This window comes from Eublepharis macularius, chromosome 9 (assembly GCF_028583425.1).
Source record: "Eublepharis macularius isolate TG4126 chromosome 9, MPM_Emac_v1.0, whole genome shotgun sequence".
Lineage (NCBI taxonomy): Eukaryota > Metazoa > Chordata > Lepidosauria > Squamata > Eublepharidae > Eublepharis > Eublepharis macularius.
Genome location: NC_072798.1, coordinates 104,218,479 through 104,362,657, shown reverse-complemented (window position 1 = coordinate 104,362,657; position 144,179 = coordinate 104,218,479). Strand labels below are relative to the sequence as shown.

Here is a 144,179-nt window from a genome sequence, read left to right as displayed (position 1 = left end):
CTCACAATTCAGCAAGTGAAGAATGAGTGGAGCAAACTTTGTAGTATGCAAGAGAGCACATCTCTGCTTTTGCTTATGGGTATGATCCCTAATGAAGTTGCGGGAATAATACTTAACAGTGCAATCCTAAACAGAATTACTCCAGTCTAAGTCCATTGATTTTTTCCCAATCTTCTCAAATAATGATACCCAATGAACAGTGCAATTCTAAGAACACTTTCAAGAGAGTAAACTCTACTAAATAGGATTCCTAATCTCTGAATAGGATTCCTCTCAATGAGATATCAGAGCAGCAAAGTATTCTCCAAATAGTTTTAATAGGCAATATCTATTCTCAGCAGAAGAGTTAGGAAAGAGTTATTCTAAAATCAAGGATCATGTAAAGAGATGACTCACATGTAGATTAAGACTTACTATTGTATAAACAAAATTTAGCATTCTCCATTTGCAAAAAAAAAAAAATCAAGTGAAACTCAGCAGTGAATATCAATTATGCATCTGCAAGTGCGATTTTGGGCTGTATCAACAGAAGCACAGTGTCCAGATCATGAGAAGTGATGGTATTGCTTTATTCTGCTCTAGTTAAACCTCACCTAGGGTATTGTGTTCAGTTTGGGGCACCACAATTTAAGAAGTTAGACAAGCTGGAAAGTGTCCAGAGGAGGGCAATGATGATGGTGAGGGATCTGGAGACCAAGTCCTAGGAGGAAAGGTTGAAGGAGCTTGGTATGTTTAGCCTGGAGAGGAGACGACTGAGAGGTGATATGATAACCATCTTCAAGTACTTGAAGGGCTGCAATATAGAGGATAGTGTGGAGTTGTTTTCCATTGCCCCAGAAGGTCGGACCAGAACCAACGGCTTGAAATTAAATCAAAAGAGTTTTCGGCTAAACATTAGGAAGAACTTCCTGACAGTTAGAGTGGTCCCTTCCTTGGGAGGTGGTGGGCTCTCCTTCTTTGGAGGTTTTTAAGCAGCGGCTAGATGGCCGTCTGACAGCAATGCTGACTCTGTGAACCTGGGCAGATCATGAGGGAGATGGGCTACATTAGTGCTTAGTTCTCGTGGTTTCTTACATGCTTAGGGTAATGCTGATTGCCACCTTGGGGTCAGGTAGCAATTTTCCCCAGGCCAGTTTGTCTAGGGATCCTGGAGGTGTTTCTCCAGCTGCTAGGCATGGAGCAGGGGTCACTGGGGCAGTTGGGGGGGGGAGTTGAGAATTCCCTGCATTGTGCAGGGGGTTGGACTAGATGACGCTAGAGGTCCCTTCCAACCCTACAATACTATGATTCTCTGTGGAAGATGGCATTTGAATGGCATATCCTAATGGTTACAGATAACTGACACCAGCCACTGAAATGATAGCTGTACATCTGAGGAGTACATCTGAGGAGACACACTGAGGCAGATCTGCAGTCCTTCAGAAAGGAATATACTACTGCCTAGCCAATAATTATCTCACAATTTCACATCCCAACCAGCTGTCATCATTCCAATGAAAAATGCTAATTGACTGGGGGAAGTGAGAATACAAGGATGGAGCTTTTTCAAAGATGACACTATATCCATTTTAGCAATTCTGCATTTATTGGAATAATTACCTTCCACAGTCTCAAAAAAACCTAACCATTATTTCAAACCCCAGCTTGGTTCCCTTATTAAAAAGACACAAGTATGTTAATAGCCACATTCTATATCCATGGCAACTTATTCCATAGAAAACCGTGGAGATGTCCTTGACGGGTTGCCAACTTTGGAACTAATGGCATTAAAGTAATGGACCAAATCATTATTTTTAGGCAGCCGGTGATTAATACATTGGGCTTTGACCACTACGGTTTCATTCTGTTCATGTTAATCAGAGTCAGGGAAGGTGTTTCAAACTCAATTATTCCAAGGCTTTGTCCTTGTTCCTGGCTTTGATACATGGACTGCAACGCATTTCAAAGAGGTACTAGTCCAAACGTATGTTATACAACAGCCATCATTAATTTTACACAAATTATGAGGTATAAAATCCAAGTAGCCACAGGAATCACACAGTTAATTGAACACAAAGAGATTCTATGTCCAAATATTAGAAGCATCCTGGGGTAGACCAGTTCTAGGAGGAAGAAAGCACCACCCCTTTGTTTGTCCCATGGAATTTCATCTACACTGTAGAAAAGCAGTGCAGTTATTTTAGAAAGGAAATACAGAAATGGTTGTTGTGGATTTTTCGGGCTGTATAGCTGTGGTTTTGGCTATACAGCCCGGAAAATCCACAATAACCATCGTTCTCTGGCCGTGAAAGCCTTCGACAATATATTGAAATACAGTAATATTTCACTTTTGAACAAGAGAACAAGGCCCCAGCCAGCTTGGGTTGCCAGCCCCAGGAGAATTTGGGGATGGAGACTGGGGGAAATGGCATGGTGTGACATTACTTCTGCTTCTGGAAGTGACATCACTGCATCACACAATGATCTAGGATGTCCTGGGGAAATTCTTACAGTATTATGCAATACAGTGACATCACTTCCACATACTCAACCAGGAGTGATGTCATGGCACCGTGCAATGCTTTTCCCCCTGCCCTTTTTGCTCCTGTTGTTCTATGAAGCAGTGATGGGGGACTCAAGCACAGAGGCATGAGGTTGCTCACCCTAGATGGAGACACTACAACCAGCTCACATTAAAAGGTGGGGTGCAGGTCAGGGTGGAAGCATCAATGGCCATAATCCTACTTCCTCCCATTCTCTATACTCATATTTTGGGGTGTGTGAAGTGAATCAGGTTATGTTTTATTCAAGGCACTGTGCTATATCTGTGGAGCCAACAGGCTAGAGTACTGGGCACCGAAGAAGCCCAATAGCCATGTTCTCGCTAAAGTGAAGCAGTTTTACAGTGGCTTCATTCGAAGGGTTAAGCCTCTCATGAATCAGGAAGAGCCATCACACGTTCCAAGGCATGAAGCCGTAAGATGTAGATCTCAGTTGGCAGATACTTTGCCCCCTATATTCAGAGCTTTTAAGAATGCATTAATGTAATAAGTTAAATTGTCATAATTTTATTTCAAGCTGTATTTTTTTAAAGGGCTGTCAACTGAAAGACATACAACACAACAAGAAGCCCTGGCCATGGGGCTAATGGCTAAAAGCCACAGAGGTCATACCCCAGAAAGTCAGAATGCCACGGGCTTAATGGCATGAGCAGTGGTGCCCAGGGATCGTCTTCCTGCCTCTTTCAACCGTTTCAGCCTCAGAGGTGACACCATCGGCAGATTACCTCAGCTTCCCAACCTCAGCATCTCCCAATGACTTTAACATGAATCTTCCAAGCAAGGCTTGATGACTGCTTGGAACAGAACATAGAATTATAGAGTTGGGAGGAACCTTCAGGGTCATCTAGTCCAACCCCCTGCACAATGCAGGGAATTCCCGTCTACCTCCCCCCACACTTCCAGTGACCTCTGCTCCAGTCCTCACCTATAATATTCCCAGTTCCCACCTATAATTATGTAGTTGCTTCCAGCAAGTAAGGCACAGACACACAGGATTGGTTCCTTTTCTCCAGTAGGGTCTCCGAGGGATCCATGTCAGGAACAGCAGGTCAGCGGCCTAAATTAGACAGTGGGGCGATGTAAACCAGCCTCTAGTGGGACTCAAGCCCATTGACGGCTCTGGAATTAGGAAGGCCACGAGGTGATTAGCCTGCATCCCCCCCTGCCCCACCACCTGAGCACAGGCCAACAGAAGGGGAGATCTCTGTTGACTAACCACACAACTCAGCTACACTTGCAATCTTCTTCTTGAAAACTGATAGGACAGAGCAGATCACATGGCCAAGCGACTCACCGTTCAGGCTTTGGGATCAGAACTCTGACCTGAAGGAGAGGAAAATATCATTTTGTAGACATTTCCTGTTTCTGCTTCAGATTTTCCTTCCCTTTCCTCACTGTTTGCTTTCTGGACCAGCCTCCTATTGACTTGACAGGAGGCATATTCAAACTACCTTTTCAATGCAGTTTTAACATACAATGGAGGCGGGGCTGGAAGCATTATTTTTATTAATTTTTATTTAACAGATCAGTAACCAATGGAATGTTTGCAGAAAGAGAGCATATAACATACCACTTCTTGCACAATAGTAGCTGGACGGAGGCATTCTGTACCAACTGCAGTTACCAAGTTGTTTTTAAGGGCAGGCCCATGTAGAGGACATTACAGTCATCTAGCTCCAAGGAAATCATAGCGTGGACCCCTGTGACCCGAACAGCGGAATCAAGGTAGGGGGGCATTTTCCAAGCTAAGTGGAATTGGTAGAGTGCTTTTTTTTGCAGCTGCAACAGCTTGCTTCTCCAATAAAGCCAGAACAAGTGTCACCCCATGGCTCCTCCTGACTGAGTCATCGGGAGTCAGCTAAACCCCATAAAAATAGGGAATTCAGTTCAAAGTGGTGGCTGTGACTGTTAAAAGGCAACAAAGCAATGAAGCTGAACTTGGTTCCCAGTTCCTTATTCGCAGTTCCTAGTTCCTTATTCACAAAGCCAAGGAAAAATATTGTGGGGAAATTGAAAAGCTCTGAACTCCAAAATGAAGTCTGCAGGGGCACATATTATACACCTCCAGATTCAGCAGACTTGGCACTCGGTACTCTAAGTGGACCTATACTGGGTCATCCTACAAAACCCAGATCTTGAGTTCAAAATAGGGTGCCCCCAGAACAATTCAATAAGAAGAAACGGGGGGGGGGGGGAAGCTGAAGGAGAAAAAAACATTGGATCACCCCAAATCACACAACCTTGAACTCCAGAGACTGTCCCCTACAAAATGACGTGTGCTAGTTCTGATCCAGTCTCTACTTCTGGTGCTGAGGCTTACAATTTCACCTTTCTCCCAGAACCTATGACTAGACATTGCTGTGAATAAGGAACTAGGAACCGTAAGAGGCCTCTGCACCCCCAAATAATCTTTGGATCACCCCAAATCACATAGCTCTGAACTCCAGAGACTGTCCCCTACAAGAGGACATGTGCTGGTTCTGATCCAGTCTTTATTTCTGGAGCTCAAGCTCAAGCAAGCCTTTATTGGCATATATAAAAATATACGATTTTAAATACAGAAATGAGTCCATACAGAATGAGATTAAAATTACAGATAGGAACAGGGCAGCAAAATCAGTACAGAATATTACTTGACAGGGCGTATAGCCATGGCACTGTAGAGAAACGTTGCTACTATTTCAGTTATTTCCCCATCTGGGTTGCCAAGCAGAAACTGAACCTTAAAATCATCAGAAAGCTCCGAAAGTTGGGCTAATATATAGGATGTAGAAGATCCCGGCGTGGCGCCAGATAAAAAGGGCACTGGAGAAGAACATGGGAGACAGTTTCAACACAGTCCATCAGACAAGGACAGCACCTGCTATAATAAGGAATCCCATGAAATCTGCCAGATAAAATGGCTGAAGGAAGAACATTAAATCTGGCCAGAGAAAAGGCTCTACGTAAATTGGGAGCCAGGAGTTGGTAATGGTATACTGCTGGGAGACTTACATTAGGGACAATCTCCAAGTTTAGGGGAGAACAAGTTCTGTTAGCAGAACTATAGAGTTAGTAACTCTAATCCCAAAAGACTGGATTTTATTTTTGAGAAGGCCTCAGACAAAAAAGGGGCAAGATAATTTTTAAAAAGATTAAACAAATGGGGGGCTAAAATGCACCCCTGCTTAACCCCCTTCTTAAGAAAGATCCTGGGCCAGAGCCCCCCAAGGGAAGAACACCTGACCTGGCAAGACGTGGATGAATAAAGTCTTTTGATAAGGCCTCAAAACAGTCTTAGGATCACCCCGACTCACACAGACCCGAACTCCAGGGACTGCCCTCTACAAGAGGACATGTGCTGGTTCTGATCCAGTCTCTACTTCTAGAGCTGAGGCCTACTATTTCACTTTTCTCCCAGAACCTTGAATTAGACATTGCTGTGAATAAGGAACTGGGAAATATAAGAGGCCGCTGCACCCCCAAATAATCTTTGGATCACCCCAAATCACACAGCCCTGAACTCCAGAGACTGTCCCCTACAAGAGGACATGTGCTGGTTCTGATCCAGTCTCTGGTTCCAGAGTTGAGGCCTCCTGTTTGAACTTCCTCCAAGAACATTGTTTTAGAACAGCTGTGAATAAGGAACTGGGGAAAATAAAAGCCCTCTGCACCCCAAAACAATCTTTGGATCACCCCAAATCACACAGCCCTGAACTCCAGAGACTGCTCCCTACAAGAGGACATGTGCTGGTGCTGATCCAGTCTCTGGTTCTGGAGCTGAGGCCTACTATTTGGACTGCCTTCCAGAACCTTCTATTAGACATTGCTGTGTATTAGGAACTGGGGAAAATAAAAGTCCTCTGAGCCCAAAAACATGCACTGAGGCAGAACTGTACCTTCTGCTCATAAACAATGGCTTAATAGTTGTCTCTGGTGCAGACAAAGTCAAACTGTCTTTGAGGTGGGACTATGATGTAGGAATGTTTGATTGTGCCTTCCTGTGAGGAACTACAGGTGTAAAACAATTATCTGATGACCGATGTTGTCTGGATGGGTGAGGCTATAGTAGGAAAGGGGTAAAGAAAAGATAGATTTCGAAAGATGAGTGAATGAATAGGAGGCCTCAGCTCCGGAACCAGAGACTGGATCAGCACCAGCACATGTCCTGTGGTGGGGGACAATCTCCAGAACTCAGTCTTTTTGGTTTGTGGTGATCCACAGATTATTTGGGGGTTCAGAGGCCTCTTATATTTCCCAGTTACTTATACACAGCTATGTCTAATGCCAGGTTCTGAGAGAATGGTGAAATAGGAGGCCTCAGCTCCAGAAGTAGAGACTGGATCAGAACCAGCACATGTCCTCTTGTAGGGGACAGTCTCTGGAGTTCGGGTCTGTGTGATTTGGAGTGATCCAAAGATTATTTAGGGGTGCAGAGGCCTCTTATGTTTCCCCGTTCCTTATTCACAGCAATGTCTAATACAAGGTTCTGGGAGAAAGGTGAAATCGTAGGCCTCAGCTCCAGATGTAGAGACTGGATCAGAACCTGCACACGTCCTCTTGCAGGGGGCAGTCCCTGGAGATTCACTAGGAGAAACTCATCATATAGAGTCCCCTTGAGGAGCTGAGCAACTCTCTCATGATTCATTTGCTCAAGGATCATACCACCCCTTTGCACTACTTCTTGCAATATTTTCTCCACCCGTTGCAGATATGTAGACAGCTTCTCTCCTTCTCTTTGCATAGTAGTCTGAAATCGCCACAGTAAGTCCTCAGCGCCCTCCACACTCTCAAAGGTGTGCTCCAAGGTGTCTTAAGTATTCTTGTATACTGTGGGATTGTTTATTATTAGGCTGCGGATGATGTCCATGGCAGGGCCCCTTAAGCTCTCAGATAATCGTCTCCTCTTTTCAGCCTCTGGTACTGGCCAGTCGTGCATCATCATTCTAACAAGCTGGACCCGCTCCTGGACCAGGGGGTGTGGCACCAGAGAAGAGTCGCAACTTCCGATAGGGTGTTGCCTCAGGACGGGGCTGCAGCACCTTTCCTAGCATTTCTCCCATAGCTTGTATCATTTCCATATGGGCTATAGGCACTTCTGGTTTGGCATCTGGCTTAGGTGGTAACAGTCCCTCCATGTCAGCCATAGCTTTCCCTTCCTTTTCTAAAAAGTGTGAGAGCTTCTTCATGAACGCTACTTCCTGAGTAGGGGGTGAAACTACACCCTTCACAAGCTCCCACTGCCCATACTCTGTATGGAGGCTAGAAGGTACCTGTATTGTACTTGTTGGGACATGCAGCTCAATCACAGCCTCATGGGTTTTGCTCTCAGATCTATAGGACATCTCTCTTACCTTGCACTGACTGAAACCCTCAATAGCCTGCAAAGTCCTCTGTATAATTTCAGCATCATATTTCTCAGCCAACTGGGTAACCAAGATAGCTTTTAGAGGGTCTACATTAATACTTTGGCACGTATCATTCAATCTTTGGGATTCCATTTTGTAGCTTAGCAGTTTAAAATAATATATGACAACAACCACTATTTCACAAATACACAATACATCCTGGATGAGCCCCCACAAATTTAACCCCCAGAATCCCAAGGACCAGGTTCAATGTCCAGAGGTGTTTTGTGTTCAAGGCCCATTTTTTAGAAGTTTTTTTTTAGTTTAAAGTTAATATAGATGTTAACTTAATTGCAATATAGATGAAGAATGTGCAATTGATTTTTAACAAATTTGACTAACTCTCTAGCACTCGACCGGAACACCTGTATTCAGAGCAGTCAGACACTAGGAATTGTAAATATAGGAGACAAGGAAGAGCAGTCACACAATTACAAAGATAAGATAGAATTTGCATTTTTGTAACATATAATCAGACCTGAATGCAAGCCTGTACTGTTAAAAGGGTTTGGGGCCTAGAACCTAGGTCTGATTAATAGACTGCAGATGCATAGATAGACCAGACTAGCGGATAACTGAGCTGTACCTAGGGTTGTGTTAATTTGCATGTTTAGCAAAGGCTTATGGAGCATGTGTATAAAAAAAGTGGTCACCATGACTTGAAGAGGTGGAATAATACAGGACGAGGCTAGCTGGACTATGCTTGTTGTGTTTAAATAAATCACATTTATTTTGTAGTTTAGTAGTTTAAAATAATATATAACAACCATTTCTTCACAAATACACAGTATCTTGAATGAGCCCCCCAAAATGTAACCCTCAGAGTTGAGATAACCAGGTTGAATGTTTACCAAATCAAAATATAACTGCAATTTATATGAAAACTTTCCCCAAGTTCTCAATACTGGATCAGTCACCAGTGACCCCACAGCAAAGCCCTACTCACAACCCCTTGGTAAAGTGTGCAGACAGTTCTGTAGATTTGGCCAGAGGCTATGACAGGAATAGCGTTCCAAACATCCAGAAGGCCTTGCCACAGCAGCACTCTTCTTGTGAAGTTGCGTTCTGAATCCTGGAGCTTGCTTGTTGCCCTATGAACAATTCCCCCTTTCTCCCAGCAAGACAAAGTGGGGCAGGTCTGTACTACACTGCTGGTTTCAAGCAATAAATGAGTTCAGCTGTCAACAATTCTTTGATTGCTTCTCCAGCTTTTCCCAGCTACTGCAGTACTTTCAGGGAAAAGACTTAAGCTCCTCCAGCCAGAAGTTTTAGCTCTATGATATTCTTAGCATCAAATCTTGGAAACAAGCTTTGCCTTTGAAGTAGCAACAGCAACAACAAAAGCTGTTTTCTTCTCTACTGTTTCAAGCTAGCCAAGTCCTGTATTATGCCACCTCTTCAAGTCATGGTGACCTCTTTTTTTTTATACGCATGTCCCATGAGCCTTTGCTAAACACGCAGATTTACACCACCCTAGGTACAGCTCAGTCATCTGCTAGTCTGGTCTATCTATGTATCTGCAGTCTAGATCCTAGGCCTCAAACCCTTTTTCCGGTACAGGCTTGCACTTATGTTTCCCGGTTCCTCATTCATAGCAATGTCTGATAGAAGGTTCTGGGAGAAAGGTGAAATAGGAGGCCTCAGCTCTGGAACCAGAGAGTGGATCAGCACCAGCACACGCCCCCTTGTAGGGGACAGTCTCTGGAGTTCAGGGTTGTGAGATTTGGGGTGATCCAAAAATTATTTGGGGGTGCCGAGGCCTCTTATGTTTCCCAGTTCCTTATTCACAGCTATGTCTCATGCAAGGTTGTGGGAGAAAGGTGAAATAGGAGGCCTGAGCTCCAGAAGAAGAAACTGGATCAGAACCAGCACATGTCCTCTTGCAGGGGGCAGTCTCTGGAGTTCAGAGCTGTGTGATTTGAGGTGATCCAAAGATTATTTAGGGGTGCAGAGGGCTCTTATGTAAGCCTGTACTGGAAAAAGGGTTTGGGGCCTAGGATCTAGACTGCAGATGCATAGACCAGACTAGCAGATAACTGAGCTGAACCTAGGGTTGTGTTAATTTGCATGTTTAGCAAAGGGTTATGGGACATGTGTATAAAAAAAAGAGGTCACCATGACTTGAAGAGATAGTATAATACAGGACTTGGCTAGCTGAAATGATTACAGTGTAGAAGTTCCTATTCTGCTGCTCTTTGCTGTTTTAGAACTGCTGTGCGTCCCCAGGTTCTGGGAGAAAATAGTAGGCCTTAGCTCTGGAACCAGAGATGGCATCATTAACCAGTTATGTCCTCTTTTAGGGGACAGTCTCTGGAGGTCTGGCTGTGAGATTTGGGGTGATCCAAAGATTGTTTTCAGGCCTAGAGGGCTTTTATTTTCCTCTTTCCTTATTCACAGCAATGTCTGATAGAAGGTTCTGGGAGAAAGGTGAAATAGTAGGCCTCAGCTCCAGAAGTAGAGACTGGGTCAGAACCAGCACACATCCTGTTGTGGGGGACAATCTCTGGAACACAGGTCTGTTTGATTTGTGATGATCCAAAGATTATTTGGGGATGTAGAGGGCTCTTATGTTTCCCAGTTCCTTATTCACAGCAATGATTAATACAAGGTTCTTGGAGAAAGGTGAAATAGTAGGCCTCAGCTCCAGAAGTAGAGACTGGATCAGAACCAGCACATGTCCTCTTGTAGGGGACAGTCTCTGAAGTTCAGGGCTGTGTGATTTGGGGTGATCCAATGTTTTTTTCTCCTTCAGCTTCCTCCCCCCCCCCCCCCGTTTCTTCTTATTGAATTGTTCTGGGGGCACCCTATTTTGAAGCTGTTAACTCAAGATCTGGGTTTTGTAGGATGACCCAGTATAGGTCAACTTAGAGGACCAAGTCTGATGAATCTGGAGGTGTATAATACGTGCCCGTGCAAACTTCATTTTGGGGTTCAGAGCTTTTCAATTTTCCCACAATATTTTTCTTTGTCTTTCCAAATAAGGACCTAGGGACTGCGAATAAGGAACTGGGAACTGGGAACCAACTTCAGCTTCGTAACAAAGCAGCATATCCTTCTGCCTGCTGTGCTTCAGGGCTTATATCCAAGCGTTTCTGGCACCTGAGGCGAGATACCTGCTCTGTGTGTGCACGCAAAGCAAGCAAGCGCTCCAGCCCTGCGCAATGATGTCACTTGTGACGGGACCTGAGCAGCAGCAGTGAAGGGGCGGAGAGGAAATCAGGACAGCCCGCGTCCCCGCTTGCCTTCCCACTTGCTGCCACACCGCCTGGCTCGCCGGGAGCCAAGCCGAGGCAGGCAGCAGCGGTGAAGGGGCAGAGAGGCAAGTGGGGCAGCCCGCTTTTCCATTCACCTCCCCGCTCGCTGCTGCGCCACTGGGGCGCCCAGCTTGCTGGTACCCGAGCAGCAGCAGCGAAGGTGTGGAGAGGCGAGGGGCAGCCCGCTTCCCCACTTGCCTTCCCGCTCGCTGCCACACTGCCAGGGCACCTGGTGAGCCAGGAGCCAAGCCGAGGCAGGCTGCAGCGGCAAAGAGGTGGAGAGGCGAGCGGGGATGGCACATCATTCAAAGTTCAGCGCTTGAGGCGGCTGCCCCACTGGCCCTGCTTATATCACAAACCATTTCCAACTTAAATTCTAAGCTGTAGCCAGGGCTTTTTTTCTGGGAAAACAGGTGGTGGAACTCAGTGGGTTGCCAGCACAGGGGGCAACTCCTGGCAGGAGGTGGTGCCTCTGGTACCACATGCACGCGCACAAAGTGCGCACATGCTCCCATGACAGCACAATGACGTCACTTTGGGTTGGCTGGAACAAGGGGGAAGTTGTTTAACGTTTAAATCGCCCTTTGCGAAAATCCTGCTTTTACGTGGTGCGGAAGGCAATCTCAACTCCCCTCTGTCTGGAGATCAGGGGGCGGGGCCACCAGCCATGTGACCATTTTCAAGAGGTGCCAGAACTGCGTTCCAACACGTTCCAGCTGAAAAAAAGCCCTGGCTGTAGCTGTTGACATTCTGGATCCTGACATGGGAGAGCGCAACCTCCCTTCTGCGATTCACGTACAGCCACTCCCTTGCAGCCTAGCCCCCAAAGCAGTCTAAAGTTATAGAAATACGAGGGGTGAATCCAACAGTTAAAAAGAAGTAGAGGCATCAATAGAGCATGGAACCTGAAGGAAGAAAAAGTGATCATGTAGAGAAGGAGGCAATCATCGACATCAGAGGAGGCCACGTAAAAGCAGGATTTTAACTCACCGAGGCATCCAGCAGACACCGTCTTGCTCCAGCTACTTTTATTAAATAAATACCAATTAAAAGGCATATTAACCTCTGGCAATCTAGAGGTCAGGTCCCTTGGATCCCTTTCTCTGAGAAGGCCATGATGCTGTCGCAACCAAACCCAACAGACATAACTTACAATACCTTTCAACGCTCCTTGATCAATACAGGCACTCGGATTTTGAAAGCCTTCCTGGGCGTGGACGGAATGAACATAAAAGGCCTAGCTTCCTTCTGCCACCATTGCCATCAGCACTGTGTTTTATAACTGCGCACGAAACCTGAGAACCCTTTTGCAGGGGAGGTGTGCATGCTGCAGCAACAGACTTGACACAGAGACAGATGCGATCCAAGTGACCCTGGCTGAGGATTTAAGATAGCAACTTGCGGCAGGGCTTTTTTTCTGGGGAAAGAGGTGGTGGCACTCAGTGGGTTGCCCTCGGAGAAAATGGTCTCCCCTCTGTCTGGAGATCAGGGGGCGGGGCCACCAGCCATGTGACCATTTTCAAGAGGTTCCGGAACTCCGTTCCCCAGCGTTCCAGCTGAAAAAAAGCCCTGACTTCCAGTATCTGTCAGCCTCATTCTCCAGCTCTGACAGTGAATTGATACCACTTGTCTCCTCTAATCTGAGCCATATATTGTGGCTCATTCAAGCAGGGTGTTGTCCTTCATCTTACCACAGTCTCGCTTATGGGCCTTGCAACAGAGGGGCCACCATCATGTCGAGTACACTGTCCGTGCTGCTTGCTCAAGAGTAGTGCCATCCTACAAATGTGCAAAATCAACAGCTGCCTGTGCATGTGCATTCTCTGTGGTGGCCCCTGCCCTGTGGAATAGCCCGCCTGAGGAGGTCAGGAAAGCTCCCACTCTCCTGGCTTTCCGCAAACGACGCGCAACTGATTCATTCAAGAGGGCTTTTTTGCACCAGTCAAAAGACAGTGCTGGAATGGAAATGGTTCAGAGAGGTGCATTGGTAAATTTATTATTATTATTTATTTATTGGATGTATAGTCCGCTCTCCCCGTGATGTAGGCTCAGAGCGGATTACAACCTGATTAAAATACAATATGCAATAATAGAAGTACAGCTAAAACAATTAAAACTGGCAGCAAAATTCAATACAGACTGGGTTTCACAGTCCTGCGTAATCCGTGGGTCCACAGAGGCTGGTGTGCAACAATAAACTAAGAACAAAGAGGGGGTCCTTCCCCTCTCGTTAGGAGGCCAAGAGGAGGCCTGGCCACCTCGACCACCAAAAGCCTGGCGGAACATCCCTGTCTTATAGGCTCGGCGGAATGCTAGAAGATCCCGCTGGGCCTGAATCGTCTCAGACTGAGAGTTCCACCAGGTTGGGGCCAGGGCCACAATTATATTCAACAACAGCTGTAAAGTTGACGATATTACTGTTCAGTGTCTTTTGTCTTAAGTCTCAGAGAGAAAGGCAGACTATAAATAACACATATAAGTAAGTAAGAAAATAAGTAAGTTTTCAGTGGGTCTGAAAATGAAAAGCAGGTTGTTTGTGGGCCAGTTCCATGCAACCTGTACTGCAACAGTGCAAGAATATTCCCACTTACCCATGGGCCTGGAAGAAGATGCACTGCAGTCAGAAGTGCGCCCCTCCCAAATATTACTTGATTTATTTTCTTTACTTCCTTTATAGTCCACCTTTCTCGGTGGCACTCGAGGTGGATCACAGAATTAGAAAACAATGCAAAAAAGGCCAGTATAATACATACAGCAAGCCATGCAATAAAACTGGAGGGTTTGGCAACCCAGGCACTTCCCTGCCCTGTCCATCAAGCCAGCTCTGCCTTCCATCTGGCTCTAATATTTGAGGAACCACTCAAAGGTAGACTTGAAACTACCAACATTTGAATTTGAACTCTGATACTTCAACTTTTCTTTATTTACAAGATTTGTTCTGCCTTTTCTCCTGAGATTCAAGGCAGCTAACAAAAGCAACAACCAGTGGCAAAGGCACAAAAACAACAAATCAGTCTACTGACAAGAAAAATACAATCCAGAGGTTAAAAATCCAGCCATACCATCCACAAACAGTGTCCTGTCCACCTGATCCCTCTGAAATAAAACCGGGTTACTCAGCATCTTGAATGCAGAGAGTAAAGGTGCTTTCCACACCCATTCTGATATGCCATTTCAAAGGACTGGACCTTCCGCAGAGAAAGCCTGCGGGCCATCTGTGGCCATGTGGACAGTCCTAAGAGAAGGCTTTCTGAAGAGCATCCTTGGTGCCTGGGAGCACTCTGAGAAATGCCCTTTGGGGAGAGGCTGGGGCTCAGTTGTAGAGCTTCTGCTCGGTATGGAGAAGGTCCAGTACAATCCTTGGCATAGCCAGGGCTTTTTTTCTGGGGAAAGAGGTGGTGGAACTCAGTGGGTTGCCCTCAGAGAAAATGATCACATGGCTGGTGGCCCCGCCCCCTGATCTCCAGACAGAGGGGAGTTGAGATTGCCCTCCGCACTGCCAAGCGGAGCGGAGGGCAATCTCAACTCCCCTCTGTCTGGAGATCAGGGGGCGGGGCCACTGGCCATGTGACCATTTTCAAGAGGTTCCGGAACTCCATTCCCCCATGTTCCCCCTGGAAAAAAGCCCTGGGCATAGCCATGTAAATGGACCTGGAAGTAGGTGGAAGTAGGTGGTGCAGCTGGGACGGGGGCTGCCAGATGTTGGGATCCAGCTCCCTGCCCTGGATGGGACACCACTGGCAATTTTGCCAGTGGTAAAGAGTCTGGATGTGCTCCTGGATGCCTCCCTATCGATGGAGGCCCAGGTCACGGCGGTTGCCAAGTCTGCATTTTTCCATCTTCGTCAGATCAGGCAACTTGCCCCCTACCTGATGCCCCAGGACCTGGCTACAGTGACCCATGCAACAGTCACCTCCAGGCTAGATTACTGTAACTCACTCTACGCTGGGCTACCCCTGGGCCTGCTCCGGAAACTACAACTGGTCCAGAATGCGGCGGCACGGGTCCTTACTGGTATACCTTACCAGTCACACATCACACCTGTCCTGCGCCAGCGGTACTGGCTTCCGGTTGAATTCCGAATCAGGTTCAAAGTGTTGGTTCTTATCTTTAAAGCCCTGAGCGGGTTGGGACCGGCATATCTTCGGGACCGCCTCTCCCTGTACGTTCCCCGGAGATCGCTTCGATCAGCAAATAAATATTTACTTGTGGTCCCCGGCCCTAAGGAAGCCCGCCTCACTTCAACCAGGGCCAGGGCCTTTTCAGTCCTGGCCCCAGCCTGGTGGAACGCTCTGTCAATGGAAACCTGGGCCCAGCGGGACATATTATCGTTCCGCCGGGCCTGTAAGACAGAGCTGTTCCGCCAGGCATTCGGTGACTGAAGGGGGCGGTGCCATGTCGGCCTCCCACCTTTGGGGTGGGGGAGGGTTCTCCCCACCACTGCACTTTGTTAATTTGTTTTATTGTTTGTATATTGATTTTAGTTCTTGTTTTTATCAATTAACTGTTCACTGCCCAGAGCCCCTGGGGATGGGCGGTATACAAATTGAAATATAAATAAATAAAATAAAATAAAAAACCTCTGCCTGAGACCCCGGATAGCTGCTGCCAGTCTGTGTAGGTAATACTGACTTTGACGGACCAAGGGTCTGATTCAGTATAAGGCAATTTCACATGTTCACGTAGTTTGATAAGAAGGAGGGCTCTAGACCAGAGGCACTCACCCTGCAGCTCTCAGCGAGCCTCATTCTCAATTATCATCAACCACGAGCCACACAATCATGGTGCGCCCTGTGTGTCATGTCTGAGCCCCATCCATGCCAATGTTAATGATCCTTCTGTGCTGAACCAATGTATCCTGCTGTAACTCAATGTCATTTTACCAGTGTCATCATAACTATTTCTTTTACAGGCTTCCACAGGAACAGACTTGAATGTTAAAAGAGAAGTCTCTCTCACATGATGTCATTCCTACCAACTTTTCCTCTTGCTGCTTAGATGCTTACCTTGCTTCTGAGTAGTCCTATGGACATATATATGGAAATGATCTGGTTTCTGAATAAAAGCCATTTAACCAAGAACCTGTGTCTTGCTGCAATGGTCCAGGGGTCTGTCTGCCATATCCTGTCATCCATAGCCTGACACTGTGAGCCACCCCACCAAACGCCCACATACAATAATATAAGATATAACTATTGACATTAAATATACAACTATATCCTTTTACGCTATCGGGTTACTTCTGCATCTGTACTTCTGCACCTTTCCCAACCCGTGATGACCCTTAGGGAACCCTTGTGTATCTGGAGTGAGGAGAAGGGCCTCCTTCTCATGCTCTCCCCTGCGTGAGGCACAGGCCACACAGACAAGTGAGTGGGCTCACCAAGGAAACCAGAGGAGAGCGAGCTGGCCATGGGGAAAAGGGAGCAAAATCACCCCCCACCCCCCACTGTGACCAGTTTGCTCTTTTCCTGGGTGGCTACTCTGGTGGCGTTTTTACTCTTGCTTTTCTGTGGCCAGCTTGGGCCCCTCTTGGCAGCTTTCTGGTAGCCATAATTGATCATATTTATTTATTTTATTGCATTTATATTCCGCTCTCCCTGCAAGCAGGCTCCGAGCGGGTCACATCAGAGTATAAAAACATATGACCTATGTCATGCAAAGATCCTGCAAGATGAACCATGAAGATCTGTTGGAGGGGACAGGTGTGATCCGGCAGCAGCTAGCAAACTGGATTTAAAAACGAGGATGAGATTTGGCCTTCTTCTCTGCCTTGACAGTCACTTTGCCAAGTTGCTGTTTCTGCAGTCTACTTCACAGGGAGGTCATGAGGATAAAGCACAATTGATTGCAAGCAGCCTCGAGCGCTTGTTAAGGTGTTCTCAATCCCATGCTGCGCCTGGTCTCCTTGGCGGAGGGGAGGAGCATGACCCCTACTGCAATTCCATTGCAGGTAAATATACATGAATGTAGGTACAGGTTCTACACACTGAGCTACCATTGCTCTGGGCCAGGGGTGGGCAATTGTTTTGGCTCGGGGGCCACTTTGTGGGAGCGGAGGTTAGCGGAGGGCCGCACCTTTTAAAATGATTGCATTCATTAGTTAACTTTGCATTTCAGAAAAGGTATAAATTGTATCATAAAAATCAATAAATATAAATTAAATAAAATAATGGTAGTTTTATTCAATTTATTTATTGTGCTAATTTCATATCATCTATAGCTGCAAGCATATTTAATTTTAGAATCAGTTTAATGAGACAAATGTAGGAATGAAGGAAATGAAGGAAATCTCAGTTCAAGGCGGATTTTTCTGACTGTCTTGGTGGGCCACAAAAAACTGTAGCGGGCCGCATGTGGCCCACAGGCTGCAATTTGCCCACCCCTGCTCTGGGCAATCCCATGAGCTTGCATTCTGGATATGCGTGACCCCCATACTTAATATGCTTAACAAAGGAAAGTGTGTATGGATGTGTATGTGAGTGTTTGATATGCGTTGGCATTGAAACCACAGCAAGACTGAGGAATAAAAAATAGGAAGCACAGGAAATGCACTTCAGATGCAACCGAACTCAAGACTGAGCCCTTTGAACTGTGCCAAGAATATAATCTCACCACATGCCAAGAAATATCCCTGCCCCTAATTAAATCGGAAATGGCCACAGTTCGTATTCGAAAACACCTACGCGGCCAGTGTGAAATAAAAAGCTGGCTCCGAACACAGCTCATTGACACCAGCGCCCATGAAAGCAGGTGGACGGCGGTGAGCCTCCGTCAGGGGCCGAGAAGAACATTCCTCTCCTGTGCTGGGATCGTCCTGAGCAACATCCACTCTAGTTTTGGCAAAAAGCAGGAGACACGTCAGGGCCCTGGAAATACAACAGTTTGTTCTACAGCTGGAACGCATTTGATTCTTAACGGGTGGGTCTCACTGGAAGGGAACGGGTTTAGCATCCACCCCAATGTACTCTTCTACGTAAGCGAAGAGCTGCCATTCGTTCCTAAGAAGAAGAACGTTGTACTTCATGGCACTGGGATACCAAGGATCTCTTGGGGGACGAGACACTGCATCCCCCCTTTACTAGGTTCTTGCAAAATACAAGCGGTCCTTCTTCGCACACACATGCACCCCATTGACAGACATGTTGCTAGTTGCTAAGGAATAGCTGCCATGATATTAATAGCCCATTTTAATATAAAAACATCTCCCTGGATCTCTTCCTCGAGTTAGGAATGTGATGCCACTGTTAGAAATATGATGGAAGTATTAAAGAGAAAAACATTCAGAGGTGCATTGGAAATAAGCAGGAGGGATCTCAGGAAAGCAAAAACACAATTCTTTGTATTGTCGATGTATTGTCGATTCTTTATTGTCAATTCTTTATTTTTATATAGCATGTTGAACGTGTAAGGTGCAAGGTAAATGGCTTCCTCTTAGATTAAATTTGCACTCTTCCCAGAATATTAAGAAAATGAAATTCTCAGCAACAGGAGACTGCAAACTAATTCACACCCTAGCTTATTTTATTTTATACATTTGTTAGCTGCCTTTCTACCTTATAGCTCTGAAGATGGCTTACTGCAGACATAAAATACATAAAACCCTCAATTTAAAACCACTCTACAAATCTATCAACAAATAATAAAATTAACTGAATCAGGAGTGAGGAGGCCGGGCACACTTACCTGGGGAGGTTGTTCCACAATAGTGGGGATGCCACCAAAAAGATCCTCTTTTGTGTACTGACCAACCAAGCTTGTTTAGCTGATGGGGCAGCCAGTGGGGCCGTTCCCCATGATCCTTCCTGGGCAGGAATTTAAGATTTACAGACTCACCCTAAACATATTTGGGGAGAAATTAGTCCCACTGAGTTTAGTGGGATTTACTTCCTAGTGAATATGCTTAGCATTATACTTCTTGAGCTGATTCACAGCTGCATGTTCATAGCTTATTAACTTATGTGTGTGAATGAGCCAATGGATCCCTGACCAAATACTTCTCAATAGTCAGTTCACACATTCATCTGAGAGTCTCTCTACATGAGACAATTTACATGAGGACGCTCAAGTGTAGGGAGATGCAGTGTTAGCTGGGAAGCGTAGTTTAAAAAGACAGAGCCAAAGGCTCTGCCAATTTCAGCTCTCTACACAGAGCCAGCAGAGATAATTCCTCAGAGAGTCTGTTAATTTCATCTTTGCCTTCCCAAGGGGGAGGTGAAATTTACAGACCTTTGGTAAGGCAGAGAGGTAGAGAGGTAAAATTGACAGCGCCTTTGGTTCCCAGGAAACATTGCATCTCTCTACACTTGGGTGTCCTCATATAAGATTCATCATGTGACAAGAAATCCAATGATGTACTACACTCATGTGTGAACTTGCTCCACGTCTTGCTCGGACTGATGGGCTTACAAAGATCTTAAATAAAGGAACATCAACATAACTGGGCTGAAAACAAGCCATTGCCAAACAAGGAGTAACCGTCTGGGAGATGCAACCCCTGTATGGTGTGTGTTTCAATTTATATTCCTTGGATTGGCAATATAATGACCCCCACAGAAGACCTGAACACTCACTCTTTGTGTCAGCAAGCACAATCCCTACTGCTTGAACTATAAAGCCACATCAGGCGCTTGTGGAGTTGTGCTGTGACACACCTGCCATGCAAGGCCAACACACACCATGAGCATGGACACGCACCTTCACTTCTGCCTAGTTACGCACAAAGCCATATCGACCAGTTACCAGTTTAGATCATGCCATAGTATCCAAGTGCATTTGAAACCTACAATAAGTGGAGAAGGTTCCGTGGCAGTAGAACGAAACGCAGATGTTTTACAATTAGCATGCGAGCAATAAAAATGTACCCCACCACACTGATGCTCAATCCTGTTATCAGAGGAATACCCAAGCATACACTTAAGCTCCACTGGGGTAGAATTGTCTGAGGACCAGAAAGCTATAGACGGGGATCCTATGGTAGAAGATTAAACAGTCAAAAGCCAAGAGACCAGGGAGAAAAATACATGGAAAGAGGAACTGCAGGTTGAACAACATGACAGCCACTGATAAATACACAGGCGAACCATCAGTAAATGTAATAGAGTATTTACTAATGGACAGAAAATTTGCTCTTCTCCGCTTGACCTTTGCTAACCACTCAAGATGCCATAATGCCATTTATCTTGCAATTCCTCATCCCGCCTGTGAAAGTTGCGTTCCAGGAGACTATTTCGGCTGCATGAGAAAGTGGAGATTGATTCGTTTCTCTTCTGTTTATAATCCTCTGCATCTGCAGCAGGGAGGGGGCAATTACTTTAACCTTTTAAAAGTCCAATATTAAAATTATTCTTAGTAATAAAAGAGACCAAAAACACACAAAAAGAACAAAAGATAAATGAATCCACCTTTGGCTTTGTTTGAAATCAAAGAGGCATTCCTTCCAGGATTCCACCTCCATGTTTTGTAAAGAACAGGCCGTCTCCTCTTGAAACGGGATTGTTCCCAGCCCTCTCCATTTTTACCTGCACCCCCCACTCCCAGCCTGAATGCACTTTTGAAGGAAAAGGGCCAAGCTAGAAGTGACGAATTACACTTAAATGGCAAGTGAACAGACTCACATGTATTCCTCCCTGTTCACTTGCACTCCACTCGACCACTTGCACTCCACTCGATCACTCCACATGGTAGTGATTGAGTGGAGTGCAAGTGGAGTGCAAGTGAACAGGGAGGAATACATGTGAGTCTGTTCACTTGCCATTCAAGTGTAATTCGTCACGTCTAGTTTGGCCCAGAGGCTTTTTGCAGGAGAGACTGAAGCAGGACTAATGAAATCAAGCCCCACCAGTCCAGAAGACAAAGGCTCCTCTCCCCGTATTGTCTGGCACATGGGATGCAATCACTGGCCATTAATGTAATCTGGACCTTAAGTGCTCTGTGACAGCCTGGAAGCTGATTCAGATCTTCCCATGGTTCCCAAAATTATGGCCACAGGAATAACTCAGTGTCATACTTCAATTAACCCCTGGTATTCTGAAAGGGTTTTCCGTTCTTAACTCTGGCTAGTTTTAGTTGTTGCCTCAACCAGACATTTTGCTAAAAGATTTTCTGTGTGATTTTCTAGTCTGTGTGTTTTAAGCAGGATTACTTGTACATTTATGATTGGTTGTGCAGGCATACCTCTGGTAAGTTTAATAAGAGTTTAACAGTAGGTTTGATAGTTTTAGTTGTACAAATGGTTTTAGAATGATTTCTCTGAAGGCCTAACCAGCTTTGGGATGAAACCCTCTGCTCTTACTCCTTTTTGTGGTGCGCGCTCTCTCTCTTTGGCTGTTTTCACACTGCTTGCCGGCCACGGAATATCACGCCGAACTCCCGGGACGACTGCCGTTCTCGCGCGAAATCGTGCCAGGAAGACGCTCTCATTCCGGGAGCTTGGAAAAAATTCAGGCCATGTTTAAAGATCTGTTTGCTGGGCAATAATTTTCCAGGATCATCAAGGAATCTGCTTTAGTTCCCTGAGCTAATTAATCATATGAAAGGCTAGAACATCAGCCATCTCCTGGCCTTTGCTAAGTCAATCGAGCCAATCAAGTCTTTGTCCAACAGGCTTGAGCTGGTCACCTGTCAGGTAAACTAGTCACGTCCATATTTGGAATTCCCTCCCACTCCCATAAAATTCAAACCTTCCAATCAGATTCAAAGCTTCTGTCTTGGAACTAATCCCATCACAGCAGAGACACTGTCTTCTCAATGCAATCAGAGGTGCATAAAAGTCACCTCTCAGTCCCCAAACTTTTGTAACTAGTTTCTGGCGCCTACTTGCTACCCCAGCCCCACGGCTGGCTTATTGTGGCTGAAATCCCCTTGATCCCTTTGGGCTTCCCAAGAACTGCAACAGACTTCCAGCATGCTGGATCCTTCTTTCTTCCTCCTGACTTCAATGCGGACTAGTCAGGTAATGTCTTTGCTCCTCATCTTTCACCTACCTCCCCTCATTTTCCGATTCACACTGCACCACACAGACAGCAGGCATTCGGTTTCTCTCTACTAATTAGAAAGACTAGCCACTCACTTCCCTTCTCTTGTCCTGTTCCCCGTTCCCCCCCCCCCCACATTTGCACTTTAAGCTTAGAGGTAACTGGTTGCTGCATTTGGCATTGGAATAGTTTTGGTTGATGTTTTCTAAGTATTGTTGGGAAATGTGCTCGTTTCTTGTGCTTCATTTTAATATTTGCTAGTGGGAAAAGTCCCCCCTTTCTAATATTGTACCTTATCCCTCAATAAACTCCATATTTCTCTTTAAACCTGTCTCTGTTGTCCTTTTCCTGCAAAATCATGCTCCTCACGATTACTCACAACCACCTCAATAAGTACGCCATGTCCCCGTACCAATTGAAAACTGCATGTTCACGTGTTTGCAGGGCTGTGGTAGCAGGATAAACCGACAAAACTTTGCGAAGTGGGTTAGGAGCTCCAGGTGTGCCTGTAACACTCACACCAGCCCTTGTTAGGGTTGCCAACTCTGGATTAGAAGATGCCTGGAGATTTTTTCTTGCGGGGGGGGGGGAGAACCTGGATAGGGTGGGGTATAATGCCACAGAGCCCACCTTCCAAAGCAGCCATTTTCTTCAGGGAAAAGGATCCCTGTAGTCTGGAGATCAGGTGTCATTCTGGGAGATCTCCAAACCTCACCTGGAGGCTGGCAACCCTATCTTGCCTCCTCTCTGCAGCTGCGTACTGGAGGCACAGATTCAGCATGATGGGGGGGGGGGTGTTCCAGGGAAGAGGGCTGCAGGCAGCAGCTCAGTAGCCGTTTCCTCCTTAAAGGCGCTATGAATTGTTAACAGAGGACAGGGATGCAGGCAGGCAAGGGCACAGGCCCTGCCATGTTTATTTCCTGAATAATGCAAATTACTCAGGCCCCGGCTTAAGGCATGCCAATTTGTCACAAGCCATAGACAAGTATCTCTACTATTGTTATCAGCATCATTTACCCTTTTTAGTAGCTAAAAGCAGTTCTGATTTAAATAACAAACAGAAGACATTTTTCAAACGAATATGACAGTCACACATTTGTGCTCCTTATAGGATATTAGCTTTGAGTCTGAAGCCCCTATGAAATGGAAAAAAGGAGTAGATGTGTTGATTTTGCAACTGCTCCCTGTACACACCCAATCTCCATCAGGCCCCCTCCAGCTCCCCCCATCATGAAGCCACTTACCATCAACAAGCTAAGAGCAGATTCCGGAGCTCTCTGCGCAGCCATCACGGTGTCCTCTTGCATTTAAGTCCTCCCTGGGTTTCAGTTAGCTTTTGACCCTCTGTCAAGGGCAAAGCATCCAGGCGATACCTCCAGCAGGCTACAGACATAGAAATCAAGAGTCAAGATCAGAGAGAAGATTCTCTGATACGAGAAGGAGAAGGAAAAGATTGCAGGTGGTGGTGGGGACTAGGAGGGCAGGAACAAGCTTCGGCTAGGCCAAATTTTATGCTAGAATGAGAGAGAGAAGGAGGGAGGGGAGGGACGAAGTGGAGGAGCCTGTTGGAGAGATGGTAAGATTGGAAGCTGCAGGATACTTAAAAATTAAGCACACGCAGCCGGAAGGATGTGGCATCCCTTCTCAACACATCCACCCCCTTCACAATCAGGTTAAAAAACAGGAACGCTCCAAAGCATCCCACGCCAGGAGAGAAGAAAAAATATCATTGCTTTTAACGATCAGACCTCCATTCTGACTCAGCTTTAGATTCCTTTATTTCAGCCTCCTCCCCCAGCCCCACTGCAGAAGCAATACAGATATGCATCATAACATACCGCTTTCAAACCAACGTCTTCTCTCTTCACCAAAGTAACGTGTCTTCTCTGTCAGGGAAGCAGGCGCCTGCATAATCCAGGCATGAGCAATGACAGAGCAAAAGCAAGAAGCGTCGACACTCCAGTGCAACGATTACCTTGATTAGGTTCGAATGACAACAGGAGTCTACACTGACCCTTTGCACATTAGTGAAAAGGGTGGGGTGGGGGAGACTATTTCTCCCTGTCACCAAATGGACTCAGCTCCCCATGAAGCTCCCAAGAAACGTCTCATTCCACTGCCTGCCCTGTTAGTGGTCTGATCACAACAGCTGGACCGCATGCCTGCTGCAGAGAGGCTTCCCCTTCCTCTCCGCTTCCATAGAGAGGCTCCTTCCCAGTGAAGTGCTGATGGGCACCACGGGATTAATTGTGGGAACGGAGGACTATGAAGGCACAAAGATGAGTTCTGCCGGGCGATGGGCCCGCTCTCGTCAGTCCACTGATTTTCATTTCATTCATACAACTAGTTGGAGCTTCCCCACAAGGGGAATCAGCTGCCTAGGGAGGTGGTGAGCTCCCCCTCACTGGCAGTTTTCAAGAAGAGGCTGGATGAATACTTGTCAGAGATGCTTTAGGCTGATCCTGCACTGGGCAGGGGGTTGGACTAGATGGTCTGTATGGCCCCTTCCAACTCTATGATTCTATGATTCTATAAGAAGCACCGATCAGACTTTTAATATGAAACCCTGAGGCCCAGTTCACACTGCATTCTGCTCCTTCACTATCTTGCATGTGTGAACTGGGCCTCAGGGTTTCATATCAAAAGTCTGATCGGTGCTTCTTATAGAATCATAGAATCATGGAGTGCACAGCACACCCCTTCCAACTGCACAAAAATCCCATGCAGATAGAAAACTGGCATAGCAGGGGGATGGATTCTACTCTTTGCTTGCTACTGTAAGCAGTAGCCCCCTTAATATTAGTAGGCTTATGGTTATGGTTATGCCACAAACCCCCTTCTCTGAATATGTTTCCAGCACTAAAATTACTGCCCAAGCCGGCAGAAAACATGGGCGCTGCTGCCTAAGCAGGCAAGCCAGATCCCGCCCAGGAGATGGAACATGCAAACGTAGAGAGAAACAGGTGAGGCCAGCTTGACCCTCTCTCTTGTCCTGATACAATAGGGTCTTCTTGGAATTCCTGAATTAATCAACCCATCCTACCCCAGTGATCTCACCTTAACCACTTTCCTATCCTTAAGCCAGGGCTTTTTTTTGGTGGAACGGAGTTCCGGAACCTCTTGAAAATGGTCACATGGCTGGTGGCCCCGCCCCCTGATCTCCAGACAGAGGGGAGATTAGATTGCCCTCTGCACCACTGAGCGGCGCGGAGGGCAATCTAAACTCCCCTCTGTCTGGAGATCAGGGGGCGGGGCCACCAGCCATGTGACCATTTTCTCCAAGGGCAACCCACTGAGTTCCACCACCTCTTTTCCCAGAAAAAAAGCCCTGGGTAAATATCACTTGAACCCTCAAACTCTATCCAACTTTCACCACTGCTTTCTAGTTATTTCTGTATGTGTTCTGTGTGTCTTGATTTTTATTATTTTAAATAAAAACCCCTTTTGATTGAACGCCTGCCTGTTTATTGAAGGAGTTCTCTAGCTGGGACAATTCCCATATGCCTAGACTAAAAGATCAGTAAGTTACCCCTCCTCTCACAAGCCTCTCCTTGATGCTAATTTCCCCAACTTGCAAGAAGACCTCGTTTGGGTAACACTATGCTATGCAGAGAACTTTGTTTTGGGGAAAGGAGGAAAAGTTCTCTGCATAGCGTCGCAAGCAAAGAGTAGAATCTGTCCCCTTGTTATGCCAGTAGCAAAGGGGTAGCAGATTCAAAGGTAAACAAAAGGAAATACCTGTTCACACAATACATAATTAACTTGTACAATTCACTGCCATCATGGCCACTAGTCGAGGTGGCTATTAGAAGCCAGGCGGCTATTAATAGCTCCCTTTTCAGAGGCAACTTAGCTCTGAATATCAATTGCCTAAGGACAATAACAGGGGAAGCTTTGGCCTCTTTGCCTCTCTTTGTGGCCAGCAGGCCTCTTCTGACTTTGCAAAATGTTCAGCAAAAAAAAAATAATCTGAGAAAAAATGGCATTCAGCATACAGTTCTGACCAGAGACTGAAGCATACCTCCTATTTATACCCAGAGAAAAACCATGGTCTTAGGCAGGACTTTTTTCCAGGAAAAGAGGTGGTGGAACTCAGTGGGTTGCCCTTGGAGAAAATGGTCACATGGCTGGTGGCCCCGCCCCCTGATCTCCAGGCAGAGGGGAGTTGAGATTGCCCTCCACGCCGCTCTAAATTCCCCTCTGTCTGGAGATCAGGGGGCGGGGCCACCAGCCATGTGACCATTTTCAAGAGGTTCCGGAACTCCGTTCCCCCGCGTTCCTGCTGAAAAAAAGCCCTGGTCTTAGGTATCAAAAGTCTGGGAGTGGGACTCACTGCTCTTATTAACTCCCACATGGAAGGGAAAGATCCAGAGATACAGAGACACCCCCCCCTCCCCGCAAGAATGTAGTGAGATTTCAGATGTTGATAAGATAATGAAATTTGTTGAGGAGTTAAGGCTGGTTATGGAGGATCCAAATCATCCAGTGTAATAAAAAGTTCTGAATTTCTAAAACAAAACCAAGAGATTTGAAAGGAACTTGTCATAGTGCGTAGTTTTAACTGTTCTCATAAAAAGGTTTCTCAGCTGCATACTTATACTACAGTTTTGTTTGTTTATGCTTCTCCAATACTCTGAGACATTTGATTTATTTGATTTATTGAATTTCACGAGAACATGAAATTTTAAACTGAAAGTTAATCAAATTAAAACATCATAAATTAAGTTACAAATAATGTAATGCTAACATAAATAAATAAATACTCCAAGTGGCAGCTTTGGAATAAAGCCAAAGCAACCAGTCAATTTCTGAAAGCCGTGATGGAACGCAGCAGTTTTAATTGGTATCAAAAATATAAAAATATTGAATAAAATAGTTTAAAAAGCCACCGTTTATTATTTAATCAAACACAATACATACAATACATACAATACAAGTACAATACAAGTAGAACTCATTACTCAACAATCAAGCAGAAGAGTTTGATGAAACTGTCTTCACAGAGCCCCTCATAGGCATAATGCCCATATTTGTGTGTTTGCCAGCAATGCTGGCTGTTAGATAATATCTGTCCTGGTCTCCCGTGAAAACTTTAATCTTTGTCAGATTATTCACACTTGATAACCCAGATAACCTGGCAAAATAGACAGAAAATTCTTCCTAAGAAATCCTTAAATATGCAACTATATTACAAATAATGGCTGTCTTTCACTTACATCCAGGGCTTTTTTTCAGCTGGAACACGGGGGAACGGAGTTCCGGCACCTCTTGAAAATGGTCACATGGCCGGTGGCCCCGCCCCCTGATCTCCAGACAGAGGGGAGTTGAGATTGCCCTCCACGCCACTGAGCGGAGGGCAATCTAAACTCCCTTCTGTCTGGAGATCAGGGGGCGGGGCCACCGGCCATGTGACCATTTTCTCTGAGGGCGATTTAAACTTTTAAAAACTCCCCCCTTGTTCCAGCTGACCTAAAGTGATGTCATCGTGCAGTCCTGGGAGCATGTGTGCACTTTGCGCACATGCATGTGGTACCAGGGGCACTAACTTTCGCCAAGAGTTGCCCCCTGTGCTGGCAACCCACTGAGTTCCACCACCTCTTTTCCCAGAAAAAAAGCCGTACTTACATCATATATATTAAAGATTTCTGATTCTCAAACAACATTTCATAACATCCAACTTAAGGGAGGGGATAGTTTGAAACTTGCAAACCCCATGCGCTGAGTAGAACATTAAATTGTGACAGCAGCTGTACATGCTACAGCTGCTTTCAACCACTTGGATGCTCCAGTTCTTCGTGTTACTGGTGCAGATGTTCCTATGCCTTATGCAAAGACTTTGGAGGAAAACTGCATACCTCAAGTAAAGGATGTAATATTTGCAGTAAAGAAAAGAAATACCGAGTTTCTGTGTGTGTCATTATATTGCAAGCTATACTCACCGCCGGCACCAGGGTTTCTGGCGCCTGTGGGCCACCCCCACATGTGCGTGTACACTGTGTGCGCGCGCATCCCCGGACTGCATGATGATGTCACCATGTGATGACATCATCATGCAACAAAGCCGGGCCCATTGGCTGGCGGGCGGCTGGGGTGGCGCATGGAGGCTGCCCATGCTCTGCACACTGCCCCGGCCACCTGCCATGGCTGGCCCGCAGCTGCTGCGCCTGTCAGAATCTGTTTTAACCTAAGTAACGCCATGTTTAATCCTGTAGTGTTTAGCTTTCTTTCCCTCCAGGCAGCACCTGCAAGGAGCCGGTTCCATGGGAACGGATACTGTCTTATCTGCTGTTTTGACCTTGGCTAGCTCGGAGCGCCTCTGAGAAGTTTTGCCATATGAACTCGGGGGGGGGGGGGAGGCTGGACTCTGGGAGTGTGAAATGTAACAACCTTTACTCTATGAATCATTCCTAGCAAAGCTTTGCTCGGCCAGGATCTCTAATCCTGGAATATGTACATCTGGATTTGAATGCTGTCTTTCACAATAAACCTTTTGAAATCAAAAGACCTCGTCTTCGTGCAGAAGGGAGTGAAACAGACTATCAAGTCTGGAATGCCATAGCCTGACAGCGCCCACCTGGGGGCATGTGATGGTGGCGGCGCGGGGCTGGCCGGCTGCAGCAGCTGCAGGCCAGGCACACCAGCTCAGTGGTGCACGCCTCCACCCCCGGCACCCCCCCCAGCGCCCCCTCTGGCGCCCCGGCGTCCGCCTCACCGCCTCAATGGTGGTGCTGGCCGTGGCTATACTGAGGGGGGATATTAGATGCATAATCTGTTACAGGCCTATAGTGCCTCCCATCCTACTTCTAAGAAGAAAATACAAAGGGAGAATTGATTTGGGATGTGTATTTTATGCTTAAAAACTCTCTTTGTAGGACAATGCTCTTGTTTATCATTGTGTGACTGATCAGTCTCACTTTAAGTGACATCCCTAATCTATCAAGAATCTTCTGCTCCTTTTGTAATCTATAAATCTTGAAAGAAAAGACATGAACAGAAATAGTTGTGTAAAATTGGAGTACCCTTTTGCTGGCTGGGGGGGAAGAGCTTGTACTGTAGCAGCAGAATGACATTGTAAAGTAATAGATCCAAAGGAGTTAGCCGTGTTAGTCTTTAGTTGCAAAATAGGGAAGAGTCCAGTGGCACCTTTAAGACTAACCAACTTTGTTCTTGCATAAGCTTTCGAGAGCCATCGATGCATTTGACAAACAAAGCTGTGTGGTTCTCGAAAGCTTGTATGACAATAAAATTGGTTAGTCTTAAAGGTGCTACTGGACTCTTTACTATTGTAAATTAATGCATCTATATTAAAACAAACTTTGGTTCCCTGCTCTGAGCCCACTTGCGGGGAGAGTGGTCTATAAATTTAATAAAATAATAATAATAATAATTAAAAAATGCTTTATGAGTCCTCTATATGGGGATAATATTGAGGAAAAGCAGATAACCGGCTCCAGATCATATATAATATTATTTAGGCATATTTTGTTTTTCACTGCTGATTGAATTTCTAGTGCATGAATACTTTTCAGACTCTGGAGCCAATTTATGATGTTCTATTATATTAAGATACTCTATAAACCTATTAACTTATCTACAAAACTTATTTAAGGAAGCCTGGTTTCCTCCATATGCCAGAGTTTTAGCCAGTATGTATTTTATTTGTTCTCTGTGGAATACATTGCTATCCTATCCTTCTTCCAAAGAGCTCAGAGCAATGCACAGCGTTCACATCTCCTCCATTTTATCCGCCCAACAACCCTGTAAGATGGGGTTGGCTGAGAAAGGATGAAAATCTCCAAGTCACCCAGCAAGCTTCTATGGCAAAACAGAGATTTGAACCTGACTCTCTCAGAACCTAAGGTGGTGGTGACACTCTAACTAGTACACAATTGCCACCCAAAGGGTCTTTAGTTCCAGCGGTGTGTATTGTAGCTGCTGTTACCCACATAGCAGGAGTTTCCAGACGGTAAAGATAGCAAAGATCTCAGGAGTGAATTTTGAGGCATCTCAGCTCTGGTTTCATCATCTGGCACTGTGGTAAGATCCTTTCATCTCTGCTCCAAACAGTATCCACTTTATTATCTTATCTGCAGAAGTTTTGAGTGCTGGAAAAATTATATTACTACTTTTCCTTGTGGTAAATCCCCAAAGGTTTTATGGAATTCCTGTAACGGTTAGCCATTTAGCTGTCACATGGCTGTTCCAAGAATCCTTTCCCTGAAAGATTAATCCTAGCCATTTCAAACTTTGTGTTTCCTTGATTTCTAATCTACCTGTGGAGTATATAAAGCATGGTGGTTACCTTCCAACACTACTATTTAATCCTGGAGTAATTTATCTTCAGACATTCTGCTGTGTGTCACCATAATACTCCATAGGGTTTCCATCTCCAGATCGGGAAATTCCTGGAGATTTGAGCGGTGAAGCTTGGAGAGGGCAGGATTTGGGGAGAGGAGGGGCCTCAGTGGGGTATAATGCCATAGAGCCCACCCTCCAAAGCAGCCATTTTCTCCAGGGGAACTAATCTCTATGGCCTGGAGATCAGATGCTAGGCAATAAATATACCCCAGCTACTAATCACATGATACATCTTCCTGTTCATTAATTTCCACATGAACATTAACTGTTTTAACAGCTTGAAATTTTTAGAACATTTAATAACAGAATTTGCATTTCTTGCACTGAGCAATAAATTAGGATGGCAAGAAAGAGTTGTTAACTGTGACTCTGCTGTTATGAAACAGTCGCTCTGTCCTTATCTTGTAGACATCTGGATGTTGCATAGTATGCAATGGAACTACTGCTAGCTATCCTTTGAATTTCATAGCCTTTGGGCCTTCATGCAAAGAATTTCCCCCCCTGTGTGCATATCTCCTTCTGTATCTTCCAGCCTGCAAATTAAGATCTGCCTCCCAAGCCCAGCTCTTTGTACATCCACCTTTAGAGTTGAGGTAGCTAGAGACAGGGCATTTTCAGTGGTGGCACCTCATCTTTGGAATGTAATCCTCCCTACTGTAATCTATTTTAGGTGCCAGACTAAAAGGCTTTCAGCTACGGGGCTTGGCCATTTTAGCTGTTTTATGATGTGTATTTGTTCTGTTTTATCAAGTTTTTTAAAGAGTGATGTATTGTCGAAGGCTTTCACGGCCGGAGAAAGATGGTTGTTGTGGGTTTTCCGGGCTGTATTGCCGTGGTCTTGGCATTGTAGTTCCTGACGTTTCGCCAGCAGCTGTGGCTGGCATCTTCAGAGGTGTAGCACCAAAAGACTTTTGGTGCTACACCTCTGAAGATGCCAGCCACAGCTGCTGGCGAAACGTCAGGAACTACAATGCCAAGACCACGGCAATACAGCCCGGAAAACCCACAACAACCATCATTTTTAAAGAGTGCTCAGTGGTTGTTTTTTACCTGTAAGATGACTCAGGCAGGACCCTGGAGAGGCAGCATATAAATTCCAGTTTGGTGTAGTGGTTAAGAGTGCGGTTCTCTAATCTGGAGAACCAGGTTTGATTCCCTGCTCCTCCACTTGAAGCCAGCTGGGTGACCTTGGGCTAGTTATGGCTCTCTGGAGCTCTCTCAGCCCCACCCACCTCACAGGGTGTTTGTTGTTGTGGGGATTATAACAACATTCTTTGTAAACCACTCTGAGTGGGCATTAAGTTGTCCTGAAGGGTGGTATATAAATCAAATGTTGTTGTTATTCCCTAAATAAACAAACAGAAATAAATAATGCCTACAACTGAGTATCATAAATCTGTACCCTGCATCTGGTGAAGAAAACTTCATGCACTGGACAGCAGCCTCTCCTCCAGAAAGTCCAAATATACCTGCAAAATATCACAGTCTCTTGGTTGTTTTTGCTACACATCCCTAGCATGGATACACTTCTTGCATTTGAAATAATTGAGTATCAAATGGTAACATGATCCAATTGTGGTAATAAAAATGATATAAGAACATTATTTGACTGATGTCTTCACTACTGTTAGAATTGAACATACAAATATTAACATGTATACCTGCAGTAATTCTTGCTCATAGCAGCAATTTAAAGAAAAACTTGAAACACAAAACCTGGTTTATTAGAGGAAGAAGAATTTTATGCTACAGAATCTGTTGGTTCAAAGCTTTCTGCCTGATTATGTTGTGGACGGACTGACTTGGCATGTTGTAATCCCTTATTTTTTTACTGGATTATTAAAAAGTAAAGCCTGCTGTGTGTTGAGTTACAACTGGTTCATGATGATCCCGCGACATTCCACTTCCATGGGGCTTTTAAGGCACGACCGTTACATGCTGCTTAAAAATGTGAGAAGGCCTTATATTTATTCTTTCAATGCTTTCTCCAAAAAGATGCTCAAAGAAATATACAACAGGGCAATATGTCACAATAAAAAGCGATCATATAATCACGAAACCCAGAAATAGAAAAATCAGTATAATAAAAAAACAACGTACAATCCAAAATACCCTGTATGATGAAAACAACAGGTGCTTGAGTTTTAATGCTATGGTGAAATGTATTCAGTGAGGAAATGTTCCTGTAAAGGATAATACTGTAAATAGGTGCCTCCCCAAAGGTGCTGAAAATACTGTCCTATTTTATCAGATTTCATTTTCTGAATGACGATGCCATCTAGTTACACCCTTCTAAGTCCATTTAAGTTAGTGGGAATAGCTCTGCTTAGAATCAGAGAGCCAAGAGCCCCCGGGGGCCCCCAGACAACAATCCCACCAGGGGCCTCCCCCCAAAGTGACCCTGAGCCAAAAGAAATATGATAACAAAACAAATGACTTGGCTCGCTGCTACCATGAATCTACAGTCATAAAAGGACTGGCGTGTCCGTTTGCGGCAGGCGTGTCTCATCAGAAAGTACCACCGCCCTGTGTTTGAAAACTGGCCCCCGACCTCAGGAGGAGGATGGGAGTTGCAGTGCCAAAAGGGAATTGAATCAGAGCCTCCCGGGCTACGTGACCTTCCCAGGAGGCAACATGGAATAAGAGAGCTTTTAAGCAGCCAGTCACGTTTCTCAAATCCTCAGATCCTGAAATGCCAGGGAAAGATGCTGGGTGACTGTGGACCAGTCAAACTCGCTCAGCCAGACCTTCCTCACAGGGCTGTTGTGAGGATTAAGTGGAAGTCAGGAGAACAATGGAACCTGCTTTGGGTCCTCAGTAGGGAGAAAAGGGAGGTATGACACTGGTTGTAAGTCTGATTTTGCCGGCACTTCCGCCCAAAGGACGGTTGCTTCATGGGGCATAGCGGCAACTCTTTTGGCAGGAGGAACTGCCCTTTCCATATTCAAACTACCGTTAAATATTGCAACTGCAGCCCTAGTAACTGTATAAGCCTTCACAACTGTGTAAAAGAAGCAGGAGCAGCTTGCTTCCCTCTCTCCAGACAAGCTGTTCTTGCTAAAAATGCCCTTCTCGTGTACTCAATTTGTACAGCTGCTACCTCTCAGTATGACTCCTTGTAGCCAAGTGTCTAATTTTGTAATTTTGTAATTTGCACACACATATGTATGTACCCAATATAGGGTATATTTCTTAACTGTGATGAAGTGGGCTTTAGTTCACAAAACATTCACGTCGCAATAACTCTTTCGTAAATACATAAGGCTTCTGTTTCAGTCTACCTTGGTACCTGTATCTTTATCTAGCATAAAAGCAGGGGCAAAATGTAGATGTGCTGGATGAGAAGTACTGAGACCACTGGGATATGGCTGAAGCTTAATCCCTACAGTAGTAAAGCAGCATTTGCAAAAGGATTACCGATAAAATAATAACAATCCACTATCTGAACAGTATACAAAATATAATTAAATGGGGGTGGGTACATCTTCTAACTTCTGTTCCACAAGTATAACCACTAAACAGATTAACATCCTATTCCCATGCATATAAAAGGGGGGATCTTTTTACAACTTTGATAGATCATGGGGAAATATTAACTCCTCTCTCTTCATAATATTAACAATGATTTGCTGCTGCTACTACAAGGTAAAAGGCAAAGGTAGTCCCCCTGTGCAAGCACTGAGTCTCATTACTGACCCATTGGGGGATGTTGCATCATGACATTTTCTTGGCAGACTTTTGTTACGGTGTGGTTTGCAATTGCCTTCCCCAGTCATCTACACTTTACCCCTAGGAAACTGGGTACTCATTTTACCGACCTCGGAAGGATGGGAGGATGAGAGCCAAGCTACAAGTGACGCCTGACACAGGTTGGACACTTGTCAGCTTCCCTCAAGTTTGGATGGGAAATGTAGGCGTCCTGGTCTTGCAGCTGTAATAGAGAGTCAAGCTGTAAAACCAGGACGCCTACATTTCCCATCAAAACTTGAGGCAAGCTGACAAGTGTCCAGCCTGTGTCAGGCGTCACTTGTAGCTTGGCTCTCAATCAACCTTGAGCTAAGTACATACTAAATTGCCAAGCAGGATAGAGACGGAGAGGAGTTGAGACCAAGATCTGAAAATAAAGGTGGGGAAAGAAGAGAAAGGAACGTGGAGCATGAAAGGAAGAGAGCAAATGAAGGAGGAGGAGAAAGTTTGGAAATTGAGAAGAAAAGGAAAGGTGGTTTTATTTTGCTGCAGCACCCTTAGCTACTTTACTTACTTATTTATTTATATTTATATTCTGTCCTTCCTGCGAACGGGCTCAGAGCGGCCTACATCAGCTAAAACGCAATCACAATAACAACAACAGTCTACAAATTCATAAAAACCATAAAACATATTAAAATCACAATTCACATAATAACTAAGAAGGTGTCAAGAAGGGCAACTGCCACAGGATAGCTTTAACTTTACAAGAACTGGCTGAGCAGACTAAATTCTACAGCTGGGTGGAAAGAAAGAGGGAGCGGGCCGGTTGCCGGAGCCACGGACCTTCTTCGCAGGCTGCCTTCTGGCAAGGACTTCTGCCGCCGCCATCAGCTGCGCTGGCTGCTCTCGCCTTGCTCCAGGGCTGGCTTGGTGGACGGGTTTAGCAGGCTCTGATAGGGGAGGGTTTGCCTCAGCCTGGTAGCAAAGCAAACTCTGCAGAAAGGCAAGGTGAAGAAGAGATCGTCACAGCTAAGGCTATTTGATCACCCCCTGCGCCCCTAGTGGCACAGTGCAGCACTGCACGAGAGATAAAATAGATCGAAACGCATTTTCTGAACGCAGCGTGACCTTTGGCTTCAGGGGCCCTGCAGAACTGATGGGGCCTGGGGATTTTGTGCCTGCAGTCCCCTCCCCCCCTCTTTTGTCAGCCCTGCTGCTGTGTATTGGGCTGAGGGCCAAGCTACACGTGACGAATGACACTTGAACGGCAAGTGTATTTCTCCCTGTTCACTTGCCCTCCACTCAATCCACTTGCCAGGCAAGTGTCTTTCGTCATGTGTAGCTTGGCCCTGAGTTAGGCCAAACAAGGCCTCTAAGGTAATTACTGTATTGAATGTTATGCACTGTTAGCTTCAGGTTATGTCAAGGTTCCTAACGCACTTCATTCTCATTGGTTACATTGCCTGCACTTAATCTTCATGGGGTACAGTCACATGCACATTCATTGGGTACTTTCTGAAGGCAGCAGCCAATCGGTCCTCTCAAATAAAGACCAATCAGTGGCCTGCCTATCTTATACATTGTATACAGTGAATGCAAATGACGGTATTGTAAAGTACACATTCTTATTGGTTGCTAGCTATTCTTGGGGCGGGGTTTCTGTGTATATATTGAGGGCTTCTGTTCAGTCTGTAGAGAGTGTGTGTCTAGCGAGTAGTGTCTGCTGTTGTCTGTCTGTTCTGGCTTGCAATAAAGAACCTTGTTTTGGCTGAAATCACTCTGGGCTGCAATCATTCTGAGCTCCAGGCTCAGTACACAATACCTGCTTAGAATGGAATTGTGTGTGGCTCTAGAAGGCAAACTGCTGGGATGAGTTGCTCCCCAGGCCTTCTTGCCTCACTTTTGTTCACTAACTTTGGAATGGTGTTGCCAGGGACCTGGAGTCCCTCAATGGGAGATGCTCAGGCCCTTGGACTCTCCTGGCGGGGGATTGGGAGCCGGCACTTACCCCAGCTTCCTTCTTTGCATGTGCACACAGCCCGTGCGTGCGCTCCCGGTTTGCGTAATGATGGCACTTCCAGGAGTGATGACATCACGCAGAATTCAAAGGGGTCCCTTGTCCTCACTGATGCGGGCTGCTCTTACCACAACCATGGTGAGAGCGGGCCGCAACAGCAGCAAGAGTAGTATTAAGTACTGGGTAGGCCCCGCAAGTGATTCAGCCAGGCAGTGACTTAAGCTCATAGTATAGTTTATTGTACAAGAGAAGAACAACTGGCCCCGAAGGGGCCACAATATATACACTTCCAACTCCACCCCATATCCATAACAACCCAATAAGAACGTGGGCTTTAGGATCCTTCATTTGCATGCACACAACAAAAGACATCCTGTTTACTTGATTGCAATTGGCTCCTGTCCAAGGAATAACGATTGGTTGCTGACATCCCAATTCCTGATAGGATTGGTTACCTTAGGAGCCTAGTTCTCCTCGAAGCTAGCTCAATACATAACACCCCTCCCCCCTAAGCTTGGGGCGCCCCGCTCCAAACATAGTCCCCCAGAAAGACTGGTGGTTGGCGCACCCGTTGGGACCTCCGCAACCCCTCTGTGTTCTGGCTCCCCGCGGTCGGTCCCTCGCTATCGGTTGTCGGCTCCCTGGCAGGAATGGAGGGGGTTGTCTCGGCGGCGCCTGCGGCGCCGTGTGTCATTGGTAGCGGGTCGTGGCTTCCCCGCAGCCCGCCCGGGTGGCTCCCGGTTGCCGTGCCAGCTACCTCTAGTCTCTGTGACACAAGGGGGCAAGTTACCGTCCCGTTCCGGCTCTCGCGGTGGCCATCGTTTCCGCAGCTGGTCGATGTGCCGGCGGTAGGTCTTGCCCTCGGAGTCGGCTACTTCGTAAGAGACGGGTCCGGTAGTCCTGGAGATGGTTGCCGGTATCCAGACTGGCCTGGCCCCGTAGTTCCGGGCATACACTCGGGCGCCTGGCTGGAACGCTCGGGGTGGGTCCGGCGCCTCCATCTCTCCCTTGGCGTCGGGTGCGAAGTCTGGGTGCAGCCGATCCAGTAGTGTGGTCAACCTCCGCCCCATTAGCAGCTCTGCTGGGCTCCAGCCCGTCGTGGCATGGGGGGTGATGTGTTGATGCAGCAAGAGGTCCGCCAGGCGCTGGCTAAAGTCTCCCTGGCTGAGCTTGTGCAGTGACTCCTTCGTTGACCTCACCATGCGCTCCGCTTGCCCGTTCGTGGAGGGATGAAACGGCACCGATGTGCCGTGCCGGATGGCATTGTTCTCCAGGAATGTTTGAAATTCCTGCGACGTGAACTGGGCGGTGTTGTCCGACACGATGGTGTCCGGCAGCCCGTGTGTTGCAATTAGGCGCCGAAGGGCGCGGATGACAACTCCCGACGTCATGGCTGATACCGGGACTACCTCCAGCCACTTGGAATATGAGTCCACAACGACTAGGAAAGTGTGTCCTTGGAAGGGGCCCGCAAAGTCTAGTGGAGCTGCGACCATGGCGTTCGCGTTGTCTCTCAGGCTCGCACCGGAGCTTGCGGCATTTCGGGCCGGGCTTCTTGGCAAGGCTGACAAGCCCGGACCCATCCTTCCACCTCCCTGTCTATTCCCGGCCACCACACATAGCTGCGGGCCAGCACCTTCATCTTTACTATCCCTGGGTGCCCCATGTGCAGCGCCTCTAGCACCCGCTGTCGCAGCTTGGGGGGAACGACGACCCTGCTCCCCCAGAGTAGACACCCTTTGTGCACTGATAGTTCATGTTGGCGGGAGTGAAATGGTTGGAGCTCAGGTTCAGCTCCCCCCGCTGGCCACCCCCTCCACACCCAGTTGAGGACCCGGGAGATAGTGGGGTCCTTGGCAGAGTGTGCCGCTATGTCCAAAGCCACAAGGGGGGGCTGTGGCAAGTCCTCGATCTGCATGACCCTGTGGGCTGGTGAGGGGTCGTCGGCAGGCTCTGGCAATGGCAGGCGGCTGAGGGCATCGGCATGCCCAATGGCCTTCCCAGGCCTGCAGGACAGCTGGTAGTCGTAGGCAGACAGGAACACCGACCAGCGCAGCATCCGGGGCGACATTATTTGCGGCGTTTGCCGGTCCGCCGCTAATAGGCCGAGTAGCGGCTTGTGGTCCGTGGTTATCTCGAACCGCCGCCCGTAGACATAGTCGTGGAACTTCTTGACTCCCGCTACCAGTGCCAGGGCCTCCTTGTCGATCTGTGCGTAGTTCCGCTCAGCTCGTGACAGGGATCTTGAGAAGTAGGCGATCGGAGCCTCCCGGCCGTCTGGTATCCGGTGGCTCAGCACAGTGCCGATCCCATACGGAGAAGCATCGCTGGCAAGGATGAGTGGCTTGCTTTCGTCGAAGTGCGTCAGCACTGCCTCGGATGACAGGAGCTCCTTGACCGCTGCAAACGCACGGGCGTGCCTGCGGTCCCACGTCCACTTGGCGTTTTTTTCCAGGAGTCGGTGCAAGGGTTCCGCCAGCAACGCCTTGTGCGGTAGGAAGGCGTGGTAAAAGTTCAGTAGCCCCAAGAAGGCTTGGAGCTCCTTCTTGGAGCGAGGTGGCGGAGCTTGGGAGATGGCTTGCACCTTGCTATCCGTTGGGTGGATTCCGTCTGCATCGATGAGGAATCCTAGGAACTCTACTCTGGGCACGCCGAACTGGCACTTCTCCTTCTTTACCTTGAGTCCCGCGTCTTGGAGGCGGCGCAGCACTTCCTGGAGCCTGTCGGAGAGCTCGGAGGGGGCGGATCCCGCGATCAGGACGTCATCAAAGTACGGAATGACGCCCGGGATTCCCCGCAGCAACCCCTCCATGAGTCCCTGAAAGATGCCTGGGGCTACGCTCACCCCGAATTGGAGTCTCTTGACCTTGAACGCTCTGCGGTGGGTCACGATGGTTTGCGCCTCCGCGGTAGCTTCATCCACTGGCAGTTGCTGGTATGCTTGTGTCAGGTTGATCTTTGCGAATATGCGTCCCCCCGCTAAGGATGCCAGAAGGTGGCTGACCACCGGCACGGGGTACGCGTGTTGTTGCAGTGCTTTGTTGATAGTGCACTTGTAGTCCGCGCAGATTCGCACGTCCCCGTTGGCCTTGATGGGCGTGACGATCGGTGTCTCCCAGCAGGCATGCGACACGGGCTCGAGAACTCCCTGTGCGATCAGGCAGTCCAACTCCTCATCTATGCACGGCTTGAGGGCGAAGGGGACCCGGCGTGCCTTGAGGCAGACTGGCGCTGCAGCTGGATTCAGGTTGAATGAGACGGGCGGACCCTTGTAGCAGCCGAGGGACCCAACACGCCGGGAAATTCTTCACAGACTGCACGGATGCCTGATTGGCTGACTTGTTGGACCCCGGTGACGTGGATGCCCAATGCCTTGAACCAATCAAACCCCAGCAAACTGGTGAGGCGCCCCTTGACTACAACCACACGGAGGGGGCCCTGGAACTGCTTGTAGCTGACCTTGACTAGGCCAACTCCTGCCACTGGAACCCGTCGTCCCTGGAAGTCCGTCAGGATCAGGTCGCTTGGCTCTAGGCGCTTGCTCCTCCCACCGGTGCACACTCGGTCAAAGAGGTCCTTCGAGATGATGGATAGTGCTGACCCGGAGTCCACTTCCATCTCGCATGGCGTTCCCTCGATCTGCACTGTGACGCGTATCTTTGGCTGTACTGTCACCTTCGTGCTCAGGACGAGAGTCCTGACTGCGTGCTCCTCTACGGCATTGCACTCGTTGGACCGGCGCAGCCCCTTCTCTGCTGGCCGCCTCAGTGGCGGGGAGCTTCCCTTCCTGGCTGTCCTGCAGGCATGCGCGATGTGGCCCTTCCTCCTGCATGCTCGGCATTCTGCATCTGTGAATGCGCAGTACCGCCTCTCGTGGGTCCCCCCACAACTGGCACATGGGGGCCCCCTGTACTGCTGCTGCTCGGAGCGCCGGGATCTGGTGGCTTGCGTCCGGTTGACTTCGTCATCCTCCTCGGTGTCGCTCGCGAGGCCCTCGTGGTGAACGGGTTCTGCTCGTTTGGCCAAGGTCGGGCTGCGTGACTGCCGCACCTCCTTGGTGGACCGCTCGGCCGTCTCCGCCGCGAGGGCTTCCTCCAGAGCCTCTTTAAACGTGAGTGTCTTCTTTGCAAACAGGCGCCGCTGCAGCTTCTCGTCCCGCAGACCGCACACCAGTCTGTCTCGCAGAGTATTATCGAGGTCTGGGAAGTTGCATTTCCTTGCTGCTTTCCGCAAGGCGGTAACAAAATTGCTAACGGACTCGCCATGTGCTTGGTCTCGCTTGTGGAAGATGTGACGGCTGGCAACTTCCGATGGCTGCGGTGAGAAGTGGTCTCGGAGCTTGTCTTTGATCTCACTGAACGCCAACGCCTGGAGCTGTGCCAGCGCTACCAGCGCCCGGGCGATCTCGAACGTGGTTTTCCCACAGACGCTGAAGAACGTGGCCCTTTGCAGCTCAGCATCTTTCAGCTTATTTGCTTTAAGGTAGAATTCGAACCTCGCAATGTAGGACTCCCAGTCCTCGGAGGCTGAGTCAAAAGGCCCAAAGTGGCCCGCGGTAGCCATTGTCCCCTTGCGCTGGCGGAGGGGCGAGTGAGTGTGGGCTGGACAAGGCGACAATTCCTTGCCGGGCGTGATTCAGCTCTGTGGCGCGGGGCTGCTTACCTGCATGTCGTGATTTTGCTCAGCGCGGGGCTGCCTACCCACATGTAGTGATTTCGCTCTTGGCACTCCTCTTGCGGGGCTGCATACCCGTGCTGGATCCCACCTTCGTCGCCAGTATTAAGTACTGGGGTAGGCCCCGCAAGTGATTCAGCCAGGCAGTGACTTCAGCTCATAGTATAGTTTATTGTACAAGAGAAGAACAATATATACACTCCCAACTCCACCCCATATCCATAACAACCCAATAAGAATGTGGGCTTTAGGATCCTTCATTTGCATGCCCACAACAAAAGACATCCTGTTTACTTGATTGCAATTGGTTCCTGTCCAAGGAATAACGATTGGTTGTTGACATCCCAATTCCTGATAGGATTGGTTACCTTAGGAGCCTAGTTTTCCTCGAAGCTAGCTCAATACATAACAAGTAGGCTGTGGCAGTGGTGAGAGCAGCCTGCTCTTGTTGCTGCCACCGCAGTCTGCTCCCACCGCCGCTGCCCGCTCCCACCGCTGCCACCTGCTCTTGCGGTGTGGAAGCTCACCCCCCCACACACACACATGGTGGTGCACTGCACCGCCCGGGGAGGGGGAGCCCCAGGGAGCACGCCCTCCCTGCCAGCCAAGTAAGTGGGTGCGGGGGAAAGGGGGGAATTGGGGGATCCCCTGCCCCAGAGGCGGGGGAATGGGAACCCTACTTTGGAAGGATCATGCAAAGACATGTGGATAAATTGAGGAAGCAAGCTGTCTTGACCTCAACTGTCCCTAACATTGCATTCAAGCAGCAAGCCGTGGACTCCAGTTATCCAGTGTCTCTTTCAGACTTAGGAGCTCCAGCTGCACATCTTTTTGGGGGTCCGGCAACTGCTGGGAATTCGGAAAAACTGTCTCCTGCTGTGGAGGGTGAGGAGGACTCTGACCATTCTGTGTCTCTCATGATTGCAGACCCCTTGGAAACACCATCACCTGCCCAGAGGCCAATGTGATGATCTATGCGTAGAGTTACTCCTATTTATTTAAAGGATTATGTGGTATAAAGCTCTTCATGTTCTTCTTAGCATTGTTGTGAGGGTATTCTGGTTTGGGAGTTCAGTAAAAACTTACTCGGGGGCGGGGGGGTGAATGTTGTAAAATAAACAAAGCAGCCTCTAGGGGGCAGCTTTCTGCTTTGTACATCCTTCAGCCTCGGGGGGGGGGGATCCTGTAGGGAACTGGCTACTGCTGAGGGAGAGCCACTGAGGCTGGCTGGAGGGAGGCCATGCAGGCGAGGGCTAAATAAAACCTGTTAAGTCACTATAAGCCGATGTATCCTGGTGTTAATGATACAAAGCCTCGATACGATTTGCTAACTGAAAGCAGCAACCCACCCACCCTGCTGCTAGCTGGGAAAAGGTGTGTCCTTTAAAACCCAAGTCCAGTGGCAGCTTAGAGACTAGAAACATCTATTTCAGCACAAGCTTTTATGAAAATCTGACTTGTTCTCTTTAAATCACAGTTGGTGCAGGAATTATGATTGTCAACTCAGGGTTGGAAAATTCCTGGGTATTTGAGGTTGGGGCCTGGGGAAGAAGAGCTGGGAAGGGGATGCAGCTCATCTGACCTCCAAAGCCACCATTTTGCCCAGGGGGGGGCTATCTCTGCAGTCTGGAAATCAGGTATAATTCCTGGAGATCTCCAGGCCTCACTTGGAGGCTGGCGACCCTAGCAGGGCCAATTCCAGACGACTAACCGGAAGGCGCTTCATGCTGCCATGTTCTGGATCGTGATGGGGAAAACGCAAAATATCACGTTTTCTCGCGCGAGTTTGGCGCAACGTCGCATTTTCCCCGTTGTGATCCAGAACATGGTGGCATGAAGCGCCTTCCGGTTAGTCGTCTGGAATCGGCCCAGGAATACCAGCTTTTAGTAGCAAAATTATGCGGAGGCTGAAATCACATAGCTGAATGGTCAGCTTAAAAGGAGGGGGGAGTTCATATAGAAAACCACCATATTAGGGCACTCTTGAATGTCAGCTTTTCTATTAACTCAATGTAAGTTCAGCCAGTGGGGTGGGAATTGAATTGTGGCCCATGAATGTCTGGCATGGGGGGGGGGATGCTCCACTGAGGACATTCATTCCCTGACAGAATGAGCTGCTGGCATCTGATAAGCCAGGCAGAGGGGAAGGCGGAAGTTACTGCTGGGAGGTGGAGGATGTGGAGCGACATCTTCAGAGCTGGTTGTGGAATCAGGAATGGACTTGGGAAACCTTGCACAGGGAGGAGGTGAATGGTGGCCCCCGGAGCAGTTTCTCTGCTCCCACAGTCTGTCAGTCCCCTGGGGGGTGGGCGGGCTAGGCTGGACTGGACTGGAGCGTGGCTCTCAAGGTCCAACCCGCGTTCTCACATCGTTGTGATGCAGTGATTGTTCAAATGGTGCCGCCGCAAGTCCATGGGCGCTTTGCATTCTATTCTGGCCTCTTGCATGGTTTCCAATGGGCATTCCTGTCACTCATTGTAGAACCTGCCACCTCCACCTGCCTCTCCGGATCCTGGGGGCTGCTCCCAAGTGCTGCAGGCTTTCTGGCCCCACTTTTCAGGGAGGAGGAACCTGTTTCTTGCAGTAGTGGTGGTGGCGGAGGGAGTTTGCAGGCGCATCAAGCTGCAGCCACCGGCCTTGCCCTTATCAGAAATGGGGGCTGGACGGGCAAGAGCATGGGTGTTCGATCTGGACCTTCAGTGTCACCTCTGCCCCCTCCCTGGCAGGGATGCCTGCTCTCCAAGGTGGGGGCCTATTGGCGGCAGTGGGGAACACGGCCTCCCCATTGGTTGTGCTGCTGCTTGCCCCTCGCCTGCCTATCAGGGGAGGGGTGTGGCCATTGGCTGGTGTGAGCAGGGATGTCTGGAGAACGACGGGCGGGTGCTCCTGGTGTCGGCCACGCCTTGCCTTGCTGCACTTGGGCACCGGTGGGACACTCCTGCAAAAGTCCATAGGGAGCCCCATATACATCGACACACGAGTGACAACGCTGCCTCGAGGCTTAGGACTGAGCTGTTAGTGCCTTGTTTGCTACAAGTCAAGTTAAATACCATTGTTGTTTTTTCTTCCAGCATCCTCACAGGTGGGATGATGAAATATCTTACAGATATTCTACCAGTCAAAGTTTTTGTTTTTTACAAATATGTAACGCCAGAAGCTGAGCCTTATCAAATGTTTGCACAGATTTCAATTAATACAAATAAATTTCACATGTGAGAAGAATATGAATTGATGTTTTTTATTAAGTTAAATTTTTTAGGGAACCTTAATTTACTGTAGAAAGAACCAGTTATCCATGAGGCCAAAGTTTCTGCATTTCCACCCACCTGAAACAGTTCGATATAATTTAAAAGGGGAATGTCAATCTGTGTGAAGAATTTCTTGGACATCCAATGAAATACTGCATTTATTATTCTAGTCTGCGTACTTTCTTATAATAAACTTGCAGTTTGGTGCTATAGAGTCATAAGCATTAAGTTCCTTCCAATATTTTAACTCTAACTCTGCCACTATAGGGTCTCATACAGATTTGGCTAGGGAGGTCCTGTGTTCAAGTGTAGCACAGACCTTGCCCCATGTTGCGATCCCAATAATGAGGCAGAGCAAACTGAGGATCCAAAGCCAGAGCAGAAGGAAGTAGCCATATGCACACGACAAGGATAGAGTATGCTAAATAGGCAACATGTTTTTAAATGTTAGAACATACACATGTTATAAAATAGGATACACATAGAGTTACAAAACCATAGCACAACAGAACACAAGATAGAGAACAGAACATTTGAACAACAGTGACAGGAGTGCGATACAGAATATGGAACACTTCATGACGCTGCGTATCATTCCTGTGAAGGGACCACGCTAATAGTTTGGGATAGATGCAGGGCTTTTTTTCAGTAGGAACGCGGTGGAACGGAGTTCCGGCACCTCTTGAAAATGGTCACATGGCTGGTGGCCCCGCCCCCTGATCTCCAGACAGAGGGGAGTTGAGATCGCCCTCCGCGCCACTTGGCGCACCGCTTGGCGGCGCGGAGGGCCATCTAAACTCCCCTCTGTCTGGAGATCAGGGGGCGGGGCCACCAGCCATGTGACCATTTTCTCTGAGGGCAACCCACTGAGTTCCACCACCTCTTTTCCCAGAAAAAAACCCCCGGATAGATGTTACCTGCCATGTGACTTAGCTGTCAAAAAGCTAGGCCATGAAGCTTTGTTTACTTGGCATGTTGACAAAACCATTAGGCCCCACTCCAGCTGTGGTGTAACAGGCTGCTGGAACTCTGCTTTACCCCGATAGGATTGGACTTAAAATTCTGCATATTTGGAAAAAATGGTGGCTGCTGGAGCCATTTTGACTGAGCCCAAATTTGGCCTAGTGGGGTCGTGCGACCCATAGACAAACTCAGTAGGACATCAAGGTATTGCTGTTTTATTGTTAGCGGCTACAGGAAATAGGGTCTTTTAGCAGCAGTGTGCAGAATTCCTTCACCCGGAAGACTGTTGGTATTTATTTTTTTAACCTCATGTAGTCATGAAACTTGGGGGAGTTTTTAGAGGACAGTCAGAAGTAGGTCCCCTGCAAATTTGGTGAAATTCAGTCAAAAAATTAATTATTTAAATAATTAAATAATTAATTTCATAACATTATTATGACCCGACGTTGTAGTAATAGATGCAGCAGTTTCTCTGAATCTCCAACTTTCATTAAAAAAAGCAAATCTCTAACCCGTTCCACTGCAGAAATATAAGTAAAAAAGGCATTTCTCTGCAACAGAATATTAGAAATAGATGTACTTCATTTGGTAGCAGAGTTAGTCAGATGCATTTCTCCACCTTGCAGTAATTAACCCTCCAGCAATCAAATCGCAGAAAAGATAGAATTCAGTTTATTGAGGTGGATTCCATCCGTGGCAGTAACTTGGAGTAGAAAGAAAGAGCCTTACTCTAAAGAGTCAGTTTCCCTACATATCATGGCTTGCTGTCTGGAGTTGAAGCTGCAAGTGAGTATGTGGAGGAGACTTTCATGGCACTGAAGAAAACATTCTTCCCTTTTGGAAGGCCACGAGGTAAGAAGGAGGAATCTCTCAAGAGATACAGAGACAGAAGAAGCAGCTTTCCTGCCTTAGACAAAGAGAAGCCGCTGGCTATCAAGAGAGTAACACATACACACACAGAGTGACATGCAGCGCTCCTCCCCCCCCCCCGCCACACACACACAATGTCCAAGGCATGTGGAGTCTTTTCAGGGCTGCCTTGAGCTTTCACAACTCCAGGCTTTTTCACCCAATGGGAGAAAGCTGGCACTGTCGTTCTTCAACCTACGCGTCCACTGCAATGAGGCATGCTCAACGACCAGCAAAAAGGAGTTGTAGCCAAGTAATACTGTGAGGCTCCAATGGCCCAATTAACAGCCAGCACCACCTTTTCCACCGTGGCATATGTGGTTTCCATGGGCTGCAGCATGTGGCTGATAAATAAGACTGGCCACTCTCGTCATTCCACTTCTTGGGATAGTTCTGCGCCAAGTTTGGAGTTGGATGTTTCAGTATAGACTACGATGGAGCCTTCTTGCAGGCCTCCGCTAGGTACTGCTAGGGTTTCCTCTGGCTGGCTCTCTGTCCTGTTCGCCCTCTGGCTCCACCCCCACCTCACCTGAGCTGGCCCAGAGCTGCCAGCCAGGTGGTCCTCTGCCACATCACCTCTGCAGGGCTGCTTGTCTGGGCCAGGAGCTTCTGCATGGCTCCCGTGCCAAGTGGCTTCTCTCTGTCATGCTCCGTGTGGCTGCTGTTGGGATGCACCCCCTCCTTGTCCTGAAGGCACAGCCCACCCCAGGAGCCTTTGCCACAGCCTCCCTGGTTCCACAGGCCAGGTGAGTGGTGTCAGGATCTGTCATATTCAGAGTTCTTAACCTGACCAAAGTCATGTCCTGACTTAGGACCTGACCTAAGTTCCGCCATGTTAAACTGTCAGGATCTGTCATGCTATGAGAACGTAACCTAAGTCACACCATGTTAATTCCTGTAGTTGTTTAGTCTTTCTCTCCCTCCAGGTCTAGCCATGCCAGGACCGCACTTTCCATGGGAGAGGATGCTGAGTCTTATCTGTTTTTCTTCAGAGTCGACCTTGACGAACCAGCGTTCCCACAGAGGAGCGCCTTGCAATGTGAACTCTGGGGGGAGGCTGGGATCTGAGGGTTGGATGTGTAACAACTTTCATTTTGTAACTCATTCCTAACAAAGCTTGTGTTCAGCCAGGACTATCTTGGTTCTGGAGTGTGGACCTCTGGGCCTGAATGCTGTCTTTCTAATAAACCTTTTGAAATCAAGAGACTTTGGCTTCTTGCAGAAGGGAAGAAGGCAGACTCTGGCTAACTGGGATGCCACAGCCTGACAAGTGGGAGCCGCCAAAGCTGCAGTGGTGGGCGCTGCTTGCGGGGCCTTGTCATTTGGGGGTGGGTGGCCTGTTCTCACGCCAGCTCCGAGTTCGGCGCCAGGGCAAGACACATTCCAAAGTTAGAATTTAACCTCATGTATCCCTTTGGAGTAAAACCTGAGAGCTCCGAGCCACAGCTGCAAGACAGAAGTACCAGCATCTGTGCTGAGGTTAGACAACAAAGCAAGTCTCTCAAGACTCTGTCCTGGCTGGATTGTTTGTCTATGACTGATAATTAATTAGAGCCCGCGTGTTTACATTATTAATTGAAATATGCTCTCACGCTGTTCAATTTCATGGTCTGATGATCATGCTTGACCTACATATGATGTATGCAGCTTAATGAAATTTCTTACTGTCCCTGCAGTTCTTCTAATTACTGGATGAGTCATCATGTACTCTGCATGCGAAGATTTACAATTCCTGTCTATTTCCACTGATAAATAGGCATCTTTAACCCCAATCTGCTGTTCCTTTACAGGTTGGCAGCTGACCATTAGTTTTAAAAAAAAACTCCCAATCCTGAACCTTTACTTCAGGGTGGGAAACAAGCCACTGAGAACAATTCAACGGAGATAGCAGGAAAACTACAAAATGTAGAATTCAGCTTCTTGACAAGCTCAGCTTTTGAAAAAGCACGTTTCGAGTCTTTACGGCAGCCAAGATACACTTGCACAATCTTAGAAGTTGAAAAGACAGGCTGGATAATATATCGAGGCTTAGAATGGCTTCATAGTCCTTGCCTGTCCCAGGACTTGCACAACCAAAATAAACTGTGCAAAATATGAGGCAGTGTGCAGAATTCTCCAGCTGTGTGACTTATGCAGGTCACAGAATACCGGCGCAGCATTCCTAAGTGCAGAATTTTAGTGTCTTCACACAGTAGAGGATCGCCAAGCAAGGAGGGGGAGAGGCGATGAAGGTTCTTAGGCCTCAACAGAGCAGCACTTTCAATGCTTTTGATGTTCTGAGACATCAGGATTGGCCGTGGCCACTGCATACAGCACTCAAAAACACCCTTCCTACTCTGACACCTGATGGCCTCATAGTGGGCAGAGGAAGCACGTGGGCTACAGTGCTGAGTGGAGAAACAGCTCCGTCCTGTAAACTCTGACCTTTGAAAGGGAGAGGAAGTAATTCCAGGTCAAGGCCTGGCAACTCTCATGCAGAACCACAGAGTCAGAAGGGCCCATACAGACCTTCTAGTCCAACCCCCTGCCCAATGCAGGATGAGCCTAAAGTATCTCTGACAAATATTCATCCAGCCTCTTCTTGAAAACTGCCAGTGAAGGGGAGCTCACCACCTCCCTAGGCAGCTGATTCCACCTTTGAACTACTCTGACCGTGGAAAAGTTTTTCCTAATATCCAGCCGGTACCTTTCTGCCTGTAATTTGAGCCCGTTGCTTCGGGTCCTGTCCTTGAAGGGCTGGTGTCAGCAAGGCAGGGCAGCTGCCGGGGCCTGTGGCAGCTGCCCTGCCTCGGATGCTTGCACTCACACACTCCCACTGCCTACTTGTGACTGCTGCAGCTCTGCTGCATATTCTTCCTAGCGCTTGCTGGAGAAGGGCATTTGGGTGGCACATGGGGTTCCTATTTGCCTGCCAGTGGGGAGCAATCTCCCGGTGATTGGTGGGAGGTGGCAAATCTCTTGCAATTGCCCACTGTGGCAGATTGGGCCTGTGTCAACTGGCAGACCCTGCTCTGCCTACCGCTCCATTGCTTATCCTGGCACCTGAAGGGGCTGTCTCACTCCACTGCCTCAGGGTTTTGCTGCCATCACTGAACCTGGCTTGGGCTCTGGTTAGGTGGGACAGCCCCCTAACCTCCCTCTGGCATCTCTAGGAACCTGTCTCCGGGTTTCCCAGGAATTCTTGGGGCTCCCCTGGAGAGTTGGCAACTAGCCATTTTATCACTTTTCTCCTCAGGAATTACCAGACCCCCTCCCCCCAGCATTTCCAAGCCTTTTGGGGGGACTATCTGGCACAGAGGGACTTCACTCCTTCAACAATCAAAAGATGTATTTAAACCTCACAACTATACACAGGCATATCGGAAGTGAATGGAAGACATAAAATAACGTTGACAAAAACGCTTCATCTCTCTCCCTCCTCTAAACTCATGCCCTGTCTAGGTGGTATGTAGGGCAGGCCTATCACGTTGTTACTCAGGGGTAAACTGGACAAACATCTCCCTTCAGAATGGGCTCCCTCTCTCTCTAGCTCCAACCAACTGACTCCCACCACCAGCCCGTGAGTTTACAGGATTCGAATCAAGGTCTTCTCAAGTCACACACAGCCCTGTAAAACTCTCAGAGCCACCTGCAGCTCCTCAGCCTAACCTACTCAACAGAGTTTTGTTAAGAAGGTGATTTCGAATCTGCTGCCCTGAGCTCCCTGTAAAATGGGGACTGAACACCCAGCAAAGAACGGCATTCGGCTGCATCCCTCACTTCTCTAAAGCAACCAGGGATGTAAACATTTCTGAAAAGGAACACAGCAGGACTGGCTTTGGAAAAACTACACCGGATCAGGCTGTCAGCTGGGCTGACTTCCTAGTTAACATTTCATGGCTCAGGAAGTGGTAGCATGCCTACCTAGCTTATTAGGACTGGCTGAATGGCAGAAAATAGTGAGCTAGCTCTTGAACTTCACAACACTCCTCCTCAGGCTGCATTTTAAACCAAATAAAGCAGGGGTGGGGAGCTAAGAAGGTTAAAAAATGCAGCTAGTCAGAAGGACCGGAGCCCACATTTTCTCCCCCGAAACTGGTCCTGGTCTCTGTGGCCCGAAGATCAGTTGGAATTCAGGGAGCTCTCCAGCCACCACTTGGAAGTTGCAGTGACCCAAACAAGCCTCACCACGACAAAAAAGCACTAGAAAAACAGTGGAAACCCACAAGTCAGGGAATGCTGGAAAAGACTGTATACTATATACAACCCAACACTTAATAAATATTAATAAATATTTATAATAGGTTTTTTAGAATAAAGTGCAAGGTGATAAAGTGCTAAATATTAATCCAAATACATTCTAATAAATAAATAAATACAGTCTTATAAATATAATCTTATCTATAACTCTAGAGAATCCATATACAACACTGTTCATTCTAATACAAAAATATCTCTATACCAAGTCATATACCGAGAGGATGCCAGATGCAATGGCATGAAAGTCAAAGAGAGTCAAATGGACATGAAGTCCCACAACTTGATATGGAGTAATGTATATTCTCTCTTATCGGTGTGTGGACCAATGCTCCTGAGGACAACAAGTAGAAGTCCAACAGGTAAGTGTGCAGATGCAAAAATGACTTCTCTTTCTGTGTTTTCTTAGTAGGTGGACACAAAGCAAACCGGAATACATGCAGACCCCACAAGAAACCGGTTATTCAAGTTGTTTCATAAGGACAACTTCATCAGGGGTCAACTGACTGATTCACCGCAAATCATTCCTAAATAAAAATTAGATCATTCAGTAAAGAAAATCTGACACTCTTAGATGATTATTATTATGTTAGAGCAAGAGCGGTCACCAACAGACACACTGGGAATCTCTTGTGTGTCTGTTATGGGCGCAGTAGAAATCTCAGCCATGCACAAAAATGCTTCAGTTAATCATGTCTGTATCGGTTCTGCACGCTGCAGGAGGAAAAAATTTAAAGGTATATCTATTGGAGATCCGTGACCTACTTATAAAAAACAGGAAAAATCAAGCGTATTATTAAGTCCCTCTTGTTTTATAGTTCTAAATGAGAAAATAAAAGAGGCTTCTTTCTGTAATATTGTCTCATTGTCTAGCCTCTGGAGAACCTTTAGCGGCTACAGACAAAACAGAAAAGCAAGAAGCTTTCTCATTAGTATGATGTTGTAGGAAGTGTTCAGTTAATGGTGCCTCCACAACCCGATTCCTGATCCTGGCTATACGCTCTAAGATCCAACCTTCAACAGGTCAGGTGGTGCTACCAATATACCATTTTTCATGTTCACATATTATCAGGTACACAACTCCAGCCATTTGACATGTAGATAAATGATTACACTTAAAGGGCTGGCTTTTTCTGAAAGGCACACTATTCCCAGACAAAGAAATATGACATATATTGCAATGGCTACAGGCATGGTGACCAGTGACTCTCAAATGTCCAGGGTCCAGAGGTCTAAGATGGTCTGAATGTACAATAAAGTCTCTCAAGCTCAAACTCCTTCTGAGGCCAATAGTAGGAGGTTTTTCGCATACAGGGATGACATTGATCAAGTGCCAATGTTGATAAATAATTTTTTTAATTTTCTGGGTCATCGATGTGAAATCCAAAGCCCACCTTAAGTGATCCTCTTCTGCCCTCGGTTTGGGTGTTAATAGGGCGTCCCTAGGGACCCCCTCTGCCCTTTGTATTGCCTTGGACAAAACATTAGCGGGACAGCCACGGTCCAAAAAGGCTTCTTTCATCCTATTAGCCTCCCTTCTGAAATCAGTAGCATCAGAGGAATTTCTCTTGATTCTTAATAACTGCCCATATGGTATGTTGTTCTTGAGATGTTTACGGTAAAAGGATCCGTATTCTAAATAAGAATTACAGTCCATTGATTTCTTGAACAGTCTGACACCAATTTGGTCCTGATTGTCCCTGTAAACCACTACATCCAAGAAGCTGACAAAATTACGACTGGAGGTCCAGGTGAGGTTAATGTTTATGTCTGTCCCATTGAACCATTCTCTCAAAGCTTGTATGTATTCATTCTCTTCAAATATAATGAACACTTCATCTATATATCAAAAATACCAGTAAATCTAATAAAATGGGTTCTGTCCCCGATCATAAATTGATGTGTGTTCTAACTCGGCCATATACAGGTTCGCTACACTGGGGACCATTGCACATCCCATGGTTTGGAGATAAAATTGGGATTTAAATCTAAAATAATTCTTCTCCAGAACCAAATCAACAAGTTGTAAAACGAAGGGAGCAGAAGGGGACTGACAGGGAGAAGCATATAAAGCATTTTCAATTACCATCCGAGCCCCTTCTGAAGGAAGAGAGGTGTAAAGAGAGGACACAGCCATGGTAATGAAAATGTGATCCATTTTCAAGGATGTGCCCTTGACTGTCCTCATGAAACTGGCCATGTCTTTAATATAAGATGGGCTTTTGATAACAAATGGTTGGAGAAAACGATCTAAGTAACTGGCCAGGGGACCCAAGATCGAATTGGTCCCACATACAATGGGCCCCCTGGGGGTGGAGTTATATTCTTGTGGATTTTAGGAAGGATATGAAAAACAGGAGTCCTAGGAGTATTATTCACAAGGGCACAATGTGTATGATCATCAATCTCACCTAATAGTACTGCCTCATCAAGTACTACCTTTATGAGGGAGGCTATGGCGGCCATCGAACCCCAGAAAAAACAGGCCATCTCACACCATTCCGGGTTGGGTCATGCAAAGGTTGCCCTTGCAAGCAGGAGCGCAGCACTGTCCTTTCCAATGCTTTGTTGCAGCTGCTGGAGATGAGGCAGCCCCTGCTTTTTCCTGCAGCTCCCCCCCCCCACCATTTGTCACAACTGCTGCAATAAGCAGTTGGGTGACAGAGTAAGACAGAGGAGGAGGAGCAGAAAAATCTGACGCTGGGGAGGGGGCGTTTAAAGGGATTTAAGGAGACAGTACTGACCGGGGGCTGTTGCAAACTGGCATTTCCAATCTCCAAGCACAATCCCTATGTTGCACCCTGCTGTTTTGCCTTGGCAATAGTTGTGCAAAAGCATCCAGGTGCAAATATTTCTCACATAGCTTGTCAACTCTGATTTAGCACTGCTTTTGTGCACTTCTTAAATGAAGAAATGCAAAGGAGATGGTTGTGTGCTACAGGGATGCCGGCTTGCAGAGAAGGATGGAGCAGGAATCTGGGGAAAGAGAGACAACCAGGGCTGCCATTCCCCCTCCAGGGATGGGGGATTCCCCGCTCCCACCCACCACCCCCTGCCCCCGCTTACTGGGCTGGTGGGGGAGGCATGGGTTTCCTGGGGCTTACTCCCAGGGGGTGCAGCGCGCTCCTGTGGGACTGATCTGGCCCAATTTGGGACCAATTGGCCCCAAAATGGGCCGATTCGGGACTGAATTGGCTTGGATTGGGCCGCTGCTCCCATGCTCCACAGCGGCCTGATTTGTGCCTGATTTGGGCCTAAAATAGGTTGATTCAGGCTCAAATTGGCCTGGATCAGGCCACTGCAGAGCACGGGAGCACTCCCACACTCTGCAGCAGCCTGTTCCAGGCTGATTCAGGCCTGCTCTGGGCCCCCCTGTGGAGCATGGGAGTGCTCTTGGGGTGACAGTGGCCTGTATGATGACATCACTTCCCAGAAGTGACCTCATCGCATGGGCCTAGGGTTGCCAGCTCCAAGTTGGGAAATTCCTGGAGATCTGGGGGGGGGGGGTGAAAACTGGAGAAAGTTGGTTTTGGGGAGGGAAAGGACCTTGGCATGGCATAATTCCATAGAGTCCACCCCCCAAAGTAGCCATTTTCTCCAGGTGAACTGTTCTCTGTGGCCTGGAGACCAGTTGTAATTCCGGGAGATCTCCAGCCACTACCTGGAGGCTGGCGACCCTACATGGGCCCATGAGCGTGCACATGATGGCCACCAAACCAGGTAGGTGCCAGGGCCCCCAGCTCCCTCTGGGAGGACAGGGGGACCCAGCAACCCTAGGGAGAACGGAGATAGGGTGAGTGGCTTGCAGTCAGGCAACGTGGTTTGCCAGGAGCTCCTTCCACACACATCAAGGCTCTTATTCTTAGACCAGCAAGTATCAACTGTAAGAGGAGCACTTTCCCCAGTCTCTGGATTGTGTCGAATATCTGTACAGACAGGAGGAAAAGGAAGTCTTCTTCAAGAAACTTGCTGCATATCACGGCAAGTGTTTGGTTACCATGGTGACATACAGTGAGAAAAACCTCAATCAATCCCCCCAAAGGTCAAACTCTGCCTGAAGGATCTGCACGCTCCAAACATGTCAAGCTCTGTGGCTCACACAAGGCTCCGTGGTTGCCACAATGACATTTTGTTTCTCCAGAGCATCAGTATCATTGACATTATTTATAGTCTGTCTTTCTCACTGAGACTCAAGACAGATTACACAGTGTCAGTCAGTACAGTTTTAGGGGGGTAGCTATGTTGGTCTGCAGTAGAACAGTAGGATTTGAGACCAGTGGCACGTTAGAGAACAACCAGGTTTTCAGAAGAAGGGAGTGTCCGAAGAAGGGAGCTCTGACCCTCAAAAGCTTACAGCCTGAAGATCTCTCTGGTCTCTAAGGGGCCACTGGACTCAAGTCCTGAGTCTGTACAGTCAATTTCAAAGACATTTCAAAAAACAATGTGACCAGGTATATAAATTTTCAAAAATTTAAAACCAGCAGAAATCCAATACAGAGCTGAAGAAACTCCCAATAATATCTGAGTGACAAAGTTTTGCACCATCTGGGGTTTCGGAGTTAAATTAGAGGGGAGACCTATGGACAGCGCATTACAGTAGTCAAGTCTCAATGTTACCATGGCATGGGTATCACCTCATTAACTCTGCCGGTGGAAAGGGGGAATGTGCGCAATGCCCCTGAGTGCATCTTTTTTCCAGGGGCTCCCAGGGCAATGGCATCGCCTCCCTGCCGATTGGGGCCTCACAAGAGGCGGAACTCCCTCCCCACCTATTGGCTTAAAAAATGCTTATTTGACTCCATTGGGGGGAAGGGGAATGTGCATCTTTTTATTTTTTTTGCAGGACTATCTGGGCAACTGCCAATCAAGTCTGGGAGGAAGGGTCTTGCAGCAGCTCCAGCCTTAGACCCCTGGTCAACCCCTGCTGCTACTTCTCCAGCTGTATGGTCTGCTGCCTCCACCCACCCCTCTCTCCAGTTGGCCTTCCCTAGCAAACTGGCCCAAGCCTGACTCGATGGGACACACGCAGTTGCTGTTGTGTCAACATACATGTCTGCTGGTTGCTCTTCTTTCTCAATACTGCCAACACAGAAAGACAGGAAAACACACTTCTTTATTTTAAATGTTTTCCCCTAAACACAACAACATCGATAGACATTGATGGGGGGTGTTCATCCTTGCAGAGGGCTGTTTTCTGCTCTGTGTTGAGGGTTTCTTTCTGGCCTGTGTGCTGTTATGGCAATCAGGCCAGCAAGTTGTCAGTGGAACTTGACTGATTCGAATCTGGGTTAACTGCAGCGCTCCAAAGGGATTCGGTGCGGCAGAGCCACCTCTTCTTCACCGATCAGCGCAATGATAGGAAAAAGGGGGAAATGCAATGACTGATCGGCTCCTCCTAATGCATCACATTCCAAAATGAGGGAAGGAGGGACGTTTCTCTCATCTCCAGCTGCTACAGAACTGTTGCTGAAGCCCTCTCAGTGCCCTGGTGAGATTTTATGCAAAGGGCGACAACCAAGCCACATCTATGTGGGTGTCTCGTCACAGGGGTTTGGGGAGGGAAGGGCATCAAGTCCGGGGCCACTGCAAAGACGCGTGTTATTCAGATCAGGGCGAAAATTGAAAATAGTCAATAATGATGAAAGGAGAGCCACACTGAGGTGGGCCTGGCAGGTGGGCCAGGTTGCCCATCCAGTAGCCTGCTGCTGCTGCCCATTGCTCAGGAGCCAGTGGAGTTTTTTGTAAAATATCCTGGCAGGGTCCATACAGACAGACCCTGAGTCCATACAGGACACCATGGCAAGGTCTGGTGGATGTCCCATCATGCCCTATCCTGAGCCATCTCCAAAGCATCCACATGGTTTCCCACAGGAACTCAACTGTGAGAGATACCTCTGTGACCCTCCATATGGGGCCTATCCCATCACTCACCTGGTGAAGGTAACCCTGGCTGTTGTCACACGGGCTTTTATTTAGCGCTAAAATGGTGCTATTTCCCGGCAAACACCCACCTTATTCCAACACTGTAGCTATTTTCTCTCTTCTGCTTTGTGCTTGATAGTCACGCTATTTTGTGCCTCAGTGTGAATGCCTCACATCGATGTATTTCGCCTGGCAACGTCCTATGCCCTCCCTTCAATCCCAGAATCCATTTCTTCCTGCGACTCCCCTTTTTTAAATTTTATTACGTCCTTATAACGCCATAACGACATAACACAATGCAAACTTTCTGCTGAAGTAAAAATGACTCAATCGCCATGGCAGAGTCTTCAGCGATGGGGATCACGTCAGACAGGGAGTTTTCTGCGGGCAAAGGGCTATTTATATAATTTCAAAGTTGGAAAAACAAAAAGGTCGTAATGTTTTGCTCTAACGGAATGTTTATATGCTGTTATTCCGTTATAGCGGAATTAAACGGCAGAATAATAAAAAAAAAATGGGGAGGAGCTGCTTCTGCGCGGTTAGAGAGAACAGAACAGAGTGCTTCGGTGTGGACAGCTGGTAGCGCGAAGAGCCGTTAGGTGACCCAAAGAAACGTTACGGTGCCGATAACAGGTAGGATGCTATATGCTGTAAATTTAATGGAAGAGATGCCCGTGTGACAATGGCCCCTCTTTGTCTCTTAGAAGGGGAGGTGAAACTGACAGAGCCTTAGGGGAGGCAAAGAGGAAATTAACAAGCTGCGATCTCCCTGGCTCTGTGGAGAGGCGAAATTAACAAAGCCTTCCAATCTCTTTTAAAACTCAGCTTCCTGACTAACACTGCGACTCCCTTCATGTGCTCCTCCTTGTGTAATTCGTCTCTTGCAGCTTGGCGCTCACTAAGAGCTCGAAAGGCATAGTGGACCCTTAACTGGCAGGGAAAGTTCCTAGTGGGTAATTGCTGTTGTGGACCTCAATTTGGTGTAGTGGCTAAGAGCAGCGGGACTCTAATCTGAAGAACTAGGTTTGATTCCCCACTCCTCCACTTGAAGCCAGCTGGGTGACCTTGGGCCAGTCACAGCTCTCTCAGAGCTCTCTCAGCTCCACCCACCTCTCAAGGTGATTGGTGTGGGGATAATAATAACATACTTTGTAAACTGCTCTGAGTTGTCCTGAAGGGCAGTATATAAATTGAATGTTATTATTATTTATTATTTTATTATTATTATATCCAATAACTTATTTTTAATTTTGTGATGTGGTTTTAATTGGCTACCTTGATTAGGACTCTGAAGAAATATCCCAAATAAACAGTTTTGCAAATGGTATCATCACCATAGGTCCTGATCTAAGACTTTAAAAATTCAGCAAGCGTTTCAAACATCTGGCCTCTAAGAGCCAAGCTACAAGTGACGCCTTACACAGGTTGGACACTTGTCAGCTTCCCTCAAGTTTTGATGGGAAATGTAGGCGTCCTGGTTTTACAGCTTGGCTTTCCATTACAGCTGCAAGACCAGGATGCCTACGTTTCCCATCAAAACTTGAGGGAAGCTGACAAGTGTCCAACCTGTGTCAGGCGTCACTTGCAGTTTGGCTCTCAGATGGCACCTGATACTGGTGTGGAGTGTGGGTACGTTCTGTGTTTAGATGTGTTCAACGTGCAAAGCTCAGTAATTCTCTCTCAGATATTCTATCTCAAAAATCAGTCTCCAAGACTGATCTACTCTACAAGAAAGATCTACTCATCTGAGCAGGCGCTCCAAAACGCTGCAAAACTCAAGAGCACATCTGACATCGTTCAGCTCTCCTACAGAGTCTGAGGTTTAGAAGCAAACTCAGGAAGCAGGAAGGGAAGCACTGGACAGCCACTGGACAGCACACGAGAAGCAACCGTCCTCGTATCATCATTTCATTCACTCCGTCCCCCTCTGCCTCTTCAGGCACAGAAAATCCATGTATCCTCTGCAGGGGGTTCCTTTGTTCTGTCTGGGGCCCCCTTGCCTCCCTCCTCCATGCTATTTGTTCTAAAAAATATTCTACGTGCCAATCACAACTTCTAAAATTCAGCGTCTAGCATTTTTCCTTGTGAATGTGAGTAAGGCAGGACCGAGACATTGCCCGATTACAGCGTGGTTGGGAGTCTCTTCAAAGGGAGAGAAACGGTCATCCGTTTGAAAATAACTCAAGCTGGCATCTCTGATGATACAAACCTAAGGAAGACAGGTCTGCAAATTCTTCTTTTATCTCTGTAACTAGGTTTCCCCATTCCTGTCAATTAGGGCCCATCTTCCCTCTCATCCCCACACATATTTTCAGGTATCACAGCAGGTTGGATCTAAGAGGAGAACTGTCAGGCAATTTGAGGTGAAGGAATACAGAAATGTCCCTTATTATGCATCACTTGGAGAATAATAATTTCTCTAGCCGTAGCTAGACTATCCATATGTGATTTAGGGCTCATTAAAAATGAAGGGGGCGTTTGATCTTCCATTTAGAATAACCCAATTCTTCAACTTCAAATGTTAAAGATTTTCCTCCCCCCAAAGGAACAACTTCTTCTGTCCTCTCAACGTGGCTTTCCGGCACGTTTCCCCAAGGGCTGATCCTTTACCATGCTTAATAAAACTCAGTTATTAGTCACGCCAAAGCTCCTTATTTTACTGGGAAAGTATGAGAAGGATTTAAAGGAAGGAAGGACAATTATCTAGAAGTGTTCTTCACTTCCACAGCATCTGGCAGGGCTGGTTCTCCAGCCATGACCCCCTAAGTGACTGCTTGGGGCGAGGTGGCACAGGACGGGCACTGAGGGGCTCAACTCACCTCTAGGCTTCAGTGGCACAGGAGGGGAGTGGCCTCCCTTTTCAGGGTCTGGTCCTCCATTGTTCCATTGCTCCTCAAGAATCCTGGGCAGCTGGAAAAGCACAGGCCAAGCAGGCTCTCGAAAGATGCCAATATAGTTTATTCTGACATAAAGGGCCTGTGTCTGTTACGAGCAAATACTTCGGACATCAATGGCTACTGTGGGCAACTTACTGACCTTTGAAGCTTTAAATTGGAATTCCAGGATATCTCCAGGCTCCACCTGGACATTTATTCATATTAAACAACAATCTGGCAATCCAATATATAAATAGTATATACTTTAAGCATATGCATAGTAATCAATAAACGTGAACTTACTTACAAAACAATAAGCATACCATGTGTTCTTTTCTCAGCATTCACAGACCAACTTCAGTACAGATATCAAATTGTTGACAATATATAAAGACAAACGTTTACAGTAATGAATGAACCTTAAAATGGTACACACCCTCAGGTATTAACCTCACTGGTCAAGCGTCCAGGCCTAATTCCTATCCAAAAGTCACCAAAAAAACCTATGAATAATTAATCTGTACATTTAAACCATGCAGAGAGAGTGAACTGAGCTGAAATGTCCAGAAAGCAATCTTTCTTAATAACTCTTTTTGTGTACTATATTCACTCCCCACCTTTGCCACATACAGAACAGAGAATCTAAAAATATTTTCACTATGTTGACAATCCAAAAAATGTTGACCCAAGGGGGTTTCCATTGTTCTGTTACGGATTCTTGACAATTTGTAACAGAGCAATGGAAACCCCCAAGTATATGCCTAAAGGAGGTCCTTGTCCAACTTGTGATATTTTTAGTGATGGAGAATTGCTTTACAAACTGCATGTCCTTGAGAAAGAAGTTCCTTGAAATGAGGCCGTTACGCCGGTTCCTCATCGGACAGGTTCGTGTAAACTTTCATCACCTGCAACTAACAAAAGATAAAAAAAACACTTGAGTCACTTGAACGTCTTATTGGACTTTTCTCATGCCATATACAATTGACTTGTACGCTTTAACAATTGCATCCCTATGCTCTTTACATGCTTTAAACTTGTATCTATGACTATTTATTACTATTTATATATTGGATTGCCAGATTATTGTTTAATGTGAATATATACACTATTATTTATTTCAATGAACTGTTAATCTAAGCTTCTTTGGGAGTTATTTCTGTTGACTGGTGTTTATTTTGTTTATTGACTCTGATTGCATTAGTTAACATATAATGGCATTGGTTTTTCCTTCTCATAGTTGGTACCGTAATTCTCTTTGGCTTGTTATCCACCTGGACATTTGCAACTCTAGCTCAGAAGCATCTAGCCAAGATGATGGAGAAGGAGGATCCTTGGTCTCACCTTACGAACTGCACGCAGCCCTGGTGCTCACACGCTGTATGTGACAATGTGGCTAAAGGCCAGTCTGGGCAGACAAAAACCATCATTGCCATACGCAGAAAAGTCCTCAGACCAGACTCTATTAATACTGCTGGCAGGCTGTGGCACACCTTCTCTGTTCTCCTCTGACTTTGGAAACCATACAGGGCTCCAGTCTTTCTCCCGTCGCAGAAGCACGGCATTGCCACACAAAGCTAGAACAATGTTCTAATTGCCATAGTAAGAGCAGCAAGCACGTCAAACCAGCAGCTTGAGGGAACTTTGTAGCAAAACACACGCGTGTTGGTTTAGCCATTTCTGTAAGAAATGCATAAAGCGAGACTTGAACCTGACAGCTGCCAAACCATCTCAGAATCAGGCATTGGCCGGGCAGCTCAGAAACAAGATTTTCTTTTGTGTAAAAGGTCAGTATATACTAAGTTAAAAGAAACACCACCATAACAAAATTACTGTCAAAATAATTTACTATGGAAGAAAGAGTACTGCTTCAAGCCACATCCCAAAGATCGCTTTCAATTGTGTTGTTCCTCCAGCAGCTCTTATGGACGCTGATGAGTTCTCTTTCTGAGGTACAGTGGCTGTTCAGTCCTCCAGATAGTCATCTGTTGCTGAAACAAATCCAGACATCTTATATATTAATAGCGGTAGCCAAGTAGCCCTGACCTTTGGATACTTAAATCCAGAGACTGGAGCCAGGAATGGACAAGACACATCTTCCTACACACCTGAAAAATGCCCCTGGTTTGCAGGAAAATCTGAAAACTATATATATCTATATAGATGTATAGATATAGATATGGAGAGATATAGATATAGAGAGATATAGATATCTATATCTATATGGCTATATCTATATCTATATCTAGAGAGAGAGAGAAAGGTTAAAAAAACCAAATGATAAAAGGAACATCTGTAGTTTTAATCAGATGCCCTCAGTGATTGTTGCTAGGCAATAACAGTTTAGGCAATATTCCAGGTTTGTTTTCAATCAGTAAAAGGCAGAGGGAGGGGGCAGGGCCCTTTCCAGGGCTGCTTTGACTTTGAGGAAGGACTCATTGGGGCCAGGCCCAGAAATAACCACGAGACAACTCGATACCACAGGGTTTGCATGACTTTCCCAGGCCTGGCTGCTTGCTGCTATTCAACATCACCCCACCACCACCAGCGCAAAAGCTGGTGGCTAGAGTTTCAGAATAGGGTCTGAGCGCCCCAGGTTCAAATTACCACTCTGCAGTATAAGCTTCCTGGAAGACTTTTATTCAGTCCTACGCTCTCAGCCTAAACTACCTCTCAAGTTTGTTCTGAGGATTGGGTTCTAGTCCCCCGCTGGGTGCAGGGATCCCCCACTTCCACTCTCCACACCTCATCCCCGCTTACCTGGTTGGTGGGGGGGGGATGGGTCTCCTGGGTGTGCTCCCAGGTGACAGAGTGTACTCCTGTGGGCTCAATTCGGGCCTGGATTGGGCCGCTGCGAGCGTGGGGAATCCTCCCCTCAGCAGCGGCCGGTTCCAGGCTGTTTCGGGCCCGATCCAGGCTGTTTCGGGCCCGATCCAGCCTCCAATCTCCCTCTGGGAAAGTCAGGGGACCTGGCAACCCTATCTGAAGATAATATGGGGGCAAGGAGAAGATGAAAGGTGTTTTGGACACAGGCAGTATATAAATGGAGTAAATAAAAAATAAATAAAGATGAAGATGAAGGGGCTGCTAAAAAGTAAATTGTTTAGTGGGTTTGAAGGAGAGATGGAAGTAGGGAAAGGCGAGCATATGGAGGCTGCGAGGAGGAAGGAAAATGGAAATAGTACGGGGAAGGAGATACAGGGAGAAGAGAAGAACCTCCTGCAATTCCTTGCAAGTTCCAACTGGGCCCAGCTCAGCTGGCACCATGCAACTGGGCCACAGGGGACAGGCTGCTGGGGGAGGACGGGAGAAAGGTGAAGATGGATGGGGCAATAGGATTGCCAGGTTCCTCTACCCTCCCAGGTGAGGGGGTACCTGGCACTTACCGGGAGTTGTATTCCCATGCCTCCCAGCACTGAAGTGATGTCACTTCCAGGAAGTGATGTCATCATGTTCACAGCAGGCGTGATCCTGTGGCCAATTCAGCCCACTGGGGGTAAAAATGGCCCCTGTGAAGCACAGGAGCATGCTGGCCACTGGGCACAATAATGTCACTTAAGGAAGTGATGTCATTGCATCCGCCAGAAGTGCACCCACTGCGTGTTGGCCTGGGCCCGTTCCCCATGCCTCTCCCCCGGCCAGGTAAGTGTTGGCGGAGGGTGGAGGCTGGGAGCTGGGGATCCCCCACCCCCACGAGGAAATGGGATCCCTAGGGGCAGACACACACATGTGGAAAGGATAGAAGGAAGCAGGAAAAGGGGCAGAGGCTATGGGGGGAGGGGAGAGAGAGAGGACATAGTGGAGGAGGGGAAAATCAAATGCCCCCCTCCCCCAATCCTTGTTGGTCCCCCACTTGTTTCATATATTTAGAAAAAGAAAGCTACACTTTGATGTTTCAGCTGCTGTGGTTTTCTGGCTTTTGTTATAGTCTAGGGTGGGTTTTGTTTTGCATTTTAACAACTGCACAAAGAGAATCAGGAGCTGCTGGGGCAGAGGAGACAGGCGACAAGCCGCTGCTTTTCTTGGCAAGGTTAATGCAGCCTCAGTACAGCAAATAGAAGCATTTCATTGTTGATTGCCTTCATGAACTCCGTCCCCCAAAGAAAGAAAGAAGAATTCCTTTCTCAGCAAAACTGCGCTTGGGTTTGCAGATGATCATCACTGTTTTCTTATCCTGCCATCTTTGAATCTGAATAAACACAATCAAAATCACTGTGAATGAGCTAAAAACAGGAGTGGCTTAAATTCAGGTAAGGACAACAAAAAGGGGGAGAAAAAACCAACAGCCCTGCAGAAGAAGGGTAACCAAAGAGGCTGGAACAAACAAAATAAAAGAATTAAATATAGCTAAAAACATGACACAAATAATTAAAAGACTGGTATATAATTTAAATCAACAAATAAAAGTGCATAAGTATGATTAAAAACATCAACCAGACTGTTGATGTTTTTAATCATACTTATGCACTTCTATTTGTTGAATTAAATTATATATGGAGGTTTAAATTCAGAGCAGAACTTGTTCTTCCTGCCAGGGCTTAGAGAACATATGAAGTAACAGAAGGTTTCTGTGCATTTGCAAAGTTCCTTTCGTTTTTTACTCAGCAAGGAGCCAAAAATACCCTCAGACAAACGGCCTGCATTGAAGCAGTTTTGAGGCTCTTGTTCTCTTCCAGGCACCTGCAACTAATCAGAACACTAATGGGCAAGCCCAGGGCTTTTTTTCTGGGGAAAGAGACGGTGGAACTCGGTGGGTTGCCCTCGGAGAAAATGGTCACATGGCCGGTGGCCCCGCCCCCTGATCTCCAGACAGAGGGGAGTTGAGATGGCCCTCTGCGCCGCTCCCGCGGCGCGGAGGGCCATCTCAACTCCCCTCTGTCTGGAGATCAGGGGGGCGGGGCCACCGGCCATGTGACCATTTTCAGGAGGTTCCGGAACTCCATTCCACCGCGTTCCTGCTGAAAAAAAGCCCTGGGCAAGCCTAAGCAGAGTTCATTTCAGACCCTTTCTTGTGATGCAGCCTCAAGATCAAGGAATACGCAAAGAGACGACAAGTCCTTCCAAAGATGATAATGCCACACCCAGAGGGGGCAGGCAATCAATTGGCTCAACAGCAGAGCGCTTTGAAATCATTTTGAGAACAAAATCAGCATCCTATTTCCTACATTGGTCGGCCAGAAGCAAGGCACGCAGGGCAAAGCCTGGCAGTAGCTGGTAATGGGGTACACTGCTTCTGGACATGGGGGTTCCACTGAATGATTATGGCTTGTAAACATTGCAAAACAAATCAGGAAACTTCTAGCACTAAAGAACTGGGTTTAGAATGGGACAAGTACTAAGCAGAGTTTGGATTAATTTTTTTTAAAGATCCCCACTTATACTGGGGGGGGATGTACTGCAAATCAAGTGCACGTTTTTAATTAATTATGCTAAAGGACAGACCTAGCACATTGCTAAAACTTCACACTGGTGCCATTTTGAAGGTGCTGAGAATTTAATAAAAGCCACAATTCATTATTAGATTGTTTTTTTATTCAATTTTAATCTATCTGAACCAAAATAGCACCTCCTCGTGTCATAGCCCTGCGGATTAAATTGCTTCCCCATCAATCAACATTTTTACCAATTAAATCTTGCCGCTCTAATAAAAACATGAAGTGCAAGCACTGAATGACTGGACTCTAATAAGAGCACAGGAACAGCCCCGCTGAATCAAACCAGCCGTCCATTACTGTAAGATCCTGGTTGGCACAGTGGCCAGTGAGATGCCAGCCCCCTAACATCACGCAAACGTACCCAGCCTCATACCAGCACTCACTTGGAACTTCATTGGCCTCACTGTTGTCCAGTCCAGAGGGATCCTTTTGGCGTTCTTCCCACTCCACTTTCTTTGTTTCTTTAGAGAATTTGTATGCTGCCTCTCCAAAACTTGCTCAAGGCAGCTTACAACAATAAAACAAAAACTTTGGTTCTTTCCATCTTGATTAATTTGATGCCCTCTGCAAACTTGGCCACTTTGCTACTCACCTGATTCCAGATCCTTTATGAACAAATTTGGACCATTCTCAATCCCCGCAGAAGTCTATAGCATTCTTCCCTTAGTGCAAAAACTATCCTACTCCTGGGCCCTTTTCACACTGCTTACCTGCTGCCAGAACGTCGCGAAATATCGTGCAAAAAACGTGCAAGATAGCGTCTTCTCGCAAGAGTTTTGCACGATGTCGCACAAAACTCTCGCAAGAAGATGCTATCTTCCGCGTTTTTTGCGTGATATTTCGCAACGTTCCAGCAGCAGGTAAGCAGTGTGAAGAGGGTCCCGGTCTCTGCTTCCTGGTGTTTCCAATCCACTAGAGGACTCATCTTCTACTCCCACAGCAACTTTGATGAGAGACTTTGTCAAATGCTTTTGCAGAGTGCCACAATATGTGGCGTCAGGCATCAGGAGTTGAACTCGGGGCAGGGAGATCCGCTACTCAAATCCTGAGGAGTGAGCCGTGTTAGTCTGTAATTGCAAAATAGTAGAGTCCAGTAGCTCCTTTAAGACTAACCAACTTTATTGTAGCATAAGCTTTCGAGAACCACAGCTCTCTTTGTCAGATGCAAACATCAAGTTATATCTGATGAAGAGAGCTGTGGTTCTCAAAAGCTTATGCTACAATAAAGTTGGTTAAAGTTGCTACTGGACTTTATTATGTTATACTCAAATCCTGTTTGCCATAAAGTTACGGGGTGGTCTTTGGTAAGTCACTCTACTCTCTGTATACATAACCTAAATTGTAGAATTCTGAAAGAAAAATGGGAAAACCCCATTTGGTGCTCCTTGGAGAACAAATGGGAATATAAATAACAGTACACATGCACACATGTATTGACATGTTTGGTAGCGCACCCACACTTTTCATGGGCAATGATTCTGTACATCAGTATTGATGATGATACAGTGATAACATAACAGTTACATGTTTGAGATTAAATGAAAGAGGAACTGAATGGAGTATTTTTCCTCTTTCAAATGGATGGCACTGGTCTTTTGTCACTATTTGGACTTTGGCGAGTGCATTTAAATTGGCTTTCTACTGGAAACCTGGAATTTTTTAAAAGCATATTACAGCTGTTCAAATTGGACATTTGCTTTGCAATTCACAGAGCAGCCTGCTAGCTGCCAAGGGTGCACGTCTTCCTGTAGCTTTCACAAAAAGATAACCAACCAGACTAGCACCGGCTCTTTGAATTATAATCAGGGCCGAGGGAACTCTCTTTCTTGACGCCTGCTTTGCTAAAGGCCTTCAAAAAACAACAGATGCTCCCCAGTTACCTGCAATCAGATTATCCTTCTGTTTTCCTTGACAATTCTGCAGCTTAAGGCTAAGCTAAGCTGCCCAGAGAGCCGGGTTCCAGATCACTTGGAGGGGTGGCACTGCTAAAAACATTCTGAGACCTCCCCACAACGGAGAGTCTCTGTCCCTTGCTCCAAGGAAATAGCCACTACTTCCCACCAGGGAGCAACTGTAGGAGAGAAGCACCATTCTCTCTCTCTCCGCTGTGCCTCTGTCCACACTACTGCAGCCTTTTAAAGAACTCACAAACCACACGGCAAGGGCAGGCTCAAGTGGGAAAGGCCATACAAGTGCTGTGGCTGGGCTGTAGCGCAATCGCAGGGCATCAGCTCAGCATGCAGAAAACCCCAGGTTCCGCTCCCAACAACGCCGCTTAAAAAGATTGGGTAGGAGACGGCATGAAAGACCTCCTGAGACCCCGGAGAGCCACTCCCAGTCAGATTAGACCTTGATAAATCAAGAGTCTTTTTCAGTCCAAGGCAGTTCTGCTCAGAGTGGGCATTAAGTTGTCCTGAAGGGTAGTATATAAATGTTGTTGTTGTTATTACTATGTTTTCAAGCTCATCCCTCATGCAATAGTGTGGCTTGTGCCACACAATCCATGCTCATCCAACACTGTTTCCATGTTCTTACACTGCTGGAGCAGAGTCACTTACAATCACAGGTAAGCAGCAAACCATAGCCAGTTCAAAATATTTTACTACCCCAAGCAAGGGGTATCGACACCCTCCAGGGCTTGGACACAGCCAGCAAAGGGGCAGGCCTAGGAGAGAATAACAACAACAACATTCGATTTATATACCACCTTTCAGGACAACTTAACATCCACTCAGAGCAGTTTACAAAGTGTGTTATTATTATCCCCACAACAATCACCCTGTGAGGTGAGTGGGGCTGAGAGAACTCTGAGAGAGCTGTGACTGACCCAAGGTCACCCAGCTGGCTTCAAGCAGAGGAGTGGAGAATCAAACCTGGCTCTCCAGATTAGAGTCCTGCCACTCTTAACCACAACACCAAACTGGTTCTCACCATCACTAGACTCTGATAATACAATGCTTCTCGGTTATGATCTAGAGGCCTTTCTGCTCTGATCAGACACGATACCTGGAAGCGTCACCTGCTTCTGCACATTCCTTCCTATCAATATACCTCCCCCCCTTGCCTTGCATCTAAGAAGCATGGGGGGTATACATAGTTCTCCTTTCCTGTATGTTACTCTTGTAACAAACCTGTAATGCAGAGATTCTATTTTCTGGCCAGCCCTTAACATAAAAAAAAACTGAAAAAGGAAACTCTCCAGCTCGTAATTCTACCAGAAACTGTTATCACTCTGCAGCTTTTATGCTTAGAGAAGCAACTTCCTTCCCACATTGTGAAGCTTCTGTCATATGGGTGAGCCTGAGGGATTTATAACAGAAATCAAGACTTGGAGCAGAATTAGGGGCTTTTTAAAAAAGAAGTTATTTGAAACCATCATATGGTGTCCCAGATAAGATCAGTGCAACATGCAACCCTCAAACCATAGTTTGTGCAAGTTTTCAACCTGTTCCTAGAACCACGGCTTCCATTTCTTAAAAATATGTGCATGATTATAAACCTCACGTGCAGAGACGTACATTTGTTGGTGGCAACAATTTCTTGACATTGCTCTCCTTGCAAAATGACATTCTGTGGCTCTTCAGCCTCTCCTGACCAAATATGGGATATCCAGATGGATTTCAGGCCGACTCCCCCACTCCAGGTGTCCTATAGCACAGTCTTAAACCTGGAGTCTGTCTTAAGACTGGAGACAATTGCATTGCCAATTTGGTACCAATCAGTCTTGCCCTACAATAACCCACTAATTTATCAAGTTGAGGAGGAGGTTAGAAAGGTCATAGGCCAAGGTATCTCTTTCTGTGTAGCTATGAGCCAAGCTACAAGTGACGCCTGACACAGGTTGGACACTTGTCAGCTTCCCTCAAGTTTTGATGGGAAATGTAGGCGTCCTGGTTTTACAGCTTGGCTCTCCATTATAGCTGCAAGACCAGGATGCCTACATTTCCCATCAAAACTTGAGGGAAGCTGACAAGTGTCCAACCTGTGTCAGGCGTCACTTGTAGCTTGGCTCTCAGAGATACTCCTCCTGGACAACACAATTATAGATTGCTAAATGATCAGCAGATGACGCCAATCAGACGGCCAGAACTGACCAAAGGCTGATACTTGCTGCCTTTAGAGTAACATTATCTGAATACTAGCAAGGCCTGAGCAAGGCCTCTATATTTTTAAGGCCACTTCACTTCATTTAATACAGGGAATTTATGCAACAGTATGGAGATTTAAGAGTAATTAGGTGATTCTATGTAACTTGAGATACTGCATATCTGCAAAAGAAAGTTACCCAATTGAAGGAACCAAAGAATAATCACCATAAACAATAGGTAGTATCAAGTCTTATAATGTACCCCCCACCCCGCCCCAACCATGCAAATTCTCCTTAAGACTGACCAAATTAAGATTGTGTTTTCATGGTCTTCTTAAAGGGCATTGCGTGACTTTTATATCAAGATGTTTTTTTTTCTTTTGATGTATCTTGTCCTTCCATTCCACTATAATCTGTTTAGGAATGGATGCATAGAATATGGATGCAACTTTGGCATATTGTCTGAGCGTTACAAGATTTCCCGTATTATTTTCTTGCCCTTTTTCTCCAATACTCTTTTTTTTGGAAAGTGAAAGTAGACAATGCCTTTTAAGATTATGGAATAAAGCAAAGGTACTTGCTCAAGTGGTTCACGGAGAGCCACATTTGCAGTTACCACCAACCAGGAGAGTCATATGGCTGTGTGCCCACTGAATCACTCTTAATAATATGTAACTATTAAAATTAAATGCATCACTGCAACCTTTTTGATTGCCAAAGTATCTCTGGGCATGTAATGTTTATATTTATTTAAAACATTTTAAATGTTTTAAATAAATCCAGCTTAAAGCCCCAAAGCAGCGATACAAAAAAATTAAAACCAGTTTTAAAAATACACGTATAAAAATCAATTAAAAGAAACAATTAAACAAAATGCATAAACACAAACACGGAGGAGAGTCAGTGAGGGAACACCAAACAAAACAAAGTCTTCATTTCACTGACAGGGGGAACCGGTGAATCGCTCTGGGGAGTAAATGCCATTGTTTTGGTGCCACAACCAAGAAGGCCCTTTTGGAAGTAGTGATGTCTGGTGTACAAAGATGAAGAGATGAAGACCCTACCCTACAGGGGGCAGCAAAGATTAGTCAGATAGGGATATGAGGACAGCATCACACTTTCCGTTAAGTGTCACTTCCTTGTCTTGTCTCAAGATTGGTAATCTCATGGGTCATGTCCTGCTTCTTCTCAGAGCTATGACTCTCTCCTAGCCAGCTAGATAGCTAGGTGCCTCTCTCTCTCTCTCCTCTTTACTATCAAGCAGGGCTTTTTTTCAGCTGGAACGTGGTGGAACGGAGTTCTGGCACCTCTTGAAAATGGTCACATGGCTGGTAGCCCTGCCCCCTGATCTCCAGACAGAGGGGAGTTGAGATTGCCCTCCAATCTAAGCTCCCCTGTCTGGAGATCAGGGGGCGGGGCCAGTGGCCATTTTCACCGACGGCGATTTAAACTTAAAAAACTTCCTCCTTTGTTCCAGCTGACCCAAAGTGACGTCATTGTACGGTCCTGAGTTCTGCCACCTCTTTTCCCAGAAAAAAGCCCTGCTATCAAGTATGTCGTTCCTAAATAAATTTTTCTTATTCTTTAATCAGTATTGCATGGTTAGCTCTGTATTTGATACTCCGCCAAGAGGCCCAAGATAGCTCTCGCCACCACTGCGGAACATGCACTCTTTATCCGCCCCCCCCCCCACTGTCTTCTTGCTGTCCCCCTGGGCATAAAGCCTCCAACTCAGGTGAGAGCGGGAAGACCAAGGCTACTCTGCCTTGTACCGTGAAGTGAATGAGAAAACAGCACGGGAAACAAAAGGTGTCCATCAGACTTCCCCATGTGTAAGTCTACTCTGAGCTAGCCAGCAGCACGGGGAAGGAAACCTCTCGTCGCAGGAAGCCTGCACGCCCTCAACTTCCTTTTCTGCATTCTTGCACTTTCTCTAGTGTCAGCCATAGCAGCTCATTTTAAGAGTGCTACAAACTAGACTTGGGGGTTTCCATCACACCCTGAAACACTTTTTTTGAGAAGGGGATCAGGCCCTTATCTCAGCACCCAGATGCCCACAAACAGGAGCACAGAAGCCAGCGCCGTCCTCTGGTGGCGTTCAGAAGTGCCGTGCCTCTGAATAGGGAGGGTCTACTCAGCTCCTCTTTGTCTAACTCCTTATCAAAGCACCTCGGCTCCTTGCTGTCACTACATCCCACGGCAGCACGTTTCACAAGGCAATCTCACACTTTGTTAAGACCTTCTTTTGTGTGCTCCAAACTTACTGTTTGTTTTCACCAGATGCCCTCATGTTCTAGCACTTTGGGAGAGGGATCACACATATTCTGTTCTCTCTTCACCATTTCTCTGCATCATAGTTTAATAAATGATCAAATCCCACCCTTCCTTATTGGCATATGTATTTTTTTAACCAGAATGCCCCAAACTCCTTAACCTTTCCAGTTAAGTACTCTAACCTCATCATCATTTTGGTTGTTCTTTATTCCCCTTCCAGTTCTAGTATATCGTTTTTGAGGTAAGGCAACCAAAACTGTATCCAGTATTCCAAATGTGGCCCTACCATAGGTTTATTCATAGACATTTATTCCATCTCCCCTTTTTTTTGTACTGAATGTGGCCTTGTCATGATCTGGCTGTGCCAGGAAGGCCTAGCAAGGCCTCAGAAGCCTGTTAGCAGTGGGAGTAGGCCTGCCTACAATTCCCAGGAGCCCCTGGGCCGTTTTGGCGCCCTTTGGGGCCAATCAGAACACAGGGGGCTGGTGCTATATAAGTCTGGGAGGGAAAAAGGCCTGGGTTCTTCCTCCACCCAGGGAGCAGCAGGCCAGAGGGGGTCCCTGCTAGGGGGAGAGGCCCCCATCCAGGGAGGGTGTGAAGGCAGGCCCGGCAGGCAGAGGGGCAGGGAGTTCAGTCGCGCTAGGGCCTCTTGTTTATTTTGCCTTCACCCATCTACTGTTGCTAAGGCACCTTGCTTGCTTGCTTGCTTGTTTGATATAACTGACCTCCTTGTAAACAAATCCTGTTTGTTGTTACTCTGCCGGGTCCTCACGCCTGTTTATTGGCCAAGCTACGGAGGTCAGAAGGGTTGGGAGGGTACTCTGGGCCTTCCCAAGGGACCCTAAATCCCAGAGTGGTGGCAGCGTAAGGGGGCTCACCCCACCTGAGGCATGACAGGCCTGGGGAAACCTCCCATGAAGATCAGAGCTGCAGGGGGGGGGGCTCCAGGGGTTGCCGTAAGTCAGCTATGACTTGAAGGGACTCTCCACCACCATACCCAGAACTTTAATCCTTCCCCAATCAAGACACAGCACAAACTTGTAGTTCCTTTGCCAGCAACACGAAGAATTAGGACTTTGGTGGTTATATGCCTGCTGCCCTGCTTCTGGGGGGGGGGTGGAAGGGCAGAGGCAAAACAAGCAGTGGCGCCCACCCACAAAGGAGACAGCAACGAAGCTGAACCTGCCATGCTTCCATTTGTAATTCTCCAACTACACGGTGGTAATTGTAGTTATGCTTCCATCTGGGCTGCTCCAACTACTCTTGCACAACAGATGGACTCTCCGGCAAGCTGGCCTTGGCAAACTGTGTGTCCCCTGCCTGTGCCCCCAACCACGTGACACGATGTGCACTAAGATCAATGAAGTAGAGGGGGAATTGGACAGAAGTGCATTGGAGCTAGCAGGTGATCGGCAGCTGAAGTTTAAGCAGAGAGTTTACATGCGTAGGATCCTTCCCCACTGCATTTTCACAAGCCAGAGCTCACCCGGGGGGGGGGGCATAGTGCTCCTGCCCTTCCCCCTCTGCACATACTTATTTCAACATCCACAATGTTGTGTGTAAAAGAAGAATGAAAATCCTTGTTCAAAAACAACTGCAGGGGAAGCTGGGAGATGAAGCTGCCTTTACAAAGAAAACTGACCCACTTGGTGGCACCTGGTATGTGCAGAACTAGGAATGCAATGTGGAAGAAACCCATCAGCAAGACCCTGACATCTTTCCCCCCCCCTGCTAGGAGAGAGAATTCAATTTTACATGATCGAAGAAAACATGAAATAAAGCAGAGATGAAGGTCACACACCCACACAGCTAGCATATTACAAGCATGGAGTAGATTTTTTAATTATTAAGTATTAACTTTGGTTCTAAAAATTCCACCGTCATTTTCATAACACTTTTTAGTTAAACACATAGGCCAGAGCAAATACAAAAAAATTAAATTATGAAAACAAATCTCATTAAGGCTCCCTTTTTTGATATTTGTATATATTTATACACACACATAAACCAATGGACTTATCAACAGACAATTGATAAGAAGAGCTGGGAGGAAATACTCATTTGCTACCTTAACTAGCTAAGGCCAAGTGGTTTTAAAAGCATAAATCACTTAAGAGACAAAGAGTAAAATAAAGTCAGCAGTGAAGGAAGCTCAAACTCAGCAGATTAGGAAGGGTAACATTATGAACGTATCAACAGTCATCTTAGCTGTGAGACTTGTCCTTTGCCACTCAAAACAAGCAGTTTAACAATTCTACAGCATGTATCAAAAAATATCAGGAACTCGTCTGTCACACATCAACATAACACCAAATTCTGGACTCCTACACAAAGGAGTCTGGCAGACTTTTAGGTGGGCCAGCGGGATGGTTATGTTCTAGAAGCAATGCAGCTCCTTCCTTCCCTGAGCCCCCCCCCTCACTGTGTACTGTACAGACAAACATTTTTAGGGTGTCACAAAAAACATCTGTCCTGACCCCACCCAGTCTTAAGAGTGTATTCAGCGAAAGATCTGACTCAGAGAGTGTAAAATTTGCAGGTTGCCATCTTACTATGTTCAGAGTGCTTTGGGACAGAATGCATTAATTTGGAGTGGAGCCTCAAGCCAAGGGCTCTGGTTCTCAGACTCCAAGCACTCTAAGAAACTCACTGGGCCAGATGCTGGCTGTAGACTTGGAATCCAGAAGTGTGCCTAGTTGCATAAAAGTAATTATGCAGAGGAGCATAAAAAAAAAACGGCAGTTGATAAAAGCATTAAGGCAAGTTATTCTGGCGTTTCTCACCACCCATTATTTCTATGCACTACAGAAAGAAAGGGGATCAGTGGCAAAGGGGATCAGTGGCAAAATCCAGTTGCCCTGCATGTTGGAGGAATGAGCCATTTGCCATTAGAAACCTCTCCATCCTCCAGGATCATCGGACGAAAGGAAAAGAAAGAAGCTGTAACACTCCGCATTTTGCTTTGCAAAAGCAGCTCAAGCGGACATTGTCAAGTGAACATCACGAGCGTTGCCTGCACCGTGAAATCCAAGCTTGGCTTTGTCAACCACCCTTGACTCTCCTCAATATGCACACTGTTTTGTAAATCCATGTCAATGATAAAGTTGTTTGTCATGATTTAAAATAAATTTAATCCCCACAAGACTTAATTATTGTATTCTCAAAGAGCTGGCTGAACTTGGACAACCTAGAATGCTTCATGTCAAAGGGAAGACCGCTCAGGATCAATGTTGTGTCCCAAGACAAGTCTCAAAATTGGGTTTTTTCCCCCAATTCCCACTGTTGGATGCACTATTTGCTCAGCATTCCAAAGCAACAAATATGGACCTGATCTGCCTTGAATGTTGCTCTGGTCATTAAACTACAGTTACTCATGTCAGACTATCTGTACAAAAAGTCTTTGTTATATCAGTTTTTAGGTGTATGCGGTGTGTACCCAGAAACAAAAATGGAAACATCTCTTCTGATCTCTCATGCGTGTTCTTTGCCCTAAAATTAACGTTGGGCTGCACAGCCCCTGCTTAGGACACAACCTGCATGTGCCCATTTTGTAGGGCAAATTTTGTGCCCGGTCAGTGATGAAGATGTACACCTCATACCTTTTACAGAAGGGCAGCAAAACACAAGCAAGAAGCCCTCGGAGGCTGATGTCCAGATTGGGTAACTCACACTCCCTACAGCAGTGGAAATACTTACAAAGAATTGTAGAACTAAAAGGTCACTCAGTGTGTCCAAAGCCAACTGGAAGAGTCAGCTGGCAGAATTCAGGGAAAGCTGCAGCAAGCCGGAGCTCAGTATTGTTCCTACGAAAGCGGTTTTGCGGGCTTGCGTTGTCAGAGAGCTATTTTTTCCTTGACAGGCTGCACTTCTGTTTCTGAGCTGCAGAAATATTTTTACTGAGTGAAAATGAGAGAAGCCAGCACAGAATCCAGTTTCTTACTCAAGAGGAGCAGATGGCGAGTACTTCCAAAACAATCTCTCGTCATTCCCAGTCTCTATTTAAGCCTTGACAGGCACTAAAGTACTTTACATATTCCACTGTTGTTTTTTAATGCTTACTGTATGGTTTGCTTTTTTTAGTTTAAGAAAGAACGAAAGACATAATAAAAAGGTTTAAAGGTTTGAAATGGCAATGCACCCAGTGTAATTCCACCTCCCGCTCCCCGCTTTGAACAGTAAGTTTCTATGCATGAACTGCTTTTGAAAATGCTTGGTTTCAAAAGCAGCCTGCCACGTGGCATGGTGTGTGTGTGTGTGTGTGTGTGTGTGTGTGTGTGTGAGAGAGAGAGAGAGTAGAAAGCTCCTGTCAAGAAGCTCAAGCCCAAACAATCCCCTTTGAGTGGATGCAGAACCAACTGTGTCGTTCTTCAGACCCCAGTGGAAATAAGCCAGCCGAAGACTCACGGAAGGGTCTGCTGCAATGCAGACACAGGAAGGGCACATTACACAGAGATGGCAAAGCAGTAGGGCTGCTTCACAAGGCGGGGCGGGGGGGCACAGGCATGCACTTGTGTGCGCTCCAATGCACAGCTCTGCACCCGCTCCAAGCACAGAGCTCGCGGAAGGGACCTTCTGGCGGCTCCGTGACAGTCTGTATTTGCTCACAGTGATGCTGGTGCGGCCCATCCCAGGCCCACACACTAGGAGCGGGCAAGACAACTCCATCTTCAAGTCTCAAGGAATTCAAATTAACTTTAGAGGCTGCAGGTCCCCTGCTGAATGCACAACAATACATGGTTTCAGAATGTTTTATTTTTCTGCATAGCAGAATTTCACAAAGTAAAAATGAGGGGGGCATCACACACACACACACACTCATGCGCGCGCTAGCCTGAGATCCCCACTAAACTTGGATCAGAAATAAACAAGCAATGCAACAAGTCCAATTTATTTTCTTGGCCCCCACTTTGGGGAGCTCTTTCCACTGGCGGCAGGTTGCTTGTTCAACGGCTGGTCACCGCAGCTTTGTTGGCGAATTTGTATCAGTCAAACTTGCAGTCCACACGGTGCTCCAGAAACTGACCTTGTATTGAGTACATTTTATGCGCAGGTGCCGATTCTCTTCCTCCACAGAAATTGGAGAGACGACCCTGTTGAAGGAGCCTCTCCAGGCAGCCCCAGAGGGAAAAGCACCGAGTCCCGACCGTGGCTCCTCTTCTAAGAGCTCTGGGCTTCTGCTGCTTCTTGAGCAGTCCTCCTCAAATTTCCTTTCACTTTGACGAATTCCGGCGCGTTCTCCTGCTCTTCCTGGAACTTCTGTTTTTCAAGTTCAAGCTTCAAACAAAATTCAGAATTTTCAGAAAAAAAAGGAAGAGACAAGAAATAGCATCAAAACCACCAAGGACGTCAGAGCAGTGCTTCTCAGAACATCGTAAGCACCAGCAGTGAAAGGAATCCAACTCACTGCTTTGGTGGTAGCACACAAAAAAGTGAGAAATAACCCACAATAGTCCTTGGTCGCCCCCTTTCCTGCATCCCAACTGTAACAGTTTCTCCTCTTGCCATCTGCCCTGCTTTTCAGTGATGTTCTCTTGCCCCTCAAACAGGGCTTTTTTTCAGCAGGAACACAGTGGAACGGAGTTCCGGAACCTCTTGAAAATGGTCACATGGCTGGTGGCCCCGCCCCCTGATCTCCAGACAGAGGGGAGTTGAGATTGCCCTACGCGCCGCTGAGCGGCGCAGAGGGCAATCTCAACTCCCCTCTGTCTGGAGATCAGGGGGCGGGGCCACCAGCCATGTGACCATTTTCTCCGAGGGCAACCCACTGAGTTCCACCACCTCTTTCCCCAGAAAAAAAGCCCTGGTGGTACATATTATGTCACCGTAAGGTTTGTCCCTCCCCCTTACCTGTTCCAGTTTCTGCTGCCGTTTAAGTAGCTCTATTTCCAAATCCGATTTCTTCTTTTGAGCCTCCTCCTCTTTCTGTTGTTTGATCACTTGGTCTCGTTTCCGTCTTTCCATCACCTTTTGCAGCTCTGGTTTATTCTGAGGAGCAAGACCCCTTGCAAGAGAAACAAGCAACAAAAAAAAAAAAAAGAGAGTTCACATTCAGCTATTTCTCCTCCAAAATACAAGAGGAGTTCATTGTTCCTGCATATCATTATCATGCAACTATTCTGAGCAAAAAGCATTGGCTCTGAATTTGCTTCTTCTGCATGAGAGGGAATGAGGAATGCCTTTTCCAAGATGGCGGCCGCCACAAGAGGTTTTTCAAGGAGCTGCATTAATGTTGTTTATTAAAACTTCTGTTTGATTAAGGGGGGATTGGTGAACATTTTTTTTAAAAATCAAGCACAAGGATTTCAGAATAGATTCATCTGATTGGCCAAGTAAACCCCTGTAGCACAACAGGTCTAGTCACCTTTTTAGTACTTCATCTGAGGCCCAAACTACACATTATGGCAACCACGGGTTGTTCCCATGGTCACCACTGCCATTTCAGAGGTGAACTTGGCCCATTTAAAAATGCTGCAAGGGCCCAATCCTGATCAGGTCCTGAGCACAGCAGTACCAGACAATCTTGTCCCACACTGCACCTTTCCAAGGGATGAAAGTCCCCCGTGGTTGTTTCAGCACTGAAAAGGCACCAGGGGCACACCTGCAGACATCACAATGTCTATTTTGTTCTTGAATCCCATGAGAAGAGTTTCATGTCTGGAATATAAATGATCACAAGGTAATTCCTCACCAAAGGCATTCTGAAGCTTACAAATGAATTTAGAAAGCTCTGACTGCCGTCGTGCCCAAGTGAAACCGTAATGTCCTCTACAGTTTCCTCTCAGTTTGATTCAAGAGAGTTTAACTGCTCTCCACACAACTCAAGAGTTGGGTCTACAGAAGGTCTTCAATATATTGTATTGGGTTAAATACATTCAGGAAACATTCCATGTCTTTTTTTTTTACTCATTCAGTGGAAAAATAAGACAACTGAGAATGAAGCTGGTGAAGCACCCAGACACACTTCCTCGTTCAAGTTTTCCGGCGTGACTCATCCCAACCAGTGGCATTGCTAAAATTCTGCACAGACAAGCTCCGTTTTGCGGCAGCTCCGCGCAACATAGGGCGATAGTCTGGCCACACTTCACCCCAGTTTGACAGTACAATCTTATGCAGAACGGGTTTAAATGTGCTTACAGTGAAGTAAACTTTATATAGGCTTGGGCTGTGAGCCTGAACTACCCAGCCCTTCTAAGAGGAAAGGAAGAGGGCTTGGTAGAGAAAGGGCTTACTCTTCTTCTCTCAGTCTTGGATGGTCTATGACTACCCAATAAAACATGTTCTGATTCTACAGAAATAATCATTATACACACACAATGTGTTTGGGCACATTGTTGAGTATGGAAACAGTGTGCTATCTGACAGAGACCCGCTCAAACACCCTCTTCAACTTTCTGAAAGTACAGAACAGTGTATAATATTTTAAAGAGTTTTTCTTTAATTCTACTTTAAGCTACAGAAGTGTCTCCACTACCTTCTACGAACTGCATTCCTCAGCCCAACTATCCACTTCCACAATTGCCTAATTTGTCCTCAGAGGCAGATTGCTGTTGGAGACGATATTTTACTAGGAGGCTTTTATATACTATGCAATATTCAGTTTCTGCTATATTACGATAAAATATTGAGCAGTACTAAGAACACTTTCTCACTCGATTCCATACTATATCCCTTGCACCCTGAACATTTATTTATACCTCCACCATGTCTGGCCCATTTTGCAATTGTCATTTGTAATGCTGAAGATCCCATGACACGCTGAACACTTTCTTCTTCAACCGCTGTGACACAGAAATCAGTCATCAAGGAACCAAATCCTCTAAAGCCCTGAAGCTTAATAATGGCATACATTCATTAAAACACACTTTAATAGATGTGTCGTTGTTCTTCAAATGCCAATGGGGTGGTGAGGAAGAACCACAACTCCTCAAAGTATGGAACCCACAGTATGAATTCAGCAAGATAGCTCCAGAACAGCATTTCACAAAATGCTCTACGAAGCCTGTAGACCCTGTAAAATGGGAGCGGGGGGGGGGGGGGGGTCTGTTATCTTGGAAAAGTCATCTGCCATGTGCAAATTCCCCACCAGTTGTTCACTGCTTCTGATGTTCGTCTGCAGCATGCAGTTGGGGAAGAGTTGGGTGCGTTTTCAGGGCATACATTTGCTTCATAAATGGTAATGGTGAGGCTACACAGAACAACTCAGTGAAAGCTCTGCAACGCGCAAGGAAAGCCCACAGCCGCCTCTGGCACTCTTCAGCAGACAAGCCCATGTGGAAAATGGTCTCTGAAGACAGGAAGTTCTATTCTAGCGCTCTAAAATCAGTGCGTTCCAGACAAAAAATTACAGGCAGATTTTAGGTTCGCCATCCATTCCTAAGATGTGTGAATTGTTCACACTGAAGAAGTGTTTTCAGGGTTGTCCTAAATGAGTAGAAAAGTAATGCTGGAGTTGACCCATTTTTCTGACCACACAGAATTGTGCCCCCAAATGACGTTCAAAATCTTTTCTACTTTCAGTTTCAAGCAGGGCTTTTTTTCTGGGGAAAGAGGTGGTGGAACTCAGTGGGTTGCCCTCAGAGAAAATGGTCACATGGGCTGGTGGCCCCGCCCCCTGATCTCCAGACAGAGGGGAGTTGAGATTGCCCTCGGCGGCGCGGAGGGCAATCTCAACTCCCCTCTGCCTGGAGATCAGGGGGCGGGGCCACCAGCCATGTGACCATTTTCAAGAGGTTCCGGAACTCTGTTCCCCCGCGTTCCCCCTGAAAAAAAGCCCTGGTTTCAAGACTGTTTTAAAAAGTTTTATCAGGCAGCTGTTCGGTGCCGGAGAAAGGGGCTCAACCCCAGATTATGGAGCCTTTTCCTGTGGGCTGGCAGAGCTGCCTGCGTTCAAGGTCAGCTGCTGGCCTGGACTCTGCCCTCCACAGTGGCCTCCTCAAGATGGCCGGCAGAGGAAGCCCCCCCCCCAGGCTGGAGGGAGCCAATGAGAGCGGCTGGAATCAGCTGACTGTAGGGTCCAATCAGGCCCAGCCTGGTTGTATAAAGTTGCTGCCTCTAGGCTGGCCAAGATTACCTCTCCACTTCTCATGGGCATTTCTGACTTCTGACCTGTGGACTCGTTGCCTATTACTGGGCTACGTCTTTGGACTGTTCCACCCTGCTTGACTTGCTTCCATCCCAAACTACAGAAAAGGACAGTTGTAATTGCTCGTTTCTTTTTCATAAAGTATTTGCTTCATAGAACAATAAAAAAGCATTATTGTTAGCCAGCCCTGCTCTGAAAACGTGAACATCTGCATCGAAAAAGGAGTTGTAATATGTATGCGTGTGTTTATATAAAATAAAACTGTTTGCAAACAGGCCTCTAATACATACATAAGATTATGGTTGGCCCTTAAAGCCTCTTGGTGTTGCATAAGGCTCCAGTGATGAGATGCAATACATTTTATTTATTTATTAAAAGATTTCTACCCCACATTTTTTCATGACTTAAAATAATAGATTAAAAACATTAATGGTTAAAATCCAAATACAGTCCCTAAAGTATGTAACCTAAAGACCCCGCAGTACGTAACAGTTCTCTTATTGTGCCACTAGGTGGTGCTACTGCGCAATGGCCAGCAAGTGGGACACACAGGTCGCAGCCCTCACGAGAGCATCACCGGCTGCTGGACCCCTGACCAATCTTCAGCATTCAAACCAAAAAAACCTGGAACTGGGATTTCTTGGGCAATTGAATATACTGCCTTAGCCTTTAAAATTAAGAACACTGTCTTGAAACACTGGCACCTAATTTCAGATATCCCTGGCTGTGAGAATTTCCCTACCATAGGTTTTCGTAGAACACGTAATATCAAGGACAATCTTTAGCCATGGCAAGGGATAGCGAAACAGGCTGTTGCTGCTGGCTTTTAACTAGGAAGCGATCTGTGCTCAGTTTCTTGCTGGTGCTTAATGAGTCTTCCCCCTGCAAAAATGTTTGGCTGTGGGCCCCACGTGGATTACAGAGAAGAGAAACATCCATGCGCAGCTTTAGTAGTGAAATTCACTCCACAGTTCTACGCAAACCACAGCCAAGCAGTACAAACTGAAACACTCAGGCTCCATTTCTATGCCTTTGGTGTAATTTTAACATCAGATTCTGTGCGATCCAAGTGGCTAGAATATCTGGCAAGGACCCAGGGCAAACCAGGCCTCAAATCCTCACTCCGCCACAAAGCTAACGGGATGATCTTGGCCCCAGCATCACCACTCAAACCCAACTACTTAGCAGAATTGTGGAGTGGGGAAAATGGGAGAGGGGACAATTCACCTACACAGGCTAGATATCCTGGGTGGGTCATCTCACAGCTAGTTTGGCAGATATTTACAAGATCATCTTCTGTTTATCGCAGAGAAGCAGTTAATTCTCAAATGGCAAGTTTTGCCTGCTGAGAAGCCCAGCCAGACGGACTCTTTCCCAGAGTCTTCTCTCACACTGTGTTGTCTGTTAAGAGGCATGATGGAGGCAGACCTTTGGTCATGTGGGAAACAATCAGTTTTCCACATGAACAGCCATAACTGTAACCCCTCATTAGGTTTCCAGTTGGCCAACAGGGCAACTAGGCCTCAAGTCCACAAGATAAATCTATCTGCAATAGTTTCCTACAATTCCCAGCACAGACACAAGGAAATAAGTATTAGGCACGAGGAAATAAATGGAACCAAATCTCAGCCAAGATCTGGCTTTACCTGCTTTGTTTTTCTCTCTTTTGAAATTTATCTCCCTAGCCTGATTCACATTTTTGCAAGTTCATCCTGAAAAATGAATGTTGGAAATGTCCCCTTTAAACATCAATTAGAGAACTACAAGGAAAGGAGATGCCTGCGCCAGAACTGGGTGGCAGGTTTCTCACTGGGATAGCCATAAGCCACAATTACAGTATTAAAATGAGGACACTGAAGAGATTTAGAGGATACTAGGGTATAGTTATGTACTAGGAAACAAAGTGTGTTCAGATTATTTTAATGGCCTGTAGGTTTTTGCACAGATGTAATTCAGTGATGCCCGAGACTGCTTTAAAATTAAGCAAGGATGAACATGTGAGAATTGTCCCACTAGGTGTTTAATACAATTCCCAGAGAAAGCAGTTGGACTTTGATGTTTAATCCCATTATTTAAAATAGGGCATACCTCATTGCCAGCTTTCACGCACTCAGCTTTATTAAAGCTCAGCTCTGAATAAGATGATGCTATGTTCCAAGAAACCAAACTAAACGTATATAAAAGTGCCGGTTTACATAATCGTAGGGCCAGAAGGGTTTATTTCCTTCATCTGTATCCCCATACAATTTTTTTAATGATTTGATAGAAAATGTCATCCAGATATGCCCTGACCTGGATAGCCCAAGTGAGCCAAGTGAAACGGTGACACTGAGAGCCGAAACAGACATGATGAGATACCTAGGTTCAACTCGTGTTCTCTTACCTCAAGGTTTGTCGGGAACTGTAGTTTGTCGGGAACTGTAACCTTGCAGCTTAAAGTTTAGCATTTGCAGAGCAGCAGGGAGGGAAGTGCAGGCATGGGGCGCTCTCGAGGTGCATTGTGGCATTTTCCCTTCCCTGCTTACAGAGTATCGCTTCATCTCCCCCCACCCCTCACCTGGCCTGGCCCCTGCAGAGTGATGCCTGCCTGCCCCGGGAGAGCCGGGAGGAAAGGCGCCCAGAGCATCTCCCCCCTCGCTCGCCTGGCCCCTGCCCAAAGCCACATGGCCCAGAGCTGCATAGCCCGGCGTGCTCTGCCTTTACCCCGATTGCACGGACCATCGCTCCACCCACCCCTTGCCCAGCCCCTGCAGAGCGACGGCGAGCTATGCAGCTCTGAGCCGCAGGGCTTCAGGTGGGGGCCAGGCGAGCGGAGGGGGGGGCAAGATGCAGCAGTGCTCTGGGCGGCTTTCCTCCTGCTCTCCCCGTGCAGCCTGGCATCGCTCTGTGGGGGCTGGGCGAGGGCATCGCTGCATCTTACCCCTCGCTCGCCTGGCCCCCACCTGAAGCCCCGCGGCTCGGAGTTGCATAAACTTTAAGCTGCAAGGACGCCTACACTTCCTGACAAACCTTGACGTAAGAGAACACGAGTTGAACCTAGGTATCTTGTCACGTCTGTTTCGGCTCTGAGAGATCTCTGTCTTTTGGTGCTACACCTCTGAAGATGCCAGCCACAGTTGCTGGCAAAATGTCAGGAACTACAATGCCAAGACCATGGCTATACAGCCCGGAAAATCCACAGCAACCATTGTTCTCCGGCTGTGAAAGCCTTCGACAATATATCAAGTGAGCCTGATCTCATCAGATCTCAGAAGTTAAGCAGGGTCAGCCTTGGTTAGTTCTTGGATGGGAGACCTCCAAGGCAGATCAGGGTTGCAGAGGCAGGCAATGGCAAACCCCGTTAGGGTTTGCCATAAGTCAGTTATGACTTGAGGGCAGTCTCCACCACACTCCACCACTGCCATCCAGGTAAGTCACTTGAAGGTAGGGTGGAATTCCCTTAGTTTCTCTTTGCCAAATCTCTCCCTGAAATTCAGCAATTTGGAATTTGAGTCAGTTTCAAATCAATTCCTCTTTCATGAAGAGGAAGATTTTATTTAGGTCTCTAAGTGGTAATATATTTATTTAGATATGACAAGCATAAGAACAAAGTGAGCCATTAAACAAGTAAATATGTCTGAACATATCCTTAATGCATCAGACTATTTTTACCCTTTGTATCCTATTATAGTGGACAACAACAGGTAGAAATCCACAGGTGAGGAAATCTACATTAATGAGAAACCAAAAAGAATTCCTCTTTTGAAAGCGAAAAGAGTATAAGAGGAACCAACAGCTATACCTAAAATAGAAAATTTTGGAAAAAGAAATTCAACCCCTCATAAGAACCCTACCTGAAGGAGTTTTAGTTCACCACCACCACCCACAATCCCCGATCGGATATAGGGAAAGGTCAGAGACAGTCTGCCTTCTTTCTCACTTCTTTCTCTTTCGCAGCATAATCGGAAAAGGCCCAAAGCCTGTGTGATGCTAATACAGTACAGAGTTCACATTAAAGCAATTCCACATAAAACCTACTCCGTTTTTTGTGTGACCAGAACTCAAAAGAAAAATTCCTTGCTCATTCATGGCTGAAAATCAAATTTGCCTCTCAGCTGCAGAATTTTACACTCAATTTCTTACCTTTTCTGATTCATGCGGAGTTCCCTGTGAAGGTCTTGATGGTTCCGGGATGATTTCACAGGATTAATTAGTTTCTGAGGTCTAATTAGCTCAGGATTGTCTTCATCTATATAATCCGGTTCAGCCATGATATTGCTTGGAAGGAAGGAAGGCTCTCGGAGCGCCAAATCCTCACTTAAGTTATCTGTAAAAAGAGAAAACAATTTTGCTTCATTAACGTCCGCAAAATATACACGGGTACGAGTGCTAATATGGGACAGGGCTGGCATTTGATCAAACAGTGATGCACGAAAGGCATCCATCACAACAGGAAGGAAGAACGGAGCCCTATGTGGCACATGAGCGAGAGCCCTCCGAACATCCATGGCGCATGAGCAAGCTTTGTGCAGTCTTAAATGAACACGCAGGGTCTACACCCACAATCCCGTTCCCTTCCTTCTCGTTTGTTCACTGAAGACCTGAAAAGGAGGGACGTGTCAATGGGATGTGAGGTTTCTCCCAAAGCCTAGATTGCACAGGTGGGGGCCATGTGGGAAGGGTGTGGTATTTTGCAGGCAGGCAGGTGGCACGCCCCACTTCCAGATTAAAGGCTCCGTACTTGCAAGAGTGGGTAGCAAGTGGACCTTTTGTGACTTCTGGCAGATGACAATGGGGAAAAGAGCACTGGCTCATGGCATAGAAGGGCACTGGGTTACCACCTAACAGTTTACTCTACCATAAATTACTAAGAGCAAATCGGTTAAATGTTGTGTATTGATTGGCAACAGCACCAATACCTATGGTCCAATCTGCTCTCGGCCTGCTGTCTTATTTCTGCAGACTTGGCCATGGATCACGAACCCCAAATTAGCATGGGATCACTGAAGTCAGCCAAGTATTTGGGTGGTCAATTCACACCACACTGTGGACTACGCTATCAAAACGGTTTCCCCCGTGTGAGCTGGGTGGCGCAGCTGCTCAGGGGAGTCTGGGGCTTTGCACTGGGAGTAGCGGAGCGGCTTTGGAATGGGTGCTGCTGCAGCTCGAGCCATGGCAGCTTTGGGGGATGCTTCGCCTGCTCTGATGCTAAATCTGAAGGCTGACAGATTACAAGGACCTCTTCAGTGTCCGCTGGGCTGTTGGGCTCCTGCTTCCAAATCAGCACTATGAAGGCAGCCTGGATAGACGTAGGGGCACAAATCCATTCAGGAGGTCTACGTTAGAGGAAAGGGTGGCAGGTTGTGTCTGATAAATCTGGTGAATGGGAAGAATCGAACAGCTCTTACAAAGTCAGCCAGATGCATTTGATTATTAAAAGAGGAGAAAAAGAGTGATAGTGACAGAACATATTTTTGAGTGCCCTGATTTCCCGATCCAGAGTTCCTGGATTTGGGTTTTTGGGTTTTTTTGGTGCATACTCCTAGTAATAAATAGCAGTATACTGTTCTTATTGAAATCTGGCAAAACAGAGGTTTATCTTTCCTAAAATTGTTCTTTTTTTTTCTTTTTTTTCAAAAAAAATTTTTTTATTGAAAGTGTAACAAGTAACAAGATCAACAGTAAATGCGTAGGAAAAAGATGATATCATACGTAACAATGTTCGGATACAACAATACATAAACATCAAAACACTAACAGTTGGCAATATTCAAGTGTGCAAATATTATACATAATCAATAGGAGTCTAATACAGTGTTAAGCAAGCTAATTATAACAGCATCGAGAGAAGCATGTACAGGCACATCCAGTATGTCGCAGAGTAAATCCATATTTCAAATTTCGGGGTTTATAATCGCGTAGTGAGGTAGCTTAGAGATCAGCCATTCATTCTGAGATAAAAATTCCAGGAAAGGGTACCATTGTGCGTAAAATTGTGTAGGTTTGGAGGGGTTATGCAATGCTCGAATTCTGTCTGTGATCTTTTCCATCATAAGGTGGTCCCACACCACTCTATACCATATGTCAAGAGTGGGAGGGAATCGCGATTTCCACCTGAGTGCAATTGCAGCCTTTGCAGCTGCTAGGAGAGTTCTGACCAATGCCTTCCGCAGATGGGGAATATCTAGATCTCCCCAAAGATCCAAGAAGACAAGTCCCGGGCTTGGGGGTATCACATAAGTCGTGATACGGGAAATTTCCTGGAGAACCGCCTTCCAGAAAGCGGCAACACTTGTACACTCCCACCAGCAATGCAGGAACGTACCCTGCTCCCCGCATTTTTTCCAGCAGAGTGGAGATCTGCTGGGATATATTTTCGCCAGCTTTTGGGGAGTAAGGTACCACCTGTGGATAATCTTATAGGTTTGGAGGCGTACAGTGGTGACAGGGGAGTTAAGTAATGCAGAGTGCCAAACATGCTCTCTATCCTCTTGTGTGAGTTCTATCCCACAGTCCTGTTGCCATTTATTGAGCAGCGCTTCAGTGTTTAGGGGTTTGGTGTCAAGCAGGGTGAGATATAGTCTTGACAGGAGACCTTTACGTTTAAATGAGTGGGAGTCCAGAAGTGTTTCAAATTTAGTTGGTGGTTTAGTCATTACGCTTTTTATATTCAATTCGTGCAGAAGATATCGCAGTTGCAGGTAGAAAAACCAGGGGACTTCCCTGCCCAGGTTGTTGTTCAAGTCTACTCTGCTTATAATACCATCCTTGGTGGCTATGTCCAACAACCTCAAGTCCCGCAGGTCATCCCAGGAGCGCAGTGCGGTTATATTATGCTGGCGAGGCATGCCCTTATGTGATGTAAGCACTGAAAAGCGGGATATGACCGGGAGAAGGGAAAGCTTATGTCTGTCCCAAAGCTTCAGCAGTGCAGCAAGGAACATATTATGATATATGGAGGGAGGACGCAAACTTGGGGTAGACCAAAAAGTCTCTCGCAAAGTTTTTGGTTGGGAATAGGTGCCCACTATGTTTATCCAATCAGAGTGTCCAGAGGGGAGTAATATCTGGAGGATGTCTGTCAATCTGGCTGCATCAGAATAGAGCCCTATATTTGGGTAGTTAAAGCCCCCTGCTGTTTTAGGGGCGCACAAAACTTTGAAGGCAATCCTAGGACGCTTATTCTGCCACAAGAATCTGTTTAATGTCGTCTGCCATTGGCTCAGAATTTTGCTAGGGATTTCAATCGGAATTGTTCTAAACAAAAATGTCAATTTTGGGAGGACGAAGGATTTTATCAAGTGGTATCTTTCATACCATGCCAGGTTTTGCTTGTTCCATTTGAGCAGGAGGTGTTTGATTTCTTTCATCTTTTGGACGTGGTTTACCTGGAGTAGCTGGGCTGGGTTGGGAGGGATATTTATGCCCAGATATCGGAGGTGTGATTTGGCCCACTGGTATTTAAATTGCCATTTTATGTCGTTACACGTCTCCTCTGGGAGACTCACTGATAGGATGGTGGATTTGGCTTGGTTTATCCTCAACCCCGATATACACCCAAATTGAGCAAGAACAATTGCCAGAGCCTTTAGGGAAGCAAGTGGGCACGTAAGAAACAGCAAGATGTCATCTGCGAATAAGCATATTTTGTAAGTACGGTTGTCTATTTCAATGCCTCGAATCCCTTCATTGGCTCTTATCTCCTCTGCTAAGGGCTCTATCGCGAGGGCGAAAAGGATGGGGGAAAGGGGACACCCCTGGCGCGTGCCTCGGTGTAGAGTGAAGGGATCGGACGCTAAGTCATTAAGTTTGATTCTTGCCTTGGGGCCTGCGTATATCGCTTTAATTGTTTGTAGGAAGTTAGGGCCGAATTTCATGTGGGAAAGGAGCAACTGCAGGTACGGGACCTCCAAGGTGTCGAAAGCTTTTTCGACATCCAAGGAGAGGAGTGTGGTTTGTAATTTGCTGTGTCTACTGAATGTTAAAATGTTCAGCGCCTTATAAATGTTGTCGGAGATGTCCCTATTGGGGATAAAGCCAATCTGATCCGTACAAATATAATTTCCAATGAAAGAATTGAAGCGTCGTGCATATATTGAGGTAAAGATTTTATAATCGACATTCAGCAAAGAAATCGGTCTATACGAACCGGGGTTAGAGGGGTCTTTGCCTTCCTTGGGGATCATGGTGATGACTGCCTCAGCCCAGGTTCCAGGTAAGGTCCCCAATTTATGCACCTCATTACAGGCCGATAACAGGGGCGGGATTAATACCAAAGCAAACTTTTTATAGAATTCGGCCGGGTAGCCATCCGGCCCAGATGCCTTATTGCTCTTCAAATTCTTAATGGATTCCAGCAGTTCTGCGGCGGTGATTGGGGCATCCATTAATTGGCTATGTTCCGCTGCCAGTTTTTTAATGTTCTTATGGGTTGATAGATAGTTCCTAATTGACGTTTTATCTGGCCTGGAGGAAGTATATAAATTTGTGTAAAATTTTGTAAATACATTCAATATTTCGGGAGATTTAGTGAGCGTTTGTCCCTTGTCGTTTTTTATAAGTCTGACGTGCCTATTTATTCTCTTCTCCTTGACCTTCCAGGACAGATAACGTAGGGTCCTAGGAGAGTGGTTCCAGTACTTTTGTTTTAAATATAAGATGTTCTTTTGAATTTGGGACGTTTCAAGTGACTCCAGAGCTTTGCGCTCATGGAGCAGCTGTTTATAGGTTTTTTTGCTGCCTCTATCCTTGTGTAAGCGTTCCAATTGGTGGATTTTATCCATTATGAGTTGTTTTTGGAGTTTTTTCTTCTTATTTAGAGAGGCAGAGAGAGCGATCAGTTGTCCCCTTAGTACCGCCTTAAGAGCGTCCCACACCGTTTGGGAGGATGTCGTGCCTGTTTGGTTATCTTTGAGATATTGGGTGATAGCTTGTTCAATTTGTAGGACATTGTTCTCATTAAGTATGAGGTTTTTCTGGAACGTCCAGTGCCTCTCCCTTTCGTAGGGCCTATCTAGGGATAATTTGCACGTTACCCAAGCATGATCCGAATAGCTTATGTCTCCTATGCTGGAGAGTAGTACTCTGTCTCTCAAATCTGGGGACACCAGGATATAGTCAATCCTGGTGTATACGTCATGGCGTGGGGAATAGTATGTGTAATCTTTGGCCAGTTTGTTCATCTCCCTCCATATGTCCACTAAGTGGAACCGAGTAAATAGCGTGAGCAACTGTGTGTCACGATTGGGGTTCTTAGGCCTTCTTGGCACTCGAGGTGCATTGTTGCGGGGAAATGAGGATTTATCTAGGTCATAGTGTGCTACATAATTGAAGTCCCCTCCCACAATTACCGATCCCTCCTGGAATGCCTCTAATTTTCGGAGGATTTCTTCCGTGAACTCCAGTTGCTGCGTATTGGGCGCATAGACAGATGCCAGTGTAAGCAATTGTCCATTGAAGTGCCCCTTTATGAATAAGAACCTGCCTCTAGGGTCCCGTAGGGTGGCTTTGTGTTCAAATTGGACCCTGTTTGCTAGTAAGATTGCCACCCCGCGGGATTTGGAGGAGCCCTTTGCGTGGAATTGCAATTTTATCCATGGGGCCTTAAGCTCCGCCTCATAGGATGCATGGAGGTGTGTTTCTTGGATCAGGGCTACATCTACGTTCAGTTTCGCCAGGCTGGTCAGAACTCTCCTTCTCTTCACCAGGTTGTTTAAACCCCTCACGTTTTGCGAGACAATATGGACATGTGGTTGTGAGGCCATTATAGAATGGGTAAAAGTAGAGTATCAAAATTGGCCTTTGAAGCGAAATGTACTGGTATTGCAGAACCAAAAGTGCAAGTATAGAGACCGCTAGCAGGAGTGTAAGGGCTCCTGCCTCAGTAGTTTATAATAGATATGAATGAGATGGCTGAAATGATCTAAGCACCAAAGAAAGGGTCAATACGTAAATGCAATAAGATTCAGGTAAGTAAATCACTGTCTGGCGTTAATTAATTAAGCAATCAAATTTCATCACTTTGAAGGCAATCATGCAACAAATTCATTGGAAAGGAACGAGAAATTGTATCACAAAACACAAATGCAATGAAATGTATAGCAAGCGTAAGTTAATCTACTATGTTGGTAATTTTCAATAAATAAATAATCGACTTCCGCCCTTACCCTTTCAAAATATGGTGGGAAGCAATCAGACTGTCAGTGGACAAAACTGACAGTTGTGATAAGCCTGTAGTCTGCTATGCTACCTCCCCTCTCCGATTATGGATGGATCAAACAGCAAGTAATTCCAGGTATATGATAATCAAGTTACAATCAAGTAAGTACCAATTAATTAAAATTTCTTATTATTACTGTATGTGGGGGTAGACCAAATTAATAGTTGTACCTCTTAACCGTAAATCACTAAGTTGCTTGTGGTGTGCTATGTTACCTTCTCTCTCTGATTATGGATGGATCAAACTGCAATTAATTCCAAGTGTACAATATGCTAATCAATCAAGAATCAATTAATTAAGATGTCTGTTTGTTACCTTTTGGAGGAGTAGATTGAATTGATGGATGCACCTCCTAGCACTCAATCACTAAGTTGCCTAACTACCTTAACAAAGTTATATACAATAAGCACGCAGCACTTTAATATTGTTTTTGGTAAAAGCTTGAAAGTGTAGATATATTCAATTAACTCACTATTTATACTCCTTTAAACCAACTGTCCCCAGACTTGTAATAAATGATTAATTAATTCTTGCCCTTACCTCTGCAAAATGCAGTAAGGAGCAAGCAGATAGTCAGAGGGTAAAACTGCAAGCTGTGACTGGTGTATAGATTGCTTCGTTACCTCCCCCCCTTTACCAACGTCGGATCAAGCTGCAATGAGTTCCGAGTATCTGATATGCCAATCAAGAAGGTATTAATTAATTAAGATTTCTCTTTATTACTTTATGTAGAAGTGGATCAACCCTAGGGGCACACCTCTTAGTATTAAATCACTAACTTGCCTTAACTACCGTACTAAACTATATACAACGAGCACTCAGCGTCTTGTTACTTATTTTCCAGGAAGAACTTGAAGAGTGTATTTATATAATTATCACAAGATCTAATATTTTTCTAAAGCAACCGTTTCCAATAGAGAAATAGAAACTAAGGTGCTACACAGTCCTCAGCAGCCTCGCGAGAAATCTCTGCAACGAGGTTGCTGTAAATAAACAGAACGGAGGACTGTTTGTGTAAGGGGCTAATAAAGAAGCAATCCCTTCAATCCCACCCCAACCACCCCTACCCACGAGTAAATTAAGTAAGATTGGGACGTTCCAACACAACATATTCTGGTCATAAGTCCTACCAGTCAGAGCTTCAAGTGTCCCGGACCGGTATTTTATTATTTTTCTGAGGAGACATGGGCAGCGGTCGTTTTCTTTTCTGAGAGCTGGCCTCCGTCTCCATGGCGACCTCTATGCCTAGCTCACGTAGAAACTGGAGGCCTTCCTCGGGAGTAGAGATCAGGTGCTGTATGCCCTTCAACGAGATTCTCAATGCAGAATACCGGGTCCAGCTATATTCTATTTGGGCATTTCTGAGTTCCTCAGTTATCTGTCGGAGTTGTCGTCGTCGCTCCAAAATCTCGGCCGGTAGGTCTGTATAGACGCTGATTCGCGCTCCATTGTAGGAGAGGAATTTTCGCGCCCTCGCCATCTCAAGCGTTTTTTTCCTCAGCCTCCAGTCGGCAAAGACGGCCACCACATCTCTAGGTCCCCGCCTCTTATCTGGATTTCTGGGGCCCACTCGATAAGCTTTGAATATAGTCAATGCATGGGTTTCCTCCAGCTTTAGCTCCGTCATCAGCCAGCCCGCCAAAAAAACGGCCAGGTCTGCATCCACGGCCACATTTTCCTCTATCCCCCTAAACTTCAAATTAGCACCCCGCAGCTGAATCTCCATGTCCAAGATCTTATAGTGGACACGATCTTGTTCTGATTGAAGGGAGTGGACGTCCTCCCTTAAAGCCGCAGTCTGGGTAAGAGCCTGATCCGATTTAGCGACCACAGAGTCCATCACTATCTTAAGGTCAGTTAATTGTTGTGATAGTGGTTCCATTAAATGGGAGATTTTGTTAGAAAAGCTCGATTCGATGTCTAGCAGTAGGGCTTTTAGTGCTGGGTCATAGGAAACCGTCTGAGTTTTTCGTGCCTCAGCATTCACCATCGCGGCCGCCATGTTTGCACTCGTTCCCTCTATCTCCCCCTCCGTACTTTCTGCTTGTGAAGCTGGGAAATAGCTCTGCAAATTTTTCGCCGCCTTAGAGTTGGGCTTCTTTGCAGTAAGATCTTGCTTACCCTTCATACTAAGTTGTGTAGAACGTCTTTGAAGTGCTTATCGGGGTTTAGGGGTGGAATTGAACCGGAGCTCTGGCTTTAGGCGTCCATTCCTCTCGGTGCCGACGCCACGCCCCCTCTCCTAAAATTGTTCTGACTAAAGAACCAGCCTCTCCCCCCAGCTCAACAGTTGAGAAGTCCACCCTGCCTTCTGTTGGAGCTTTCAAGCATGAAGATGTTAAATGGTTCCAGTTGTCCCAGGAAGAATCTGCGCTCTCAGTGGGTAAAACGTTCCGGCAATAGTTTAGTGGAGGAGGAGGTGCTCTTCATGCACCATGTCTCCAGTTTAGTCCCTGGCGTCTGCCTTTCAAAGGAGCCCAACCCAAAGGCCTGAGAAAGATCTCCACTTGTGGCGGTGGAAAGCCCACGCCAGCCACAGTGGACAGTCCTGGGCGAAAGGAACCAAGAAGCTGATGACGCGTAAGGGAGCGGCGCACGTCCACGAGCTGCCACCTAGCATGCCTCAGGTGCAGCCTCACCCAAAGGAAGTCGCACCGAGAGACTCTCCAGTCTGATTCTGCATTAGCTTACCCTGGCACATGACATCTGCACAGCATCAGAACACACAAAAAACCACCGGGTTGCATCTCATGACATCAGCCACACTGAACAGGAAGGCTCCCTTAAGCCCAGAGGGGCACATATCCAGAGAAGACCCCCACCCTTAGCAGAGAGGTAGGATAAAAGATAAAGGCCACAATCTGTACCACAAAACATGCCAGAACTTAAAATACTGAAAGGAAATTCTGCTTCTTTTGACTAGTTCCCCGTTGCTGTTTCTTTTTGCAGGCCTCCAAGGCGACGGTTTTCAATGCAGTCAGTGGATCAATAACAGGTCTTCAATCTCCTATTCTACACCCCCACTCCAATTATCCAATCATTTAAAATCACTGACGCTCAAAGCAATTATTTTTCTTTTGCCCCTTACAGGTGCAAACACGGCATAGTGTGTGTGTGCCTTTCAGAGATAAGCAGAATAGAAGTTTGCTGAAAGAAGGCAGACCTTGTTGCAGGTTAGTTTACAGAGCAATTCAGCATTCTCAACAGTTCCGTGTTAATTAACTCCCAGCAAAGCAGTTTATCTTTAGCAGAGAGACAGTGCCCAGCTTTGGCCAAGACAGCAAAGGGCTTTTATTTATGGCACTTTGGGGCATTTAAACAATGAGGAAGCTTCAGTGCCGTTTATCTACTAATCTTAGAATGACGCCTCCTTCCATATAAAAGGGGGTGTGGAATGGAAGCTTATCAAATGTGCGGGCAAGCATTTAGCAAAACTGACACGGAAACTGTTTTGTTGCAAAAGCAGACTGCCGACCGATCAGCGGGACCCACTGCAGCAGGTGCCAAGGCAGCTCTTTGGACAGGACAGGTCCTATACGTGACTCCCCCGCATACTCTAATGTTCGTAATCCTAGTCCTATTACACTGTTCATCAGATGCTGGTCTGCCATCTGGCTGCATTGTTCTATCTCGTGTAACCCGCCTTGAGTCTCCACAAGCGATGCTGGGCTATAAATACATACATTAGCTCATGCCTCAGGAACAGTCCTAGCTCCTGCAGATGCAGTGCAGCCGGGAATCCGTAAGTCCCCAGGCAGGGGCAGGCACAGCCCAGAACAAGCCAAGCCAAGCCACGCGATTCCTGCAGTGGCCCTGGCTCCCCTACACCATTGCCACTGTGGCCCTGGCCCGAGAAGAGCAGACCCTCCGGGCGGCCAGAGATCCACCAGGAACTTTCTGGGAAGTGAAGGGGCCAGTCCCTCCCTGTCCCCAAACCAAATCTTCCACTGCCAGGAACTCCTAAGCTCACCCATCTACGCTTCCTCACACACCCCATCCCACCTGCAAGAACGTACAGAACCGTGGGAAGCCGTACGAGTTAACTCTAGGAACGCTCTAAGGCCCCATGGAATGTGAAATGGGTACAAGGAACAACAGCTCTACATTTCTCATTCACGAGTAGAAGGCACCCATTCTGACTTTCAAGGGTTTCCAACAGTTTGTCTAGAAAAGCCATGGGGGGGGATTTGGCCCCCAAACAAAGGACACACAAAGCTCTCAAGAGGACACACACACGACTCACACCCTTTGCCCCCTTGCTTCCAAGGTCTCCCACAAAGTGAGAGGAACATGTTCCAGGGAGGAATTGTCAGCCTCACATCTCACTCTGCAGTGAAGAAGACATGATGCTTCAGATGTCACCTCAGAACTGTGGAAAGCAAAGGAACCAGATCACTTCAGCCAACTGCGCATGTGTTCATGAAGACATCTGATCCGCAGACCTCTGGAATGAAACACCTTCTTGTCCAGAATCCAAACTACATTCTCTCTTGCAGTTTTTAAACCTTGCCAAAATCCTATCTTCTAACCTAAATGAAGGGGAGGCTCTCCCCCACTAGGTGAGCCCTACCTGGTGGAACTTTTTGCAAGGACACGTTCCTGGTTAACCTGCGTAGAGAGCAAGGGCACAACACCACCTGCCTCTCTTTACAAGCATGCTGAGAGAAGCAACTGGACGATGAGGCAAGGGTAGTCAGCAGCAGCAGTTTGATCAGTTAATTACTCTCTAAACCTTGGCTTGTTCTTTACTATGATAGCCCTCCTGACCTGACAGCTGGTTTGTGTTCTCATCAGCTGTTCCCTGATACCCCCACACCTGGCCTTGACACCTGTGAATTCATACCACTACTACTCCCCTTATCATGTGACGCAGGTATCAAAGGACTTCCTGTCATGGCCTTGCAGCTGAATAGCAGAGTCCAGTAGCACCTTTAAGACTAACCAACTTTATTGCAGCATAAGCTTTCGAGAACCACAACTCTCTTTGTCAGATGCAAAAGCTTATGCTACAGTAAAGTTGGTTAGTCTTAAAGGACTCTTTACTATTTTGCGACTACGGACTAACATGGCTAACTCCTCTGGATCTTGCAGCTGAATGGATCCCATGCTGACACTGAGGGATGGGGCTGGTTAAAATGTGGATCCTGGGTTTGGAAAGGTCTAGTTGGACCAAGGGTACATAGGGTACATATGGGCACATGCACGAGTAATGTGTATTTATCCTCATTTATTTACTCATGCATTAAGCACACTTTAAAGGCCCATCCCCCCCAATGGCACTAAATACGGGACACTTAAATTCTTCAATAATAATAATATTTGATTTATATACTGCCCTTCAGGACAACTTAATGCCCACTCAGAGCGGTTGACAAAGTATGTCATTATTATCCCTACAACAAAATACCCTGTGAGGTGGGCGGGGCTGAGAGAGCTCTGAGAGAGCTGTGACTGGCCCAAGGTCACCCAGCTGGCTTCAAGTGGAGGAGCGGGGAACCCAACCCAGTTCTCCAGATTAGAGTCCCACGCTCTTAACCACACCACCAAACTGGCTCCCCCAAAGTGCAAGACTGTCATGCCAGGACACAGAAGTTGCCCACACAACGAGGCCCTAGCTTGTCCAGCTGGTAAGGAGGAGTTAGTTACCTTAAACAATGCAAATTTTCATGGATACTTGCTGATTTTCTGCTCGTTCATATACTAGTAGTCTTTCTTCACAAATCCACACATTTCCTTATAGAATTAACGGGGGAAGCCAGGGAGATCAACTTTATGACTCTGATAAGCAATGTGCAATTCAGGCTAGCCTGGTGTGAAACATAAAATCACAGAGGGTTACGGCCAGGGCTTTCTTTATGGGAAAAGAGGTGGTGGAACTCAGTGGGTTGCCCTCGGAGAAAATGGTCACATGGCTGGTGGCCCCGCCCCCTGATCTCCAGACAGAGGGGAGTTGAGATTGCCCTACGCGCTGCTCGGTGGGACGGAGGGCAATCTAAGCTCCCCGCTGTCTGGAGATCAGGGGGCGGAGCCACCAGCCATGTGACCCTTTTCAAGAGGTGCTGGAACTCCGTTCCACTGCGTTCCTGCTGAAAAAAAGCCCTGGTTACGGCAACATAATGTCTCCTTGATTAGAACCGTGCCAATGGCCCTGCTAGCTCTGGGGAACGAGTTGATAATTTCAGCAGTTAGTGGACTCACTAATTACACAAGTGGAGAAAATGAGCCCCTACTCATACTGGTGGAAAAGGCAAAGAGGAAACCACATTTATCTAAATGGCAACTAATTTACCCCTAGAGTTGCAGTCTGGTAATTATAGCCGTTTTCCAGCTGGAATTGCTTCTACTGTTGCTCGTAGATACAGACATAAGTAATGAACTTATCTAGGACATCCCAGAGAAATATTTTAAACCCCACAATCTAGGTGGGAAATATGAACTTGAGGAAACGTAGAGGAATTCACATTTGAAAGAGGAACTTCCCGGAATGCATGCATCACACTCACACATGCAAGGAAGTGGACGGCCAGCCGGTTTCACAGGCAGCTAGACGACAGGTGTTTCCTTGCACCCTCACCTATTTTATGGAAGTGATGGTGCGTTTATGCATAATATAATATACATGCTTTGCTTTTCCACTCACCATAGTGGTTTTTGCAAAAGGATGTTTTTAAAGCTTTGGCATTGTGAGACATGAGGATACGGCCAAACAGTGTCACCCAGTGGTAAAGAATTTAGAGACATAAGCAGAAAATGTACCAGAGCAGAAGATAATAAGGGGAAAACAAGAAGGTGGCGGCCTCTGTTTTCCCCAGAGCTGATGAAATGTCATCACATCTGAAGGATTGTTGGCCCAACCCATAAATCCAGTTGGTTTATAAGTACAACAAACCCAACACTGGCTCAGTCATCCACCCTGATCCGCCTCTCCATGTCCACTCTTTGGCAACATCTTTAGAGTCACTAGGGGAAGGTCTCAGTTTCCCCACAGCAGGACAGCAGAAGGCGGAGGGGCTTCATCCCTTCTCCTATGCTGCGGGGAGGGGGGAGAATGCCCCCCTCTCCTTTTTGCTTCCCTACTGTTGCAACCGCCTGGGAGGGCTCCAAAAGGAAAGGAGGAAGCACGATAGCCCCTTCTATGCATGCAGGAAGCCAACCACCCAAGAGTTCAGCCTTCGCTGGCCAGAGATGGAGACGGCTGCAGGAGGTGGGGAAAAGATCTGTTATCTCGCTAGTCAAATACTTTCTAAACAAAAAAAAATCATTTTCACCTCTCAAGTACAAACTGCACAGCCATATACAGTCTTCAAGGTTTTCAGCTTCCTGAACCAGAGAATCTGTTCTCCCTGTTTCTTAACACACCTTCATTTACTACTTCATCCAGACACATTTTGCATATCCTGAAGATCCTTTGGGTGGGCTTGAGTTTCCTGAACCTGTACCAGGGAGCATACAGGACTGAAGCACCAGAACTTCCCAATAACCTTTAATAGTGAAATTTACCAATGGTCTAATTTGCAACACAATTTGAATGCTGGGACGGGAGTGGAATTAAATTCTAAAAGTCGCGGTCTTTCTAGAAGCCAGCTCGGCTCTGCTTCCTTGCAGAAGAAGCCAGCTATGCACAGCACTGATTGGTTAACATTTGTAACATACCTGCCTCTCTAAAGCAGTTTTCAATCTTAAAATTAATTATATCTGCATTATTTAAGTAAAGTGATAAACTAATGTTGAATTTAATAACTCTCTATTGGAATTTTAAAAAACCAGGCAGGGAGTCTGAAGCGGGGGTGGGAAAGGCAGCACTGCACAATGGTTTATTTCTACCTCTGGGACAGCACAGACTTCTGAGGACGGTCTCTGGCGACGAGCAGTCCTTGTACTCTTTAGTGTGGCTCTGGGGAAAGGGCAGGCTGGCGTGAGTGGGAACCCTGTGCGTGTGTGAAAGGATCCAACCGGATGGCTAGTCAGCGAAAGCCTGTTTGTACTCGAAAGCATTCAGAGGGAGTTAAAATCACAATGTGAAGCTGCCACTAGCTTAAATTAACGTGCTTAAGCCCAGGTCTTTGCCTTGAATGATGGGAGACCTGAGCTGCTGATCTGTTCCTTAAAAACAACCTGTACATAAAGTATATCTTCTTTATTATTTTTATAAAACTCCTCTTTTAGTGATCTCTAAGTTCCTGCTTACCACGACACTTTCCACACAGCAAAGAACCCAAAGCATTAGTTGCTACCATACGAATGTCTCGCTACTGAGGCGAAGGCTTACATTTGAAAACCAACCAAGCTGCCAAAATTATAGGAGTCAATGGGGATTCCCTCATTTGGAAGGAAAGGCCTGTCACATGTACTTTTAACCAGGGCTTTTTTTCAGGGGGAACGTGGTGGAACGAAGTTCCGGAACCTCTTGAAAATGGTCACATGGCTGGTGGCCCCGCCCCCTGATCTCCAGACAGAGGGGAGTTGAGATGGCCCTCCGCGCCGCCCAGCGCGGCAATCTCAACTCCCCTCTGTCTGGAGATCAGGGGGCGGGGCCACCAGCCATGTGACCGTTTTCTCCGAGGGCAACCCACTGAGTTCCACCGCCTCTTTTCCCAGAAAAAAAGCCCTGCTTTTAACAGTATCTAAAACATAGTTCCTATTAACGGGAAAGATTCAATAACACATTTTTATATCATTCACGATGTCTGTGTTTCTTCTACCTTTTTGACACAAAGAAAGTGAGAGAAAACCATAGTTTGTCTACACCAGTGAGCTTCATTTGGGATTCTGACCCTCCTCAAATTTACAGCCACAGCGTGAGCTGGAAGTGGAAAGTACTTTTAGAGATTCCAGCCCAACCACCTTTGAACTACAATTTTCAGGGAACAAGGAATGACTGCTAACCTATTTTTGAAGTGTAGAAACCCCTTGCCCTGACGTGGATAGCCCATGCAAGCCCAATCTCATCAGATCTTGGAAGCTAAGCAAGGTTAGCCTTGGCTAGTAATTGGATGCGAGACCTCCAAGGAAGACCAGGGTTGCTATACAGAGGCACGTAATGGCAGACCACCTCTGCTAGTCTCTTGCCTTGAAAAACCCATCGCGGGTAGTCATAAGTCAGCTATGACTTGACAGCATGTTCCACCAGCAGATACACCTGCAGAGTTCAGGTTAGTAAGGGCTATTTAGTCATGCCTGGAGGATGCAGCCCTCTGTGGTCTGGTGGTTATAGTGTTGGACTAGGGTTCATTTCTGCCATGGAAACCCACTAGGTGACCTTGGCCCCATTTCTTGCTCTCAGTCTAGCCTGCCTCAGGGATGCTGCTTTGAGGATAAAATGGAGAAGGGAAGAACAAAGCCGTAAGCTGCTTTGGGTCCCAGTAAGGTAGCAAGGCAAGGCATGACTCTTTAAATAAATCCACTTTTTAAAAGAAGGTTTTAAGAAGAAGCTCCTGAAAGGATTCAGTGCCTGCATCAAAAGCTGGATTCTATCTTCTCCTCAGAAGAGAGGTGCCAAAACACGTCCCCGCGTCTGTTCCAATACTTGTAAAAACTGTACATAGGGCACTACTGCCAGAATTAAGAAACGGGCAGAAAAAGCAGTCTGCCTTATTGTACTGCCTCCCGGTTACCATGAATAGCTTTTCATTCTTCAGCGGAACAGCCAATAATCCGACGGACTGCTTCATCCCTGACTTTGCTACTGGAGGACGGGCTGCTCAGGAAGCTGCTTGCTAAGTCAGAGCCATGGAAGCAGGCCGGCAAGAACCTGCTCAAAGCTCTCATTTCTAGCGGGGGAGCCACCAAGGCTCATTTCAGCTACCAAGGCTCATTACTGTATCTGGTAGGAATAGTCCACCTAAATGAATGAATGAAGAATGAATGAACCTTGTACTCCACTTTCCTCCCCAGTGAGGAACCAAACATATCTCCTCCTCCCTTTCATTTTATCCTCACAACAACCCTGTGAGGTATGTTAAGCTGAGAGTGTGCATCTGGCCCAAGGTCACCCAGTGAGCTTCCATGGCAGAGTGAGGATTTGAACCCGTGACTCCCAGATCCTTGTCCAACATTCTAACCAGACTGGCTCCCACTCTGTGCAGAGTCTGCTCTGATTAGAAGCAAGCTCATGGAAGACGGGTGATATTTTACCAACAATATTTGCAGATTTTCAGAAGGAATGCTACAGTTGTCATTTGGGGACAGTTGAGATTGTATCGGATGGATGGCAAGGCGTATACTTTCTCACATCAGCATCACCCATTCTCACATGATCTCACTACCTTCTTGCCACCAGAGAGGCATCAGAGACACAAGAACAGCACCCAGCCTCAATCAGCCTTGGTCATTGTTAAGGGGGTGTGTGTCTGCTTCATCCCCAGTTTATGCATATGATGCATTTTATCCTAAATTGTTCTGTGGTTTGTACAAACACCTCTTTTACAACACCCTTTTAGTGTCCACCCTCAAAAACTGCAAATTTCTCTACGGGAAGCAATCTCTGTGTTGTTAGTGTTATTATTGACATTATTTATAGTCTGCCTTTCTCACTGATACTCAAGGGAGATTAATCTGAAGATCAGTTGTAATTCTGGGAGATCTCCAGGCACAGTCCTGAGGTCTGTAACTGTACTGCATACGCCACGGATGCAAAAGCTAATATCTGTAGCCACATTTTGATGTTGGAGATTTTGCCTTCATGAAAGCTCCACTTTCTTATCTACTCTGGACACAAACCTTGTAGACATTAAACTGTTTCTTTAATTCTTCTGTTACAAGTAGGGCTGCTAGGCCAAGCCTGACAACTAGTGGAGGGGTTACATCGCCACGTTACTTCCAAGTACAACCCTGAAGTGACAAAGGGTAGCTCTAGCAATTGCTGGAAACTCTGTGGTTACCCTTTGTCACTTCCAGGTTGTACCCAGAAGTGATGTAGTGACTTTTAAATATTTTTTCTTCTGCTGACACTTGGAGTGGCAGTAGGCAACAGAGCTTGCCAGTGTGGGTGTGTGTGTGTGGGGGGGGGATCTTCCACCATAGCAGGAAGCCTGACAAATAAAGTTACAAGATATTGGACTGCAGTTTGGAAAGACTTGTCCTGGCCCATTGCATTATACCAGTTACCTGGGAGAAAAGCAGGCTATAAATATTTTAAATTAAATTTTAAAAATGCACCAAACACTGTTGTTCCGAGGTCAGTTTCCTTTCTGGTAGGAATGGTACAGCACAGTAATCATAGTTCAGAAGTTTCTGGGTTCAAATCTTGCCCATCCCAAAAATTCTTAGGAGGACTTAGTACAGAGAGCATTTGGAAGTAGGGGGGGGGGTAACATGGTGATATCACTTCCAGGTGATGGCACCATGACACACAAAGCTCTAGGAACTCCCCCTCTATCTAGGGTAAAGACCACAGAGACTGGGGAACATCTCAAAGCATTGTGAATGCAGTGACCAAATTGACGCTGCCACATCTGAGATCAGGGTGGATAAAAATCAATAATCATTTTTTTTTAAAAAAAATCAAAAAAATCGGATTTTTTTAATTTAAATTGATTTTTTTGATTTAAATTGGATTTTTTTAAATAAAATGCTTTTTGAGGAAAATATATTACCATCCAAAGGTTATTCCATCATGAAATAAAGATTAGTTTTTAATTATGTAGAATAAGGCTGTATATGTTTAATTTTTGGGGTAAATAAATTCCATTAATCCATTCACAATGTCATGCTCTTCCAGAGGTTTTTGTAAGATTATTGGGCAGTTTCTCTGCCTACAAGATATTATCACAGATGCTTGGTTTTGCAGTTCTCAAACCTGAATTTGTGTCAGCTCAGCAGAGATCACATGCCTCTTCTTCACAGCAAAAATGTTATAACATGAACAGAGTTGAGAAAAAGACCTTAATCCTATTGTTCTACAAACCTATGAAGACAGAATCAACCCCTCCAGTGCTAAGTTTCAAGAAGTTCAGTGAATAGAAACAATATTTTTCTGATTGTTTGGAGTGGAATAGATCTGCACAAGAAGAAACGAAGTGTGAGGAGGGAGGGGCAAGCAGCACAAAATGAAAGTGAAACTTTTTGAGCACAATACTGCACAAGTCTTTGGATCTTTTGTGTGTATGACCTGAGGTTTATCACATTCTTTCCTTGGAGGAAAAAACCTATAATGGCAGCAGGCCGTAAGAGAGACCCAGTTTGGGAATACTTTAATGAAGTTCCTTTACCTATCGGTAAGGCAGGCATCTACTTGCATATTAAAGTTATACCAGCAAGAATGAGTCTTTATGTAGAAAACTATGATTTAAATCAAGCCTTAATGACTAGTGATTTAAATCGTGATTTAAATCGTGATTTAAATCAGTTTAATTTAAATCGAATCCACCCTGTCTGAGATGTCACCCCCCTTCCCATTTCCTTCTGCTGCAAGCGTGGGCAGAGCAACACAGAGCTGACAACGGCAGCGAGGCCACCTGACAATCCTAGGTTTTAGGCAAGGCATTCTCTCACAACCTCTGCCACCCCCCCCCCGCCCCATATGGAACAGGAGGATAATACTGACCTACCTTGCAAGGCTATTTTAGGGATCACAAGATAAATGCATGAGAAGTATTTCGAACACTAAAAGTGCTATATAAAAAGTAAGCAACATTATGCACCGGAGGACAATCTACAGAATAAGTTAAACTCATGCAAACTTTTGAAGTCCTTCATTTTACTGCGGTCCACTGAAGCTTTTGGTAAAGGAGCATTTGTTATGTGGCCTACACCTCACTCTCATGCATCACCATTGGTTAAGCAATAAAACACAGCACTACAAAACTGGTACCCTAAAGACCGGAAGTACATCTGACAGGCGGGGTGAGGAGGGAAACGGGGGCCCCACCCCACACAAGGTCTAGATCCGCTGCAGAAGGAGATGACAGTGCAGCAACTGCTGGAGAAACATGTGACCCACAGCTTGTGCCAGCACCTTGGTCCAACTCTCTGAGGAAAACCCCTGACTTCATGAAAAGCAGAGCGAGATTCCAGTACTACTTCCCCTCTTCCAACATCACAGCAGAACAAGCCACCAGCCACTCACTGCAAGCCACAATGCAAGGAACTAAAGCAATACCCTGCGACTAACCTTGCAATTATGAACCTACCCAGCATGCAGCCTTGTGGATTAAGCGTCAGGGAACTTCAATGGCTGAGCTAGGCTGTGAATCAGGGGTTCCCTCCCTGAAATACAACAGCGAGAGGCCTCCATGCGCAGGCCCAAAGCTGGCCTAAAAATGCATGGAAAAGGTTTGCCACTGAAGCAATTTGGCCCATACTGTGCAGATCTGAGTCTGAAAACTGTCTGATTGGGAGGCACCTGGGAACCTGTGTAAGCTGTTGCAAGTTTTCCACAGAAGGAAGGAGACAGAAGCAAAATACGTTCGTTTGGGCCCAAGGCAAAGGCCACCAATACATTCTCTGAAAAACTGCAGTGGAAGGTATTACTACAACTTTCACCTCACTGGAAAATTATTTTTATAGTTGTTTATAAGAAATACAACTGGTAGCATTTTAGAATACAAAAGAGAAAATGTTTAGTCGCAGTGAAAATTTCAAAAGCAGGAATTAGAGAGAAGATGTTTTGGTTCCTAAAAGGAAAGCCCCTTCTGGACTGAAAATACTTTGGCTTTCTTGGCTGTGGCCAATTAATTCCCTTTTTAAGATGGTTGAGTATTTTTGCAGTCACTTCATCCTGTCCCATTTCTTAAGTTTCACGTAAACGGAACACCCAGAACTCCCCTAAAAAAATGTAAACTCCAGAAATTTGAAGAAAGGGAGATGCTCAGAAGCTATACTGCTAATAATGCCAATAATGCTAATAATGCCAATAATGCTAATAATGCCTGCTAACACAAATAACAGGATTGTTCCTCAGAGCTGCTAGAAGCAGCAACAAACCTCACATGTACATTTCCTATCCTAGAACAGGGATGCTTCAGAAAGTCCTCCTGGAAATATAGCAGTTAGGATGAGTTGAGAACAGAGCGCATAACCACACAGAGTGTATTTCAGCTTACGGAGGAAACGGAATGATCCCATTTCCTCAGGATTTGAACATGTTGATTCACTATCTTGAATTCTTCAGAGGAAGAGCAACAGACAGCAGTAGAAAAAAAGATGAAACATGTCCAGTTCCCAAGAAGGCAGGTCAGCGGTACTCCCCATCCAAAAGCCTTTGGGGTGGGCAGGGAGAGGACGGAGAGGCAGGGAGAAACGTGTGAGCTCTGTGAGTGAGGAAAGTCCCCGGTCCGATTTCACCAGGAACTCATGAGGCAGCTTAAGGAAGAATGGCTTGATGCCGATCCAGAGTTGCTCATTTTTTATTTTAAAATGATACTTGCTACTGGTTTAATCTTGCACAGTACTCAAAGGTTTTGCTTTTACCTAATAAAAAACATTCCAACTCAAAAATTGACTCAATCTCTGGCAACAGGATTAAACCACGCTCACCCCCGACACATACTTCCCTTCTGGCTGGCTGCCTTTCCTCCCCAGAAGGTAAGCCACCCTTACATCTATCTGATCTATCTATCTAAAGACAAGGGTCCTGACTGACTCATCAATGCCCAGCCTAAACTCCTGGGCCTAGAAATGTGAAATTTGGGGAGAACGGTCCTTTTGTGGTGTGGAGGTTCACTAAGAAGGGATTTTAAGAAATTCACCCCCTAAGGGGGTAAAAAGGGGTAAAATGTGTTTTCCCATAGGGATACAGCTTTGTTGTGTGGCTGGCAGGGTGCTCCTCCCTGCCACCACCCGCCCACTGCCACTCTTCCCTGAGGTCATTTGCATATGTGACCTGATTGGCCATCTCCCCAACATTCTAAAGAGTATGAAGTTGCTATTGGGAATCATTGAATGTGTCCTGAGGAAAAAATACGCCTCCCAGCCTTCCCCTCTAGGGTTGCCCGTCTCCCTGTGGGGCCTGGCTTTCCTTTTGTGGCTGCCAGGCTCCTGCCTGCTTGCCCCCGCCCCCTTCCTGATGGGTCAGCTGTAGAACTGTGTTCTGAGGTAAAAATCAGGTCAAGGAAACTGCAGACAGTTGAAGAAAGGCAGTACAACACTCCTGAACAGGGATTTTATATAAAAGTCAGTATGGCAGCTGAGTTTTTAAATGTTCATGGTGAGATGGTACACGACCTTTCTAGGGGTCATTTCAATGCAAACCTCTCATATGAACCTGCCAAAGGGCCCACCATACCACTCCTCCCTCAGTCCAACTCCACCTCACACCTCTTGCAGCCATCATCTCTTACTGCCCCCAAGAAGCTTCCTAGCAGACGTTCTGCAAGATATACCAATGCTAAAAGGAGGAAACAACTTAGAGATGCAGCAAAGAAATATGCACATCGTACTCCTGCAGTGCACTGAGCAGCAGTGGGCAAGTACCAGCAAGTCCTGAGTCCGAGGGAAAGGTGACCATCCCTGCAGGCCTGAGCACAGCAGCGATGACGACCCTAGCAGACCTACCAGCCACGATATACCCTGATATCGCCACTATCGTGGAGAAGTCCACGGATGGGCTGTGCAAGTATGCTACTCTGACCCCCAAGGAAGACAAGTTAAATACCGTAGCGAAGCACGGGCATCAAGCTAGTCTGTAATAAACAAATGATTGTTCTGAGGTCACTTAAAGGGCTTTTGCACGGATTACCCTGACAGTGTAAAATGTTTTGGAACCCTGGATGTGAGCACTGCTGCTGTGAGAAGTGTTCAATAGAGAGAACATAGGACTTGTCCTCACATTGGACAAGCTCTTTTTATGAAGGTTAAAGGAGTGAGGCACTAGCCTGTTAGGGAATTTTTAGGCCCCATTTTACTAAATCTTATTCTGACCGTACAGTATATTCGAACTTTCAGCGTACAGACCTATATAAGCAAGTAAAGAAAGGCCTTACTCTAGTGTTAAGATCCTGTCTCTGGGTGAGACAGGCCTCTACAAGCAATGTGTAAATGTTTTGTTGTTTTCTTTATTCTAATAAGATAAGTAAAACTTAGCTTTGATTGCATTCTTTTCCCAAGAGAGTATCAGACATACGGCTCCAGCTGTTTAGTTGTTCTTATAATTCATGTGTCACTCAAGCCTTATTTGAATGCCTTCCTTTCTCTTTTGAAACTTTGCATAGCATTGCTGGGGTTTGATATAATGTCTATGTTTAGCTGTCCTATTTGACTTTTTCCAAAGATACCGTATTATTTAATCAAATAATTATTGGAAATTTCTCTTTCCACAACAGAACACAACCTTAAAAGAGATACACAGAAACATGCAATTGCCCAGAATTATTAACATTTAACATCTATAAAGGCATTTCACATAACATCTCAGTAACCTTTACAACAACCCTGTAAAGCACACTGCAGATGGAGAAGGGGGCAGGGGTTGAAGCTGGGGGGGGGGAACCCCCCCGAATAAGGCTGCTTAGTGAGTTCACATCAGATGAAAGATTCAACCCGTTTCCCAGCTCTGTTATTTTAGCCGCCAACAGAGTTCAGAGTAGGGATGGGCTAACAGGAGAACTTAATCTACCACTATATCCTGGGCTGGGTTGAATCTCTACTCAGAAGCCATAAGGAGGGGTGGTGGTGCAGCAAAGTGCCATCAAGTCATAGTTGACTTAGAGTTCCACAAAAAAAGAGACGCACCCGGGCCCAGACTTACCCGGGACCACCAGTGTGGTTTGCGGGGGCAAGGAAGTGGAGGCCACCATCTTCTTGGGGGTTTGGCAGCTCCCTGGAGCCTCAGCAGAGCTGTGTGCGTAGCCCCAGGTTCAAATCACCAGCCAATCAGCAGCTGGCTCACCGGCCGGTGGGATTTGCACAGATATGGGCACAGAGATCACAGAGCTGAGGCTCCCCACTGATTTTTCTCTTTTGTAGTCTCTGCAGGTCGGAGCGAATTCTTCTCAATCAGGGAACACAGAATCATGTACTGAGGCGGTCCCTAAGCAACATCATCGGGGTGGGGGAGACGCCTTGGCAGACTGGGACCATCAGCTTCAACAGGGCTACAACTGAGGCCCTAGCTGAGGCCCTTCAATGGGCATCCTTCAGGGCAAAGACTTCACATGGTGGTTTGGGCTGGCCTGTACTCTCTTCTTGGATGTCTGAGTGGCATGTGGCTTTTGGGTTGGAAAGGCTTTCCCTGCCGTGGGAGCAGTTTTGCCCAGATAGGACTGGCACAGCCAGAAGGACGGTTAACCCCGATGCACCTATGCAGCGAGGACAGGCCACTTATTTGCATGGCATTTGGGCCAGACTCCAGGCCCAACTGCAGCTTTAGGAGCTTTGGTGGAGCCATTCTGGGGCTCTTCTGGCAGTTTGGGCATTGGACACAGATCCCTCTGGGGGAGGAAACAGGGCCATGAGCCCCGTTTCCCCAGACTTGGGGATCCTCTTAAGGGATCTTGGGGGTGAGGTACTGCAGTAACAAGTCCAGAAGGGGACTGTCGGGGGGCATGCTCGCTTCCAGGCGGCAGGGGGATCCATGCAGAGGTTTGCATCCATGTTAATCCCATAGCCTGCCATCCCATGGTTTCCCCCTTCAGCAGGGGGAACAAACCGTATTTGTCTCTGTGTCACCTGCCTTTGCCTCCATACCCTTCAATGCTGGACTTGCAAGCATGTAGCCCCCAGACTTACCAAGGGCCGCCTTCGTGGTTTGCAAAGTGTTTTTTGGGGGGAGGCGAAGCACATGGCAGCCGCCATCTTATTGGGGCTCAGCAGCTCCCTGGTGCTTCAGCAGGGCTGCATGCTCAGCCCCAGGTTCAAATCACCAGCCAATCAGCAGCCGGCTGGCTGGTGGGGCAGGGCCCCAGGCAGTGGACCTTGAGGGCTGTCTTCTCTCTAGCCCCCCTGCTGGGGTTAAATAGCAGACCCAGCCGGGCACCCAGCACGCTGCTCCTGAACTGGGTTCCCTCCTATCCCAGCCTCTTTTCTAGGGACTGCTGGTTGTTGTGATGACTCCTGGGTCTAGAGAATTCCCTGCTGATGGTTGCTTTTGGGATCTGTAATGTCTTGGTATCATTGTGTTTTTTGCTATTATATCTCCGTCACAAATTTGGCAAGGGTAGTTCTGGCACTGGGCATGGATCCTAAATCATATCTGACTTAGAGTTCCACAAATAAAAAGAAAAGGAGCACAAACACAAAAACAGCACAAGGGAATGTTTAGCGAGAATAATCTACTGTTTATAAAGGGAGGAATAAGGAAGCAATGAACACAGATAAGTTGACCATTAGAAAGACTTTTTAAAAATGTAATTATGAATCACTAGAAGTGAAATAAGCCATATGGGAGATGCAACATGATAAAAGAACAACGAAAAATTAAATGAGCAGAAGAGGAGATTAAAGACAAAAAAACTGAATTAAGAAAAAGAAGGATAACACATTGAACCGTTAGAATAATCACCGCAAGTCAGAACGACAAGCTATGTGCAAGAGTTTTAGTGGGAAGTCAGAATGGTAAAGCATGCAGCAAACAGACATAAAAAGGGGGCAAAAAACCTCTAAACTTAGTTCTGGATCTACACATCTCTTACATTGCAAGATCCAAACTGGAGAGCCCCACCTGGGCTGACCCAGAGCTCGGAGGCAGAGGCTGGTACCAGTGGGGCAAACCGACACACCGCAATAGCACCGATATTATGATGCTATGTAACATCATTAAATTATCTTGCAAAACAAAAAAGCGCATCATAACAATGTTGTTACAGGTTTAATATGTGTTGTGGTTACATGGAACTGTTTAGGTTTTCAAAGATTATCTATGCTTTGGGGGCAAAAAGTTCTCTGTTTGGGGTTACAACACTGCATGCACACTGCGTTGGGTTTTCTTTTGCTTTCATTCCTGTTTTGTTTTTGGCTTTTTTCCTAAACAAAATGTCTACTTGGAGCACGGCTGTCATGTACTGGGGATTTTTTTTAAACCCAAGCATAATGATGTGATAAGATTATAATGTTATACGGGCAGGGTGGGGGGTTAAAGCTGAAGGGGAAGGTTAAGCATGCCGGACTCAGAAGAAAACCTGAAGAGATGTTGGATCAGAACCAGCGAAAATGATCCAGGCAGACCAAAGAGGCTTACTGTCATCTAGGAAGGGGTGGAGCATAATCTAACTTATTAAACGGGAGGGGGGGGAGACAATAAAACAAGTTTAAAGAATGACCTAGATGCCAAGACTAAATACGTGAACCCCCTCCCCAAACCAGAAAAAAATATTTGTTTCATTTTGTCCAGCTTTTGAGTACAGAAACTTTATATCTCCTGACTAGAAATGAGAAACTTCTAGACATTTTGAAGTCACTGTGGGAAAAAAAATTATTTTCAGACCTTTGACCTTCATGCACCAAAAAGTATAACAACAAAAAGTAAATTTCCAGCAAAGGAGATGAACTCATAATAAATTTATATTGTTTCCAGGGAACTACCTAGCCAAAGCAATTCACAGGGAACTACCTAGCCAAGGCAAACAGCAGAACACCACAATGAGAAACTTTTTTAAAACTTGAAGAAAAATCAATACTGTGCCTGCGAAAGGCATTGCTCTGTTCAGCTGGCTACCATATGCAAAAGCTCAACTTTTTAAAATGATATTGTCAAGACATCTCAGAAACAGAAATGCAACACCACTGCTGCAAACAAATTCACAGGAGTTAGCACCTTGCAACTACCATTCCCAAACACATCCCTTTAAATCATTTGTGAAAATCATTTCTTGTTGAGTTAGCTCCTACATAGTCTTCAAGTGCAGCCCCATGCAGAGTCTGTTACAGCAGCCTGGTCTCAAGGTTAATGTAGCCTGGATTAGCATGTTCAGATTCAAAGAGTCCAAGACGGGGTGCCCAACCTTTTTGAGCCCACAGGTACCTTTGGAACTATAACACAAGATGGTGGGTTCAGCCACAAAATGGCTGCCATGGGAAGTGGACACACACACAGGAAGCAAAAGCAGGAGAGAAGGGTAATTTTAAAAAATACACTGGGAAAGGGGAGTGAGATAGAGAATAAAAACAATACTGTGATAGCAGCTACCACTGAAATGTTCTTAAAAATATACACAGCCAATCAGATATCCAATGGTGAACACCCTGCTGGGCAAAAGCACTTCCTGCCTCCACCCACTTTCTAAAAACATTTGGCGGGGGCCATGGGGCTATGCACTTTCTTTCATTTGATTCTATAAAAAGGAATCTCAAATAATTAAATAAGCCCATTAATCCAAGATGGGCAATGCAATTCCCTCCTCATCAGCCTCACCTCCATTGTGTCAGGGTTCACTTTAAGTAAGCTTTCCCTCAGCTACTTGGCTCCCAGGTGCTGCCGTAAGCCAGAGTTGGCTACCTGCAGAAGCTTATTTAAAGTTAACAGTTTTCTACAAAACTATGTATAGACGTACTATCGGACAGAACTGCGAACTGCTGCACTCTTTGCTACCTGAGCAAACTGGGCCCTGTGTTCATCTCACAAAGATGGCAGATCCCCAATATTTTCATTTCATTATGTACCTTTGTTATACGTAGGCGAAGGAGTCTCAACCATTAAGCACAGCTCGAGCCCTCATTTTCTTAGCTGCCAGGGCAATTTAAAGATGGCCCCCGACTTTTGTTGTGGCCAGGTGGGCTTTCCATGAGAGGGTTTCACTAAATGTCTCCTTAAAACACTTAAATGTTTTGCATTGTTCCATGGGATTGTCATCTATTGACCATTTGTTGAAGTCTCTTCCCAAAGACCATTACTTCGGCCGTGGCAAAGTTGATGTTTCAGGCCTTACAGAAATTGCCCAGTTCGTTCAGCATCCTCCTTAAACCAATACAAGTTAGGGGCACCAACACCATGTCCTCTGCATATAAGAGAATTGACACTTCTCTCCCCCCAAAGATGGTGAAAAGAACTCAGGGCCTGGCAAGCTTGGAATGATGTTATTTAAGTAGAGATTCAAGAACAAGGGGGCCCAAACACACTCCAGTTTGAACCCCCCCCCCCAAGTACATGGAATCTCCTCTGTTAAAGAGCCTGTGGGGCCTACCTGAATTCTAGCAGATATATTAGAGTGAAATTCCCGAATCAACAACAATAGGCATTTATCGATATCAGGCCTGCTAGTTTTGCCCACAGTCGGTTCCAATCTACTGAGTCAAAGGCAGCAGTCAGATTCACAAATTCAACAAACATTCCCTTGGTAGGGTCCTTAATCTATGTTAAGCCAGCTGGTAACGAGTCAGACAGTGCTCAATAGTGCCTACCCCTGTCCTAAACCCTGCTTGATCAGGATGGATAATGTTATTAGAGGTATCCCAGCCCTACCATTAGTGCAACAAAAATTTGCTGTGCAACTTGGAGGCTATGTCCTGCAGGCTAACTAGTAGATAATTTAGGGGGACCAATTTGCAGCCCTTTTAAAATATTATTAAAAGTGGAATCTAGCTAGTAACACAAAAATGCCTTAGTTTCGTATCAGGAAAGTAGGGCTTCCTTCCTTCTTCTGCTCTCTTTCTCTTTCTGTGCATCAAAATGTAATAATGTTTTAAGGAGAACATCATTTCATTTACACGGCTCTCAAACTAAATGTAACAGAATTATGATTCCATTTGCAGCCTACGTATTTTGATCGGTCTAAATTTAAGTTTAATTTGTTTAAATCCACTCTCAAGTATATTTGCTGGTGACGAAAATGCTGGACCTTCTAGAAAATGATTTGTTTTTTTTTTCAGATTATAAATCCTCAACACCCTTGGCATCTGTAAGAGAAAGACTGCAACACACAGCAAGGAATATTTCTAATTACTTTAATCCTTTATGAAGCACTGGTGTGTAAGAGATCTTCCCTGGCTAATGGGGAAAATGCTTTCTGAACCATATCAGGAGACGCTCAGCTGATTATGGGACAGCTTTATAGGCTGGCAGTTTATAGGCTCCAGCTTTAATGGCTTTAGACTCCACAGCAAAGCAGTTCCCACAGTTGTATTTTCCTAAAGATCCCAAGCTGCCGTGGCTCAGCCCTTCCTTTTCCCAACAGGAAGAGACAATGAATGGTGCTGGCATTTGCCACAGGCCCTCATATTGCACAGCGGGAGTTCCACATTTATTTTCCATCCCACTATAAAATGTAAATCACCTCTTCCAGAATTGCAAATGGGATCTCAAAGGCAATTCCCTTCATTAGAAAAAAAAGGGGGGTGGTGGTGGTTTTTTCCTACTCTAAACCTTACTTGTAGACACTTTCTTAAGGCAGATCTGCACTCCACAGTATTTCATGTTCCAGCTCAACACATGTAAACTGTACAAAGCTATTCTCAAAATGAATGCTGTCTCTCACCCCCCCCCCCCAATCCTTCAAGTAACAAAACATTTTTCTAATTACCAAAGAGGTTGAGAGGAGACAAAAGAATGCCACAGACCTCCAGACAGTACATTTTAAATGAAATCTTTAAATTAATAGCTGATGGCCGTACAATATGGATTGCCTAATTGCCTCTTCTCTCTCCTCCTCTTCTGTATTTGACCAGTCTCTGTATCAGGCATCTGACGAAGAGAACTTGATTCTCGAAAGCTTATGCTACAATAAAATTGGTTAGTCTTAAAGGTGCTACTGGACTCTTTTTGACAATATGGAGATTAATTGTTCCTGTCTATATGTTTCATCATACAGTTATCAGATCCCTGAATTCCATAGGAAGAAGCTTCTATATTACATGGTCAATTTTTTACTAAATAAAAATGTATATTTAAATTCAAACAGCACGTTGTGAAAAATGAGGTCCCTATAGAGCAAAACAGCTGTTCTAGAAAATGTATTTTATGTACTGTCAATCAACACGGTGCTCTCACTAAATGGAAACAAAATAAAGAGCTGAGGCTGCCTTTCTTGACCAGGATATTACCACGTTGATAAAGAGATGTCCACACCAAGGTACACTATTGATGGGTAATCCATATTGCCTACATGGTATTATGCACTGCACACCCACTGGCTAGTTTCCTATCGGAAGACAACAGAAGATATTTGATCCTGGACAGTGACAAACATTTCAGCATGTTAAGAATCTCTTCTAGTTCACGGAACTGAGAAAAACTTAACACACTAGGTAAATTGGGATACAGCAATGAAGCGAAAGTACAAGGTCTGAAAATCAGGGTTCACTGGCTATTCGGACTACTTCCAAACAAAGATTCGGCAGTCCTATGCTTTTACAGTTTTCCAAATCAAAATGAGAAACTGTAGAGCAATATTAATATTTATTAAGCCACAAGAGGCACCACCATTACATCTGCTTGGTGTTTTACGGCTCAAAAACAGGACAGAACCTAACTGGAGGCAGTTGGCACCTCAAAAAAGGGCCAGGACTACAGCTGGCATGATCAAATCTGCCAGGGCGCACAAAGACACACATCTCACTAAAGCGAGAGGGAGAACTTTCGCCTTCTCTTCTGAACTTAACTTACCCATCCGCCTAGTCACTTGTTGGAAGTCAACTGAAGCTGATTCTCCAAACACTGCTTTACCCAGGTTCCATTTCCAAACAGATACAAGTTGAAGGTGGCCACGCTGAGTCAAAGCAAAACCCATGTAATATAACGTAAAACTAACTAAAGCAACATAAAGCAGCATGTAAGCTTTTAAATTCTCCAGACCCTTCATCAGCTGGATTTTTAAAGGAGAGAGGAGAGAGAAGTTTCAGTCCCCGATCCCTTGTCAGTATAGTGTAAGCCAAGCTGATTTCCAAATGGGAGACACTCATAGGAACACGACTCTGCTAATGCGGATACAACTGACAGTGATATCTTTGTTTTCTTTATTCCAATTTGAGGCACTGTACAGCTGTATACTTCCTAGTAACCTAACTTTTAACCTCCTGGTTTGTAGTTTAGGTGTTGGCCTCAACATTCTTTCCTATAGCAATGCCAGTCTACTTCATTTAAATAAAATGTCAGGTTTTTACCCGAGCTTCCAGCCCATCAGGAGCTCAAAACTGCTTAAAGTTACAGCACAAAATAAGTAATAATAAAGCCATGGGTACACCAGTTAAATACACTTAACAACACAGAAGTAAGAACCACCACCAGCAGAGGGGAAAGAAGTACAGGCTAGCCCTAATCATTTCTCCATAATGAATTTCCCTTTAAAAGTTCTTAATAGCCCCAAACTCCCTGCTAGCTCAGTTTTCATTAAGTTTTTACATGACTTTTCTTTTCATTTTTTCCTCTTTAAAAGGGGGCTTCCTTCACAAGTTTATAAAAATTCACACCCACCCACCCCTACAAAAAGAACTCACATGCCCTTTAAAAGGCATTAGAAACGTGGGAACAGCTTTTTGAGGGTTCATGTGACACTGCAGTGGAAACATTCCCAGGGCAATCCTAAATGGAAGGAAATCGCTGGGTTTAGACTGGAGTGACTCTGCACCGGAACTGCGCCGTTGAAGGCTGGCAGCCACACAGGGCTCCAGGAGATTCTACTAAATGAAATTAGTGTATGTTTCTATCCAGGGCTTTTTTTCAGCAGGAACGCGGTGGGATGGAGTTCCGGAACCTCTTGAAAATGGTCACATGGCTGGTGGCCCCGCCCCCTGATCTCCAGACAGAGGGGAGTTGAGATTGCCCTCCGTGCCACTCAGCCATGTGACCATTTTCTCCGAGGGCAACCCACTGGGTTCCACCACCTCTTTCCCCAGAAAAAAAGCCCTGTTTCTATCTAATGAATCAAATAAGGTAACAGCAATCCCATTTGTCTACCTTCCAGCAAATAACTGCTCATGCACAAGAAAACAAATATTTGGGATGGGAGAAGAGGCAAAAGGACACGGATTAATTTCACCAAGTTCGAAAAAACCTGAATACTTACAAAACCAGCCCAAGACTTAATGCCTTTTAAAATACATTTATTAACTTCCTTTCCCTGTGATAGGAGAGGATCACAGGGGTCACATTACAGCCCTGGGACAGAAGCCAGCATCACACAGTCCGGGAGCAGAGCACAAAATGAAGTAGAGCGGAATACATGCAATCTTGGAGAGGGACTGTGAAAGCAGGATGCTTTCAGTGGGTGTGAATGACAGGAGAGGTGATTAGTTATTTGGCTATAGCATATCCAAGCAGCTAAACAACAGTCTGTTTCACCTCCAGCTTCCTTAAAAATCACCACTTCTGCTGAGCCATCAGGACTGGAATGCAGCCTTACGAAGTCGCTTCAGCGGGACCATCTGGAGAGCTAGAGAGACGCTTCGCTGGCTGAGCAGCATCTGTAGCTGCAGCAGTCAATGAAATAAGGAAATGGGCTGAGAACTACCATGGCCTGATTCCAAGCCTGATTCCAATCTGCTCTTCATGATTAATATTACAGAAGTTACCGCTAAAAAAAGTAAACAATATTCTTTTATTACCCAAATCTTTTTTTTTTTTTGGCAAACTTGAATTTCCCTACTTCTTTATATCAGTTTCCTGGAGCTTTCAATCATACAGGTTGGAGAAAGAGCAGACAACCCTAGAAACAAGAACTAGAGAATGGGGGAGGGGGGGTTTGAAGGCCCCCCCACCCTCCCACTTTTGCCTCTTGTAAGGGATTTATATTGTTTTCAAAACTGCTCAATGAGAGTGATTGTGGGCCAAAAAATTGCATGGACACCCTGGGAAGTAAAGCTGCTTAAATCACCTTTAACGTTAGAGAAATAGCAGGAGTAGATCTGACAAGGTTAGAATCCAACAGCACCTTAAAGACCACCAAGAGTTTCCAGGGTATAAGCTTTTGAGTCGAGTTCTCTTTGTCAGGTAGATATGAGACCGAAATGGCTACTCCCTTGAAACAAAAGGAGATCTAGTCATCCACGGCAAAACCAAGAGCTCTGAACTTACACCGATTCTGAGGAGTCATACCAATGGCATCCCACAGGTGAAGAGCCTGGGGAAAGCTGCGCCATGTTTGAACATCTATGCAAATATGCAGAGAAAGGCAGCTTGCGTCTTGTGGCTGCTTTGCTGCACATCCTGCTTTTTTAACATGTGATGTTTCAGACCCACACTGCATCTTCAATGAAACTGTAATCCTTGTTACACATTTTTTGTAAACCCTATATACATACAGCAACTGTGGCTTCCTAGTGTACATTTCTGCAATATCCTGGAGACTAAGACACATGACATTACTCTCTCCTAACATTTAAAGGTGAAGGGAGTTCTTTGCCCACGGTGTGAACTTTCTTTAAAAACACACACACCTCTCAGCCTTGCCCTCTTCCCAGCCTATTTCAAATCAGGTGCACATGTTCATCCTTCACCTTGCATCTCTGCTCCCCTAAGTCATGAATATTTGAAAAATAAGAGCAAAACAAATTAGGGGGAAGCAGGCTGACGGTTGTGTAGCTATTAGCCAATAGTTACTTACCACAGCCAGCTTTTTCTTCAACATGTTGCAAGCTTTTCTTCAGAGCTGACTCTAGAATGATGTGTGTATATTTTTAAGGCATCAGTAGTGCTTTCAAGAAAGCCACCTCTACCAGACGGAAAAGCCCACTTCAGTTCCAATGTCAAGCCAAGGTCTCCATCAAGAACCCTTCGGCTCATGGGTCTCCTCCCATGTTCTGGTTTCTCAGAAAACTAGGGGTAGCCATTACATGTGAACTGGGCAGAGTATGGTTTGAACAAAACATGGTCTTAGTCTCTTTTGCAAACTGAGCTGTTGAAGTTGCTTTCTCAAGGAGATCTGTATGTACTCCCCTGTAATTTTCTTATTTTAAAAAAAAGCTATCCTAGAGCTGCTGTTACCTCTGCTGAAGAAAAATACCCTGGCCACAGCAAGCAACCGTGACCCTAGCCCCAACCTTGGGGCTGCCAACTGCTCCTCTGGCCACCTTGACAGCAAGAGGAGTGGCATCACTCCCGTAACAGCTCCTCAAGGAGCTGCCCCTTTAAGGAATTGCAGCTGGGCCAGAGCATCCATTCTAGCAGGCAAACGGAGAAGAGGCGGTCGGGGAAGGTGGTTGGGCATGCGTAGGATTACGCCTGGGTCATATAAGGGGCTAAACAGCAGACCAAGGAGGTCTGCTCTCAGACGACAGGGAAAAACCCGAGGTGCAGTCAACCCCCTCCCTTCTCTGCACCCGAGGCCTTTGCTGGCCCCGGGGTCTCCGCTGGAACCACAGAGGTGGACAGGGAGGGCTAAGCCTTCATGGTCCCCTAGATCCCCCCCCCCAAACAAACAGATGCATCACATTTTGTATCACCCTGTTGGGTTCCCCAATCATTTATTAAGCACCTTGGTTTAGTTCTGCTTGGTACCACAAACAAGTTACCCACTTGGTGCAGCAAGACAGATTGTTAATCTTAAATGGATAATATACTTTCGTTAACTGCAAACACTCTGAAAATAGATGTTTACCTCCTCCTCAGTTTCCATAGAGAATGTGGTTTACTGATCATGAACACGATTGGCCTAAACCAGAAGCTTTGCTATCTTTCCATCTCACATACCCACCCTGTGGGTAGTTTAACACTCATTCTGTTCAGCCCAGTACATCTTGTTGTTTACAGTAAAAATTCGGTAAATTCAGCCATTGTTTTATATGAGAACTCTGAGAACTATCTAGTGGGCTGGGGGGGGTGTGTGTGTGTCATTTTTCAACCAAACTTCTTCAACTGTAGAAGAAACTTACTACAGACTATCCTCTAAAGACTCTCTAAGTTTCATGAAGACTGGATGCTGGGGGCCAATTTTATGTGCCCCAAAGTAGGTGCCCTAACTACTCTCCATTATTCCCTATGGGGAAAAATATCTGTGTGCTATCCAGGGGGCTGGAGGTGGCATTTTCCAAGCAAATTCTACCCAATTTTCAGGGGACATACTCTCGGCTGTTAAAGGAAGATTTAGCAAAACAAACGTTTCATGGGTTCCCTGAACCCACCCAGAAAAACAAACAGGCTTGAATGATCATTCATTCTGAGCAAGGAACTTTATTCCCTCGGGCCCTTTGAGGCCGGGCCCCCTTCAGTAGGTGCTGAGGGCCTTCTGTTGTTTACTGCTCCTTTTCAGTGCACAGCCCTTCGCTGCACAAACTGGGGCTGGCTCTCAGCCTGCCTCTTTCTACAAAAAGCAGGTGGTCTCCTGCAAGGGGAGACGGTTTGGGCGCCATTTATTTATTTCTTACAGCCTGTAGTTTGGGAGGTGCTGCCCTAAGAAGGCGGAGTTACACCAGGCCCTTACTTGGCAGGAGAGGCAAGCGTGCAGAGGAGGCCTTCCCTTCTTGCAGGGCAGAAACGCATATGAAATACAGCCCTGTGAGAGCTTCCGAAGGCATCGGCGGTTCATAAACCAGCAGTTAGATGTTTGCTGTTGCCAAGGAAGATTTTAGCTATTTTTTTTCAAAATGCGTCTTGTAATGTATTGCTGCTCACTGCAGCTCCCCATAACTTCTGTTGTAACGGCCATCACCTAGATACTTCCTGGTTTCCATTAGTCAAGTGCTGGCCTGTGTCCATTTAGCTTCAGTACCACATGCTCAGGTCAAAAGAATCTGAATTATTTACGGATGAACACCACTTAAATAAGTAATACTTCGTTAAGATACTCCTTAAGTTATACTTATCCATAAGCATAGAGAAAAGAGGCCCCCTGGCCAACTTATAAATTTGTAAACAGCATCCATGGCTTTAGAAAAGTCTGTGATTGCATCAGGCCCTTCCAACAACTTTGGGGAGATGGCACGTTAACACTACATCACAAAATACATTTTACTTCCATGTGCTGAATGCATTTTCTGTGAAGGTGGGAAGGAGAAAGGCGCACATTCCTGTCCCCTAGTAGAACCCTCAAGCCAGCCAAGTACGCCTGTATCTCAGTGGCATCCAAACTTTCTGTGGAAGCACACCACCACAGAAGAACAAAGCTGGTGACAGAACTAACATGCAGCAGGCCATAGCACACGTGCCAGCCAAGATGAGGGGTGGAAGGTGCCTCTCATCTACTGAGCCACAGCAGAAGAGACAAGCCAGAATGCCAGCCCGATTCTAAGACGTTGCTAAGGACCTTCCCACTCACAAGCAGGGATGCTTCAACCACCAACACAGGCTACTTCACTGACTGACCACCCAGTGACAGAAAAGATTAGGCAATGCAATGAGAAGCTAAAAGCACAATTCCGTGACCTCCATTCCCAATTACAACAGTGTTAGTCACCTATGACCTGCAGAGCTTTGGAACTCCACGAAGAAACCTGAAGGTCTGGCTCACATCTGCGTGTCCATCGCGCACATGTTCAACAGCAGATGAACCTCCAGGGAACGCACAAGCTGTCTGCATAAAAAGGATCTCTCAAACCTGGCTATTCTCAGCAACTAGCCAAAGTTTTTGCTCACTGCCATTCCTTGTCTCAAATGTCATGCAATCAGGGAGAAAAGTACGACATATATATATATATTTTAAAAAGCATAAGCACCCGCTGAAGTTCACATGATACATTTCTAACATGCAGCATAATACTTCATGTTCTATTGTAGCCCCCTCCCCTCCAAGCCTGGAATGAAAAGGCATTTCTGGACTGTGATGGGCAGATACAAGGTCACAATTCACTAAGATAGCCCTGCTCCTAGCTCTGGATAGCAACACACTATGACTGCACGTAGAAAGGGGCTTCCCACTTTTGCCTTAAGCAACTGTGCTGTGTTGCTAAAACATCAGTACAGAGCTAGGAACAGGGACATCACTTTGACTTGTTGCACTGAGGTACTCGAATAATCAAATTCTGCTCTGATTATACCGGATTTTTAACAAACCAAACAGAATGAATACTACTACTAACATCTGTACACCACACACCCTTCGCCCCTCATCCCCCTGTTAATTCCCAGCAAGGCATTCTACAGAATTTGATTTTTAAGTCACATGTTGCTGTTCCGCAAGAATAAAGATATCCTATGCCTACCTCACACTAATTTTTCCATTTACTGCCTCCTACCAACCTATGCAAGTAGCAAAACCCCATAAAATGGACAATTGCTTTAGCTCTCATCAAAAAACCCAGTTTCTTTCATTAGATCACTACAAGCAGAAGTTTCCCAGTGTTATATAACTGTTATCTTTGTGTAATTCTGCAAGTTAGGACAACTCCTGTTATCTAACCATTGTGGTCTATTTGTACATTTCCCTTTCAGGGCGGAGAACATTTTTGGCAGCAAGAAGAGAGGAAAAAAACACACAGTTGAGTCCAGTACAACAATTTGAAAAAAAAAAGACAAAAAGAATGTGCTATGCCAGCTTTCTGTGTGCAGCAATTACCACAGTGCTGGAGATTTTACTGACAACAAATGAGGAGAATGAGCAACCAGCAGCCCAGGGGTTCGATCCAGACCCCACAAAGACTTCTCATTTGGCCCTGAAAGTGTCTGCTCCCAAATACAAGCTGAGATGCAGGCAAAAGAGTACTTTATCTCCCTCAGATGAGAATCGAAAAAGAGGCCTGGATGAAGCCTCCTTGATATTTTATTTGTATTAGGAAAGGTATATGATGCCTCTCCAGAAAGCTCCGCACTTCAGTCTTGGGTGTGTGTCCTGACACACAAAACAGTGGAAACACAACACCCATGGAGTTTAGCCATACATCCAAATACAGTCTCTGTTAAAAAGTAGTTGCTGACCAGGGAACAAGGTCAGGTTTCCATACACTTCTTCCCCCATTCAGAGAGAGAGAAAACATGATGTCAAATCTTAATCAACTCATCGCAAACTCCACCATGGGGAGTTCAGCTCAGGAGAGGATCAACCAGGGCTTTTTTTCTGGGGAAAGAGGTGGTGGAACTCAGTGGGTTGCCCTCGGAGAAAATGGTCACATGGCTGGTGGCCCCGCCCCCTGATCTCCAGACAGAGGGGAGTTGAGATTGCTGAGCGGCACAGAGGGCAATCTCAACTCCCCTCTGTCTGGAGATCAGGGGGCGGGGCCATCAGCCATGTGACCATTTTCAAGAGGTTCCGGAACTCCGTTCCACCACGTTCCAGCTGAAAAAAAGCCCCGGGATCAACAGTCCACATTTCCTCGAACCTGATCTTGGTCACTCACTGCTCCTGTTCCACCCACGCAGGAGATTTTGGGAGTGCCTTTTTAAATGTTATTAAGGTGAGTGTAAACATACTAGAGCCGTCTTTAGGGCTGACCTAAAATCCCATAAGAGCCAGTGTGGCAAGCAAATCTTGGTCCTGTTCCTATTAGACTGTTCTTTAGATAAAACCTCTGAGTTATGGGAGATTTTCTCAGCCATCCAAGAGAAATGACTCTTTTTAGTGTTCTTTAGTTCCCCCCATTTTTTCCTGGTGTCTCTGCAGACAGTGAGCAGTGTGGAAATTTTCTTTAAAATATTGTTACAAAACTGCAAAAGAAATGGGGAGGGGCTTTCTAATGACCCATTTGCCTACTGAAAAGCATTCTGAAAGGTGGGCTTTTTTTGGCACAAAATATGGAGGTTCCCTTTATCATGGCTTGTGGCCATTGATAGACCTTTCCACCAAGAATCTGTCTAAACCCTTTTAAAGACATCCATACAAAACTTCATCGCTATGTCAAATGGCAACCAATCCCATAATTTAATTAGTGAGTGAAGAAGAGCTTTCTTTTGCCTGTCCTGAATCTCCTGTCCATCAACTTCACTGATTGCCCCCAAATTTGAGTAGTGAAGGAGAGGAAAGTTCTCTCTGTCCACTCCATGTACAATTTAATAAACTTTTCCTTTCAAAAATACCTTCACGCTGGGAATAAAGCCTAAAACAGGAACTTCTAATTGTTCAATATTTGTTCTCCTTATATCTCAGGTGTGGTTATCATACGATAAGATGAATCACTGAGCAACTTTTTGCAATCGGTAATAATGCGCAATGCACAGGATTGCCAAATGTGCCACACTAATCTTGAAGCAGGTGTGTGTGTGTGTGTGTGTGTGTGTGTGTGTGTGTGTGTGTGTGTGTGTGTGTGTGTGTGTGTGTGTGTGTGTGTGTGTGTGTGTGTGTGTGTGCAGACTTGTGTGCACAAACAAGCATCAACAGTAACGCCAGCCACTCACACAGATCAATCAACAAAGTGGTCAAACAAAAGGAACACCCACAGAAACTGTATATTCAACAGCAACCAAAACCATGAGTAGATACCCTTAACCTGTTACCCTAAACTCCATGGATCAGGCAGATAGCTATGGAACTCTGCACACCAGAGAGCCACTAAAGAAAAGGCCGTGTCTCTCATGAACACCCAATTCGTCTCTGCAAGAGAGGCTGTGAGAAAGATGAGTCCTATTAATGTATCACCCACCTTCTGACTAAACTGGCAGAAGGTCTCTTGGTGTCAAATACCCCAGGCTACCAATTCTGGCCATGGCATACATGCACAGGCAACTGTCACCGGGAGGTTGGTGAGGGGAATGTTTTTGAAGACCGTCTGGAAGGTACAGCCTTGTTGTTCACTGGCGACAAACTGCATGAAAGAAGAGTTATTCTACTACCAAACCCTTGCTTCCTCCCCCCTTAAAACACTTATATCCCACTTTTCCAGAAACAGCAATAAACCAGTGATAAACAGAAGCAGATTTCACAGTAGCAATAAAATTAGAATTTAAAATGAATTAGAGGATGAATGTCAACAACAAGGATGTAGCGGCAGAACTAACAACACACCAACTCTACCAAAGCCAGCAGAAGCCAAGGTGTTTTGGGCCAGTGTCTAGAAGACAATCAAGAAGGTGCCAGGTGAATCCCTGAAGAGAGACAATTCTGCAGATGGGTGCCACCACAGAAAAGGCTCTGTCCCTAGCAGTCACTCACCACCACACTGTCAGTAAAAGTATCTGTGGAGGCAGGACAATATGGGAACAAAACGTCCTTTAGACATGCTCATCCCAAGCAGCAAAAAAAAAATGGCTTTAGAATATGAGACCAGCACTTTGAATTATGCTCTGAAACATACTGAAAGCCAGTGAAGATCTTTCAAAACAGGCATAATGTGGTCACTGTGGTCCCCATTTTATTGCTGCTTGTATTATTTTATAGCTTTATGGTCCTAATTGTTTGTAAATTTTAATTTGATTGCATTGCATGGTTGTTTTTAATGTTGCAGGCCATCTTCAGAACTTAGAATATACCCAAAGGCAGGATATAAATTTCAGTAGATAATTAAAATAGCCTTTTTATTTAGAGAACAGCTGGTGGAATCCCTCCCCCCACAACAATCCATGAGAGGAAAGAACTTATTCATGAAAAAGTGTCAGAATTCCCTTTGTGCAGCAGCCTCATAGAGTGCCTTTCCAGAAGGTGATGAGTCAGGGAGAAGACTGGAGAAACACGGCGAGAGCTTAAAAACTTCAGAGCATGAGCACAGCAACTGTGCTCATGCACTGAATGGATCATGGAATGTGATGTGACACAAAAATTATCAGAAATTATGTGGCAGACAATATTTCACTGGAGGGCTGGGTTACTCACTTCATGCTGCCCCAACTCCTTGAACCAGGATGGAAAATTTTACATCACAAGCGAGGAATTCTCCATTTGCCTCACAACAGATTTGCATACCAATATATTACTGGTTGTAAAGAAGTAGTATTCACTGCAGTAGTAATGTGGCTGTTTGGGTGTGTGCGCAGAGCAACTGACAAGGGAGATGTCAACTCAGATCTATTTGCATGATGTGACAGAATGCACTTTAAAGAAGGCTTCCTAACTGCAGACAAAGAGAACTGGAAGGGAAGGAGTTAACAATTGTCTGGAAGATGAACTTGATTGACAGGTTGTCCCCTCCTTTCTGATTGGCCAGTCAGAACCATCCTTCAGGGTGACAGTTGGTTGCTGACAGGATTTTGAGTTTGGGAGAGTGTGTGTGAGAATCTGAAAGGGAAGGTCAGACAGGTTCCCCTCTGGTGTGAGGAAAAAGAAATCTTTTGCCCTAACTGTAACATCATTGTTCTGCGGGAGGATTCTAGTGAAGATCTCCAAGTATAAAAGGCAGCACAAGCTGAAACCTGTTTACACAGCCACAATAGAACTGGGGGTGTGTTTTGGGCAAAGAGTGATTGGGTAGTAAGTGGAGACTCCCATTCAAGCCAAGTGGAAAAGGGTTATATCTTCTTAGGTGAAGAAGAATTCTGCCCAGTGTTTAAAAAGGGTTAAAAAGGAGGACCCCGGATGAAGGAAAAACAGTTTTGAACTGTTTGAACAACAGTTTGAACATTAGGAAACCTGAGTTGTAATAGGAAACTCTGTGAAGAATCACTGTTGCTGTAAGCAAAGTATTAAATAAAGCACCTCACCTCTCATTATTAAGGATTAAGAGTACAAAAACTAAGCTCAAAGAAAACTGTTTTTGCCTGTGACTTAAAGAGTATTCTGTTCTACCAACAAATTTTACCTCGGTACTTTCATTCCCTGACTGCCCTTATTCCATTCCTGCCTGCTCAATAAAATTGCTGTTTATTTTGAACGTTATATACTTCCCAGTGCCATTTCCCACACAAAAGAAGAAGGCTCCTGCTTTTCCCCAATCAAGTTCCTGGGCTGGGCTAATAAGCTAAAAATATAACTACTTATCAGGGTGGGACACAAAAGAACTTTGAAACCACAGCTACAGACATGCTACTTGGGGCTGCTCCACCAAAGCAGGCAAACTTAGATTTTGGCAAGAAAATCTCCCTCAGAATGAGGAAGTGAAGTGGGGTCCATCATATATGCCTAGCAACCAACACGTCTAAATAAAAGGATAAAGAAGTCTGAGATAATTTGGGAGTAGAATAATGGCTGTTTAAACTCCTTTTCCCTTTGAACAGGACCCAAGAAATATTCTGTAAGTAAGTAATATTAAAGAGAAGAAGGTATGCGCTTTAAAAGTGCAGAAAAATCAGAGGAAAATATCTTAAGGATAGAGGAAAGAGGGAGCAGAGCCTCCAAGGGAAAAAATGCAAGGCAATTTTATCCCCCTGTGGCGAAACGGGGCCTTGCCTCCCACTGGAAGACCCCGCTCTGCCTGCCCCTCCCTTTTCGCCTCTGGCCAGGCACCGGAAGGGGCTGTCTCCCTTCCCTGTCTCCGGGTAGTTGCTGCCACCACTGTCCCTGTATGGGGTCCTGGTTAGGCGGGACAGCCTCCTAACCTCCCTCCTCTGCTAGTGGGCCCAAGCGGTTGGGGGACTATGTGGAACAGAAGAGCTTTCTTCCTTCATAAATTCCAAAAATCATTTATTGAACTGCTAACTATACACAGGCCAATATACAGTGAACGGAAGGACTAATAAAACCTAAACAGAAACCCCTCCTCTATCTCCCTCGTGCCCTAATTAGATGTTGTGTAGGGCAGGCCCGATACTTTGGTGCCTGGGGTTACACTAGATCTCCCTCTCCCCTCAGAGCCATCTCTCCCTCAGCTCTCCAGCCACCAACTGACTCGCTCTCCCTCCAATCACCTTCTACTCCAGAACTGGCCCCTCCCCTCTGCAGCCCATAGAAAGTTAACTCCACAGACAGAAGGGCGTTTCTCCACACACACCCCCTCAGAGAAAGAATGACCCACCTCCTATTCAGAATGGTTAATTTCCACACAGCTTCGCACCACCATGGACACTGTCCTAGTAAACGAACAGTGTGCTTTTGTCAGAGGAGGAGATCAGCGCCAAGCTTACCTGTGCGCCAGAGGTCAGAGCGGAACTGCATCAAGAGCAGCACAGAGTGGGAAGGAAGTAGGAAAGGTACCAGCAAAACCACAGAAGCATGCAAAGTGACTGGCTTCTGTATGCAAGCTTCCTGATTGCACATTTCAGAGTATCGCCACACTCCTCTAGATTAAGCAACCACACTGCAAGATGAATCAACAACGAGCGCTCAGTGGCTGCCAGCAGCTGCTATGCCAGCTCACAAGGTAGATTTTTTCCAAGTCATAAGAGCACTCTGGGAAGAGATCACCCTGATAGTGCGATGCCCAGAGAGAAGTTAACATTTCTGTCTATTACATTTACTTCCATAAGAACTGTCAAGAAGCTCTGGACTGAGCAATGGTCAGCTTTCAGATCCCAGGGCTGGTCTGCGTAGCTCCCCTGGCTGATAGGCGTGACATGAATGAATGAAGGGATGCAGCTCAGTCTCAGGATATCCCCAAGAGAGATCGAAAGCAAGGCTGAGACAGCTCTTGGCTCAAGACTCTGGAGAACTACTCAACTAGAGGGGCTCCTGGCCTTTGAATCCGCATGAGGCAGCTTGGATGTTCTTGTGAATCGCCTCACAACTTCTGCATCTTCACATCCCCCCCCCCCACCTCCATCTGGTGAAAATAATGAGCTTAACGGTGCGTAGGAAGAAGTTGCCATCCTCCCATCCTCTCGCCCTTCCTTGCCCGTCTTTCTTTCTACATGCGATGCTAACATAATTTTTTTTTAATCAATAATAGTTTACAAGTTTTGAAGAATATGAACATTACAATAACTTTTAAACAAAGCATACATAATATTACCAAATATCAGAAAACTGAGTCAACGTCTGAGCAATTCTTATTTTGGGATGTAAATCGTGCATGTCTATAAATTCAAGAAAAGGGAACCATTTCTCATAGAAATTGGAACTGGCGGGAAAGCGTTCAGCATTGAGAATATTATCATTAATTTTATCCAGGATGAAATGGTCCCATATCTTAGAGAGCCACATCTCTTTAGCTGGCACTTTCTTCAGATTCCAGACTGAAGCTATCGCTGATTTCGCTGCAACTAAAAATATTGCTATAAGATTCCTGATAGCTTTTGGGATCTGTGGAATATTCCATTGGGCAATTCTAACATAATTGACTGGATATTAATACACTGGGTATTGTTCCAGAAAGCAAGAATTCTTCCATTGCAATTGTAGGTAGGCACTGACCGGCTCCAGTCCTATGGCAATGCTATAGCAACTGAAATGTTGGTACCTGGAACTCCGAAAACAATTCAACATAACCAGAAAAAGTGGGCATAACAAGAACCATTCCTGTATAATCAGCTTCTGAAGTTCTCAAGACAGCACGGGCTAATGTGCCTCTGAGCTTTATCAAATGTAACAGGTAGCTGTTGGTGTTTCCTCCAGTTTGACCCAGAGGCCAACAAAGAGTCCAACAAAAGTACTTTCACAGCGCCAGGATACTGACCGAGAAGAGCAACAACACAGACTGCAACAAAGCGATGTGAGCATCTAACCTGGTCCGAACAATACTCTCCTCCAGATGTCCCCAACCTTTTTGAGGCTGTGGGCATCTTTGAAATTTTGATGAACACCACCCAAAATGGTGCCTCAGGAGGTGAAGCAAACCTCAAAAGGCTTCTGCAGAAGGCAGAGCCAAACAGGCTTTCCTTCTTCCCTCCCCACACTTCTTGGGAAGAAGGAAAGCCTGAATGGGGAATGGAACCATAGACTTAGAGCCAAGCTACAAGAGACGAATTACAGGAGGAGGAGCACATGAAGAGAGCATGAATATCATTCCCATGGCGATAGAGCCAGAGGAGTAAGCTGTGTTAGTCTGCAGTAGCAAAATAGTAAAGAGTCCAGTAGCACCTTTAAGACTAACCAACTTTATTGCAGCATACATGCCCTCATGTGCCAACAAAGTCCATCTGCTCTGTACATTGGACAAACCAGCCAACAACCTCTGCGCCAAAGAATAAACCGACACAAATCCGACATTAAAAATGGCAACATCCAGAAACCAGTGGGAGAACACTTCAATCTATCAGGACGTTCCATCAAGGACTTAAAGGTCACCATAGTTCAACAGCAACGCTTTGTTGTACAAAATTTAGTACCTTATACTCAGTCCAGGGAGATAAATACAGGCCTTTATTGCTTATAAGCAAGGCATAATAATACAGTTACCAGGATAGAAGGTCCCTTGAACTGATCAGTTCTTCAGAGCTATGGTATAATTCAGGGGTGGGCAAATTGCGGCCCGCAGGCCACATGCGGCCCGCTACAGAGTTTTTTGTGGCCCGCCAAGACAGTCAGAAAAATGCAGCTATAGATGATATGAAATTAGCACAATAAATAAATTGAATAAAACTACCACTATTTTATTTAATTTATAGTTATTGATTTTTATGATACAATTTATACCTTTTCTGAAATGCAAAGTTAACTAATGAATGCAATCATTTTAAAAGGTGCGGCCCTCCACTAACCTCTGCTCCCACAAAGTGGCCCCCGAGCCAAAACAATTGCCCACCCCTGGTATAATTACATAAGAATTTATACCTTCAGGTTAATTGGCACAAATGGACCACATTGGTCCATACAAGTGACCCCCCCAATGATCTGGTGGTCTCACACTGGCAGAACAATTCTGAACATCATCACAATATGCATATTTCCCAATTAACATTGCTTATCCCTTCCGAAATATTATCATTTCAAAGAACTTCTTCTTCCTTTGTTACTTTCCCGTTCATAAAGTTATTATCAGTTTCTGCCTTATGGAAAGGGTATCGTTTGCCAAGGGCACCTTGACTGTCAAATCTGCAATATTCTGTACTTTGTGATTATTAAACAAACAGTCTTTCCATTGAATGTAACCATATGTTGTTGGGGGAGCCATCTTCTATGCTCTTTGAGATACGTTTGGAGCTATTCAAGCTCCCCTTCTCTGACGCCTGGATGTCATGGGAAGACCTCAAGACCTTGAAGGGCTCTGCTGATATTGAGAGCTGAAGCAAACTTGTTTCTTTCTGCCGAGTTGTTTATGGCTCGCCTCCCTGGTCACCCCCTTTTTCTGCATTCCAACTGTAACAGTTTCTCCCCCTTTGCCATCTGCCCTGCTTTTCAGTGATGTTCTCTTGCCCTTCAAACAGGGCTTTTTTTCAGCAGGAACGCAGTGGAACGGAGTTCTGGAGCCTCTTGAAAATGGTCACATGGCTGGTGGCCCCGCCCCCTGATCTCCAGACAGAGGGGAGTTGAGAGTGCCCTCCGCGCCGCGGAGGGCAATCTCAACTCCCCTCTGTCTGGAGCTCAGGGGGCGGGGCCACCAGCCATGTGACCGTTTTCTCCGGGGGCAACCCACTGAGTTCCACCACCTCTTTTCCCAGAAAAAAAGCCCTGCCCTCAAAGTAACTTTCTGTCTGCTCAACACTACCGCTACCTTAGCATGGTTAACTCAGAAAGGGCTTTCTCTTACCAACCTATGAGTATAGCATAATGCATGATGAGATACGTGTATTTTACTATTCAATAAGCTATCCCAGTCTGTATATATGTGTGGGGCTGCCCTCTGTCAAACTACAAATAACAGGCACCTCAATACATTCACTGTAGCTGGCTTCACACAAGTGGCATAGTCCCTTTCCCCCGATTCCTTCACCTCAGTGTTCTCTTTCTCTTTACCTTGTGTAGTAAGAATATGATAAAGGCACATGGGAATACAGTAAAGTCACATGAAAATAGCAAAGGCACATGAAAATATTCCAGTCCTTTAAATTCACATTCCACACTTTCAAAAACAAAATCCAACGGGAAGCTGCTGAATTGGAATTCATATGTAAATTTGACTCGGTCAGACTTGGACTGAATAGAGACTATGAATGGTTATCTCATTACCAGAAGTAACTGCCTCCAGGCATTCTATTCAGATTCTACCATGGAGAGGAGGGGGTCACACCCAGCCTGGGTTGTGCATTCCACCTCCTTCATGACTTCTTGTCACTTATTTACATTTACATGACTCTTACTCCCTGCACCCTCTCCCCCCTTCCCCTCACCACCTATATATCTCTGACCAATTTCTTCATACCCTCTATGCATCTGATGAAGAGAGCTGTGCCTCTCGAAAGTTTATGCTACAATAAAGTTGATTAGTCTTAAAGTTGCTACTAGACTCTTGACTATTCCCATGTTGCAGTCACTTTATTGGCTTCCCATCAGTTACTGGGCTTGATTCAAGATGATGTCTTTCAAAGCCCTTGATGGTCTTGACCCCTCATATCTGTGCGACCTCCCCTCCTCCTATGTTTTACCACAGCAGCTTCACTCATCTGGGCAGGGCCTTCTGCAGATACCACCCCACAGTCGGGCAAAATCAACAACTGCACGCTCACGTACTTTCTCTGGAGCAGCTCCCACTTTACAGAATGTCTGGCCTGAGGTCTGGAATGCTCCCTATGCAAAACTGAAATATTCTGGGGGGCTTTCTACTAGGCTGTGTCATAAGAAATAGCTCAGAGAGATGCTTCGGTAGGGACAGGGACTGTATGTTACGCTACTGGGTACTGTCTGCTGATGCAGATAAGCACCACTAGGGAGTTTACACATTGCTTAACATGCCATGTAAATTAGTTACGCGTTGTTTCAGAGGTTTTCATCTCTATGCTCAACTTTGCTTGTTTTCAAATTTCCTGCTACCATACCCTATTGTATTTGTTCACTGAATATCCTGTTATTCATTATGGCACTTGCTCACTGAACGTCCTAGCTGCTGATTATATTGTATCTCACTGTCACTGCGTAATCCACTTGGATCTCAATTAGAAAGGGGGACTATAAAGGAACAAATAATAAAATAATAATAAAGCTATTCCTATCCCGCAAATCCAATCCGGGACATGGTACAAGAGCAGCAAATTCCTAACGGAACCATAATAAACAAAGGTAAGAAGATCCTGCAGAATTGTCAACGCCAAATGTTTTTCAAAAATCAATCAGGAGACAGTTTGCAAATGTGTAAACTTACTTGTCTGTTTAAAAGATCTATACTCCATAACGCTCTAGAATCTGCCTGAGGCAATTCCATTTTCCGGAGCGTGGGAGTATAAAAGCTTTTCTTCAGGACAAATTACCTTTTAATTTTAGATGGGTGCCAACTCCTTTACATAATATACACTGAAGTGGGTTACATTCCTACCGACCTGAAACCACCGTTTCTTTCTTAGGACTCTGAGTTGCTTCTCGCTCACGGCGGTCTGTTGAAACAAGAAGTTCCACAGCCCATGGTCAGCCGACGGCTGGAGGCACCACTACGCAGGCTTTGGGAGTAAAACGCTTTTCACAGGTTTCTGCCATCAGCAAAAAACTTTCCCCTCTCCTGCACGACTATCACTGGTCTAACAGATGAATGTACATTTGGTGGTACGCGTCTGCAAGAGGGCGCAGTTCAGTGGCAGAGCACAAAGTCTGCATGCGGAACATCCCAAGCTGCCCGCACCTTCCGTTCAAGGCGGGGAGAGGAATCTCAGGTAACTCTGCACTGGGAGAGACTCTTCCTTTTTGAGATCCCGGAGAGCCAGCGACAATGAGCACACACAACGCAGGGCTGCACAGAGCAATGGCCTGACAGGATAAGATCACTTCATACGTTCAAAGAAGAAGCAGAACATACTGGCTAGTTCTCATGACAAACAGTAAACTTCACCCCGTAGTGGACAAATCTATGGCACTTTGGTTACTTTTTAAAAAAGATAAACACATGAGCAATAAAATTCATATTCACACATACTCTCGTACTAAGGTTTGAACAGCAAGGCTTCTAACAACCTGGAGGGGAAAAAAAGCTTTGCCCCTTTATCAGAGGCTTAATTTGTGGAAATGAGCAGCTGGAGTTTTCCTATGGCATGGAGGAAAATAATATCACCTGGTGAATATTATCCCAGTCTCTGTTAAAAGAGACACGACATTTTCCTCCAGGCAGTTGGCAACCCAAGTTCAGCCCTTTAAAATAAAAGAAGAGGGGAAGGTTTCCCCTTGCAGTCCATTTGACCAAACCACCACAGGCTTCTTGCCAGCTGGTGCAGTCAATTTCACATCTCCTTCGCCTTCTTTGGCCTGGGAGGGGGTGCTAAATTGGGAAGAGGAGGTTCCCACAGACAAGATAGGTCCTGCTCCCCCCTTTTTAAACTCTCCTGTCCCCCATTCTCCACCTACAACAAATCTAGGAGGTAGGTCAGGTTGAGAAGCGGCAACTGCCCCCGAGTTATCCCATGAGTTTCATGGAATGAGTGAGGATTTGAACGTGGGTCTGTCTCTCTGTTCCTAGGCCACACTTCCTTTGTTATGTATCTATATAATTCTCCAACTACTGATGGTGGATCAGCGGTAGCGTCACTTGCAGAGAAGTTTATTACTCCTGCACAGCCATTCCAGATAAGGACGTGCTGTACTCTGAGGAAGCCATTAACATAACACCTGTCAAAATTGCCATGAAGTAAATAAAACACCCTTCCCCCCCCAAAAAAAGCAGTGGTGGTCATCAGTTTTCAAAACAGAAAAAAAGCAGGCCTCTCCCCAGACGTGCGCTTTCCCGAGCAAGGAGGCTCTTGGCCTCATGGTTAGAATGTCGGCCTAGAGACCCAGGTTGGGGCCCTACTCGGCCACGGAAGCTTGTTGGGTGATCACAGGCCAGTCCCACACCCTCAGTCTAACCTACCTCAAAGGGTTGTTGTTGCAAAGACAAAAGGGAGGCAAGGAGAATGATATGAAGCACTTTCGGTCCCCCACTGGGGAGGAAGGCGAGGTATAAATGAAGTAAATAGACAAACAGCCTCATTTGTATAGCATCCGCTACTACACAGCATTTAAAGCTGCCCAATAAAACTCCACTGAACGTGAATCAAGATAATTTCTAACTGCCCTCTTCTGATACCAAACATCGTTGTAAGGTAAGAGCAAGAGAAATCGAGCATGTTCGGATGCAGCCTCCCCACTCCGGAAGTCAACAGCAGAGTCTTTAATGTTTAAGCATTTAAAAACAATACCACTGATGATAAAGAAGCAGGATTCGGTCCTTCACGTACATCAAAGAACATTCCCAGCCAGCTGAGGAAACTGCACTTCCCCGGTTGTAACATGGATCTACAACAAACAATTGCCATTTTGATCTTTTAATTTGAAGACTGCCGTGTCTGTCTGAAGCCAGCCCCTGCCAACACAACTTTCAAGCAACCTCATTTCAATCTGACTTCTGGCAAATTCCGACCACTTTAATGCCAGTCACAGGAGAACGAAAGCAGCACAAGGAAACAGAGGGTTGGGCTAGGAACTGGAAAGCCCAAGTTTAAACCCTTCCCTCAGCCCTGAAGCTCCTAGATTGCCAGTAAGTGTCTCACGGGGTCACTGGGAGAGTAAAACAAGAATCAGTTTGGGCTCACTGGAGAAAGGTAGATTATAAATGAGATTCACAGGAAAACTTTACCTGGGTTGGCAGGAGGACCGGTTTACCTCACCCGGCTGTTCATTCATTTATTATTTCCGTTTGAAGGCCCAGTTCTCAGGCCTTCCCCTGTGCTCCAAGCCTTTGGATATTTTTCACTTCCCTCTAGGCCTGGGAGTTTCACAGTAGCCAGGTCTGTAAGACAATACCGCTCTTTGACTTCTCTACCAAGCACCGGACACCTTATATGCACGATACTAAAAATAAACATTGTTGAAGGAACACACCTTTACCTGAACCAACTGACCTCCCCAAGGCATGTTAGGAAATGGGATCATGAAGTGATCTCCTTGCAGACAGAGCCAGGTTCTCACACAAAAGGATTTCCAGAAAACATGCCATGTTCAGTGCACCCTCGCCATTCAAAACTGCATCTATCAACAGGGTTTTGTTGCTGCTGCTGCTGCTACCGTTAACCCTGCCAAGCCAGAGTGTCTGTAGAGAATTTTGTCTACATTAATACTTTGAGATCTCTGAAGCTGTAACATATTCAATGGTCCAAAGTTAATCATAGCCCTGGACGAGCACAGCATTTTTTAAAAAAAGGATCAAAGTGGAAAGCAGCAAAACACAGGAGCAGAAAGAAGGAGGAGCATCCAGACACCCTGATAAGGCAGCTACCCAAGAATTTCAGCCCACTTCCCACACACACACCACAAAGGGGAGCAAATGGGCGAAGTGCAAGGCCAGTCCTCTTTATCAGGTTTGTCCGGCCTTCTTTGAATAAAGGTCTTTTTGGAAGTTCTCAAAGAAAGGGGAGCCGCATGTCACCACAGCACTGCAAGCAGCCTCCAGCAGGCACAGCAAGCAGCAACGTGGACGGTTTCTGAACAGCATGCAGGAACGTTTCTTTGCCCACACAATCAAGGAGGGCGTCAGCAGCATGGGGGCAGGCAGTGGAGAGAACTGATGCCCATTACCACCTCTCAGATGCCACACAGCTGCCAGTCGGATCCTCCAAGGTATGCCCCAGAAGAGCAAGCAGCACCAGAAGGGTTTTCAGCCAGCTCCCAGTTGGTCAAGGGCGGGGCGGGGAGGGGGAGCACTCAAGCCAAAACATGTGCCTGTCTCTGATCTTAACAAGCCAGCATGCTATAATGGTTAGACTAGAATCTGGGAGAACTAGAACTGGAATCTACCATGGAAGCTCACTGCGTACCTTTCGGCCAGTCACCTACACCTAACCTACCGCACAGGGTTGTTGTGGGCATAAAATGCAGGAGAGGAGAATGATGTAAGGCTCTGTAAAGGGAGGAAGGAGAGGTATAAATGAAGCAGGCAGGCAGGCAGACATCTCCAGATGCCACCATAACATGCAAGGACAGCATATCCAGTCCCTCCATTAAAAAAAAAGGTCTGAAGCCTTCGCCCAACGGGGGGGCTTCTGAGGCTGGAGGAACTTCCTCCAGTCCAGGGTAGGAAATGGCCCCGTTATAGCCGGGATCCCTGGGCCACATGTTAACAGGCAGTTTTAAGCAGCAATGATCATCCCTTCAGATTAGTTCTCAAAGTCCCCCTAAAGTTTTATTAATGCTACTTTTGGAGGGAAGGGATGGGGGAGGACCGACAGTATTGGGCACGGGTTGCAAACAGTCCGCTGTCTTTCAGCAAACACTACATAGTAATCCATCATGATTTTTACAACATGCTTTTTTTACTTTAGAAAAACAATAACCAGAGAGAAGGGGGCTGCCCTCCTGGTGGAGAGAGAAAAGCCTTTTCCCTCTCAAACTACTGAAACTCCAGGTTGCCCAACGAAGCCGATTCACAGTTGGTTCCAGAATGACAGCAGCAAGAATGTCAACACTCAACAAATGAAGGGCTTAAGAGAATTTGCTGCCCCAAGATTTGGTGGGCAGCCACTATTTCAGGCAACTTTTGGAACAGATTAGATAAACTAACGAACTTACAATAGTTATTAGCCACTACAGCTAAATGGAATCTCCATATTCAGAGGCACTACACTCCAGAACACCAGACAGCAGACTCAAAACCAGACAATTTTCATGATCTGCCTGAGAATGCCCCAATGTATCAGCAAGTCACTGCTGGGAAACGGAATGCCGGACTTCACAGACCTTTGGTCTGACCGAGCAGGGGAAATCCTGTTTTCTTACGACATCAGTCGGCACTGTTAGAGTCAAATGACTTTAGGCCAGACTGTTGCAAAGAGAACTTGCGGGAAGCCAATTACCTCTAAAGATACACTTCTGGTATTGAAGTTCCAGGTAAGGAAACAGCTGTAGGAGACATTACTGTACAAGCAAAGTTGCTGAAATTAATGTCTGTTATTATAGTACAATTGGGTGTATACAGAAAAACAATTTACCCACAGTGCATATTACTTAGTGACAAAATAAAACCCAACCAGTGCTAAAGTTGAGTGTGCTGCCATTTTACTGCGCAAGACTTCACTGAAGTTTCACTGAAAAAAGTTTGCTACAAACATCCACAAGCAGATACGCCCCCAGCCAATGGGCCTGAAACTCTGGAGCAGACAGGATTCTTTGCAACAGAACAGGACACCATATGCACAACACATGCAGCGGCGGCAGATTAATGACACAGCATAGAACAATGCCATTAAAACACTTTGCACAGATGCACGCACAACCCGGCAGGCTCTGTATCAAGCAGAGTTAAGGCTGGATTCAAGGGCATGACACGCTTGCACTGCTAGTCTGGAACTGGGTCTCAGCCCACAGCTCTGTTCAAAATAAACTAGTAAATCAACCCATCAGGACTAGCCAAAGAAAGAAGTGCAGCCCACTGGACAGCCGGGAAAGAAATCCCCAGAACAGGCAATGAAAATGATGCGTGTTTCTGACTCCGGTGCCAGAGGAAAACAGCCCTTGCGACAGAAAGCCCAGTTCAGCCAATGGCCTCGCCAAATGCGGTCCCTGGGAGGACAAAAGCCACCTCCGGCACCACCCGCGGGCAGCCAACCCGCGCCCCTCCGCCCGCCACGAAGCCCCTCAGCGCGCAGCCCTTCCAGCGCGCCCAGCAGGAGGGGACTCTCGCTCTCTCCCCCTCCCGGCTCGGGTCTCCTCCTGGCGGGAGAAAGCGGCCGGCACCGCCGCGAGCTTCCCAAGCAAGAGGGAGGACAGCACCTGGAGGAGGGGGGGGGGCAGGATCGCGGCCGAGGGACCGGGGCGGGGGGGGGCAGGTGGGCTTTTGCACTGGCCGACGCAGCGACACGTTGGAGGCAGCAGTCCCGCGCACGCGTTCGGGGGCGCAAGCCCCGTTTAGTCCCATGTAAAGACTCTTCCAGGGAAACGCTAAGCAGAGTTACGCCGCTCTAAGCCCCCGGGAATCAGCAGGCGCAGACAGGAGGACCTCTGCCGAGGATCTCACGGCCAGCCTTGCGCGCTCTTCAGCCTTCCGGAGCCTTCCGGACGGCCGCTCGAGCCGCCTCCCCGGGCAACGCATCCCTGCCGCCCTTTGCATCGGCGCCCCCCAAGAGGTGCCCGCAGACGCTCTTTGTTGCCTGCCTGCCTGCCTGCCGCCGCCCCCGGCCCGCTCTCGGCACAATGGCCCGGCCCGACCGGAGGGACCCGCCGAGCCGGGCGGGGGGCGGGATGGAGGGGGCGGGCGCGCGCGCGGAGAGGCTCTGGGCTGCCTTCGCGGCACCCCGAGCGGCTCAGCCAGCCGCGCCGCCGCCTCCTGCGCAGCCCCAGCGCCGCGCTCCGCCGCCCGCCCCCCGGGCCGCCCTTTGTGCTCATCCCAGGCGCGCAGGCAGGCAGGACGGGCGCGCTTACCTCGCCCTCGCACCGCGCAGCGCCGCCACGAACAGGAGGCGTCCTCCCCGGCCAGCCCAGCCCAGCCCAGCCGCCGCCGCTCCAGCCTTGCCTGCCGAGGGAAGGAGGCGCGCCCGCCCGCCGGCCAGCGACTCACGCCCGAGCCCCGCCAGGCAGCCTCCGCGCCGGCCCGTCGCCTAGCCCGGCCCGACCCGACGGCGCGCGCAGCCCTTGCCTCGCCCGCGGGGCGGAGCCGGCCTGGCGCTCGCCCGCCCAGTCCCCGCCCGCCCGCAGGAGCGCCGGGGCCGCCGAGGCTCCGCCGCCCGCCCTTTGTTGTTGGGACGAGGCGGAAGGAAGGGAAGGAGCCCGCGGGCGCGGCAGCCGGGGCCCCGAGCCCAGGCGCGCTCCTGCGGGAGGAAGGCGGCCGCTCGCCCGCCCGCCCGCTGCAAGTGTGGCGAGCGGCCCCGAGCGCAGCCCTCGGGCTCAGGCTGCGCCGCGCCTCCGAGACAAAGGCTCGGCTGGATCAGGCCCCTTCTGCCTCGCACGTGGCCTAGTCGGGCTTCAGAGGGGCCTTTTGTGACCGCGGCCAGGGGCCCTCCCCGGGTGGCCGAGCAGCGACTTCCCGTGCAGCCCCAGCCCTGCGGGGGGACTGGCACCTGCGCGAGTCCGAGCTGGGAAGAGCAGTCGGGGCGGCCCAGCCAGTACTTGCGGCGGGGAACAGCAGGCAATGCACCTCGTGGAGGGGCCCCGTAAGTCGGTGGGAACTCGACAGGGTGCACACGCCTACTGCCGCCGCCCCCGTGCCCTCTGGCAACGAATGGGGTGCCCTTGCCTCCAACAAAGGACAATAGCTCCCCTGGCCCAGCAGAGTCATGGCATCCAACCGAAAGACCACACGGTGCCACATGGAGGAAGACGCTGGCATGCTCAGCTGCGGCACGGTGACTGCCCCGCTCCAGAGCTGGGGTCCCCAACGTGGGGCCCGTGGGCACAGTTATGCCCGCCCGCACTTTTCCTGATGCCTGCCAAGTATTTTTAGAAAATGGGTAGGGACAGATGGGGCTTTTGGCAACGGTGGCTTATTGGCCACGGGAGATTTGACTGGCTGTGCATATTTTTAAAAACATTGCTTTGGCAGAAGCTGCTTCCACAGCCTTAGGATCTTCACTGTGAGACAGAAGACAAGTTGTGCCATACATTTTGTGGCCGGCTTCAGCTCCTGCAGCAGCCATTTTGTTACTGTGCCAAACACTTGTCAATTCCAAATGTCCCCACAGGCTCAAAAAGGTTGGGGACTCCTGCGCTAGAGGTCCCATCCTTCTGCTAAGAGCTACACTTTTAAGAGGGGAGACACCCCCTTAGTCCCCTTCACAGCTCATTTAAGAGAGAGTGATCCACCAGGGCAAGGCTGTGAACCCCCTCAGCAGGGGTGGCTAGTGGGGTTTGGAGTTGATGGGGCCAGTTTCTTTTGCTCATGTATAGCATGCATCAGTACAACAGTTACAGTGGTGCATGTGTTCAACACACAATTTTCTTGTGCACATACGCGCATCTGGATAACCACTGTATGACAAAAAGCTCTTCAGTAGCACTTCCCTGTAATGTATTTTTCAAAAGCATTTTCTTTCACTCTAGCAAATGGCAACTGATAGTCACTTCTTGCATTATCACACTAGATCTGATACACTTGTGTATTTACATTCATGTAAATTAAGTCAAGCACCCTGAGGCCAGGCTATAACATTCCCTTGACATTGCCAACTCCCCAAAAAGATGAAAAAGGGATGTCCCATTAAAGATTCAAAGCAACAAAGATCTTATGAAGTGCCTGCCATGCAGCCAATCTGATACCACTTAAATTTCCCCAAGTAACCTATGTTACACTATTTTTATCATGATAAATAAAATTATACTGGTGGTGTACTTTGAGCAATCAGAGACGTTATTCTCTCTACTCACTACCAATTTCCATAATTCTCGGGCTGTCATTCCAGGAGCTTGGTGCGATGTTCCATGGCCGGTAAGCAGTGTGAAAACAGCCCTGGGCTCTAAGACAGAGAAGATATCTGGGAGCAACTGTGCCAACCACTCAAGTAATTTCCCCTGGTTCTATGACCCTTGCCAGGGCTTTTTTTCAGGGGGAACGCGGGGGGACGGAGTTCCGGAACCTCTTGAAAATGGTCACATGGCTGGTGGCCCCAGTAATTTCCTCATTCCAGAGCTCAACCAGGGCATTGATAGGAGCCATGACCATGTCAACAGGAAAATCCCCTAAAGCCATCAGAAAAGTGTTTGGATCCATACGGCTTCAAGAATGAGCCATTTTATGATCGCGCTGTTTTTGACAGGCCATAGCACTGCTGAGCATCATGGGGAAATAAATGTCTTACGTCTAAAAGCATCAGTTCCTTGGCCGGTGCACCCTCATTATAAAACCTGATCTAATCCTGCATGCCTCATGCAATTATCTAAGAATACAATTGAAAACACGGCCTCCCTAGTGGGCATGAGTAAGCTAAAGCACTCACAAGGAGGGTAAACACAAAAGCTCAGGAGTACGCTCGCAGCCTGTGCCAGTCAAGACTCAACGTGTCTTGCTGGAACCATACCTCATTACCATTCTAATTCCATACAATCTAAGTGAGTCATGGCAGAAATGCGCCATTATAGCACCACATTACTGCCAACGGAGGAAACAAGCCTCCAGAAAACACATCAGCACATAAATGCCAGCGGAAGGAAATGCATTAGGTACTCCCCCCCCCCCTATTCGTAACTTCCCAGGCAAATTTTTTAAAAAGAAAGAAACTTTCCCTCAGGGAGATGATGTTTAGTGTAAAAATGTATTTAATTTATGGAGACAGAACGTAAGGCTGGCTCAAGGCACTTTGTCACACCAAGCTCAGCCAATGACACAGCAAGCCCTGATGTGGGAAATTTGCCATGACATTGATGGCTGAGAATAAGCTGAGCCCACGTGGCACATTTGCACCCTCCTCATTTCAAATTTCTGTATTCATATTTCTGCAATCTGTAACCTATTGTGGCATTGATCATATTGACTCACACTGTGTAATCCTCAGGCTATAAATAATGCAAATAAATAAATAAATGTGCCATGCCCAAGCTTGGGCACACAACCTATCCTAGTAGACTGCCTTATAGAAAGTGATAGCCTCTCTTTGATGTCTTTGTAGGTATTTATGGAGGATCTTGGATGTTTACCAGAGATTAAAGTAGGTCAGTTGCAAGAGGCAGGGTACTGGGCCAGTTTATGAGGGCTGAAAAGAAGTATGGATTATTTTGTTTTTCTCTTGAGGAGGGATCACAAAACCAAGGAGACATCTAAAGAACTTCTGATTTCCACTTGCAGCTATGACTAGTTAATGGCAATAAGAAAAAAAAATTGAATACACTACCCTGACAGCCATGTTTGCTGTACTCATAGCTAAACTTCTTATAGCTGTGTACATTAAGCAGAAAATCAAAGGGCGTTTGTGTCTCCTGATAGAGAGCATTGCTTCCAGTAGCTTAAATGCCACTAGCCATGGGCAGAGTTTAATTATATGCCATGCTCCATGATTTAGAGCGTCCAATTTTGCTAAAGCAAGGAGCTGTTCCAGTTGGCAGCAGAGGATAGGACTCGAAGCAACAGGCTTAAATTACATGCAGAACGGTACCGGCTGGATATTAGGAAAAACTTTTTCATGGTCAGAGTAGTTCAAAGGTGGAATCAGCTGCCTAGGAAGGTGGTGAGCTCCACTTCTCTGGCAGTTTTCAAGAAGAGGCTGGATGAATATTTGTCAGGGATGCTTTAGGCTCACCCTGCATTGGGCAGGGGGTTGGACGAGAAGGTCTGTATGGCCCCTTCCAACTCTGGGATTCTGTGATAAGGCTTCAAGCCCCAAAGCTGTTGCTGCTGTGGATCTCAAGTTGCGACTTATTCAGCAAAAAATTATATTTAGCATGTTCAGTCATTCAGTCCTTTTGGGAGGAAATTATTAGTCATATTAATTTATTTATTTTTGAGGATGTTAATGCACTATTAAACGACTTGCCTGTCTCTTGGAATCTAACTGATAGTCAACAGCAATAGACCCTCCAGGCCCTTTCATTTGCTAAAAGACTTTATACTTCAACACTGGAAAGACAAAAACCCGTTTCCTGTAATTCTCTGGATTGAAGACATTATAAACTTATCAGCATTGAACATATTGCATAGAGAAGGCAATTGTGTATGAACTTATTCTAGATATCTGGAAACTTTTTATAGATATCTATGAATAGATTTGCTAATAGTATTTTTGTAACCAGCACTGTTGTCTTTTTTCCTTTGATGTTTATTTTTTTTCTGTTTTGCCCTAATGAAATAATAATTTTTAAAAAATTATATGCCCTGCTGATCTGCTGCACTGTTGCAAACAGAAAGACAAAAGCCAGGGGCCCCCAACCTTTTTGAGCCCGAGGGCACCTTTTGAATGCTGACACAAGGCAGTCACAGGCTGAGGAGAAATCCTTGCCGAACCAAGCAGCCATTATTGACCATTCAGAAGGTGAAGACACGTTAATCCCCTATGATAAACTTATTCAAAGATTAAAACTCCTATTTTTACAAAACACAGAATCTCAAGGGAAGAAAATGAGATGCCCCTCTAAGAGATGGTTTCATAAGGAATGCCAAGATGCTAAAAGAGCCTGTATTTTTGCGTTCCATGCTTATAAAATTGCATCCAAACCAGATAGTCCAGCCCTCTATCATTGCTACCTGACTTTAAAGAAATCTTACAAACTAATAGTGGCTAGAAAGAAGAAAGAAAATAAAATGGCAACATGGGACAATTTAATTAAGGCAGCTGAAGATAAAAACTCCAAATTATTTTGGAAATTGATTTCCAAATACCCTTTTAAGGATATTTCTCCCTTAGATTAACTAATTACTGCTGATGTTTGGGAATCATATTTTTGAAAGATCTACTCAGAGACACGCCCCCCCCCCCGGGACTTTTATCTACAAAGAACATCTGATCTACCAGATTGGCCACCAGTTACAGTAAGTGAAGTTATGGCTCTTTTAAATCAGCTGAAGAAAAGGCTCCTAGTATTGATAATATCACACCTGAGTTCCTAATTAATAACATCGAATAACCACCTCTAGCCACACTTTTTACATATATTGATTCCACAGGATGTATACCAGAGGACTTGAGGCAAACAATTATTGGACCATTTTAGAAGAAAGGGAGTGACAATCCAGCTAACTATAGACCTGTTAGTCTTCTTAGCAATATAGGTAAATTATATGCGAGCCACTTGCAAGATAGACTTAAATGCTGGATTGAGCAAGAAGATACTCTTGTTATAGAACAAGTAGGTTTTAGAGAGGAAATGTTCACTTTGGGTCATTGTTTAATTAAGCAACATCTAATGGAGAAATTTGCAACCACTAGATCAGTTTTGTTGTATCATGCTGCCTTCCTTGACCTGAGATCTGCCTTTGACTCTATATCGAGGATTGCTATGGGAGAAATTAATAGCCATGAATATACATTGCAGACTTTTACACCTAATACGAGCGTTATATTCAAATACATCACTTAATGTTCAATACGGCCGGGCATCTTTCCAATTCAATAATAACAGCAAAAGGAATAAAGCAAGGCTGTGTCCTGGCACCAGTACTGTTCAACCTATATATTAATAATCTAGTTGGTTGTTTAGACAATGTTGATACCCCCCCCCACTTTAGCAAATAGGAAAATCAGCCTTGCTATTTGCCCATGATGCAGTACGACTCTCTAGAACCCCAGTCGGTTTGGAAAAAGCACTTAAGATGTTTTGTTGTTACTGTAAAGAGAGCCAACTTGAGTTTAATTATCAAAAAACTAAAATCATATCATTCGGCAAAAGTCGGGAACAAAGGTCTTGGAATATCAATGGCCATAGGTTGGAACAAGAACTGTACTGTAAGTACTTAGGGGTGATGATTCATTTGCCTGGAACCAGGACTGTTCATCATGAGTACGTTGCAGCAATAGGTCACAAATCTGCCCAGGGTATTTTAAAATTTGCATTTACTAAAGGCTGCTATTTACCAGCAGCCATCTGGCTTTTTCAGGCCAAAACATTCCCCTAACTCAGTACTTGGACCCCCCCCTCAGTACTTGGGTCAGTACTTGGAACCCCCCCCCCCCTTGCTTTACACCTTTAGACCAAGTTTAATCAAGATGCTTGAGAGCACTGTTCCAAGTACCTAGTGGTGTCTCTAATGCTAGCTTATGCCTTGATTCTGGTTTGCTTAGAGCGTAGGCTAGGGTAAGCCTAGCCTCTATCAATTTTTGGCTAAAACCAGGGCTTTCTTTCTGGGAAAAGAGGTGGTGGAACTCAGTGGTGGAACTCATGACTGCACAATGACATCACTTTGGTTCACCTGGAACAAAAGTTTAAATCACCCTCGGGAAAAATGGTCACATGGCCAGTGGCCCCGCCCCCTGACCTCCAGAGAGAGGGGAGTTTAGATTGTCCTCTGCGCTGGAGGGCAATCTCAACTCCCCTCTGTCTGGAGTTCAGGGGGCGGGGCCACTGGCCATGTGACCATTTTCAAGAGGTGCCGAAACTCCGTTCCACCACGTTGCAGCTGAAAAACAAGCCCTGGCTAAAGCTAGCATTGAACTCACAGGGTCTGACTCCCTTAGTTCCCTAAGATAATTATCAGTCTTCTTGGGTGAAGGCTATCCGTTGCAAATTAGAGTTCAGGATTCTCTTCAGAAAACGCTCTGAAAATGGAATATGACTAAGTAAAAGCAATGGTCAAACAAAGGCTTTTTGACACTGAGCGCCAAAAAGATAACGTCGCAAATTTTCTGACCCCTGAGAATCTAAGATATGTGGTCACCCTGGCTCCCTATCTCTCCCTTTTGGAGGTACCTAGCCAATGGACAGCTTTTATGTTGGCAAGATGGCAAGCTGTCCCCTCTGCAGTTTTGGAGGGGGAATATAAAAAAAGTTTCTCATGAAGGAGAGACTCTGTCCCTGTAGCACTGAAGAGGTGGAATCAGTGGGGCAAGTCCTATTCTATTCCCATTTCTATCAGAGTATTCGTCCAAATACAATTGCCCCATTGCTTAAAAGCTTTTCAGGCTGTAC

At 46.3% G+C, this 144,179-nt stretch overlaps 1 protein-coding gene and 1 pseudogene across 5 annotated transcripts; both read right to left on the bottom strand.

Moving 5' to 3' along the window:
- Positions 1-36,845: 36,845 nt before the first annotated feature.
- LOC129335369 (uncharacterized protein K02A2.6-like) lies at positions 36,846-40,785 on the bottom strand (annotated as a pseudogene).
- Positions 40,786-75,575: 34,790 nt separating this feature from the next.
- On the bottom strand, positions 75,576-137,246 carry FAM107B (family with sequence similarity 107 member B). Of its 5 annotated transcripts, none has more exons than XM_054988091.1 (4): positions 137,149-137,246; positions 84,048-84,231; positions 76,691-76,844; positions 75,576-76,117 (listed from the first exon to the last, which is right to left on the bottom strand). In XM_054988091.1, exons 2-4 carry the CDS (start codon positions 84,173-84,175, stop codon positions 76,001-76,003), a joined length of 399 nt encoding a protein of 132 aa, XP_054844066.1. In that variant the 5' UTR covers positions 84,176-84,231; positions 137,149-137,246; the 3' UTR covers positions 75,576-76,000. The 5 variants fall into 5 exon arrangements, with proteins under 5 accessions (XP_054844066.1, XP_054844067.1, XP_054844068.1 ...); XM_054988092.1 differs by lacking the exon at positions 137,149-137,246 and adding an exon at positions 137,058-137,141; XM_054988093.1 differs by lacking the exon at positions 137,149-137,246 and adding an exon at positions 133,282-133,396.
- Between the last annotated feature and the right edge of the window lie 6,933 nt (positions 137,247-144,179).

Excerpts from the sequence above, each read along its gene's own strand:
- FAM107B (XM_054988091.1), bottom strand. The coding sequence starts at position 84,175 with ATGGCTGAACCGGATTATATAGATGAAGACAATCCTGAGCTAATTAGA. Across the intron at positions 76,845-84,047 it reads CTCCGCATGAATCAGAAAAG|GGGTCTTGCTCCTCAGAATA; the intron begins GTAAGAAATTGA and ends TTCTCTTGCAAG. Across the intron at positions 76,118-76,690 it reads GGCAGCAGAAACTGGAACAG|CTTGAACTTGAAAAACAGAA; the intron begins GTAAGGGGGAGG and ends TTTTGTTTGAAG.